A 144,179-nucleotide genomic window follows, 5' to 3' on the forward strand; every position below is an offset into this window, starting at 1 on the left:
ATGGGGGGAGAATGGCAACCTCGACACCCCATTCGCCATCTACAGAATGAAAGTACACCTATTTGGTGCAGCTTCTTCCCCAGGTTGCGCAAACTACGTCCTTAAACACCTGGCATCTGAAGGTGAAGGACTCTTCAGTGAAGAAACAGTCAAGTTCATTAAAACTAACTTCTATGTCGACGACGGATTAGCAAGTGTTGATACTGAAAGTCAAGCAATACAGCTCGTCAAGGAGGCACGTGAACTTTGCAGCATAGGCAACCTACAACTGCACAAGTTAATCTCAAACAGCTCCAAGGTCCTAGCCTCACTTCCAAAAGAAGAATGCGCTGTATCTGCTGAAGATTTGGACCTGACGTTGTGTGAAGTCCACATGGAGAGAGCACTTGGTGTGCAATGGTGTGTGGAATCGGACCAGTTCCAGTTCAGAGTGATTGTCAAGGAAAAGCCACTCACTCAAAGAGGAGTTTTGTCCATCGTTGCCTCTGTGTTCGATCCACTTGGATTTGTGTCACCCTTTATCTTGCTTGGAAAGCAGATCCTGCAACAAATGTGTCGAGATAAACTCAGTTGGGACGACACTTTACCGGACAGTCTACGACCTCAGTGGGTAGCTTGGCTGCTTGACCTGAGGAACCTAGCAAAGGTCAAGATTCAAAGATGTTTCACTCCAACAAACTTCAAAACACAGCGTTATGAACTTCATCACTTCTCCGATGCAAGCACGTCTGGATATGGCATGTGTACCTACCTCAGAGCAGTAAGTACATCTAGTGAAGTCTACTGTTCTCTGGTGATGGGAAGATCAAGAGTTCCACCATCAAAAGTCACAACCATTCCGCGACTTGAGTTGTCAGCTGCTGTCGTTGCTGTTCGCACCGGTGATATGCTGAAGAAGGAACTGGAAGTTGAAATCTCACAGGAAACCTACTGGACGGATTCAAAGGTTGTGCTAGGATACATTGGAAATGAAGCCAGAAGGTTCCATGTATTTGTTGCAAACAGAGTTGAGCGCATCAAACAAAGTACTGAGTCTACACAGTGGAGATACGTGACGTCTGAAGAAAACCCAGCGGACCATGCCTCCAGAGGTCTGACCGCTGAACAACTTGTTGCCTCAAACTGATTTAGAGGTCCTGACTTTCTCTGGCAGAAAGTTGTGTCTAATGAAGAGATCAAGGTGGGAGAACTCTCAAACAGTGACCCAGAAGTTAAGAAAGTTCAAGTGCTCAAGACTCATGTCAGAGAAGAAAGGTCACTTCTGGATCGCTTACACAAGGTCTCTGATTGGTCAAGAATGATCAAAGCCGTTGCAAGACTCAAGCGCTTTGCAAAAGAAAGGAAAGAGTGCAAGACAAGACTTTCTGAGATGAGTAACTTAGAAGAGAGAAGAGAAGCAGAGTTAACAGTTTTCAAGTTAGTTCAAGAAGCCTCATTCTCAACAGAAATCAAGTCCCTTCAAGATCACATGGTGATTCAGACCAAAGACAAAGTCAACAAGCTGCACAAACTATGTCCGTTCATGGATGATGAAGGCATACTTCGAGTTGGAGGAAGGCTCAGTATGCTACACTACATTCCGATGTCAAGCATCCAGTGATCCTGCCAAGAGACAGTCATGTATTAACATTACTTGTCAAACACGTTCATGAGCGAACATACCATCAAGGACGAGGAATCACTATGAATGAGCTCCGTGCAAATGGATATTGGATACTCGGATGCAGCAAAGTTGTATCATCTCACATCTACAAGTGTTTGAAGTGTAGAAAGTTCAGAAGGTGTACGGAGCAGCAGAAGATGGCAGACCTCCCGGAAGATCGGATGGAGACTACACCACCATTTACCTACTGCGGGATGGACTGTTTCGGTCCCTTTTTCATCAAGGAAGGCAGGAAGGAGTTAAAGCGCTACGGATTGTTAATCACCTGCATGTGCTCCAGAGCAATACACATCGAAATGCTTGATGATTTAACGACTGACGCTTTCATCAACGCATTGCGTGCTTTTATCGCCATAAGAGGTTTAGTTCGCCAGATAAGATGTGATCAAGGCACAAACTTTGTTGGTGCCAGAAATGAGTTTGCTGAAGCGCTCAAAGAAATTAATCAATCTAAACTGGAAAAAATGGACTGCGAGTTTCTCATGAACAGCCCAGCCTCAAGTCACATGGGCGGTGTCTGGGAACGACAAATATGCACCATAAGAAGTGTTCTGACTTCAATCCTAGAACAATCATCCAAACAACTCGATGGTTCTTCTCTACGAACATTCCTGTATTAAGTCATGGCAGTCATAAACAGTAGACCTCTGACTACAGGCCACTTATGTGATCCGACAAGTCCAGAACCCTTAACACCGAATCACATTCTGACCATGAAGTCCACTATCATCTTACCACCTCCAGGAAACTTTGTTAAGGAAGATCTCTATCTAAGAAAGAGGTGGCGTCATGTTCAATTCCTTGCGAATACCTTCTGGACAAGGTGGCAAAGGGAGTATTTGCTGACTCTTCAAAGCAGACAGAAATGGACTAAACAACGCAGAAATGCCAAGGTCGATGATATTGTCCTTTTTAAGATGAACTGTTCCCACGGAACCAGTGGAAGTTGGCCAAATTCGTGGAAGTTTACCCAAGTAAGGATGAAAGAGTGAGGAAGGTGAAACTACTCATGTGTGATCCAACTCTGGATGCAAGTGGAGAACGTATCTCTAAAACTGTTTACCTGGAGAGACCTATTCATAAAACTGTTGTTCTCTTGGAAGCAGAATGAAGATTAATCAATACACAAAAGATAATTCATAATATAAGAAGTTCATAGTTCTAAAAACTTAAAGGTTCACAAGTTAAGAAATGCATAAACCTGTAAATCACAAGTGATTGGTGGGAGTGTAACGGTCCAAAACTATAGTTTAATTTAGCCCTTGTTATTTATATGTTACATATATAGACCCATTTTGTGTGACGTATGCATACTAAATTAGGGGCATGCGCACGCAGGCTCGGTGCAAAACAACTGCAGGACTGCTGAGGCGATGGTGCACGGGAGCGGTTGGAGCGTTATCTCAGTCTGGATCCAGTAAAAAGTGACCATAAAAAGCTGTAAATGGACTGATATGCAGATGTGAAGGAGTCATAATGAGTCATAATGGAGGAGACTTCATGTAGAGATGGAAACTCATCCGTTGAAACTGATCAGAATACGCGGATATACACGGAAACCTTCATTAACAGGAGTACAGCAGCCCGCCTCCCTGCCCATTCGTAACAGTTAGAAGCATCTAGAGACTTAATGCTTTCTCTAGATTTCTTAATGCTAATGCTTTATTAAGGTTTTCTTTCGTTTATAAACTGAGTTTTTCTATCAGATACTGTATGTATCAATGTCTGGCCATTGAACATCAGGCCAGGAGCGCACATCGGATGACCACTCGTTTTCAGGAATGCTGCATGGATCCCTCAGTCGTTCACCTGAACTTAAAGTGAGTTTTCTAAAATAAGCAGCCGCGTCCTCAGGTGACAAGCTTTCTACATGAATTTGTGTTAGTGACCATCCTAATGTTTTTGTTGTTCTCTTATTTTGTTATACTTGATGGACTTCAAAATGACATAGCTCATAAGCCCCACTGTTGTAGGCATATGTATGTTGTAAAATTATGTTATCAATAGCTTTATTATTTGGGTTTAAAGGGCCCGGTCATTTGCGCCGCCCCTGGCCCGGCTCTCATTTGTTCCGCTACTGTCCATACGGCAACTGATCAAATAGACACTTTCCTAAAATAATGATAAATTAGTAAATTAACGGCATCGTAAATTGTTGCCAGACATTATAAGGTAGATATAACAGCCTTATATTACCTTACTGCAGTGGAAAAGTAGACTAAAAGCTTATAGCTGTGAGGAAGTGATGCAACCCTAATACAAGACACAACAACATATAAAGAAATGTGTGATTCACAGCAGACACTCACTCAGTGCAGCTGTGCACCGGTTATTATGGTTGCATCAAAAGTGGAAGAATAAAGTGGTGAAGCATTAACATTGTTATAAGCTGACCTGTCTGGTCCAGTCTAACAGAAAAAAGCAGTGAACGCTGAAAAGGTTAGTGTTGTGTGGTTGACAGGTGGTCGTCATGGCGTCCAGTTTAAAACAAAACAGCAAACTAAAGTAACATTAGACAAACTGTAAAGAGAATATTTTCTAAAACATTTGAAAAAAAACTAATCAATCATCATAGGACCAGTTGGTAGGACTAACTGGCCATCTGTGAGTGAAGTGGTGCAGAATGTTTGGTCTCTAGTACGTACTGTGTGTGAGCCAAAGTGTCCTTGAGCTGTAATTTAAAAACAACATGTTTCAAAGAGAGGAAGAGCGAGTGTGTTTCCATACAAAAAGGCAAAACAGTGTTCCTCTCAGCCATTTGATGCACACAACTTTTTTATTTATTTTCTTTTTAAGAAACAAAACAAATAATGCATAATCCAGACTTTTTATTTGAATAAATCAACCTAAATTAAAGAAAGTGTACACTGGGAATGTGGAGCAAAAACAACAGTGAAGAGGACAGACGATGCTACGCTAACGTTGGGCTCTGGTTCTCACACAGATGGATGTTTGTACAGACATAAGATTAGAACACTGAGCCAGGATCTGCAGAAATAACCAGTCCAGCAGAGACATGACTAATCAACCACAGAAGAACAGAGATGGAAGCAACAAAACTGTGATTGTCTGATCCAAAGGGCCACATTATCAACATTCATGTCAGCGGTTATAATTATGACCAATCCGTACATTAATACAGGAAATAAGTGGGTTTTTTTCTGTCATTTTGTGTGTTTTCATTGTTGTTTCGCACATTTCTGTTATTTTCCGGGGGGTTTTGGTAGTCGTTTTGAATATTTTTCTGCAATTTTGGAGTCATTTTGTAAATTTTCGTTGTCTTTTTGTATATTATTCTGCAATCGTTCTATATTTTTACGTAATTTTTCTGTTATTTATGTGTATATTCTGTTGTTTGGTGTGTTATAGGAGTCATTTAGTGTATGTTTCTGTAATGATTTATGTTTTTTTGAGTCATTTTGTGTGATTCTTTGTCATTTCGGGTTTTTTGTGTAATATTTTTTTGGTCATTCTTTTTTTGTATTTTTATCATATGTTTATGTTCTATTAGTCATGTTTATTTTTGGGGGGGATTCATGTTTTTCTATTTTTGTTGATGTTTTGAGTCTTTTTGTCATTTTATTTATTTATTTATTTTATTTATTCAGTTTATTTCCGACATGGTTACATTCATTTTTTTTTTTTCACATTTTTTTTTTCTTTTTGTACATGCTTATACATGTTTATGTTTATGTTGGGGGCCGCACAAAATTAGACCCCAAACTGGCAGTGGCACGTCAGACATTCATTAATTTCTGTGTATTTCTGTCAGACATTGTGCAAATAATATCTATAATTTTAAATGATAAAATAAGAATAGGCTACAAAATCAAATGTATCATATGTAATAGAAAGCAAAGTGACTTACAGAGATATGCGATGGTGCTGCTGATTTTTGAAACAACAGTGTAAAGTTACACACTTTCACATCTGATAGAAAAATGTTGCACAATTACCCAAGTTCTCTACAAACTAATGAAGCAGCCAAATCGTACACAGACTAATTAAGCAATCTGCGAAAGTAGAAAGATACATAAACAGATTAAAAACTCTCCTGCACATGGATCATCTGCCAGTACATCGACTATTTATGAGCTTAAATAAATAGTGACAATCCGTAGGGATAAATGCACTTTATATGCATAAAGTGAGCATGGATGCATGCACAGGAAGAATGTATTAAATGTTTTGAATAATGTATAATTCATTTCTAAGCGTGTGAAAGAAAATCCACAAATGTTCTCCTGATGTCTTGATTAGCAGTGCTGCGTTTGACGTAATTAGGCCAATTTTCTCTGCGTGTGAATCTACATAAAATTACCACTACATATTTTAAAATGCTAAAAAAAACGACTTTCTTGAACTTTTAAAACTCTCCTTTTGTTCTTGAGTGCCAGTTGTGATTTTTTGTCAACTTAAAATCTCCAAAGTTGGTTTCAGCGCATTTGGAGTGATTTCAAAGAGGAAAATGAGTTTTTCTTCCGATAAGTTTGGGACCTTGTCATTGCAAAAATCAAGCAGAATGTTAATGAAAAGAAGCTCATTCTACATAGTTTGGGCCTGTTGTGTATGTCCCATGTTTGCTGTTGAACACTGTATGTTGGGAAGGGGGTTGGGGTGGTAAAGAATTCCATCCTTGCTACATCTGCTCCAGGTGAGCGCGTTTCTGCAACTGCGGGAAACGTAGGCAATGTCCAAAGGACGGTAATATTGTTGAAAAAGAACAAATAAACTGTTCTAGTTTTAAAAACCTTGTTATGCAAAGTTCATACACAGATAGAAATATTATTTTGGAGGATGTCAAGTTTTGGTTTGAATAACAAAACACAAGAACAATTTCTTGTGTTTTTGTGTTCTAGTGGCACTTATCTGCACTTCAAATAGAACATATTAGTCTTGTTACTTTTGAAAACGAAAATGGTTTTTGAGAGAATGTTGGTCAGTTTGTGTTTGTTTGTCAGTTTGTGTACACAATAACTTGAAACGTTAAGAAAAGATTTTGATGAAATTTTCAGGAAATGTTGATAATGGGTCAAGGAACAGCTGATTAAATTTTGGTGATGTTCTGGCCACCATTTTCCCATCCACACTGATGATGTCATCAACAGTGACGTCATCAGTGTCCGATCGTGTACACAAACACACACACAAGCAGACTGACCAACATATTCATTCCGAAAACCATTTTCGTTTTGGAACAGTGTCTTCGTAGAAACGTACGGATCTGATCGGCCGTTTTCGAAAGTCTGCGCTTTACGAGCGTGGGTTTATTTATGTTATTGTATATTCACACTGATTTTTATTGAGGTTTTTTTTGTCTGTTAGCAGGATTATGTCCAAAGAACTTAACAGATCTTGACAAAATTCTAACCAAGGGGAATCCAGATGGAGGAGATCCAGATCAATGTACTGCTTTTGGATCAGTTTGAGAAATAATAATTGGCCGATCTTTATTAAATTTGACTCGGTAATGTCAGGCTGGTTTTTCAATCACTCCACCAAGTTTCATCCAGATAGGACACAGATTACACATTTCATCAGTTGTGTGTTTTTTTTAAATTTGTATTTATTAGGATGTCTAATCTGTTTCGTTATTGAAGAGGATTGAATTTTCTCCCAAGTGTGAATGATCATGGTGCTACGATCAAGGTTATTGATCCAGATAAATGCAAATATCTGACAAAGAGGAGATTTGATGTTTGGCGAGTTGCGCTCATGCTTTATTTTATAATCCTTTTGAGTTGTAAAGGTCATTTAATATAAGCATGTTCATCCAACTGCATTTTTTTCTATCAAATCGTGAGCCACTACTGTATTGTATAGTGAACTCTATCGTCCCACTCCCAATATATATATAAATATTCATTACCCTAACCCCACTCGACCCCTCCACCTAACCCAAAAGAAGGCCAACATAGCTCCAAAAGTGTCATAACTTAGCAAACAGCCTAATGTCAGCCTTATGTATAAAACTTCAAGTAAAATAATAGCGTATATTGTAAATTTGTGGAATATTTATTTTTGAGGTCAAAGTGTTGATGGTGTGAATGATGTGCCTAAACAATTATTGAACCACCATGTATTTAACAGTCTTTCAAGTTAAAGCTTTTTGATGGTTTCTTCCTTTTACTTTGAAGGTCCATCACTGAGACTAGACCCATCTGTGAGGCTAACTTCCGTTCACTTGATTGGCTGACGATGATGAGGGAGCGACGTCACTACTGTTGCTGATCGGACCGAGTCATTGTTGTGTTGTGTACTAACTAACCCCAGGTTGCCCATGAGGACCGAGCCATGACACGGTGGACCACAAATACCGGCTGATCATAGAAGTCATGCCGGGTCACGGTGGTTGTTGACACCGCAGAGGGGGGCATGTTTGACCGGGAGGGGGGAACACGTACCTCCAGCCCCGCGTCGCCTCTAATGTGCTCCGTGTTATTGACATCCTATCCTGGTCTGGAAGAGTTAAATATACCTCACCTACATTACGTAACAGCTGTTTATTTTATCTGAACACGGAGAGCAGATGAAGTGTCTGTCCTGACATAACCTGTCTGACTCTGCTTAGTCACCTCAGTCTGTAACAGACCTGTGAGAGTCCGTGACCAAGCAGAAAGAGTGTAGAACAGTGGTGGACACCGCCATCTACCGGACAACACATGACACTGCAGAAACACAAGCAAACTAAACACATATTAAACATCTGGTTTTGTCATGAGAATTAACCCCAAATCAGATTAAACAAACTGTTTAGGTATCATTAATTCTACAAAGTTAGCATTAAGTGATGGAAATAAAAATGGAAATATTTTTGAATATTTTATACAGGACTACAAAACACTTAAGAAAATTACACCAACTAGAGTAAAAACTTTTAAGACTTTACTTGAAGTTTTATACATAAAAGCTGACATTACGCTGTCATTATTATGATATGACACCTGTTATTATTATTATTAATAATAATAATAATAATAATAATAATAAGGTGCAATGAAGGCTGTCATTAAGTGTCGTTCATTACCCTAACCCTACTTAACCCTAGATCCCTCCACCTAACTCAAAAAATGCCAACATAGCTCCAAAGGTGTTATTATTAATATAAGTAATGTCAGCCTTATATATAAAACTTCAGGTAGTTACCGGATTTACACCGCATGATATTTGATAAAGAAATAATGGAAATATTTTTGAAGTTTTAAACAGGACTACAAAAATACTTAAGCAATCACACCAACGAAAGTAAAAAAATAAATAACTGTAAATAGATTTAGAGCCATTTTAGAGAAGTGTTTGAAACAGCAGTCGCCCGACATGATATTTTGACACTTAGAAATAACAGAATGAATTACGAGAGTTGGTTATTGTTTTGTTTGGTAACACTTGACTTGAAGTTTTATACATAAAGGCTCATTATTATGACATGACACCTGTTATTAGCATGAATATGGTGTAATGAAGGCTGTCATTAAGTGTCGTACGTTACCCTAACCCTTCATTACCCTAGCCCCATTAAATCCCTCCACCTAACCCAAGAAATGCCAACATAGCTCCAAAGGTGTCAGAAAATAGAAGGTATACAAGAGAATTTTTGCTGAAATGACATTTGGCTCTAATTGGTGTTTTCTGTTGGTTCTTTGGATATATTTGGGCAATAATAACTAGAACTGCAAGCAGTTATAAAAGGGGGCCAAGCCTTCCTGCGCGACTCGGCCCCCAGGTTTTGCGGAGCCCATGGATGTACATCACGAAGGATGACGGGCTTGGGGCGAGTGTCAGGACACAGGCCAACGTTCCATTTGCAGTGAACGTGTGGAGATGAAGTTTATGAAAATGTGATTTAAAATGTGAAAGGTACAGGCCAAAATGTGTTTGCACCCGTTACAGCACCACCTAGCGGCGCACTTTTTGGTATGGGTGGTCTGTGCGCTCTTCTATATATACCCTGAAAATTTCACAGCATAATACTTCAGCTGAAATAAAGGTTTGTTGTTTATGTCGCGATTAACTTTGAGACACGCCCACAGGAGCGACCCAAGGTCAAACTCACCAAATTTGGTAAAAATCGGTCATGCCATTTAAGAGAGATACATTTCCCATATTTGCAGCGCCCCCTAGTGGCTTAAATTATTCAAATTTGGCTCATACCCCTACAGTCACATGCCAACCAAAGATCTCAGATTTGGTGTTGTTAGCATTTATTTTGACCGAGATATGCAACAGTTCGCGTTTTTTATAGCTAGCTAGAAAACTTTACTTGTTAATAATTTGCACATATTTTGACTGAACAAAATTCTTTACTGAACTTTAGATCAGGTCCAACTGAAGACTCTACGTGCCAAGTTTCACGCTGATTGGACAAAACCCCAAGGAGGAGTTCATTTAAGTAGGTTTTCCAGTTTTTTTCCATGGTGATTTAGCTCCGTAAGACGTTAGCGAGCTTCGTAGTCCAGCACACACTGAATAAATCCTGTAAGCTCGCGCGATAAGAGGTAATCTAGATTTGTAACATACCCCCTGAAAGTTGGACCTTAGAGTTTGTGTGTTTTGCATTTCCCATGTGAATGGGATAATCAAATACAATCTCCTTATTGGCTGTTGGATTGTGCATGTCTGTTTCTGAGATTGAAAGCCTCAGGATTACAAGATTACAGTTTTAGAAATAATGTTTGCCCAATTGTAGGGAAAAAATGTGTAGTTTTAAATGAATATAATTTACTTGGGCGACCGTGGCTCAGGTGGTAGTGGGTCGTCTTCTGATCGAGAGGTTGGGGGTTCGATCCCAGTACCTGACTATGTGTCGAAGTGTCCTTGGGCAAGACCCTGAACCCTAAGTTGCTCCCAGTGGTCGACTAGCGCCTTGCATGGCAGTCCTGTCCCACTGGTGTGTGAATGTGAGAGTGATTGGGTGAATGAACTGATATGTAAAGCGCTTTGAGACTGCTTCAGTGTGGGGATAAAGCGCTATATAAATCAAGTCCATTTACCATTTACCATTACTTGTAATGTCCTCACTCACAGTTTGAGTTTTTCTTAAATTTTGGACGTGTAAACATACAGCAGGCCAGGACACAACAACAATTGAAAATCATTGTTTTCATTTAATTTTTGTAAATAGGTTAGACTCAGACTGTACACAAGAGGTTCTCTGAGTTTGACCCAAAAAAAAAAAAAAAATCTAAAAGTGTGTAGATAAGGTAGCAGGGCGGTCTAGGTCTAGATGGGGGGAACCTCGTTTTTAGAATTCATTTGTCTCAAACCTTAGATTGGATCAGTTATCCAAAGGTCTATGTTCTGCCTCAGATGGACCGCCCTACTTCCTGTCCACGGCCGCTCAAGGTGAGTGACTTCTGTACAAAAAGACACACTTTAAAAAAAAAAGATCACACTACAGAACACTCATGTAACACCCGGGGGAGGAGAATAAAAAAAAAAAAACACACATTGTGTAATAATAATGCCGAACAATCCTCAGAGGTCACACTCAGAAGGTCAATGAGAACTGTTTGCTCCATACAAACGTGGGCGTTTTTATTTTTATTCTGCCCTGTAGTTACACATTATAGGACGTAGTGACGAGAGTCATGCCAAGGCTCCAACAACCACTCCTTCACTATAGCTGGAAATATATAGTGCTGCTGAGACGGACACTTGTATACACTACACGTGTTATAATGACCACATTAGTCCACTGATACTTTTTCTTCTAATGACACATTAAAGAAAAAAAATCATAAGCTCAAAAATCTCTCACGACAAAAGCAATGCGGATTATCATTAAAAACTGATGACGGGACGATCTATTGACACACAGGCACAGTGCACAAGCTTTGCAGGCAGGAATAGAAAAGAAGTAGTCGTGGTTCTTTAAATAGGACAAATACGTTTAGTTTTTTTTTTATATATATATATATAAATCATTGGATTTACTTTATTATTTCTTTTTTCATCAAGAATACAATGGAACAGGGTTGGGGGCAATTACATTTTTAATTTACAATTATGTCTTCAATTAACCAATGTTCGATTACAACTAAATTCCCCAATTACAATTAAAATTACAATTATGTTCTCAATTACTAAAGTTCAAATTCAATTTATCATAATTATTGAGACTTTAATAAATAACCCCATAAAACATGACCTTCCTCTTTTGTCTGCTATCTGTTAGCAACTCTTATGATTATAACGAGTCAGCTAAATCTGATGTAAAATACACTTAAAAAAAAAAAAAACATTATCTTTCATCTAAATGGATTTTCATCTCTTGGTTACATTGTTATGCTTCCTAATTTATGAAAATATTGTTATAAAGCCTTGGGTGTGGGCATCTGAGCCTTTTTTTTTTTTTTTTTCTTTAAATTTCCATCAGCATACCTCACAATTTCAATTTAATAAGAAAAAAGATAATAAAAATACACTTAAGAGAACTGAAATGTAGCAGGAATACTTATTTTAATAATTGTTAATTACATACAGTATGTGTAAGCCATAGAACTGTAACATGGTTCCCCGGTTTTGCATTTTAATTAAATTGTAGTTTTTATAGAATTTCCATGTCAATTACAAAGTCAATTATCTGAAAACAATAACAATTAAATTATGATTATGAAAAACTTCACCTTGTTCTTGTTTTAGTTCAAATATTTTTTCAACTATTTGGTAGCTTTTATAGTTTTATCTTTCATAGGCTCTTACTCGGTGGCTGTACTTTTTATTGTCTATTTGTTGTTTTATTTGTCTTGTGTGCTATTTGTTTGTTTTAAGAACATTTTGGTATTATTTTGACACTGTAAACTTGTTTTATGTACTGCTGCCAGCACACAATTGTAAAAGATTATTAATCTCAATGTGGTTGTAATGAAATGAATTACAACAGCAACAGATGTTTTCAATTACAGTTACAATTTTGATTATGCTATAATTGTAATTAATCATCAATCACATGATTACAATTATAATTGACCTCAACCCTGCAATGTAACCTCTTGATGTGTGAGAATGGTGGTGGTGGTGGGGGGGGGTTATAGCTATTGTTTGTATTGAGATCATGAGTGCAGGGATCAGAATAATCGGCTTTGCTGGCATTTTGTTTTTTTTACCTTTAATAAATGTCTTTTTTCAACCATTAAATCCTAAGTGTTTTCCACAGGTGTAAAAGACTCCAAACATGATTGATGACAGCGTGGCTTTCCCCCCCAGTGGTGGTTCAAACCTGGTTTAAAGTCCAGACACTGACCTGTGACACATGTTTGATCAACGCCAGCTCATGTTCCAGATCAAACATTTCCATTAGAGCGAGAGCAAACCCCCTAGCTCGTAAACAAACAACAGAAAAAAAAACACAACATTGTTCAACCACTTTGCAGGTCAGACATGCAGAACAAACTACGGAACAAGACGGACTCGCCAAACTGAGAAAAAGCTGTTTCACGTTGGACAGAAAACATGAAAAATACGAAAAATAATTTGTATATATAGTTGTTTTTTTTTCTCATTTACATTTCTCATTATAGTTCAAAATCATGAGCACTAAAGAGACTTGATTTAATTTTCCTTTTTACATTTATCAAGCGATTGATAAAATTAGACTGATTTGAAATAACCTATCCTGTTAAATAAAATTAGAATAAAAAAATAAAATAAATCTGGTGTAACCTACGGATCGTATCCTTGTGTGCGGTAAACATGTTACGAATGAACCGGGGAAAGCCCTCTCGCTGAGCGTCATTCTGTTTGTGAACTTAAGGACACTGGAAATCAAAAACTGCTGCAGTTTTTCTCGCTAGCTGCAGTAAAAGTGTTTTGGACTGGGCTGGAGTTGGCTTGGGGTTTTTCTCCCGTCCCATCATGCTTTGCTCTCGCTGGTGTTTGTCTGTATTACACTGTTGTGTTCTGAAGTCATGAGGGCGTTTGATGAGTCTCCCTCCTCCGGTTTGCACCTTTCGTCGGAAAAAAACTTCCTGCGAATGAGGGAAAAGGGATTTAAATATGATGAACTTATCCATTAGTATGACATTAAATAATGACTCATATAATATCAGTTATTCTCAATGACAGCTTCACCCAATATGTAAGAAGACACCGTGTCATTAGAGATCTTCTTACATATTTCTTCACCACCTTTGACGACAGACGTCAGAGAAATCAACAAACATATAATGACTCTTCACCTGCCCCTAGCTCACAACACATGAAACATTTGGAGAATTAATCCCTCAGATTAATTATTTAGACTTCAAAGAGACTGAGAAAGAGGAAATAAATGAGGCCCCTGGCTGCTGTAGTGTGTGATCTCCAGCTCAGAGCACCCAAACACTACAGTCCAGCCTCAGGTGTGTGTGTGTGTGTGTGTGTGTGTGTGTGTGTGTGTGTGTGGATCACACCAGGGTTTGAGCTCAAAAAACAACAACTGAAATCAACAAAGGCCAGTTTCAGATGCTGCTGCTGTTGAACTTTACAAAAGGTGTTTGTGGCGCCGTTGGACGGACATGACGGGACTCCTAAAGAGTCTCTGTGTTTGTTTCTCACACATTGGTGCATTAAAGGAGGAGCTGCAGCTCGTTTGATGTTTTCTCTTTTCCCGGCAGCAGATCGATTCCTGAAATTTAGACTCAGGCCAAAATATGTGAAGTAATCCTTTGGAGAAATGAGTTCTCCTCTTACAGAGGGTTGAAAAGCTCTAATAAATGTGCAACAGTTCATTTATTTGACATGTTTTTGTGAACTTTAGCGACTTTACTTTGAGATCAATGCTAATATTTGTAGAAAATGTTCCAAAGTCTGATTTTTTAAAATATATTCATACTTTAAAAAGTGTCTAATGTCACGATCTTATCTTATTAACTACTTAATGATTATTTTAATATGCAAATAACCAGTGAATCTAATAAAGTGGCCTCATCACTGAATATAATTTGTAAGGCTTTTAGGCTATATCTGATTTTCATTTGGAGGGAAACTCTTTAGATGATATCTTTGAAACTAAATCTTTCTATTGATTAGTCATGAGACGTGATGGGAAAGTTTTTGCACAAACTAGATCAAAACATCAATATTGGATCTTTCAGCTTCATCCAGGCTCGTGTGTGTGTGTGTGTGTGTGTGTTGAAGATAAAGTTACTTTAATGTACTCTCAATGAGGTTTTAACACTTTAGAGCAGTGGTTCTCAACCTTTTTAGCCCGCGACCCCCAAAATAATGGTTCCAGGGACCCCACTGTACCAAAAATTGGTTGAACACAGACATGAACATTGAAGAACAGTCATGTGGAGACAGGGTCACCTATCAGGGGGAATAAAGGGGAGAGATTTTTGGGACCCATCCATTAAGTCAGAAAAATGATGGTCCATTGTCCTATGAATCTGTGATAACCACATTTATTCATTTATCTGAATAATATCCACTGTTATCTAGGAAGTTTAGTATTATTTGCACCATAGTACATAGTCATCTTAAATATGGAAATCCTTGTTTTAATCAGAAATAAAATGGGTTAAAAGTGACCTAAAATGGTGGAAAAGTTGGTGAAATGAGATATGAAAAACCACTAAAGTTGGTTAAAAGTTGCAAACTAGAGAGGCCAAAACCGGACAGAAAAAGTGGTAAAAAGAGTTCAAAGTGTCAATATTGGCTTAAAAGTGGGAACAATTTGTTTAAAATGGCAAATAATGTGCATGACACATTGTGAATGTGGTTAAATTGGCCAAAATAAGCATGATATAAAGTGAAAAGAGGTTTAAAATTACAATAATGGGGCAACATATGACATTAGGTGGTAAAAGTGGTAGAAAGGGTTTAAAAGTGACAAAAATATCTTGAAAGTGGAAAAAATTATTAGAAAAGGCATTGAAATGCATTAAAAGTAGCAAAAATATGGCAAGAAAAAGTTACAAAAAAAGGTCAAAATATGGCAAGTTTGGTCAAAAATATTTGCCGTTCCCCTGTCTCATGACCCCAAGGTTGAGAACCTCTGCTTTATAGTACTGGAGAGTCTTTGCGGGATTTATGTGAAAAACATTCTCGCAACGTGACTAAAGAAAAGATGCTTGTGATGAATATTTCACAAGTTGAGACCCACAGAGGAGAAGAGCCACACAAACACTAAGAACCAAAAAACTATCTATTCACTAACATTTCATAGATATTTTTATGGGTTCCAATAGCGCAGTTTACCTTTACATTAGTTCCTATTGTGTGGTCAATGGCAAGATGCGGTGGTGAATGAATGGGCGTTACACATTCACACGCACACACACACAAAAACACGCACACAGAAAAACCTCTAGAGGAAGCCGTACTCATCGTTGACAGGAGGAGCAGCCTTGGCCAGAGTCTCTGATGCTTCCAGGGCGGGGCATGAGGGGGGGACGTCTGCTCCGTCTCCATTGGGCAGAGAGGGGACAGTAGGCGGGCTATCTAAGCTAATCAGGTCTTCGGGGCGCTCACAGGGTAGTTCTGTCCCGTTTGTCAGCTCTAAATCAAAATCTGCATTTACGGGCCCCACGTCAGATGTCAGAAAGTCGTACGTGCCTGGCACTGATGTAAACAGGTCCGGAGCAGGACCATGAGTGAAAGGAATAGGAGTGATGGGTAGTGGAGAGGGAGGGGCTACCACTAGAGGAGCATCTAGGTCTTTGACTGAGTTAGAGCTGGACCCTAGAGGATCAGCAGGGGGCGTGTTCTGGTTGTCAAAGGGAAAGCTGGTCACACTGGGATCTGGGGCGCTAGAGTCTGAGTTTAGGTCTGCATTATGTGTGTGTGGTAGTGAGTCAGAAGCTACGGTGGGGGGCTGCGTGCACAGCTGGCTCACTGGAGGTCTCGGAGCTTGTTTCCTGGTTTCTAAAGTCGGAGACGGAGAGTTCACAGCGAGGGAGGAAACGGGCGGACTATTCTTAGCATTCAATGCCGCGAGTTTAGGAGAGTGTCGACGCTTGGGTGGGATGGGGGTCCCGGCCTTCTGAGGTTTAACTTGTACTGGGGTTTGAGGCGGAGTGCTGAGTGAGTCCTGTTCGTCGGGGGTGCTACATCTTCTTTGTTCTATCACTGGGGCGATTTTAGCCTGGACAGCAGACGAGGAGATGACGGGGGGTGTTGGTGGGGGGGCGGCTGTATCAGATTCTGGACTGGGGGCTGGAGCTGAGACGGGCGCGGGTGAGGGTTCATTGGCCGGGGTGGAGATGCTACATGTGAGGGTGGTGGTCTCGCTAGAGGGGCTGTCCTGGTTGGGGTCAATGGTTGCGGTGGCTGTGTCAGAGGAGAGCGTGTCCTGTGCCAGAGCAGCAGTGTAAGCCGCCAGCCTGAGAGAGCAGGGAGAGAACAGAGACACACAGACTAGACACCAGGGTGACTGTGACAGAGGAAGGGTGGCTCGGACCAGAGCATGCAGCGGGGGTTAGTCTGGCTGCAGAAAGTAGAACATGTACATAAAGAAAGCAACTCAAAAAATGCACAGCAGCTATTCAGCCTAGTAAGAGCAAAAAATAAGAATAAATAAAGAATAAAAGACAGGCGTCATGCTGTGAGTGGACAATAGGGATACGTCCCATACACACACCAACATGGAGTACACTGACACTATTATACGTATATGTAACGCTACGTACTACTGTATATAATGAGCTATTTGAGAAATGCATTGGCCTTCCTCACTGAAAGCTACATCACGACAGTGAACCACCTACAAGGGTTAAACAGTACCAGTAGCAAAACTTTCATTATTCCCAAACGGATGTGAGCGATGGATAGCTAAGGTTGACCTTTTGACTTTTCAGCGCTTTTTTTTTTTTTGGACTGGTATTGCTTCAACCTTCGTACAATGAGACAGAAATTCTCCAGTGTCTGGAGAGCAAACATAGTACAGTACAGTACTACCTCTGGAAAAAGGGCAATTTAAAAAACGGAAAAGCAACACAGTCCAGTGGACTCCACTCAAGAATTGACTGAACTTTGGAAAAACTTCAGGGTCAAATATGATTAGGTTAAACAAACCGAAGGATTCTTTACAGTGGAGTGCAGTGCACAGCAGCTAAAAAAACACTTGGAGCAGAACCAGAGCCCTGAGCTTCTACTCACTCTGGCTCTGTGAGGGGCGTGGTCTCGTTTGGCTCCGTTGGGCCTGCAGCGTTGTGATTGGCTGTGCACTCCACCTCTGTTCGGACCTCCACTATCGGCTCCTTCGATTCGTCTTTCCTGGAGGACGGAGACAGAGATGTTGGTGAAAAGGCAGCAGATTATCTGAGGTCAAATGTGTGTTATATTGAAATTTCCTTTTTTTATAATTTCATAAATATTTCTGTTGAGATTTGTTTATTCATTTTCATCTATTTTTTTGAATTTGTTCATTCGAAATAAATAAATACATTTCATAAATAAATTAAATAATCATCTTTCATACTGACTTTGAGGCTAAAAATGATTAGGATATCCTAAATCAGGGGTGTCAAACTCATTCGAGTGCAAGGGTCAAAAACGGACCTGTTTGATCATAAGAGGGCTACAAATTTTAGGGGGAAAATGAACAATTTCAACATCGATTTACCAAATTTGCACTTCCACCTACCAATGATGTGTAAAGTATATAAATCATCGACAATTTACTGACAAGAAGTAACAGATTCTCCTTTAATTTCCATAATTTTGTGACCAATATTGATTTAATTTGGGGAAACATTGTGGTAAAACAGTAATTTCAAGAAATTTGAAGGATTCAATCACTGCAATCACCAGCATTTAAAGGATAATGTCACTATTCTAAACTGAAAACTGTAAACCCCTGTGTACACTAAAAGCTGATGCCATGCTTGTGCCAGATTTGGCCCCCGTGCCTTGAGTTTGAAATATGTCCTAAAGACTGTGTTTTGCTGCAAATCAATACACAATGCATGATTTTTTTCTCAGGCTGCCACAAGGGCATATAGTCAGTATTTTACTTTAACCAAATATCGTGAGTATGAAGGAGAAAAGCATAAAAACATAATCTCCTTTATTGGATTATTGAATGATGGATGAATTCTCCCTGTAGTTTTGACTCCTAATAACAGAACCGTATTGCACTGCAGTCACGAGACTTGTTCAGATTTGCTCGCGTGGCACTTCAGGGCTTTATGTATTGGAAAAGGTTTGCCTCAGATATCTGTAGATTTATCAGCCGTAAACATAAAAACTTCAGAGGAAAGTCCTTCGTCATCCTTAATGGGAATTCTCTAAAGGTCTTCGGGGACACGTAGGAGGTCGTATGGTAGTTAATAAAAAAAATCAAGTCAACAAAATGACAAAGAAAAAAGAAAAAGGAGAATCACAAGTCATATTTTTTTTGTTAAAAAATTTAAAAAAAAATAGCTAAGAAGTAAAAAAAAAAATTATAATAAATTATAAAAATTGAGAAAACCCAACATAAAAGAACTGACAAAAATTCTACACATTTGAAACCACAAAAAAAAAAAGATACATTTAAAACAAAAAAGGTTAACTACAGTATACAAGTATAGATCAGTGGTTTCCAACCTTTTTTTTGATCGTGACCCCATTTTTATATCAAGAATTTTTGGTGACCCTAAAGACATTTTTTCTTTCTAGAATTAGTTTTTGATCATGTCTGTTATACTGTATTACAAATACAGTATTAAGTTGCCAGTATTAGTAACAAGTTGTGCCAGCTCAAATATTTTTACTAATTTCATTATCATTAACTACATTTGTATTTGACAAAGTGAATGTAAAGAATACAGTTGTTTAAGAGTGTGTGTTGTTTTCATTTGTAAAAGATAAAAACAAATTTAAAAAAATTCAAATTGTTTGTCAATTACTAAACATTTCAGGTGGCCCTATTTAAACTCCGGCGACCCCACGTGGGATCCCAACCCCAAGGTTGAATTTTTTTTTTACATTGCTTTACATTTACATGTTTCTCAGTATAGGAAAGACTGTGATACACTTTAATATAGAAATACCCATAGGGTATAAAAAAACATGCTTTAAGTCTAAATGGGTAAATTCAATTCAACTTTATTTATATAGTGCATTTTACAAATGGGAATTTTTTTTAGTCATCATTAAAATACTATTTTTTTTTTATGTTCATTTTGAGAATAATTATCTAGCCAGAGGCCTGATAAAATGAATGTTTAGTTTACCAAATGAAAAGTGTGTTACAGGTTTTCTTGTTTTACTCATTCATCCACATCACCCACATCTGCACAATTACACATTATCACTATCAATTACTGGGCAACAATTGCTCCAACATCATTTGCATAATTAGTGGGAAAATCTAAACGAACCACCTAATAATATTAGCATCACATGTATCAAAGAAAGTCACACTATACAATAATAACCACATACAGTATGTATACAACTGTAGCATAATACTCACACAAAGGCAGCCTTCCCTTCCTCCAGGTTGTGTCCTTTACTTCCTGGGCTGGATTTACCGCAGAGACACATAATGAGGCCGCATTTGTTGACAAAGTAACAGGTGACGTCCACGGCCAGCAGCAGAAGCAAAAAGGCCACAAAAAGGATCCCCGCCCAGAGGAAGATGCCCATCGACAGCGCAGATTCTTCATCCAAATCTGCCAGATGAAACACATACAGGACATGTCAATTACTGGGGCAAAAGTGGACAACCGGACAAAAACAGGTGAAAATGAGTAAATGATGCTGCTACTCTAATGTGACTAGAAACAACACTGTTGTTAATTAGAAACCACTCACCTACTGGGAGGATCGGGAGATGGCAGTTTGTTGTGTTTGTTTGTAACACTGTGCTTTCTGCTTTGCTCTCAGTCATCAAACTTTATTCTTTTGGAAAGTAATTTGTAGGCAGTGGCTATCCGTACGGTTGTCGTATCAATATACCAACATTCTATTTGTATGCAGTGCCCCTATTTGACCAGTTTAGGTCATGTGACTGAGACTAAACATTACCCTAACCCTAAAAATTGTTGCGATATTGGGTTATAACCTAACCCTAACCCTACACGGTGGTGGCCGACGGTCCCTAGCCCGCCTACTGCTGGACCCCATATGAACTGCACTCGACACACACACTACTGATCCAATAAGCATACTTTTCTAATGAATGTGCATGGTTTGGTGGGGTGTGAGACGACATATGCCGGATCGTGTCTTGCCTTTGATTCCCTATTCCAAACTGAATGGTTCGAGGACTGTTTGGGGGGGGGGTTTCATCGAGTCCCATAAACAATATACATAACCCTAACCCTAAGACGCTACGTACTTGTACTTCGGTAACTGTACCAATAGCACCGGGGGTTGTCCGTACAGCAACCATACAAATAGACACTTTCTAACTAGTATGCGAGTGACCAAACAACATTAAATATTGAACTTGTTTATTTGGTATTAGAAAAACAGAGTACATTAAAGTATGTGCTGTTACGCTAGACCTCCAGGCATGCAGGTTGAGTTGTGCACAGTAAAAGAAACAAAAAAACAACAACAACAACATTGAAGTTTTTCCAGGTAGCACGGAAATTCTGATTCTTCATAGCCTGTGTTAAGTTCATTTGTTGCTGTATTACATACATCAGACTAAAAAGATATCAGTAATTTCCAGATCAACAAGATATGCTAACACGTAGCTTAGCGAAGCACTCTCCCTCTGGTTGTTAGAAACACACATAGTACCATATTATCTATTTGATAAACGTTACAAGCATTAAAGCTATTTTTGTTTAGTTTTTTATTCGCAACACAGAAAAAATTGACAATTAAAAATAGAAGTTTGTGAATATAAATAAACACAATACAAACTTTTACCATTAGATATTTATCTTCTTAATAATACCTATTACAAACCTTTAAGTACATATGCTTTACTGTTTAAAGAGAACCAGGGCCATGAAATATATATATATATATATACAAATACCTGTATATTTCTACATGAAATATTTAAAAAATAAACAAACAAAACAACATTTTGAAAAAAAAATGTCAAAAGACTGAATAAAACACTAAAAACTTGCTCAAAGCCCTTGCTATAAAAATAATTATTTTTAAATCTTACAGTGTGACCGTCTCTAAGGAAGCTGCCAGATGTGTGTTCATCTGTGTTCTAAGCATATAATGCTCTGTGCTTTTTGATATGTACACAATGGAAACTGGAGGAGTTTCAGTGCTTAGTTAAAGCACAAAGATTTAAATAGGATTAGACAACGTGACCATTTTTAAAGTTCAACATTTCTTTTACCTGTTTTAAAGGTTTAGTATATTTGTGTTTAACTTCATTTGTGTTTTAAACGTAAACTTAATTTATGTTTAATTTCTCAGGTCCCTTTTAAAAACTAGTAGCAGTTTTTCACCTGGCTGAATGAAATACCTACACAGAGCCCTGTTAAAGCCAACAACCCGTAATGTAACAAGACCCAAATTGTTCTCAAAATAAATGTAATAAAACCAAAAATGTAATAACTGGTCAATAATGTCACAAAAGTGTTGAGCCTGAAATGTAATGAAAAAAGGTAATAAAACCCAAAATGTTACAACTGATCAATAATGTAACAAGATGCTGAGCGTAAAACATAATAACTTGTTGCCTAAAATGCTAAAATGTTTAGTTTATTACATTATGGGACAGGCAAAAACATTTTAAACATTTTATTACATCATAGTGAGTCAATGATTTATGGATTAAAGGGCTTATTGCTTCAATGTAGAGAGGAGGATCATACACAAACGCATATGCATAAATCTAGAACTTATTTTCTTACTTTCATATATATATATATATATATATATATATATAAAACGTAATGTTTTGGACTCAGCCTCTTGTTACATTATTGACCGGTTGTAAAATTTTAAGTTTTATCACTTTTTAAAATTTTTTTATTACATTTCGGGCTCAGCCCTTTATTATATTATTGACCAGTTATTACATTTCAGGTTTTATTACATTTATTTTTATAACATTTCGGGTCGTTGTTACATATCAGACTCTAACAAGCCCTTTGGTACTGCTTAGCTTTAAGAAACAAACTAAATACCAGAACTTTTGACACATTAATTGTTTTTTTTTTTGCAAATCCTTTTCAATTTCTGCTTATTCTAAAAATATGAACTTTTTTTCTTAAAATAAAAAATAAAAGAGCTCTTTATTTGTTATGCCAACACTAATCCTCTGTCGAGTAATCAGCCCTTGCTGGATGCTAATTGTAATACCCCAGCATTATTGTTCCTTGCTGTAAAGTGGCGATGGCAGCTGGTGTTTGAGGCCGATGGCTGACGATGAGAGGAGAGACTCCATTAGAAACAGAGGATTTTACTGCCTTTGGTTCAATATAATCTGCACTGGTAGATATGTTCTGACGCTGCATTGCGTCCTTTTTAACGTCCTCACAAAAAAACCACACATCTGTCACCGTTAAAAAAAAAAAAAAAAAAAAAAAAAAAACCTCTTTCCAAGAGTGAAAGTGTCCAGAGAGAAAAAGTCAAGCTCTCCTCTACAAAAAACTACATCAGCAGGAGACATGTGATGAGGGACAAGATGAGTGATGCCAAAGTGCATGTCACAGATGAGCAGCCTTGAGTGGCTGTGGGTGAGCACAGCAAAACGCACACAAGGCGGGACGGAAATGTTCACGTGGTCCACACCAACACCAATGTCCAGGAGCAGAAGAGAGTGAAAGAGAGAGAATAAACGGGTGAAACGGGGCAGGGAGAGGAAATGATGGATAACAGAGGGGAAAAAAAGAGAAAGGGCGGGGAAAACAGGAAGAGAGAGAAAGTGAAAATGTGTTTGGTCTGAAAACCAAAAGTTAAAAAAATAAAATAAAATAAAATAAAGGTTTTGTATTGAGGGAGGGGAAAAAATACAGAAACACATCAAAGCAAAAAGCACAAAGAGGGGGAAATCCAGTTTGTTGGCCCCAAGGTGACTCAGTGAGTGAGTTTGAAAAATGAATTGGGAGAGAAGTGAGAGGGCTGTGTAATGGCCTGCTGTTATGTTTGAGCCAAGCACTAAACAGAGTCTGTCACATACAAGCAATGTGTCAGGAAGTGAAGGGAAAAGCCCTGTGATTAAAACCTCTATATATGTTCATCTGTGGTTATCAAAGGTCAATTTAGATTGACCAATTGAGTAACTGCTGCTTTATCATTAAACACATTCAGCTAATGGTTATAACAGTTTGAATAAAACCTTCCAATCCTATATGTTGTAATTTATTTGCTCATTGAGCAAAGAGTGAAAAAAACATCCAAGGAGAAAAAAAAACATATGACGAAAACGTATTAATCTACATCTAATATATCTCTGTCTGATTTTTAGGACACAATAGTGGGACATAATTTTAAGTTTTACTAAATGAATTAAATAAAGACCAGTCATTCTTTTAAACAAATTTAAAGCTGCTGGAGATGATAATTTTTCCACTGCATAAAATTGTAGTGTAGACCTCAAAAATGAATAAATCAAAGATCATTTGCTAATAAAGATGTAAAAGGTTGAAATTGCTGCTCGAAAAGTTTGTTTTGGTTTCCACCGTAAAGAGTCCCATATTGACGTTTTTGGAAAAATTTTATGCATTGCATTATGGGATGTGGAGTATTGTTATTATTTGAATAGACGTGTTTTCCACATTCTTCCAGTGACTTCTTGTGTTTCTTTTCCAGACAAGGAGGACAGTGTCAGTGTTAATCAAAGTGTGCACTACACTGCATGAAAAGTGGGATTTCCGGCAGTTTTCATCACTGTAAATTGCTGTTAACTCTGAGTCAACTGGAAGTTCCAGTCAGCTCCAGATAACTGCCAGGAATTGACGTGAACTCACAGCACAAGGTGAGAAAGTCTCCCCCCCCCCAGCTTCTAGGACTGGGTAAGGTTTTTGCATGTAAATGACCATTACTGTGATCTACACAAATGCAAATCAGGACCGTCTCCACTGAAAAGACACACAAGTCTCTGGGAGCCAACATGTTGACATGGGAGCTTTAATTCCTCTTTAAAGCAGAATAAAAGTGAATTCCTCATTAAACTGACCTTGTAAACACTTAATTCCAAATGAAACTTTAATTCTGAATTAAAATTAAATCCACATTAGTTAACCCTCATTATGCATTTTTCCGTGAGTCACAGCTATGGTATCAAATTAGGGTCAAAGATTTTGTGTGCTCAAAAACAAATCTGTGTGAAAAAACATTTGTATTTGTTAAACACATATTGTGTCTGCAAAATTGCTTTTGTGTGCGTGTGAGAACTTTTCTTTTACAAGTACAGAACCAAATACACAGATGAATTGTGACCCTGGTAAAAAAAAATAATAGATTTAAAGTGAATGTCTATTCCTGCTGCTTCACCAAAGTGAACTTTTATTTGTTTTTTTATAGGGAATGGTGCAGCTTTTACACATCTCAGAGGGAAACAAAAAGCGTTATGACCCTATACAAGGGTAAGATTTTAAGAAAAAAGAAAGTATAAGTATAAGTAAATGTATCTGACCTGACGCTATTTGTTGTGACAGACTGAGTTCGCTCCACAATTCTGCTGTGACTTTGTATTCGGGGGAAACTCTCATTGCAAGTCCAGACATGTGTGGGTGGAGACTGGAGTTTTTATATGTAAGTAACTTTAATCTGGTGTTGTTATTTTACATATTTATGCCTGTTGCTTCTCTTTTTCCCAGTGGCATGTAAGACATACTATGAGACCATCTGGAAGAACTTCAGATTTAGTCATCCAGACTTTTGGGCACAAGCAGAAGCACTGAAAGGTGCAGCAAACACAGGAGGAAGAGGGTCAGAATTTTAAGGATAACAGAACAGGCGTTGCACAGAGCATGTGCAGACAGCAAAGTAGAGCTTAATCGATTCTTATCATTTTTGTACATTATGTGATTTATTATGTGACATTTTGGAGGGAAAAACAAAATAAAATAGCTGACACACACACATAATATATTGTTGTCTTAACAACATAGAACGTAGTGGGTTACGGTACCCTTAGGGGTACGCAAATTGTCATTTGGAAACTCGAATATAAATGGACCAGCAGTCAGGAGCCTCCATGCATTGCCAAAAATTACACATTAAGACAACCCATGGTTGCAAATAATTATTTAATATTATTCCTCAACAGGATAGGTACAATTCATTTACACATTTTACTGTAGGGCTACATTGTAAGTGACTTTACATCAGTGGTTCTCAACTTTTTTGGGTCGTGATCCCATTTTAATATCACACATTTTTGGCATCTCTAGAGACTTCCAGAATGAGCTTTTGATCATGTTTGTTGCTGCCAGGATTAATTTAGTGACAGAGAAGATGCAGATATTTTCATGCTGCATTTTATTTTAACTAGATTTATATTTGAGAAAGTGAAAGTATAGAATGCAGTTGTTTAAGATTGTTTTGTGTGTGTGGTGTAATAATTTGAAAAATATTAAAACATTTAAAGAATAAAATTTTTTATCAGTGTTTATTAATCTAAATTATTAAACATTTCAGGGGACTCAATTTGAATTCCAGGCAACCCCACATTGGGTCAGGCCCCCAAGGTTGAAAAACTCTATTACATTATTCTGTTTTTGAAGTGTGCAGGAGTAGGGGGTACATGGCTTCAAGTTAAATATCTGAAGGGGTACGGGAATGAAAATTCTACTGCTTGTGTTTCCAGCTGCTGGGAGCGAGGACAGCTGTTTTAGCCAAGGAGGAGATGGCACGGCACAGGGTCAGTAATCTAGTGCTATCTACTATCTGCTATCTCCTATCTGATATCTCCAGCATTGGTCGCAGAAATCAAACAACAGCTGCCAACTGTTAGTGTTGACATGATTAGAACATTTTTTATGATGAATGTCTATAAACTACGCTGATGTTTCTGCTAAATGAGCGTGGGCGAAGGGATACCTGGGATGATCTCTGGCTCTGAGGACGTCCTGAAAGACATGGTGGCTGGCTGGGATTTGCCCTTATTATTTTCTGCCACCACAAACACGTTGTATTCCGTGTCCCACTCCAATCCTCGCAGAATAACATGCTCACTGCCACTGGGTAGACGGATTTCTGTTTTCCAATGTGACGCCTGAACCTAATGAGAAACACACACAAATCAAATCACAGCATAAAGCGGTTTCACATATTCCCTTATTGTAATTTGAAACTTTCAGTGAGCTTCTAAAGTGACAGAATGTCATTAAAAATAATTTTCACTTATTGTACACATTTTACATGAATATTGTGGTTGTTCTTTAACCATCACTATACTCACTGGCTTGTAGCGGACTATATAATGTATGATGGGGGAGCCGCCATCGTCCTGCTTTATCCAACTGACTTTGAGGGAGTTTCCTTTGGGTTGAAGCGTCTCGTCCAGTTTAGGAGGATTGGGATTCCCTAAGATTTCAAAAAGAGTAAAACAGAGCTGTAACTGGTCCAGAATGCTGCTGCTATAGTCCTTAGTAACACAAAGATGATGGCCCACATTATCCTGTTCCTCACATCATTAAAGTGGCTTCATGTCAGTCAAAGACTGGACTTCAAAATCCTTCTCCTACAGTTTAAAAAATCTTCAATGACCTCGGACCAAAATCCATTTTTGACATGTTAGTTCAGACGAAGCATCCAGGACCATAAGGTCTTCAGTTTACTGTGTGTTCCCAGACTAAGGAGCAACACAGTTAAACACTGTCGAAAGGAGCGTTTTCCTATTTGATCCATGTTGATTAATCTTTTCTTCGGTTTTTGAAATGTCAGCTTGTGATAAAGCTTGATTCAATGATTTGACTGAACACTTCTTCTCGTGCTACATTGCAGCACCTGCAGCCAAGCAAAGTTGAAAGCACTTTGTTGCCCTTACTAAGGGTTTTTTCCTCCAGTTTAAAGTTAATCTAGCTGTGTTTAATTTTATATAATCTCTGTCTCATTGTTTTACTTAGAATCATATGAAACACATTGAGTTACCCTGTGTACTGTATATGAAATTGGCCTTGCCTTTAGAACTGGTTACAGTGGATCTCTTCTTCTGCAGTGTGTGTTCAGTTGTTGTGATAACTGTTGAACAATATCAAAATAAAACAAAGAGGTAGGACTAGATAAGTTTATACTTCTTCCTACTCCTTTTCGTTCATGTAAACTGAGATGTGTAAGAATTTGAAGATCCAAGATACTGTTTTGTTGTTATTTTTTGATGTTTATTTATTGTTAAACTGTTTTTAAGTTGTCATTTACATGATCGAATTAAATAAAGAAATCAAATCAAAGAAATATCTTCTCAGACTCAAAAGTAAATAGTTTTGTCTCTCATTGGCTTGATAACTTTTGGTGACCAACTTGTGTGCTTTCTTTCAAATACTTTATCATGAAAGTATCACAGCCTCGTATTATTTCAAAGTTGCTGTTACGTTGTTTGTCTATCTGCTGAAATAACACAAGGAATTGCATCACACATACAGCTGCTGTGCACAGCGGTGCAAGTTCAAAGTCAGGCTTGCAGCAGCAGTTATCTTAAAACACGTGATAAATTCCGCTAATGTTAGTTAATAAGACAGAAATATGCAAGCACCATAACTTTTAGAGCGGCCCACAGGAAGCAGCTTTGGGTGAGTGGCAGGACTGTGGTTTCTTCAGGGATTAGAGAGAACTACGTAGCAGATGTAAGCCAGTCACTTCCTGAGGTGACAGCATGAAGATGACTCTGTTTCTCTGTTACTTACCTCCAGTGGCAATATGACGGGTTAAGAATAGATATTACATGAATGAAGCAAAGAAAGTGGTGTTTAAAGATACATCGGAGTCTTTTTTTTTTTTGTCAAGAACCTGCAATGGTGAGTTACCTTCTGCTGAGTGGGAGGAACCATCAGACACATGCAATGAGAAGTATAAGTGGCCAAAACACAGGAACAGAAACCATATATTAAACAAGAGTGGAAAATACACAACAAACCAGAGTTGGGGTGAATTGTAATTGTAATCGCGTAACTGGTAATTAATTACAATTAACAATGTAATTATAAGTGGAATCGTAATTGGAAAAAACATCTTGCTGTTGTAATCGTAATTGAGTTCAGATAACTGACTTTGTAATTGTAAAATTGAAATTATTAATTATTATAAAAACTGTCTTTTACAAAAATGTGTTTTACCTGTCAGTTCTCTTCAGGATGATTTTAACATAAAAAAAAAAAAAAAAAAAAAATCAAGGGGTATACTGACACAAAAAAGGCTCAGATGTCCGCACCAAAAATATTAAAACCAAAATTTTCATGGATAAGGAAGCATAACAAGGTAACCAAGAGCTGAAAAACTAATTAGATGACAGATAATATTTTTTAGCTTATTTCACAGATGATTTAAGACATGGATCAAACCGACCCTTTATCAAAAGAGATGCTAACAGAAAGCTAACACAAGAGGAAGGTTACGTTTTCTGGACATATTCATTAAATGCTCAGTAATTGTAACTAATTGTAATTTAACTTTAGTAATTCAGTACGTAATTGTAATTGACTATCATGGGGGAAAATTAATAATTGTAATTTCAATTAGGAAAAAAATGCCGGTCAATGTAATTGTAAATGAGTTGTAATTGAACATGGATAATTAAAGACATAATTGTAATATTAAAATGTAATTGACCCCAACCCTGCAACAAACAGACATGACCACAGACTTCTGTATCAATGTTACATAAAGAACGATTGGTAGGGATTTAAGGAAACTCCTCTATTTATGGAAAGTGTGTAGACTTTTACACGTGTTAAGAATCCTTAAGTAAGCACTTAAGAATAACAGCAAGAAAAGATAATATGCAGTGCATGAGATGTCATCATTTCTGTCTAACTTTAAGCCAATTATTGTATTTCCTCACTTGTTAATCAGAGTAATAAATATACTTATACTTAGCGAAGTCTTATCAGTCCTGTGACAGAGCAGGTTGGATAACATGATCAGGCTATAGACGATCACAGGCTCTAGGAAGGCTTTAGGAAACACTCAGAGTAAGACTCTTAAAGGTGTTATTATTACTGCTGCTAGTCAGGAGAGGAAACCCTGCAGGGAGAAACACAGCTATAGCAACCAAGACGCTAACATCCTAATTATCCTACGTTACAAACCTGTGTCTTCGGTGGAAAAATGAAAAACGTCTGAGGACATACAGTACAAAGGGAAAAAAAGGCAATCAGAAACTGTTGTTAGTACCACTGAGCACCTCTGCATGTCTGCAATAATGCTCATGTGGAAAAGTTGGATCTTTTCATCATAACTCTACATTTTGTGATGACCTTGTTGCACTTGGCGATATATATATATATATATATATATATATATATATATATTTAATAGAAAGCTGAATTGAATTGAAATAATAACACTTTTCTAACTGTTTAAATGGTATTATGACATTTACCACAAAAGGAGCTTCTTTGAATATCTCCCCTTTAAACAAGAATTTAAATTTTAAAAAACAAGTCATAGCGCACACGTACCATTTTATTAATTGACTTATGAAATGAGTGAGAATATTTTCTATTATCTTGGAAATAAATTCTTAATTTTTCCAAGTACCTCCTGGTTGGGAAACACTGATCTAAAGGACAGTGTTGTCATTTGTTACCATTAGTTGATAGAAACTATAAAAATGTGTTACTTATTTGCTCATCTTTAGCTCACCTTAAAGGAGATATATTGGTATTTTGGTACAGAATAAAAATAGATTGACTTGTGAAAACGCTTCCAAAACTAAACTAAGGAGTGAGAAGATAAATGACTTACTTTTGTAAGTGTGGCCTGATGGATTCAAAATACAGACAAAGAAATGAATACAAAATGTGATTATAATGATGAAGTGAAAATGGGTCAAGCCACATCTCAAATAAACTTTACAAAAACACATATCCACAACCAACAGGGGGCAGCAACAACTAAATAATGGTTTCTATTGCACAAACAGACCCTTCTGCAATGATTCTGATCTAGTTCAATGTGTTCAGAAACACAGCTCATCAAAATAATGTCCTCTTTATAAATTAAGTCTTTTATACCTTTAGAAAAATACCGAACCCAACAAAGCAGACATTAGTGACAAATAAGAAGTGGAGGGACAGATCCAGAGACTGAGCTATAGAAGCTTTATTGACAACATCCAGATCACTTTGCAGCTGCTGCTCCAACTCAATGACTTTTCACAAATCCCCTTCTGTTGATGTGTTTGTTATAGGGCTGTGGTCAAAGAGGACTGATTGAAGCTTTACTGTCAGCCTCTCACTGTGTAACGTGTGTCACTTACGGATAGGCTCGGTCTTGAAAAGCTCTGCAGGGCTGCTTTCACCCTCGTCTTTGCCGTTGATGGCTGACAGCTTCACCTGGTAGCCAGTGTCTGGCCACAGGCCTGTGATCGTCAGCTCTCCCACAGAGCCTGTTACAACATCAGACACAGACACTGTCATCCTTAGGGAGAAGTGAGAACAAACATCTAAGACTAAACTAAAAACATCTATTTCTGCTTTTCCCCCCATTCTCACTGAATCCCAACAATGCTTTGAGTAAAAAAATTAATTTATGTAAAACTGAGAGGAAAACAATGGATACATAATTTTTTGCAATTACACAAAACATGAAAAACATTGCATATAAAGTAGTTAATGTATATTGGCCTTTAATCCTTTAGATGTTTTTGCATGCATAAAGTACTTAATGAAGATTTTATTAATCAGTGGACATACTGTATTAATATAATCATTAATAATAAATAATAAATAAATATATTCATATGCACGATAATACAAATAATATTAAATAATGATAATGATAATATTAAAGTTGATACTACTACTACTACTAATAATAATAATCATAATAATCATATTCATATGCACAATAATACAAATAATATTAAAACTATCAATAATAACAATGATAATAATAATATTATTATTATTAATAATAATATAATAAATAAAAAATATATATTCATATGCACAATAATACAAATATTAAAACTATCAATAAAAATAATAATAATATTAAAGTTGATACTACTACTACTACTAATAACAATAATAATCATATTCATATGCACAATAATACAAATATTAAAACAATCAATAATAATAATAATTAATATTAAAGTTGATAATATTAAAATTGATACTACTACTGCTATTACCACCACCACTACTACTACTAATAATAATAATAATATTCATATGCACAATAATATATATATATATATATATTACAACTATCAAAAATAATTATGATAATAAAGTTAATAATAATAACAACAACAATATTCATATGCACAATAACACAAATAATATAAAAACTATCAATAATAATAATGATAATATTAAAGTTAATAATAATAATTAAGGGGTGGTTTGCATTGAGTAATTACCATCATGGGCATCAAAGATCCTGTGCATCCAACGTTCTTTGCCTTGTGCCCTCCACTCAGCTTTATACTTGAGGATGGGGACGCCTCCTGACGAGTCGGGCTCCGTGAACACGATCTGAGCGGAGGTGGAGAAGGGCCGCACCTCATCCACATAAGGGGCCGATGGAACCTCTGGTAAAGAACAAACGAAAAGCAAAGTTTCTAGATAGTGGAGGAGCAGCAGCAGCAGCACTACTTTAACAGTGTCATTGGTTTTGAACGAGAACAAATTATAACCTCATAATTGAACTGAAATGCAGCAAATCATCTGTCAGAGATAATCAATACTTTAGACAGTGAAGCTTTTTTTTGTTGTGACGAGGCCTGCACACTAATGACTTATTGAGTAAAAGACAAAAAACAGAGTTTGCACCCTGATGACAACTTTATAAAAGGTATTATTGTTTTGTCAACAAAAAATAGACAAAATACATCTAAATAGTGGAATCAACATTTTTGACAAATAAACTCTGAAAGACAAAGAAAGTATAACTGTTAGACCAGCATTATTGGTGCAGTAATAAAACAACTCATACATAGAGAATGTTTGATTTTAGCTTGTTGTAAGATACTAAGAGTAGCTAACGCTACTAGAATATAATTCAACGTTCAACACTTTATTTCTCACTACATTTCTATTAGATGGACATCGGTCACAAATGTGACCTTGTTCTATGCTACAAAGTTAATTCTACTTTTACGACACATATTTTCCCACGGTCTGTAACCTTTTGTGCTAATTATAGATACATCAAAACATTATCACATTAGTATGGGTTTCAATGAAGAAACACAATATCATGCGTTTGGATTACAAAAAAAATAAACATATTCTACATGCTAAGTGTAAGTACAAGAATAATTAATGAATTTTTAGATATAAAGAAATTTTTCAAATTTCGATCAGACGTTATCAAAGCCTTGAAATCAAAGGAAAATTAAATTCTCTCTAGACTGAAATGACTATTTTAAGTCAGTATTAACAACCGAATAACCACAATTACTTTGTAAATTCCTTTTTAAAAACTAATCTTCACCGCCTAACTTGTATTACTGAGCTTTGGGTCTTTTCATCTTTTTTTATTTTTTTAGAGAAAATCACATTATCTACACCTATTATCCAGCTGAGATTGTCTATAGCAGACTGCTGGTGGCTGAATCTACAGGCTGCACTTCTGTGCACCATCACTTTGATCTTAGACATAAAACGGCACGCTGTAATTACTGCGGTGAGCCGAGTTCTGCTGCGAGTGAAGCATGTGGCATTATCAATTCATTTACTGGTGCTGGTGGCTGTAGAGTGGCATTATCTCCACACGCCCTGTTCCATTTACCTAATGGCAGAGGATATTCCTGATTGTGGAACCGCTTGTGATCTGATGGTATATTAACAAGCTAGATAAAGAGTCTAACTCCATCTTACACGGGGAACTAAAGTCAAAGTAATATGGTGAAGTATAGCTCGAATTCAATTCAATTACTAAATAAAGTGTGATTCCAGAGCAGAGATGGGCAACTTCTATCACAGCGGGGACCACAAAAATGTGATGGTCTTATCACAGGGCCACATAATCAACATTCATGTCAGCATTTAGAAGAAAGAGCAATAACAAAGAAAATATTAATATAGGAAAGAACAAAGATTTTTTTTCATTTTTATGTATAAATTCCTTTGTGTGTTTTTTTTTAAATTCTTTTCCATATTTTCTTATAAATGTGGCACATTTTTGTTGTCCTTCTGTGTGTTTTTTGAGTCATTACGTTTGTTTTTGTGATATTTTTTCTGTTATTGTCATTTTAGGTATTACTAATTCTCTCTCATTTTGTGTATTTTCGTTGGCATTTTGTGCGTCTTTGAAGTCCTTTTGTATATGTTGTTTTTGTAGTCATTTTGTGTGTTTAAGTATCTTTGTTGTCATTTTGTGTTTCATGAATCATTTTTCATATTTTGTAATAATCTTTTTGCTGTTATGTGTAATGTCTTTGATATTTTGTGCCTTTTGCTGTCGTTTTGTGTATTAAGCTGGGCTTCATACAGTATAACTTCTAACTTCATGAATTACAATTTTGTTTTATGGGCCGCAGAAAATTAGACAGAGGGCCACATTTTTAGACATTTTGTGTTATCTTTCTGTGTTTTTTTCAGGTCATTATGTGACTTTTTGCTATATTTTTTCTGTCATTTTGTGTATTTCTATTTTCCTGTCATTTTGTGTGTCTTTGAAGTCCTTTTGTATACGTTGTTGTTTTTGTAGTCATTTTGTGTGTTTTATGAATCGTTTTTCACATTTTTTAATAATCTTTTTGTGTTTTTGTTGTTATTTTGTGTCCCATTTGCCTATGTCTGCTCTAGGGCTTCAGTATAACATGCTTTACAGTAGTACATTTATATCTAATAATTGTGCCTCTCTCTATCATCAGGTGGTCATAAAACAACCATTCTGTTGTGCTTATTGGTCTTTTTCTTTGAAACACACGCATGTATTAATAAAACACCTTCATCCTCATCATCACTGACCAGCCTGAATAAGCAGGAACTCCTTTGACTCGGTGCCCATCTCATTTGAAGCAGTGCAGTTGTAGCTTCCAAAATCATTTTCAGACTCTGGGTTTATCTGTGGAGGGAATAGGAAGGAGAAACGGAGCTGTAAATTTACGAAGGACGTTCGAACCAAATAAGACAAACTTTGTGTGTCCAACAGTGTGAAGGTGAACCTTTTGCCCATTAAAGTAGCCTATTTTTATTTGTTGCTGTGAGCCTTCGGACTGAATTATTCATTAGATTCACCCCCCACACAATGAAGCTGAACGGAAACCCTTCACTTCAACTCTAGCCTCATGAAATGTTGATGACTCTGGGAGGGTTGTAATTGTGTATGTGTGTATGTGTGTGTGCATGCAGTGCTTCCTTTTTCAAAACGTGTACACTGTGGTTTGACACGGTGGTGCGTACCTGCAGGAAACTGGCCGAGGGACTTCTAAAGATCTTAATGTTGCTGGTGTTTGAGTTGGGGAGCTCTAGGCTGTCTCTCAGCCACATGATAGACACATCACTGGGATAGGCCCGAACTTCACATGTGATGTTGACGGGATTTCCCTCCCAGGTGTACACTGCCACTGTACCATGGATCTTGGGAGCATCTGGGAAAAGGAAATTATGTATTTTTTTAAACACACATCTTTTTGTTTAACAGAGCACTTACGTATGGACATCGTCCGAGAGTAACAAACTATAACATGAATCACATCAGAGTTTTTTTTTTGCTTCACTTTTTCTCCATTTTTACCTCCTTAAAGGGGTCCTCCACTGTTTTTACAGATCTGGCCTGAGATCTTTAAAATGTCACCCTGCTGCCTGTAAATATCCCATTGTATCCCATCCCATTGAAACATTCAGCCTGCTTGATTTTGGTTGCTCTAAAAAAACAGCAAAAGTTAAAGATGCCCGTGTAACCCTCTTTTGTTTTTACCGAAAGAGGATAGAAACAGTTGTGACCCAAAAAAACTGTGACCACAGGGAGCGATAGCTCCAACTCTGCAGTTTTGTAGGAAACAATGAAGCAGAGAAGAAGAGCTCTCCTAAAGGACTTTTACTCTCCCTTAAACTGTGCGACTGATGCTCTGATGGCTCTGAAGTTAGTGAGGATAGCCCCCTGTGGTCACAACTGCTTTTATCTTATTTTGGTAAACAAAAAACAGTTATATCAGCATCTTTAATTTTTCCAGGTTTTTTACAGCAACCAAAATCAACATAAACTGGCATTTTGACCAGAAAAGTGAATGAAATGACCTAAAAAGCCGAATTAATGCTTCACTCCAATAGAAAACAATAGGATGTTTACAGGCAATGGGGATGTGTTATGTCAACAATCACGTGATTTTGAGATGGCGGAACAAGGCGCTAAAACTATAAAGTAGTCTAATTTTTAAAAGGCAATTAAATTAATACGATGCATATAAATACATTTTGTTAGGCATATATCTTCATTTCAAAGTTTTTAGGCCAAACTTGTACAAACAGTAAAAGATACCTTTAATGAAGTAACTAAGCAGTTACAAAAATCAATGTCAACATGAATGACAGAAGAACAAAAAAAGAAAAGCCATCTTTAATTACCAAAAACTACACAAAACGCATTAAAAAATTTGAAAAACTGAATGATTTTCAATGGACGACACTCAACAACAGTGCTATACGCTATATAAGAATTAGGTCATTCCTGACTAAGACTAAACATTTTTTTGAATATTTTCATAAAACAATCAATAGCAAATTACATTGTCATTTATTTATATATATATATATATATATATATATATATATATATATATATATATATGTCTTTAGTTGTACAACTGCAAACATTACACAGTGACCTAGTTTAACAGTATCTGAAATGTCTGATAGATGACATGATGTATGACAGATCTAAGATCTAATATCTGAGATGTAAAATTCAGACTCTGTGAAACATAGTTTGTGTGTCAGTCATCCCAACAAAGTGAAAAGAATCACAGTAACCTTATGCTAAGAACACATTATAAAATGGCCAAGCTCAGATGGGATTTCGAGGGTCATTCAAACTAGCAATGCAATCACTTTAATGGATCTATGTCTGAGAATAAAAGGCAGTGGTTCACACCCTTTGTTCCTTGGGGTTCCTTCCATAAGTTAAACTCCAGCCCACAGACAGGATCAGCCTTCATAATTCTAACTGCAAGACCAAAGATGCTTAACATCCCGATACATAAAGTGTTGAAGCAGCTAGGCTGACATTTTCTGAAATCCATCAAAAGGATATAGATTCAAGAGGGGGCGAGACCCTCCATTATGTGAATATGTCAATGTGAATAAGTACTTAACATTTCTGCCAGTGCTCCATCATAGGACTCATGGTTTTCTTCAGAAAATCAGTGCCTTTGTGGAATACATTCAGTGCATCATTGCAAACATTTTGGATTTCTATTAAAGTATGTATAAATAATTGGTTGGTATTTATAAGATTATCAACAGTATAAGATTATTTGATGGCTTGGCCTTACACTTGTAATAAATCAAAAGAAGAAACTTACAGCAGACCTCCAGATAAGCTGACTGCTCGTCCTCCCCGATGGCGCTGCGTGCTGTGCACAGGTATTGACCAGCGTCTGTGTACTTGACATACTTGAGTGTAAGGGAGGACACTCGAGCATCACTCCTCACTACTACATTTCCATCCAGGCTCTGAACGGCAGCAGAAAATGACTTGGGTTAGGGTTAAGTAAACCGCTGGAATGAGGTATTTTCAAGCAGCTAAATGCTCAGCAGAAAGACCCAAAGGTCCGAACACATGCTGCTCTTAAAAAGGAGAAAAAGATGTTAAAGGAAGGAGAGCTCTGTTAAACAAAGGAAACAGAAGGATGCAGATGAGAGGCTGCAGAGGGCATTGATCAATAATTGATGTCAAAAGGCCCCAGAAAAGCATCCCAAGCTTTTCACACTCAGGAGTTTCCGAATTATGGAAAAAAATGCTGATGCGTGATGATAATGATGGACAGTGGAACATTCACGTTATGTGTCTTGCTTGCAATTTTTATGCTGAAGACACATGATGTAGTCTGTGTGTGTCACTGGATCAGAATAATTTTTTATTTAGTACATTACCATTTAAGGGCACTAGTTAAGGTTCTGTGTTGCAGTGCTTTCTGAAACTGAATATCTAGCTTTACATGGAAGTTACTTAGATTTCACAGAAAGTGAATTAGAGGTAAATGACCTTCTTACTTGCTGCAACATTCCACCTACTTTCCTACTTTACAAACTCATTTTAGTTCGGGGGCCAAATGAAGACCAGTTTGATATCAAGCGGGCCACAGATTTTAGGTGAGGGGAAGAAAAGCCAATTTTAAAATTATTGTGCTCTAGTTTTTAATAGCAGTCCCTGCAGGTTCTTCACTTTAAAAATTCTTGATTTTGAAACCAATTTTTGCAGAATTTAATGGAATCTTTTTTGAGAAATTGCAAGATTTTTTTGAAAAATTTTGAATTCTTTTAATAATTTGCATTAAAAAATGATTGCATTCATGTGATATAAGCATGGGAAAACTATGAGCCCCTAAAAATAATGTGGAGTTTCATTAAGTTTGTGAATGTGACATATCTAAAACTGAATTATTTGGAAATTTACACAATAATTCATTCTTTATTATTTTTACTGTCTTCTGTGGGCCAAATATAATGCTCTAAAGGGCTGGATTTGGCCCCCGGACCTTGAGCTTGACACATGTGGTGTAAAGATTACAATGTAAAAAGTGTAAAACTTCAGGGATGCTAAGTTTTCTATAAAGAGAATATTTTCTTCAACAGGATTTTGAAATCACAATCTTACATTATAAGATCTCCAAAGCAACATTTTAATTTAATCCACCATTGACACGTTTCCTTAAATACATGCGACAAATCCAAAATAATTTATGCATTTGGGATGTGGACCACATTCCAGGATCTGCAGCGGATCGTTCTGCACGCCAAGCTTTAGTGCTTCTGTGATTTAATCCTCTAGCAAGGTGGGGTCAAACTAAATGTCTAAGCTTCTTTTCAGGTTGCTCTTGTGGCGGCGATCCAAGTGGCAGTGCACAACAATGCCTGAATCCTTTTACACATATTGAATTATGGTCTAGCCTGGGCAGCGAAGTAACAGAAACCCTTGTTAGTTCTGTATTCAGATTCAATAGGCAAAGCTTGTGTGGGGCATTCATTATGCATGGTGGATAGCAGGACTTGGGAGGTACTTACATAACTAAATGCTTTATTTTTTATTTGCTGTTGACCCGTGAAGTACCATTTGCAAACCCAGCATCTGTGCAACGTCAAACTAGGTGTGACGGTGGAGTTACTGTTACTGAGGAATGCTGAATTTTAATGCTTGTACTTTCAGATAATAGACAAATATTCATTTTATCAAGTTAGAGCAGACAGAACATGTAAATAAACTGTAGTGACATTACAGGTGGGATGTTGTCAAGCAGTGGTTGGGTCATGACCCCATTTTTATATCACACATTTCTGATCAAACCAGATGAAATCTTTTCCTCTAGAATTAGTTTTTGATAATTTGTTATGCAGTGTTACAAATACAAAGAGGCCAGGAAGATGCTATTTTTTTTAAAATCTATTTTTATATGTTTATTTACATTTTATTTGAACTAGATTTATATCTGAGAAAGCAAAAGTACAGAATACAATTATTTGGGATTGTATTCTATATGAAAAAGGAAAATAATTTAAAGAAAATTTAAAAATATAATTTCAATCAGTATTTTTTAATCAATTACTAGACATTTCAGGAGATCCCATTTCAATCACAAGCAAACCCACATGGGGTCACGAGCCCAAGTTTGAAAAACCCTGTTGTAAAGGGTATTCTGATCAATGAATTGCCAGAGACTCAGAAAACCTAAGTTTCCTATTTTAAGAGAATATTTTCCTTAAAACAGTAATTAGAAATAACTTTATACAGATTTAAAGATTTCTCATCCAGAGAGAGAAGTTGATTGAACTCCAAAAGAGCATTTTGAATTACCCTGGACAATTACATCTCATCAATAAGACATTTGTCATATGCTAGTGAACTTGAGTGCTGCTGTCATACAGGAAGCATGTTTTTACCTCACAATAACCTGTTGAAACAATCCTTAATAATTAACAATAATTAGTATCTTCTAATGTTTTTGTGCCTTGCAAAACAAAAAAAAGAATGGAGCCCTAAGCGTACATCTAAATACGGAAGCGTTTAAATACAGTAATTGTACGTTTCTCCGACAAAAATAAACCAACAGCAGAAATCTACCAAAAGCATCATTAGCTATTAGAGGAGATGAGAGAAAGAGACACAGGGGAACATTGTTTTTGAAAACAATGCACACTAAAAGCTACGTTGCACACTTTGTCTCACCTTGTAAGTGTCCCTGCATACAAATACACCTTTCAATCTCGCCTTTGTCAAATTAGCACTGCCTACGCATCTGCAACAAACATTCTCTGCCTGCTCATTTGGCTCCGTCCCTGTACACCCCTCTGCGTGTCATTTATGAGTGCCATGCTTTTCAGAGCGATGCAAACAAATCACTTCAGAGCCCTGGTGAACTACTAAACCAGATCATGTAGGAAAAGAAAGATTTAATGACTGTACCATAAATGGAAACAGTTGCACTTACAACCTACAAATGTGTTGCAGGCGTGCAGCTGGGATGTCATTTGTGAGTCACACACATTAATTGTTATTTTAGAGGAAAGTCATTTGTTGCCTTAACCCTCCTATTATCTTCAAATATTACGAACACATTTTACCCTTGGGGTCAATCTGACCACAGGGATATTTGATCCAGAAAATGATTTTCAGAAAATTGGTAAAGTGCCTGACACAAAAATGTGGTCATTTGTTGAATACAAAAATAACGCCCTGATAATGAAATGTTGACCTCTCTAGCGCCACCAACAGGCCACACTTTTAGATTAGAATTCATTTATCTTCAATAGTTTTCATCCAAATCTTCTCAACTTTACTGACAACATTAATGACCACAAGAATATAGGGACATCCCGCATGACTATTTGCAACAGCCATTTTGACATTTTACAGGTAGTCACTATCATGCCGGAGCGATGTTATGCTGTTGGATGCTATCAGATTCATGATCCTACTAAAGGAATGTCTTTATATCGTATCTCAAAAGAAACAAAATGGAGAAGCAAGTGGCTGGCAGCAATAAACAGAAAATGTTTGGCTTCCAACTGAACACAAGCGGCTTTGTTGTCTTCATTTTGGAACAGGTAAGTGGTCCCCTCGAAGACCAATAATGGATTTCTCTGTGAGTTTGGGATTTAATGTTATAAATTCACTGTTACCATAGAAATCTGCAATGTTTGTGTGCAGTATCAAACATTCAACATGACGTTAGCTGGACACGTCAGGCTCCCAATTTTCGGGGTTTTTTTAATTTTATTTTGTGATTTAAACATGAAATCAATTGTTAATCAAACGTTTAGCTCTCGCCCTTTTTGATAAAAAGATTGTGCCTTTTGCCACAGTTCTAACGGTGTATGGTTGACTACTTTTAAAAAATATATATATTTTGCAGCAGTGAAAAAAACCTACCAACATTAGCTAGAAACAGAATAAAGAGTAGAGAAGAGAGCCATGGAACAGCTCAGTTAGCTACAGAGTCACTACTGGTAAGTCAGTGTATGTTTTGGTCATTGAATTTTCCGTTCAGAAAAAAAAATTGAAAAACAAAATACGAGTGGTTATTTCATTTCCGTTTTTTCAAATTCACGGCATATTTCTTCATCAGGGTCAAAAAGAGACAAACAATTAAAAATCGTTTGATTTTCAATTTTTGATTCTAAAAACAAAAGTCCTTTATCTTCCTCTTGTAATTACAGATGATAAACAGTGTGACGACATGACGTTCCGCTCAGTTGTTGATTGTAAAAATGGCTAACACTCGGCTAGGGGTCACGTGACTGGGAGGTCCTTATATGAACCCTGCATGTGTGGGGATGTAAGGTCATACTTGGGTCACACACAGATGAAACAGCCTGGGGCCAACTTGACCCCAGATTAACACCAATGTGTGCAATACGCGCAATGAATAATATCACCATAATAATTTTATGCATAATCAATTGTACACATCAAATTAGGAAATGTCATGAAATATGAAGCAACATTTTTTTTTTTATGACAAACTTTGAATGGGGTCAAATTGACTCCAATGATAATAGAAGGGTTAACTGCTCCATGAGCCGCACTAATCATAAAATCTGAGTGAAAAAAATCACAATAACTTTGAGTCCAATGCAAAAGAAACCTTGTAAAACACAAAATAAACGGGATTTACACAAAAAAGGTGATTACTATCAGTATGTGGTTGATGAGATGGTTTCCTTCTTAGTTCCTACTGTGAGGAGCTCCTGATTAAGCTCCTTTAATTTTCTACTTTTGGCAGCCATTTACAACAGATGAATGACATTGCACTATGTCAGCTGGCAAAATGAAATATGGGTCAAAACCACAGTCTTTACACCGAGAGCGAAAAGAAGGAGCCAATTAATTAAATGTGTGGTGCCTGAAAAAGTACAGCCTGGAATACAAAGGGAGCAAAAACAAAAGCCTTGGTTAAAAATGGTCAAACTGAATCGACGCGACACACCCACGAGCAATTCGTCTTAAGAGCCCTGCCCTTGGGATGGGCTGCAGCTTAATGTGCCCAAAAAAAAAATCAATAATTACAATAAAGTTAACTTTAAATCTTCACTTGGTACAGAAATGACACAAGTTGTTTTGGTTATATTTCCCTCAACCGGAAAGAACTAAAGTTATTCCTCATCCTTTTTTCACACGTACAGTATGTGAAACTCTTTTCTGACACAGGATTAAGGAGGAAAAAGGCTTACGTGGGCTGCTTTCTCTTTTTTTGTGCCAATTTTCATGTCTATAAAGAGCAGCCTCTTGTTCTTATTTTCCTAGTTGCTGCACACATGCATCGATCATTTCTTTTTAATAGTGGCCTGAATAATGACCTGTCCAACATACAAATGTCATACATTAACCTGGAATGACTCTGTTCTAAAAGTAACGACAAAAACGCAAAAATGTGTTTTGAAAAGTGTAATGTCTCAAGAAGGTATTAAACAGTTAAAGAGAGTTAAAAATCTATTCAGAGAAAAATGAAAGACAGACGGAAGGAAACTATAGTGTCTAGTGTGAAAAAACTCTTTTGCTTCTGTAATTAGTCTTGTTTTCTTCATTGAAATCTACATCCATTCAAAACTGAATGAGACTCCCCTGACATGAAAAGGTGATTGGGTGTAGAAAAAATAAGTCATGCATTTAGAATACCTTGTGCTGCTCAAGCCGAGTCCATGATGCCTGTAGAAGACAGAGAGACAACAAACAAAAAGGCAGAGCAATTCTTAGAAAGCAATCCTCATCCAAAAGAGGCTGGGATGCTTCACAACGAATACTAAGTGTCTGCTTTATTCTCTCAGTACATGACGACTGGATATCCAAAAAGTCTTGGGGTACACTATGCACAATGCAAAAGGAATTGGATTTCAGAGGATGTATGTAGTGTATAACAGAGAAAGCATTTTAGAAAAATCACAAATAATCAGGGACTGGTTATCAGAGAGGCTCTTTTTCCTTTAAACAGCAATGAGCAGTCATAGCCGTTCTTCATTTTTTTGAGTCAAAACTAATTTTTAGAGCAGTAATCTTTAATGAATAGATTGAGGTTAATTCAACTAAATTTCCTCAGGGATATTTTTTCAATACTCACGAATTAAGAAATAATTTATTGTTGCTTTAAAGCAGCCATTCCTTTAAAACGTGTCCTTTAAAAAAATAAAATCCAAAGCAGCTGAGCATTTATGGCCATTTTAGTCCCACTTTTTGATACTGGAGCCTTGACACCTCAAGGATAAAACCTGTCAACAGTGGCTTCATCCTAAAGGACTCTGAACTACAGTATGAAATTCATTTGATGCGTTACATATTTTAAGCAGAAATAAAAATCCAACAAGGTTGAGAATGTATTAAAAACTATAAGCTGTTTAAAAACAAAGAAAAGCACAAAAGTATAACAAAGGTGTCTCCCCTGGCAACAACAACAACAAATTTGCTATAATTGCTACACACAAATTGAAAACCTTTAGCAGTGCTCCTGCTCAAATAATTTTAATTGCTAGGGTCATACTTTTACAGTAACTTTATTTAATCACTTGGTTTATATAATTGTGTTAAGTTTAGAATGTGTCTGCCTCCTGGCAAGTAGGATGTGGTTTGAAAGGAAGCCTGAGGAAGTTTGGGGGACTCATTTATGCATTCATAACTTAGCTCTCTCTGAAATTACCAACCCAATCTTAATTGAACATTATCATATTATATTGTGAAAGTTTTAAAATATGTATGACAATGTTACCAAAAAAAAAGGCTGTAGATACCTGCATGCTGACATGGAATTTCCTGTGTTAGGTTATTGCTAACGTTAGGCTCATATTAATGCTAAGCTAATGTTAACGTTAGGCTAATGCTAGGTTAATACAATTGCTAGGTTATTGCAAATGTTAGGCTAATGCTAACGCTAGGCTAATGCTAACATTAAGCTAAAGCTAATGCTAGGTTAATGCTAATGCTATGCTAATGCTACACCAATGCTAACATTAGGTCAATGCTAATGCTAGGCTACTGCTATGCAATGCTAATGCTAGGATAATGCTAGTGTTAAATTAATGCTAGGCTAATGCTAACGCTACACCAATGTTAACGTTAGGCTAATGCTAACGCAATGCTAACGCTACTGTTAATGCTAACGCAACTGTTAATGCTAACGCAATGTCAATACTGTTAATGTTACGATAATGCTATGCTAATGCTACAATAATGCTGTGCTAATGCTGTGCTAATGCTGTGTTAATGCTAGGCTAATGCTATCACTATGCTAATGCTAACATTAGGCTAATGCTAAAGGTTAGGGGTTTCAACTTTTTCAACCCATTTAAATTTTTTTCAACTTTTTTCAACCCATTTCTACTCATGCGGTGCGACTCGGGCAACCACCTGCATCCTCACTTGCATTTTCTTCAGGAAATGCAAATATTCTAGTTATCACTGTGCTTTAGTTTGCACTTCCACATATAAATAAATCATAAAACATGATAATATGATAATCTCAAAGACACAGGGTTCTTTTTACAATTTGGAATTAAAAATGACTGCCATCATATGATAAAAACGTGGGGAAAATGTTAGCCCTGCTAATATTGTGGAGTTTCATTGAATTTGTGCTTTATTTTGGAGATATCTAGCTGAAATATTTAAAGCGGAATTAGTTGGTAATTTCATGGTTTCTCTGACATTTTTACTTTCTGCAGTGGGCCAAATTAGATGCTCTAAAGGGCCAGATTTGGCCTCCGGGCCTTGAGTTTGACACGTGTTATAGAGGCACATTGAGCTCAAACTGCTTTAAAGTTGTTTAAAAAAAACAAAAACTAAATGATGATTGAGGACAATTTTACAAGCGACAACAAACTAAAGTAGTTTAAGTTTACACCAAGTTTAAGAACTAATGTTGAATTGTTATGGCATATTAAACTTCTTAGAAACATTTCTTTAAAAAAATAAATATAACAAACTTAGTGTTTCTTTTATTTTCTGTAACTCATAATAAAAAGGCAGCAACTTTTCCTGTAATGTTCCTAAAAAGCCTGCAAGTTCAAGCATTATTAGGGAAAGAACAATCAAAACCAACCCCAGTAACTTCTATGCTATATGCAGCATATTTAGTTTGTTTGATTGGCACAGAAAAAAATATTAGATGACTATAACTTTTTGATTTATTATGATTAAGTAATCAAGGCTAAATCACAGGAATCTTCTTCATCATTGTGAAGAAAAAAAAAACATTGGGAAGATGTCCAACTAAATGTATAATTATTTTTACAGCACAGTAGACACAGATCACCAAAGAAGGCGGTTAAACTGGATAAAAAGCAAATGAAACTACACGACAGAAAAGCCCAACAGCACGAGACAGAAAAGCTCTCTGAGAAGCATGCTCTATGGATTTCATGATGCACAGGAGAAAATGCTGAGCATGGTGATGGACTGTGAGGGCTTTACGCAGAGAAAAACAAAAATACTTCAGAAGAAGAAAAAAAAAAGAACCGTGACAAACATCTATATCATGATGTACAACTTCAAGGAAATGTTGGGTAAATAGAAGCAACCTGATGAAATATTTGTTGAGGGGAAAAGTCATACCCAGCGTAGGAAAAGTTAACTTTTTACACAAACTATTTCAACGTTCATAATTCAACCATATAAATTAAGTTCTCAGTTCCAAAAATGAACTAGTACATGGGTTTTTTCCCCAATATGTCACTGTGAGCTATTCCCCTCAGAATCCTGAAATTTCCCCATTTTTGCCACCTATTCAGTATATAGTAGCCACTGCAGCTTTCACACTTGCAGTAAATTCTCCAAAACAGCATCAAAAACAGGACAATAATCCTTAATAAGGTGTCATTTTGTTTCATTTCAATAACTTTCCAAACCTAGAAACTATTCACATCAAATTATTATTATTCCAACATGTTATTGGCTGAGTAAAAGAGAATCAGCCCAATAAATACTATCAGTCTGACAATCTGGAACATCCCTACACCATTAGCGATCACTTCTGCAGTGTTTCCACTTTGTTAACTATCAACTATTGCCAATTATATTCTTGTCAGATGTTCAAAACAAAATGACAATAAACAACTGGTGGAAAATTGTCACAAAACAGAAAATGTGATAACCCAATTGCTTCTCAAACTGAGAACAATATGACAGTATGGTCCTTTGTTACAACGCAGTTGTTATTTCCTGGGGGACAGTTCTCAGTTTTTGTTCTGACATGAATTGTAATGTCAGTGCGAAAAGGGCAATACAAAACGTAATAAACACACAATTAAAACAATGCTTCAAACAGAGTCACAGCTAATCTTGACTCTGTTTGCTGGGTATGCATGTAATGTCAAATATCATCACTGCCAGGCCGATGACCTGCTTCCTACCGCCTTGTGTTTGGACTCCTCCTCATTACCATGTTACAAATCCAGTTTAATTCAAGATATAAATCACAACAACACAAATCAACCCACAGGTTGAATCTTTTCAGTCCTCCATATCTGCTTCTTCCAAAGTGAGATTCAGTGTTTAAGTGCACATGGTTTTTTTTACCATCCAAATTAGGGTGAACCTGTCTTTTTGACAATTTGGAAATGTAAAAAAACAAAAAAAGAAAATCAATAAAAGCAAAGGGAAAACATGCACACTTCACACACAAAAAATAAAGCAATATTTTCAATGTTTGTTTAGTATTTTTACTATTTCCGAACCGTTTCATTATTATTTGGTGCTGAATATTTTGAAATAATTGAAGCCTGAAAACTTGTGAATTGAGCAGAATGTTCAATATGCATTAATTCCGGCAAAACATTCATTATGGAGATTATTTACAAAGCATAAATAAAAGTTCATTAACATTTTCAGTTATGAAACAGACACTCTGGTGGAGTAATAACAGAACTTTATTGAACAAATTGTGAAGTTGATTAAAGTTTTCAAATGAATACACTAATTGAATGTGTACAAATGTGTTAGAATAACCGCATAAGCGGGGTCATTCTATGTCATTTCACAAATGGCCCACGCTTTCCGGTCTCAAAAAATTCAGAATTTTTTACAAATTGTTCCGTGATTATTCAATAGGCACACTGCATATTATTATTTTGATCGAATGACTCCTTTTTGAGATATGGCCAATTTAGTGAGGGCGGTATGTGTCAATTTTTGCTTGTCCATATTTTTCTTGCATTTTCAGCTTCTAATAACTCAGGAACTACATCACATAGGAAACTGGAATTTGGTATAGTAATAAAGCTCTCTGAGTATACAAAATGATCTGCTATACATCCTATCTGGTGGACATGCCAGCCCCTCAAAATTGGAAAAAAGTTTGTCAGGGTTTGGGGCTCGAACATGTTCGGGCCTTCAGTAAACAACTTTGCCTATGTCTCAGCTCCCTGTAATTTGATCAGCTTTGAGCTATGTACATAGACTGTTTAAATCACTAATGATTAGTCACATCTTGGGTGACAGTCTCTTGAAATCCCCCAAAAAACTTAAACCATTTTCATAGGCCCATAACTACATGTGGGAATGTAAGAAAAATCAGATTTTTTTTGTTTAAATTTATAGTATAAAGATGACAACAATTTTTATTTATTCGACTTCGTTGTTTTTATTTTTGAACATCAACTTTGGGGCTATTTCACCACTTGTGAATAATGAAAATCTTTTACATGAGGCCATTGTAGCTTGCCTCTGCGTCTTACAATTATTTGTTGTTAATTTGTTTTTCACCGACCAAAGTGCGTGGGACGTCCTCAAAATTTGTTGAAATGATATGGAATGACCAGGAGAAAAATACTAATTGTGCAAATGTAAAAGGTATCAATAATCATATGTCGACAGATTCTTATTTTATCTAATGCACGCGCCAGTGTCCTACTGTAAAGTAATCTGCAATAGAGCACGACGCTCCAATGTGCAAAGGCATTGAATGCTTTTGTTATCTTTATAGACTCAGAGTCTCAGAGACTCAAACGCTGACCACAGTGGAATAGCAGAGAACTCAAACAGTCAGATTAGGATTTGTGTTAAGCATCTTTGATACTAAAATGCCTAAAAACTGAATCTAACTCTATTTGCTTTGCTCAAACATCCAAACAGCAGATAAACAAGCCGAGCTAGAATTTCCCATGTTTGTCTCTGCTACAGTAAATTGAAGTCGTCACATGAAAGGTCGGACACAATTAGAAGTGCCTTCGAAGATGTTGTCAAAATAGGCTAAGAGACAGAACGTTCACAGTGAAATGCACCATGTACACAAAGCACTTATAATGTTCTGTGACAGGTCCTTAAGAAATGGATTCCTGCACCTTTTAAGAGTCAGTGTGTTGCACATTAGCGTAGAAGCTAGCACGGTGCCCAAAACAGCTGGAAGCCAGCTGGGAGCCAGCAGGGACCCAAGAGTAGCCTACTAGGCATGCTCTAAAAATACTACAACTTCCCCCCCACCCCAACGGTCCATCAAAAAACTATGTGAGCGTTTTTACACATGCATGTTATTAACGAAATATTTCCATCTTTAATAGAATCATTAAACACAGGATGTGATGCTAAATTGTTCCATTTTGTGCCAAAACATGGTAGTAACATGAGGTTTACCATTTGAGAGTGGAGTTGGAGCTGTATCTCAGATATGGGAAGGATGTAAATTTTGGGACACATCATCACGTTCCTTTGAATCAGGGGGTGTTTTGGCCTTTTTAGCACTAGACACTCTCATCAAAGGTGGCCAGCTACAGGGTGATCAAGCCTGAGCTTGTGCCTCATAACTGCCATAACCATTCTCCAGCTTTGGGCCACTTCACACTGGGTTTGTGCCCTGTGTCCTTATTTCTCCCTAGGAAGTGTCGGCTCTTTGCCCTCCCTCTTTGAAGTTCTGCTCTTTGATCTCTTCTTCTGTGGCTGGCTAAAGTCATTCACCGGCATTTCCCAGCCACAGGTGTACACCTGTCCCATTCCCAAGATAATGTTTTAGAAGAAAATAATTTAGATTCCGACTTTGTGTAGGTTCAAAGTTCAATTTTGCATATAAGGGAATCACATTTGAAGACGCTTTCGACTAAAAAAAAAAAAAATCACTTAACTTGTCTACTTTTATCATCTACCTGCTTGCTTCAGTGGTTTTACTGTAAACCTCAGTGCATGCTGATAAACCTCTAATCAAGCTCAGGAGAAACAAGCATTTACGTCACTGATTGCCAACATTTGTCTTCAAAGGGTCTCGAGCGTAAATGTATTTACCTTTAGATAGACAGTGATGTCTACTATTGTGCAATGTAAAAAGGCACAAAAAACAAAGCTTCAGCATAAAGACATCTTTGTTTTTCCACCCCCCACTCATCAAACACCAACTCAATCCATACTCAACGTCTTTATTTAAAACAGGAGGTTCCAGTGACAGGCGGTAATCTCTTTAGAAAAGTGGAAGTAGGAAGTATTCTTGTTTTTATTCCTGGGATCTGCTTGTGTACCCGTCTCTCATTTGTCTTAAATTGTGTATGAAGTAGCAGAGCAAGCTGTGAACATTCTGCAGCAGCAGCCCATAATCAATTATATTGTACTGTCTGCCAACTCACTTTTCTGTCACGGCTTCTATGCATAACACAGTCACACCAAATGTCACTCCTGACTGACAGAACTCTATGCATTTTATTCTGCTGCCAAAAGGCAGAAAACCAAACACAAGAAAACTTCCCATCAATCCTATTTGATCAAAAGAAGATCTCTGAGCAGATCTCAGTTTTAGTAGTGGGAAAACATGAGATTCACACAAAAATGAAAGACAGGCCATTGGGAGTCCAGTCCAACAGAATCAAATGGAAATGCAGCAAACATTTCACCCTGTGATATTTACTCTTCTGACACCAGTGGAAAAAAACACACAGTGTGGTGACATCACTGAAGATGATTTGACACTTGCATACATGCAGTGGTATGCATAGCAACTTCAAAGAAAGTTTTTTTTTTTTTTTTTAAGGTATGATTAATTTAATGCAGTGGCTATCTGTACTGTTGCCATATTAATATAGCAACATTCTATCCATACGCAGGGCCTCTGTTTGGCCGGTTTAGGTCACGTGATAGGCAGTGAGGTGCCGTCAGGGTAGGCAAGGTAGGCAGTGCCTACCCAAGGGTGAATTGATATTTTATTATTTGTTTTAATTATAATATAATTATAAATTATTTATTTTTCCATTTCCAATAGACTACAGTACCTATAAGTTTGAAAGTGTCCACATTTTGTGCGTTTCATAGCCCAAATTACAAAACAGCGCTTATTCCTGGAACAGCTGCACAGTCTTTTTTTTTTTTTTTCACTCCGCTGTAAGGCAGAGGGAGGCCACACCCCCTCCCAAAGGCACATTGCTCCTCTGCCTCCGTTCCCATTGCGTGTTTTTACGTGTTTGCGCATGCGCAGTCAGGTCCCCAAGATGACAACCATATACGTCCAAAGGCAGCATAGAGAGCTGAGGCTGTTCTGAGTTGTTGTCATTTTCTCTGTGTTTCCAACACAAACAACGGATGTGCTGCCGTGTCATGAGATATATCTTGTTGGGAGAGTATGGAGGCTATATTAAATAATTGTTCATGTTTCTTTAATGGTGTTTATGTTGATTTTGTTAGATGGCTAAATGCTTGTTCATGTGGATCTTGTTGGGTTTTCTCTTTCTTATTATGAATTTTATATTTTGATAAGCGCATTGACATGACTTTGTTGGAAATTGCTTTATACAAATAAAATTGATTTGAATTGAATTAACACTTGACAGCAGAAACATATGAAATTGTCATTGGTGGTCTCGATTTGCAACGTGCCTACCCAACCCTAGTGGTCACGGCACGTCACTGATGATTGGTCAGACATTGGTCAGTTTAGGTCACGTGACTAAGACTAAACCTTACCCTAAACCGAACCCTAAAAAATGTTGCGATATTGGGTTATAACCTAACCCTGATTTTAACCCTAAAACGCTACATACGTGTACTTTGGTAACCGGACCAATAGCACCAGGGGTTGTCCGTACGACAACCGTACAAACAGACACTTTCTTAATTTAATGGCTAACTTTACACCGTGAACCAAAAGGCACAAATTGTTCCAACCAGAAAAACTAGACAAAAGTCTCTCTGAACAATCTGCCTCTTTAACAAAGGGTCATTTCATGTAATTTCAAGACATTTTTCTGGCCAGTCTCAAAAAATTCAGAAATGTTTACCAATTCTTCCTTAATAATTCATTTGGCACATATTTTTGTTATGTTACTGGTGAAAAACTAATAAACAGCTACAATTATCTCATGTAAAGGATTTTTAATATGGGCGAGTGAAAATAGCCCCAAAGTTGGGATCCGAAGTAAAAATGAAGAATTTTCAAAATTAAAAATTGTTTTATATCCCAAGAAAGAGTCATCTTTATACTATAAATTAAAACAGAGATCACATTTTTTCTTACTTTCCTACATGCAGTTATGGGTCAATGAAAACAGTGAAAAAAAAAAAAAAAGTCTTTTTTCGAATTTCAAGACTGTCATGCAAGAACCAATGCATATATGTGACTAATCATTAATAATGTGAACAGTCTATGTACATAGCTTAAGGCTGATCAAATTACAGGGAGCTGAGGCATATATAAAGTTGTTTACTGAAGGCCCAAACATATTTCTGCCTGAAATCCAGACAAATGTTTTTCCAATTTTGAGGGGCAGGCATGTCCACCAGATAGGATGTAGAGCAGATACAGTTAAAGGGATCCTCCACTGTTTTTACAAATTTGGCCTAAAACCTTTGCAATGTCCTTATTAGAAGATATAGAAGATATATTTTGCACCATATTCGTTTTATTAACTTTTTAAAGTGGGACTACTTTACCGTTTGAGTCTGTGCTCCGCCATGTTGAAATGACATCATTGATGACATAAATCACCCTTTACAGTCTATTGAATTCTACAGGAGATGAAGCATTCAGGATCATTTAGCAGCTTTTTCAAACTGACAACTTGCTCTGCTTTGGGTTGCTCTAAAAATCAGTAATAGTTAAAAAAGTCGATGTAAACCTCTTTTGTTTACCGAAATTTGATAAACAAAATCCATGACCCGAAAAAAATCTGTGACAGCAGGGGGCGACAGTTCCAACTCTGCTGTTTTGTAGGTGGCATGAAGAAGAGAAGAGCAGCTCCGGTTGCATGAAAATACAGGCAACCAGGATCAGACTACTTCACGCAAGAACCAATGCATATACCTGACAAATCAATAATGATGTGAACAGTCTATGTACATAGCTCAAAGCTGATAAAATTACAGGGAGCTGAGACATATGCAAAGTTGTTTACTGAAGGCTCAAACATGTTAGAGCCCCAAACCCTGAAACTGTTTTCCAATTTTGAGGGGCTGGCATGTCCACCAGATAGGATGTATAGCAGATCATTTAGCATATTCTAAGAGAGTAGGTGGAGCTTTATTACTATAACAAATTTGAGTTTTCTATCTGATGTAGTTCCTGAGATATTACAAGCTAAAAATGGAAGAAAAATATAGACAAACAAAAATCGACACACTCCTCACTAAATTGGCCGTATCTCAAAAAGGAGTCATTCGAGCAAACTAAAAATTGTACCTACTGAATAATCATGGAAGACTTGGTAACCATTTCAGAATTTTCTTAGACTTAAGTGTGTGGGCCATTTGTGAAATGACATAGAATGACCCTAAAATGCTTAGTCACTGTGCCTATATATTGCCTTTGAAAGGAATACAAATTCATATAAACTACAATAAAAAAAATATATTCAGGTTTCCATAAAATCCTCTAATGGCAACCAAATTAAAGTATAGCGTTGAAGCAGATATTATGTGTAAGAATACACATGAAGTTCCACCAAAAAGATAAAACGAATGAAAAACACTGATTATTAGCACTGTCAACACATCAAAAACAATGCAAAATGAAAGCTTGCATTCAACACCACAACAACTCTGAAGACACACAATGTAAAATAATTACAACAAAAAAAAAAAAAAAAAAAAAAAATTCTTTGAGTTTCCCAATTCACAACATTTACTACAAATTATTGTTATTTTCATCACATAGATCCCAAATTAAAATAGTGCTGATGATCAATGCACATAAAGGACAAACATCAAATACACAAACAGAGCAATGTTTAGCAGCCTGTTTCTTGTGTATTCACTGAGGGATAGGCAGAGAAATTATCTCCCAACAATAATTCCACACATGAAGTCTCTGTGATAAAGTGAGGCTGCTAATCATTTTGTTTTGGAAAACTGTGAAGAAATGCAACAGATTCGAGCGTACTGAAAACTACTGTACAAAACCCACTGCCACCATTATGGACATTATGTGACGCGACAAATATCAACTGTACTGTGAGAACAATTACTGTGAACTACTAAAGAAAGCTTATGTTGGCTAAGAAATCTTCTACTTGCCTCAACACAAAGATTCCAAAAATGTAGGATGAAACTAAATCATCAGTTTAATTTAAAATAAATACAAGATAATTTACCACTCAAGAGTTTGTTTTGATCTCCACTGTAAACAGTCTTATTTACATTGTCAGAATAATTTATACATTGCATTGTGGGATGTGGAGTCCACTATACTGATGCTTTGAAGAGTTTTTGCCTCTTTCTTAAAATGATTTTCTTGTGTTTTCATCATGGTCGGAAACTTGCGCCAAAACAATGGTAGATGTTTATTTTGGGGCTTATGGAAATTAATTACAAGTTTACACTTCTTCCTACTCCTTTTCACACATGTACATTGAGAGGTTTAAGTGTTTGTGAATCAAATCAATGGTCTATTTTGCTTATTTAAACTAATGTTCTACATGTTCGAAATAAAGACATCAATCATTCAATCAAAAGATTCAAATCCAGCCGAAATTGAATGTCTCAAGGAGTGAGGTGATATCACAGGGAATACCAGGAACAAACAAGAACAAAAATGGTGTCAAGCAAATCACTGTCCACCTTGTCTGGCAAAGAAATGCAAGAAATCAGTGTAAGAATGAAGTAAAAACACTTGCTATGCATCCGTCTACAGAACTCAACATCCCACAATGCAATGTACAATACTTTTCCGAACATGTCAATAAGAGAGTGTTGACAGTGGAGATCAAAACAAACTTTTGAGCTGCAATTTCAACCTTTTACATCTTTTTTTGGGGCAAATTGTCCTTGACGTATTGATACGAGGCAGACACTTTTCTAATTACCCCCAATAAATAAAGTTTTTTCTGATTCTGATATTTTTTATTTTTTTTTTTAATCATCTCCAGCAGCTTTAAATCATTGCTTTTTTGGTGTGTGGTATTTTTGAGAATTTATGCAAAGGAATTTATTTTGTAGAACACTTTGTGCATTGAAAATGGAATTTGAATGGCTTCTTATGTGAACTAATCTCATAGGATTAGTTACAGACTGGTTTTGGCACAACCATTTTGGAGTGTATTGCTTTCAAAAACCAATGTTCCGCCAAAATGAGCATCACAGATTCAGTAATTGTTGGTAAGCAGCAGGTAGCCTTAGTGTGTGCATTCTCGTCTACACACTACACAGTCTTCAAACCTAAACTCATGCTGCTGTCTTGTTTTTCATATGTTAGTCTAAGTCTGGGCTGTGGAGCTCCGAGTGTTTTTCATGCTGATAAGGAGACGCTGCTCATCCATTAGAGCAACGTCAAGGACACGAGACAAGCCACTCAGGGAGCAGCAGAAAGGAAAGTTTGAGTCACAGCTGCTGAGAGATGAGGTCTCGTGTGGGAGCTCCACACGAGACGATAATGCTGTGGAGCAAACTGTTACACTACGCTGTGCAGGAGTGTGCCTCATCGCTGTGGGTGTGGGTGGAAATACACAAAGGAAAACACAGCTTTGGTTTATGTGCATCATATTGGTGGTAGTGGGTTTTGCACTTTGCGAGTGCAGCTCAAGCTGAAATGTATTTTTAGGTATCAAACGTTTTCTGCAAGGCTTCGACAGGTGGCTGAAGAAAGCTCCGATTTAATGAAAAGCAGGAGATGCTGTTTCTTTGAATTCCAAAAACACTTTCCACAGAATTCATGCAGTGATCATTTCTCATACTTGAGAATGGTCCATTAAACCCTATTCTTGGGATGCATAATCACTTCTCCTTGGGCCACCTTTATTATCAGTGCATGATTACAAAAGTCTTTTCTCTTTTTTTTTCCATCTGCAGGGCTAAGTGTTTCATACTGAAAAGATAAATCTCAGGTGCTGCACTTTTTACCCTCAGTTTCCAAGAAATAAGATGACATAAATGTTAGACATCTAGAGCATTATGGGGATGGTAGACAGACTGAGATGTGCTTGAAACCAGGCAGCCTTATGCTAGGATGGAAAAAATTTGAAATGATCGGGTAACAGCGACACAGAAATGATATTTTCTTTATTCTATTGGCTACATTTTCATCTGATCTCACAAAAATGAAAGCTCAGCGCTCTCTTTCACAAGATCAGTGAAGTTTTAAAGGTGAAGTTTGGGAACACATGCAACAGTCAAATCAATCTTTGGAGTTCTGATGAGATCATTCAGTTTCAGGTTTGTTTTAGGTGTGGGGGAGGAGCTTATTTTAAGGCATTCTGTGTAACACTACTTCGGTACATTTCTGTGCCACACACATTTCATACCTGGTAGATCCTGTTTAGATGTGCCTGTAGGAAGAAAATGTAGCACATGTAATAGACTGACTCCTTAATGAACTCTAGCTACAATCCTTTCAGCATTTTCCATTGAATGCTCTGAGGTATAACATGTTTTCAATGGTTTGCACTTTGAAAGATGAGTGAGATATCTTATTAGAGGACTGAAAAGAGTTTCTTGTCACGCTAAAGTGGATAAACATGTTTCAAAGATGACAGCAGAATATCCTCAGATAGAAATGATGAACAGTTTCCTATAAAAGAAGTTTCAATCACTGACATATGCAGCATGATGGCGTCATGTGATTGAAAATGCTGAGCAAACACTTGGTCATTGAAGTGCTTATTTCAGCAAATACAATGAAAAGCAGGCAAACTGATTACTGCAAGTATGTGCATGCTTTTTGAGAAAAGCAATGATAAGAAACAATCAGGACTTTATCTTGAAATGTGGGAAAACTCATATCAGATCAGACTAGAATGGTTTGTTACTGACTGATTTGAAGGTAATCACACATTTATTTGCAAAGGATCTACTACATCCTGAGTTTAAAACCTTCATTGAGGTAAATCTGAAATAAAAGTGCATCTATATTAACAATATTCCATACCTTTAGGAAACACCAACATTAATCCATTATTGTAATTGGAATTGGAATTTATGGCATTAATCCAATTTTCTTTTATCATGTATTAAGGGTGCAGGAAAAAAATCGATTGAGTGATATATCACGATATTTCACAACCCAATTATCGTATTGATCCAAAAACTGTCTAAATCATTTTTTTTTAAATTGTGTATCTTAAAGGAAAAAACCCATTTATTAGCGCTAACGTATGCATAGCACGTAAACGCCTCGTCACTAAGAGTCAGTGAACCACATCAGATCTTGTTAAACTACCTCACTCCTCAATGCATTTTAGCTCGGAAGTTTTTTTAATGAATTTAAGAACGAGACAGAATCCGAATCTGTTGCAGAAGCAAACGTTAAACTTTTTTTGAAAAACGTAGTGTAATTAGACAGTTTGATAAACATACCACTTGTTTTTGATATTGGTACTGGAATTACAGTTAGTTACCATTTACTTGTTCTCGCAAATTAAATTAATTGAATTTCAAACCACTTTGTATTTTGAAATTTTTAATTATTGATATTGCGATAAATCGGCATTAATCGTATTGTGACATGCAAATCGTGAATCGTATCGTATTGTCAGATTCATGGCAATGCACACTCCTATTGTGTATAAAGATTTGCAAAAAGGAAGAGAAATGTCTTTCTTTACAGGGCAAAAAAATTCTGTGAAGTATCTGTAGAATGGTGATAAAAAATGCAACTGGGTCAGAGGATTTTTTTATCTGTGTGCTTTCCACCAGGTGTGGATTACGGACTCCAAAAATAAAATTGTATACAGGACATCGGCCCTCGGGTGGTATCAACTTCATCATTTGTAACTGTTATAGGTCTGTGCTGCCTTTAGGGCTTTACCTGCTCTCCTTCTGTAAAGACGCTCTCTCCATAGCTCCAGCTGATGGTGGGAGTCGGATCTCCTGATGCCTCACATGTCAGCGTTACCTGGTCTTCCATCTCTGATGTGCTCTGGTTCACAATGTATGTGATCTTAGGTTTGACTGTAAAACACAAACATTCAGTCAACACAGCAGGTCTAGTGCTACATAACAGTCAGGAGAAGAAGAGCAACTCCGGTGATCTGGGTCAGTGTGAGTTCAAATTGAGGCTAAAGATCCATAGATGACAGGTTACAGGGTTTATTTCAAGCAGAATATTGTTTTGTCATCTAAATGGAACAGGCCTTCATTTTTGTTTTGTTTTTCTTACTTACCTGATAGAATATGACACACAAAGCATAGCAGGGGTCACAACAGTGACATCAGCAGTATCTGAAGCATTAGAGGCTATTGTGCGCATTCATGCATAAAACAAAAAAACAATAACAGTGTATTCAGTGCTGTTATTTTTGCAACAAAAATATCACCCTGTGTTCCTTTTTCAATTTACCACCATTAATGTAGAAATGACAATTGGAAATAACGCTCTGTGAGCCCTGATCTACTACGGCCCTTTCTATCATGTACAAAATGAACTGTAATTAGCGATGAGACCTTAACAAACAATAAATGGAAAATGCGGCTTTATTACTTACTATAACAAGAACACTGGGCATTTAAAGGAATACAGAACCTATATAATGCATTATATACAAACAGAAATGGAAAAAAGAGAACATCCTTAGATAGAGTTGCAACAACATAATCCAAGCCCTAATCATTATAGATAAGACCAGTGTTTTAAAAAGCGACACCAAAAGCTCATTAAGAAATGTAATCTTTCATTGTTGCCTTGCTTTTGCCTGTTTTGTAACATTTCAATCAAACATTTCATTGTGCAGCAGTAATATCCTGTGAAATAAATCAAAGCACATGAATGAAAAGACACAGACATTATTGACAAGTTTAGGACCCGCAGAAACAGATTGTGATTATTTATAATTACGCATATATTATGCAGAAGGTAGTGTTTGGCAGTAATTGCACATTTTTTTCCCATTGATGTGAAGCAACCACTTCTTTGTGAATGTCAGGATAATGATGCAAAGGTTGTGTTTTGAAAACAGTCTCGAGTAGCTTTACAATAATTATTTTTTTCCCTTTTGGAGCAACAGAAGCTTCAACAGCAAAAAAAAATAAACTGCACCTGTTCACACAATGTAGAAATAATTACCTGGTGCTTGTGCTATAATTGGGTCCAAAATTACTTTCATTGGCATGTAGCAAAGAATAAAGAAGATAACAACACCTAAGAGATCGTTAAAAATGTCATTGTTCATGAGATCACCTAGAATCCTCCAACTAAACCAGGTTTTAAAATCCTCCATTTAAACCCTACATGAAACTTTCACACTTTACAGATAAATAACACTGTTTTATATGCCATAGGAAGCACACTAATGTTCATCCTCCTCCTACGTGCTTATTTAGCTTGCTCCTACACACTTGGAACACTTCAAATGGCTAAATAAAGTTGATGGATGTGTAAAGGATGTTGTTGCCTTACCAAACACCCTCAGACTCAGCTCCTTCTCACTTTCGCCGGCCTTGTTTTTTGCAATGCAAGTGTATTCCCCTTCATCCAGCTTGCTTACGTCCATCATGATCATTTCTGAGCCATCTTCATTAAATGTGTATTTCTCCCCGGCCTCGAGTTCCACATTGTTCCTGCAAAGCAATATGTCATATTAATTGTAATTGCAAGAAATTAGCAGCATGAGTTGGCTGACATGATCATGTGTTATCAAATTCAAGTTAGTTTTTGAAGCCTTTCAAAAACATTAACTCGTAAAATGATTCAATATTACTTCAACTGTATAGAATTTTATACACTGTATTGTCTTCATTCAGAAGGTATTTTTTCACGGCTCTGAAAGGACTTTATTCCAGGCGAGATTAGGCAAAATGGCTCCTTTGAGAGTAAAGGTTGCAGACCCCTGCCCTATCTTAAACAGTTTCTGAGAAAAGTTGTCCCCTTTAACTCGGATGGACGCACAAATAGAAGCACTGATAGATGGAGCTCAAACCTTTACCCCCCTTGCATTTTGTGGTGGGGGATAATAAATAAATAACATGTTATTAACTACAAATTAAAAAGTTTGTAGGTTCTAAAGGAGCGATTGTCAATAAATAAATACTTAACGTCTCTTGTTGGACTTGTCTTATTTTGAAGGAAACATTTATTTGAATGCTGTGAAATGCATGTTACACAGGAAAATATATAGATTTATGTTTCAAAAAAAGATTATATATGTGTGTTTTCAATGGCCATTTTTGAAAAACTAAATTTGGTTGGTTGAATTAAAAATAAAAAAAGTGGGTCGCCAATCTAAAGAATGCAAATTTGCCAGTTTTTTCTCATGGCTTCATTCACTGATGCCTGAAAGCTACAAGTGCCTTCATCTCTACCTGTTTGTACTGTACATCTGAAGACTGTAAGCAGGATTTCAATCTTGCCAAAAATATATATTCACAGAAAAAAATTTATATTCCCCAGAAGCTCTAGGTCTCTTTGCAGTCTGTGTATGCCTTGGTGTTCACTGTTGTTGTGGAAACTAACTCTTTAACAAAGCTGGGGCCTATCAATGACTGTATTCAGACACACTGAATAAAGCAACTATTGTTTACCATGCTACAGGTTTAGTTCAGGTTTCACTGTTAATGTGCACCTTTCATGCCCTCTCCTCCAATATCCTCCTGCTGTGAAAAAGTTAGTTAGCCTTACATCTCTGATCAACGAAAGTGCTGTGCACACTGATTTCAACTCAGTTGGACTGAGCAGTATTTGTGCATACAGCCAACAAAATAGATGGATATTTACAAAGATAAAATTAAGTAGGAAAACTCCCACAAGCCAATTTATTTTGAAAATCTTGGGATTGGCATAACTACAGTATGTTTTACTGCTAATTCCAGCAAGACTCTTTTTGTCTTCTTTTGAATAATTTGTCACGGTTTCATTTATTCAGACAACTGTTCCTTAGGAAATCGACTTTGATCACCTGACATGCTGATCACTTTGATGTTTCCTTGACTTCCACGTAGTAATTCCAGCAAGATTATTTTTGTGTTCTTTTTGAATAATATGTTATGGTTTCATCTATTCAGACAACTGATCATTAGGAAATCAACTTTGATCTCCTGACATGCTTGGACTGATATCAAAGCAATCAGCAGATGCCTCTGACGAGGATTGGCAGTTGTCAGTCGGAACATGTCAGGAGATCAAAGTAGATTTCCGAAGGAACAGTTGTCTGAATAGATCCAAAATGTGATTTCCATATTGATTGTTTTTTATTTTTTATTTTTATGTGTCACCCACAATTGATGCACAAGAGAATTGCACAGAACTATTCATGTTCCAAAACTAATGTTAATTTTGCACTACCTCAAAAACAACAGATGAGTTTATATTATTTAGTTAAGAGCCACAATGTTTCAAGTATAAACATTTAGTTGAAATGATTAAGAGCTCAAACCTAAGTAGTTGAAACAAAGACTTTATTTTCTGTACTTGGTCAAGTTTCAGTTTTATGACCTAATAAATACAAAGCCAATCATTTTCTTGCTTTTATTTTGTTTGACATGTTATGAAATTGTTTTATTAAACCTTTGTTTAATATACTGATCATATTAGAAAGAAAAAGAGTTAAGACTTAAGTAGTGATTCCACAGTCTCCATTTTGATTATTTTCAGGAAGTACTGATTTTTAAATGAAAAAAATGTATCATTGTCAGTATTGAAACCTGTCCAGCTGCAGGTAACGTGATCTTGAACACAATGGCCTGGCATTTGAAAAGTGCTGGAGGAAATGCTTGAAGCCAACTGTCTCCCCATTTGTAGCAGCAGAATTTCACCTTGTCCATGTCACCATGGGTTCAGGATAGCCATCAACCGCACAAGTCAAAATGGCAGGCTGTCCGACATCTGCTGTGGCATTTACCTCCGTCTGCCAGATCCTGATAGAGGGGAGCACTGAAACACAAAGAAGAAAAAGAATATAAATAATAAAACAGGAAATAGAATTACATACATCCATATGGGCAGTTAGTCATGCATATAAATGACAGATAGCAGGATGGAAAAACTGAAAAAAAATCCGTGACAAATTCAGAGGATTTCTTAAGGCACACTCAAAGCTTCTGCTTCAAAGTTGCAGGTGAAAAGACTTCATTAGCATTGAATATCTTTGATATACGGTTGCTGCGGGCAACAGTTTCCACATTGATGATGTGCCCAGACTCCACCGAGAGCAACGGCTTATTGAAGCATCATGGGTGGGACACCTGCAACATAAAAAATCTGCACACTCGGAAGAAATAAATGAGAAAAGGAGAAGGACAGGTTGCCCACCATTGACCACGACCTTGATGAGACGCAGATCGATCTCGCCGTGAGCCATCAGGCGACCCTCGCATGTGTACAATCCTTCATCTGTCTTTTTGATTCCACGGATCTGAAGGTGATTGTTGCTCAGCACCTTAAAACGGACTAAAGGAAAGCAGAAGACAAAACGTGTCATTAGCATAATGACTCAGTATTTAACGATAACAGCTGCAGCTAAACTAACAGGCAGATCAAACAGCGCAATAGTGTAAATCCTGTCAAAATTAATCGAAAACTGAAAAATTCACTTTGATTTGAAACATTTAATTGCCGACTATGGTTGGGGTCCATTACAATTTTTAATTACAATTACATTTTCAACTATCCATGCTCAATTACGGTTGCGGAGACCAGCTTTTTTTTAATTACAACTAAAATTACATTTATTATTTTTCTCCTGAAAGTCAATTACTATTGTGTTCTCAATTACTGAAGTTAAAATACAATTATCACAATTACTGATAACCCTTTCTCTTGCGTTAGCTTGTATTAGCATCTCTTATGATAACAGGTCAGTTTTGACCAGTGTATTAAATCAGCTGTAAAATACAATGTCGGTATACCCCTCGATTTTGAGGGTAGTGGGAAAAACTTAATATGAAAAATATTGCAATAATTGTTAACTTTGTATGTGTAAGCCATAGAACTGCAACATCATTGTTACACAGGTTTGCGTTTAATTTGTAAATGTTTTTATAGAATTTCAATGCCAATTACAATTATCTGAACTCAATTACAATAGCAACAGATTTTTCCAATTCCAATTCAGTCATAATTATACAATTATAATTGATCCCAACGCAGGCCCTGCCTCCTTATTATACAACTGTCTGCAATGCTGCTTTGAGAAACTAATGAAAACATATATTGAGATTGTTATCGCTAGTGTTGTGAGATACAGGCAATACTTTAGTTTGTCTGACAGATAATTCTAGAAGTGGAAGAAACAAGCTATTTCTAGGACTTATATTGAATTGTTTTTACTCAAATTCATATTGTTGTTTTCCACACCTTCGCAAACGAGAATTACAGCCGGAGTTTATATGATATCTTTTGGTTTAAAATGAAATCCTGAACCAAGCAAAATTCATTATGTAATGCTCCAAAATAATATGACAATTCAGGTCAGGGTGTAGTATCATTGTCTAGCAAGCAATATCAGCCCAGGCAGTATATTACAACACCGTCCTCCAATGACTGGGGAAAACAAAAAGCTGCAAATGCATCTCTCAAATTCCACACCAAATGAATATTTTCAAAACACATGATAAGCCCTTGAGAAGGAAAACAACAAACATGAGAAATGAGCAATATCAAGTCTCTCTGACACTGATGAATCTACCTATCGCCTGTTGGCTAGACTCGAGTTTGTCTTTGTAGAACTGCTGCTGCTTTTACATGAAGTCATTTCATTTCACTGGAGTCATTAACACTATCATTTTTGTCTTATTGTAACATTTACCTCTCGAGTGATACAGCAATCTTAGTGCTAAATACATCTTTGTGTTCAGTTTTGTACAACCAAGTTGTCAAAAAACCAGTTCCAACATTTACTGTGCCCTTACAATTAGATGCAGAGTCAGGATATAATGACAAAAAAATACAGTGAATATACTGTAGATATAAAACATCAGAAATGTATTTAAACCTTACTGTATTTGTGTCAAACAGCAATAATTGTTGAAAGGAAAACATAACAGACTAACCACCGTAGATGGAGCAAACTGGGCACGACAAGCCACACCCACACACGAGGAAGCAGGTTACAAATGTGTTAAGAGCAAAAAAATGTACAACATCTCATAGTTTAACAATAACACCTTTTTTTGTTGTTTGTGTTGTGATACCCTTTAAAGTTGTCTTACCATCTTTTTCCATCTGGATCCTTGCTCCTTTATATTTCCAGATGACGGTGGGTGGAGGAGAACTGACAACATCACAAATGATGTTGGCATTGTCTCCCTCGTTGAACTCTTGGGGTGAGGGTGCATTCGTGAAGGTGATTTTTTCTGTAGAGCAAAACAAAGGAAAAAGACACATTTTGCTTAACTGTATAAAAATACTTTAACTGTTTGATAAGAGTGTTTTTGTTGTTGTAGTTTAAGTTTATATGAAAGAAAATGCCCCCAAAAAATGCAGTCATCATTTTGTCATCCAAACATCATCTTAAATTTGGAGCAACACTATTGATGACTGCACTTGTTATTCTACCACTTCTTCTTTATTTACCTATATGGATTGGTAAAGACCTTGGAAACTGAACGATCTAAAGCCACTTCTATAACACACTAGCTAATAAAATTACAGTTTTAAACGACAGAAAGGTAATACTGTAATCTTAAAGACCTAAATCATAACCCTAATTTCAGAAAGGCATCTCATGTCTCGTCTCATACTATTCAAGCTGAACATTTTATTTGAGGCTGCTGAAACCTAAAGTCAAGCTCATTTATCAAAATAAAAGGAGTTACATGGGTGGCTTAAGACTACATTAATTGAATGGAATTTTAGGCTTTTATTGACAAAACATGTATTATTTCTAGTGAAAATAGAATGAATAAGGTTTATTTCAAGATGTAGAACAGATAACTATAGACACATTTTATTATATTATCTCCTGTGGATGTCCAATCTAAATGGAGCACTTGTCTGAAAGCACAAGAGTTTTGGTTTTGGAGGAGAATTTTATCTCAGATGGACATTTGCTGATGTTTGGCATTCAGGGAAAATAAAGCCCATTACTCACAAGAACTGCACAACAGACAGGATCATTAAGCAGCCCTGTAATGGTCTTCCGACCGTTTATTGAACTGATGAAAAATCCATCCTTACTTGAAAAGAAAAGGAGTGGCCCTCCAGCTACCAAAAGAAAATTATTGTGCTTTCCCCCCCTTTTAACCCTATATTGCTTTTAAATACAGTAAACGCTTGGTACAACATGAGAGGGAAACTTACGGAAGATTTTCACATTGACAGTTGATTCTGCTTGCTGGTCTCCTGTCGTAGCGACGCACTTATATGTCCCCGCACTCTCAGTCCCAGCATTATACAACGTTAGGGTGGAGGATGACTCATCGTTTCGAGTGACGGTTAGATCTGGCCCGTTTGGCTCTATCTTTTCCCCACTTGGTCCAAACCAGTCAATGTGCTTGGCTGATCCTACAACTAGGTGCAAAGAAAAGGTACACGTTTCCCATGAGTGCCCACTGACAGAACACTGTGGGCGGTTTGCACTCCTACATGCTCTCATTCCAGTAGTTTGTGCATTTTCACTGTCACAGTAAAAAAAATAGGTGAGAATTTCAAATGTGTGAACAAACTTCTTAAAATGCATTCAAGCCATTCTGTTATCATACATGTATTCATCAAAAACAACTAACAATTCCTAAAGGAAGCCCAATAGTTACACAAACCAAAATCAAATAAAAAAACATAAGTTCTATTTTCCCCACCCCTTTCATTGTCCTACCCCAGTGGGCGTGCACTGTAGCTGTCTGAAACATAACGTTTAGGGGCGCTGCCATCTTGCAAATTTGGCGTCATTTGGAACCAGAGTCTGCGCAGTAGGGTCCGGCGGGAGGCGCCCTGGTAAAACGCCCCGCCCATTAAGCGTACTGCCTTGATGAGTTACGCAGCCCAGCTACGCCCATTGGAAATTCTAGCAACATCTTGTTCAGATGATCAGATCAAAGAGGATAGTACTAGTACGAGTAGCTCAAAAAAGAAGAAAAAACAGAACGAAAAAGTTTAATGGCGTCATGGGTTTCCTTCACGACGTAACTGCTTAAGCTAATCACAAAGAGAGCTACGCAAGATCCACGGCTGTCAATCATCGTCATATGACGTCAAATCCTGTTTTTCAACCTCAAATAACTTATTTAAAACAAACTTCACAGAAAAAACACAATGTAGGGTGATAACTAATGATCACAGAAGAGTTTAGGTTTGGAAAACACATCCCATCTGCGATCATTGAGGAGGTGGGGTTTATGACCTATACAGCAGCCAGTCAGCAGGGGGAGCTCTAAAAATAAAAGCTTCACTTCCCTGTGAGCGCGCGTCGTCCATTCTTTTTATAGTCTATGTCCTACCCTGACTTCCTCTTCCCTTCCTCCTCACCAAGGTGTAACACTGCCCTCTCTTTTTATATTCTCCCTTAAATTATGTTTTTCTTACCTTCCTTGGGGGGGGGGGGGGGGGGGGGGGGGGGGGGTGGTGATGGTCACAATTATGCAATAACAAATTAATTTAACTATAAAATATAACAATAAAACATGTGTTGCTGTCACACTAAAATTGCACTACATGCAGTATTGAAAAAAAATAAATAAAATTTTCCCACAAAGAAATCTTGTATTGGGAAATAATTAACTTACAATTAAAATTTTGCATTGTATACCAATAGTACTGATATACATGCTTTTATACTTACAGACACTAGACAGCTATCATTAGCATATGAGCAAACTTCTAATACGAAAACAGCATTCCCATGACAAATGCATTTTGTGGCCATTTTTCTCCAGGTCATTTTCAGGAATCTTTGAAATAACTGTTTTAATGACTTTTAATTATGGACAACTGCAGAGGAATCCTATCTGTTCTAGATTTAGAGTAGATTAAGTTGTAATTCTAGATCTTAGAATCTTGGCTGTCAGGGACCTCACACATACAATGTCCACGTTGCAACATATCTGACTCCTTAGAGTCCCTACTAGCTCCCTGTCTAGTTCCACACACATCATAAGATCCTTGAGGTAACCTTTCTATAGGCCTCTGCATACTATCAACTATGATAAATCACTGTTGCCAATCCCAAATCGGCATTATCGAGAAACCATGTTAATCTCTCAGATCCGGTTTGCGAGTTCTAGTGGCTTGATGTAATTGTATTGTCTGACCTTCCCTGCACTTCCCATTTTTCTTAAAAAGTTTTGAAATCTGCATCCTCTGGGTTAATCATCCATAGGGTTGGTTTACCACTTGAGCCTGGTTTGTGTTGTGCACATGAGGTGTGCACATTTTAGAGGCAGGGGGTTTGTAAGTGGATGTGCTGCTCATGTGATGCCGACGTGTATAGTACATAAGCATGTTTGTGAATACAAGTCTTTCTACATGTCTGTTTGCTTGCAAGCATGTCTGTCGGATGCTAATGTCTGAGCTTGGTGCAGGGGCGGCTCATGCAAGCCTTAGTGTAGAGGTTAATGTGTTCGCTATTGGCATTGCAATCAATTTGTCCCTCATGCCTTTGTAGAGTTGGAGTATACCATTGTAATTTGATTATTATTTGACAAGAGCAAAATTTTCCACCCACTAATCTGCCAGTTATGAGTGACTGTTAGCCGCCTCTGCTAATATCCATGGGTTTGCTGGTGTTCACGTCAAGCACTGCTTTTCCAATTTTCCCAATGTTCTTTTTAATCCACTGAAAAACTGCACTCAGTTAACTCAACGGCCCTCATTTATTAACCGTTGGTATGTTCCGATCTGTGCGTACGACGTGTGTTTGACAATATTCATGCAAGCTTCGGTATCAATCAATTTTCACGTGAGATTAGATCTCAAGTCAGGTCTGACCTTGTGTACGCAAAGTGTGTGGATTTGTGGAACAGCACAGAAAAATCTGTCAGTCTATAAAACATAAAAAAAACAGCTGTCATTTAAGCATAAGCAGACACACATTCAGAACAGATGTAAATAAATTATTAAAACAACCTAAACAAAATACATTTCCTTTCTTTTATCCAGTCATTTTTATGCCTTAAAGGGTTACAATCATTCATTTCTTTTAATGTGATATGTATTGCCTCATGTGTGCGTACAACTGATGTATATATAAAAGTCATATTTCTGTGTGTCTCCCCAGGAGCTCTGCTGTGAAGTCATTCACAGCGCACACAGGGGGGCAGACGTCACCTGCTCGGTAGCTGAACCTTATTCACAGAGCGTTTAAATGCGCTCCTTAAATTCCACTTTTCACACTGTCAAAATTGTCAAATCATTTTCTATCCTAAGAAAGTCAATTACAATTCTTACTGAGTTACAATTAATCACAATTATTGAGTCTGAAATAAATAACCCAATTAAAAGTTAACCTTCTTCTTGTGATAGCGTTCTGTTAGCATCTCTAATGATAACGGGTCCTAAATCAGTTGTAAAATACACTAAAGACAAATATTTATGATCAAATTTCTTTTCTATCTATTGGTTACCTTGTTAGGCTTCCTAATCAATAAAAATATAGGTTTTAATTTTTTAGTGTGGACATCTGAGCTTTTTTTCTGTCAGTAAACCCCTAGATTTATATTTTTTTAAATGGTCAAATGTGGGAAAACTTGATATGAAACATATTTCAATCATTTTTAACTACAAGTGTGTAGAACTGTACATAAAACTGTAACATAATTTTTATAGAATTTTCATGGCAATTACAATTACAGTCAAAGTCAATTATCTAAACTCAATTTCAATTTAATTACAATTACGACAGCAACGTATTTTTTAAATTACATTTACAATTATGCCATCATTATAATTAATTATCACTTACGCAAATACAATTATAATTAACCCAGACCCTGGTGGGCGGGGCCCCTGAAACCATGTTAATGATGATCAAATTCAGCCGCCGGATTTATCAACACCCGATCATTTGTACGCTGGTATTGGTCAGATATGAATGTTTCATAAATCACACGGTGGTCCTGTCGTACGACCAAATGTGCACTCAAATTTGCACCCATTTTCACGCTTGATAAATGAGGACCAACGTGTGTGCGTTTTGTGCAAGACACACATGTACCACAAATGTATCATTGTGTCCAAAAACCACCTTTGTTTTTAGGCTTTCCAACTTAGGAACAACAACAAGAAGCTCTCGTGATGTATGAGGCTTTCACTTTCTGTACGTCGTTGCCCCTCGGCACCTTGGTCCCCCAATCCATAAACCCCTTCATTCTCATTTATGTTACCGAGACATCAGCCACTAAACAACTGCACCCAATAGGATGAGACAGGACCGTGTGCCGTGCAGGTCTACAATTTTACACTTCACTCCCATTTGCTGATCATAATCCTTCTCTAACCAGACAATGTGAAGGAACTCCTCAACACCTGCTGTTTCATTACAAAACCAAAATCAAGTATTTTTAAATGACTTGCTTATAGTTCCAAAATATCCTTATATCCAGCATGTTTTAGAAGCCTTCTTTTTTCACAATGCCGACATGTAAGAGGTACCGTAACTCATTATCAGGCTTTCTGCAAAGCTGCATGAAGACACAATAACTAGATTCATAGCAGCTGACTTAATTGTAAAGGCAATACATGATTAAAAAGGCAAACATTAATTTCAATAATCTGATTGCACTTACCTTCACACATAAAGAATTTTGACTCTCCAAGACTAATCTCACCATGAGTTGGTGTAATCTGCACCTCAAGTGAAACTGCAAGAGAAGAAAACAAACAAATACAAACTGAAAAGAAGACCTATGCAGTGTGAAATGAGATCAGATCACACATGCACTAACAAGTCATTTACTATTAGCATACATACAAGTTAGAAATAACATGTTTTTATTACTTAGAAAATAATCCCTCAGCTATAATTAGGATATTAAAGACATGGGCCAATCTACAACAACGTTTCTCCCCTGTAGGATTAGACAGTTTAGTAAAAAAGCAAATAATATTACCCAAAATCATTAAAGAGTCTTTATGTCCTACTGAAAGTCAGTAAAACAAACACCAAACAGTTGTTAAAAAACACAGGAGACACGAGGACAATTAAGGGCAACTAAGCGCAATAATTCTAACTGTAAAGCCAACTCTAGAATATAGAGATATATAGATATTCAGAACACAACAGAAATGCACAAAAATATACAAAAAAGCTCCAAAAACACACAAAATGACTCCAAAAAACAGAAAAATACACCAAATGACAACAGAAATGCACAAAACTACACTAAAAAAAAGATACAAAAATACACAAAATGACTCCAGAATCACACTACAATGGCAACAAAAAACAATAATTACACAAAAAATGCACAAAAAGAAAACAGAAAGATACAAAAATACACATAATGAGCATGTCCCATAGAATTAAACCAGGGAATTCGCACACGCTATTTTGCCTCTTTGTACATCTAACCTTCAAAAACATACTCATTTAGCCATAAATGACAACTCTACTTAAGCCCCACTATATGAATACATCACTGAAAAATGATGATTAAACATTAAAGATACGTGTAAATTGCCTTGTTAGATTTCTGTCCAACATTTCTAATTAATTAGGATGACAAAGACATTGAGTTTTTGTGTTTGAATTCAAATTAGGGCTGGGCGATATATCGAATATACTCGATATATCGCAGCTTGTAGTCTGTGCGGTGTTGAAAATGACCATACAATTAAACTCGCAGACTTTTTTTTTTTTTTGATTATTTTTTTTTTTTTTTTTTTTTTTTTTTTTTTTTTTTGAAATGTCATCTTAATGACAACATGCACAAAAGGGCACTATTTGTTTTAAAATATTGTAGTGGCATTATGTACAAAAAGTGCACTTTAATTTTGTGTTTTGAAATGCCATGTGAGTTGCATCCTGCACTAATGTCTTGTTTTGAAATGTCTCTGTGACAATTTTGCACAGAACGTGCACTTTCTGTTGACAATTTTATGTTTGAGCCACTCACTGTTTAATAAATACAGTTATGTCAACTTTGACTTAGTTGTGATATCCCCTTTTTTGCATGAAAGTTTAAAATTGGCATATATTAATGCAGTATGATCAAGAATGTTTTAATGTAGACATATAGAATCATCATACTGGTGTGATTTTGTGCATCAAAGTGTTAATTCAAGGGTAATGCAAAATATCGAGATATATATCGTGTATCGTGACATGGCCTAAAAATATCGCGGTATTTATAAAAGGCCATATCGCCCAGCCCTAATTCAAATGTTAATTTCTTTAGATGTAGATTTCCCTGATAATGTTAATTTCTTTAGATGTAGATTTCCCTGATAAACAGTAAATTTTCCTTTTTTAAAATAATCATCATAGCTACACAAAATACCAAGATATATGATTTGCATTATAATCAACCTAAACCCTTTAACTGATTTAGTCAAACATTATAAACACACAAAAAATAATAATTATAAAATCCATTGTTAATGACTTGCACAAAGAATGTCATTTGTAAGGACACAAAAAGCATCTCCTTTTTAAAAATTCTTTACCTAAAATTGAAGTTTAATAAAACCTACACTTTCAGTTTATAGGGTTTAAAATCAGTAAACGGAAAAAAATATTATGTTGCAAATAGGAAGAGAAATGCAGTCAAAAAAGAAGTCAATGGTTTACAATTACAACACAGAACCCCTCCTTGTGTTATGAAACTGGCTGAAAAAGGTAGCTATTATGACAGGGAGGCTAAAGCCCCAACACTCACTCTCTCTGACAGTCTCAGTTAAGTGTGATACCAACTGAGGTTTTTCTGTTCAGTGTCAGGAGCAGCACACTGACTCATCTATTACCCACAGAATGGTTAGCACAGCTTTGTTTTTTGTAGAAAAATCTATAATAATAAATAATAAATACATTTTAATATTCGATTAGATGCAAGTAGAAAATAGAAAACAATTACATGACAGAAAAACTAACTCACAGCAAAAAGCTGCACATGCAATATTATTAAAACTCTCAAAAGAGCAAAAAGCATGAGAATGAATGTGACATACTGTTAATAGTATACACTATAAATTAGGGCTGAACGATTAATTGCATTTGTGATATTATCGCGCTATCATAAAATGCGATTTTCGAATCACAAAGCCTGTAATTTTTTTCCCTGTTCTGTCTTGTACTGTCCTGTTAAGTTCAGAGTGTTTAAAAAGTGAAGTCCACATGTTTACATGTTTCATGAAACGTGGAGTTAGATATGTTGAAGAGGTAAAGCCACAGATTTGTTTGCTTTACTGTTGTAATCTGTGCTTTAAAATGTGTATTTTAAATATATTTAAAATTTAAATCAATCTGAAATTGTTTATTATGAAACAGATTGATTTATTGCTTGTGTTCATTGAAAAATACATGACAAGAGGCCCTTGAAAAAATAATCGCGTATTAAATCACAATTAGATTATTTTCCAAAATCGTTCAGCCCTACTATAAATGTATTATTCCAAAAACAGAGCACAGCTTTTTTTAGCAAACAATGCAATGCTGCTTAAAATTATTAATAAATAATATACTTATATATATCATAATACAATCAATCAATCAGAGAAAACACACAGAGGGATTACAATAGACCAGGTATTTAACATCACAGGATTCCATAACCAACTTCCCCATCCAATGCTTATCAATGGCTTTTCTAAGTAGAGTCCAGAGTACACCATGAAAATCAATGTACTTGCAAGTGGAGAGAAAATGATTCTGGCTTCGCACTGATTGGGTGTTCTGTAGTTAAAGCAGAGCTTCTTTTTTTTAATTTAATAAAGGCAATTCTAAAGGAATTTTTTTCTGTTTTTTAAGAATATGTAATTTTTTCCATATTTTTCTATATGTTGTACAGATCAGCACAAACTCTGTACCTACATGGAATTATAAAATATCAATTAAATTTTTTTGTAAAAATCTAAATTGCACAATCCTAAATGTGTATCCCTTTACTCTTTCCATAATAACATACAGTATACAGCAAGAAGACTTTTAGGTAAAAGACAAAAGCAGAATGTACCATCATATGAATAACGTATGTAGAAACATTTGCTGTAACGACTAACTGTGAAAGGGCTGTAAAAGGATTTTTGACACATTAAAATGTGAGCTGTCACACGTCCGTTTTCTTGCTCGTTTTCTTTTTGTTCTTAAGTCTTGCAAATCTGTCCAAATAACAGCAATTTACCAAGTTACAAATGAGACTGTCTGAGAAAAAGCTAAAAAAAAAAAAAGGAAAAAATGAGGGGGTGCCAATGATACGAGACATGATATTCTGTTTTTAGTAAGTGCCATCGGAAAAAAAAAGCACTATACAAGATTTAAAACTGGAACAAGAGCTTTAAAATTAGGCTAGAACTACGATGCCCTGAAGAGTAAAAGTTATTTTGTGCCACTAATTGGCAAACATGACTTTAAGCTTCTGAGTATACAGCAACACACCCAAAGCACAGTCAGACCTGTGTCATTACTGCAGCAATTTAAGTCCTCGACAAAAGACTAGTTTTAAGGACTATCAAGTAAAAAAAAAAAACCTATTCAACTGGATAGAAATGACCCAATTCTTCAAAAATATCTAATCTCCTGGCAGTTGAAGACTTCAATGCTTTTAAAAAGACAAAGATGATAAAAGTCCCAATGGATGTTCAGACTCTTAATCTCTACAAATCGCCAACTAGCAAAAAAAAATACACTAACCCATAATTCCAATTTTATCGTACCTCAATAAAATAAAGCCTAAATGAAGGTGAGGTAAATTGACATAAAATGTAATAATTATATAAAATGAACTCAAAACAAAACAAAAAATGATAGAAAAAAACAACTATAATACAATTCTACCAAAAAGATGCAATAAATCCATTTGGTTTTTCTGCATTCACAACAAAAAGCCCAAGGCAAATTCAAAAGCACCACACAATTGTTCTGTGATGCAACATTTACATGGCCATGGGCAATGTCATGTCCTAATGAAACCATGAACCAGACCATAATAGAATAGGAGACATGTCACAATTTCATGTTTGCACAGTAGGGAGCAACTTTCATAACTTTATTGTTTACAATACAAATCTACAAATAATAAGATGGTTACTATTGTTGATGCACATTTGTGGAATGTAATTTCTTAATACTCAATACCCACGGCCTCATTCAATGTTATTCTTGGATGTGATAGTGTTTTGGTTTTTTTTTAACTCTCATATTTATTTATTTATTTTTTTACTTCAGTACTAATACTTTGGTGCTTTTATTTATCTATTTATTCTTGCACCTTCCCATAAGACACTTTTGAGTTACCTCTGTCATTACGACTGCAGAATGAATGTGTCTATGTCAATGCATCTATGGACTACAGACACATAATTGTCCTTTGGGAATAAATAAAGCTGTCTGATTCTGAATTATAAATTACAGTAATAGCAACAATAAAAGTGTTCAATGTCTTGTTTCTCTTTTATTCAAAATACTAAGGGTGTCCCCATTCAATATTGCTATCGGAAATCGGCCCAATATAAGCAAAAAATCAACAACATACAACATAACAGCAGTCAATTCCATACTTCACTCCAGCCTCTTTTTTTGTTTTTATTGGATTTGTGCTGCGTTTGATTGCACTCAGATCCCCGATAATCCAACCGAACAGATCAGAAAAAGTGCCATAAAACAGCCATTGAGCTCCTGAGCTCCTTGAAAAATATCAAAACAAACATCAGCTTACTGTGGCCAGTTTTCCAAGCGTACTGAATGAAACGCATTTACCTAGGAGGTCAAAATTGACGACCCAGACTTTTCCGTGTTCCGAGTGCAATCGAACGCAGCATTATTGAGGTTATATGTAGAATATTCTCATGTGTAAGGTTAAAATGTAACCCACTGGTAAATAATAAAAAATATTCTTATCAAATGTTGCTGACTATTGTTATCCAAGTAATATCACCTGATCCAGAACTTTCTAACATCCCACACTACCAAATAAGTAGTAACAGCATGTATGATTGGCGCCAAAACTCAAGGCTACAATATCGGTATCATATCGAAAGTGAAAAGGTTGCATCAAACACCCCTACTTAATACTATATACAGATACATGCAAAATACAATTAAATATCAAATACATTTTTCATGTTTTTCTATACTGCTCCCATTTGGCACTATTACCAGTGGTTTATTTCTAATTAAGTCTTATGTTTATCACTTCCTTTGGAGTGCTGCAGGGCAATGAACTACTTCATACCAGTGCACATGATCTTACACTCGTATGGGTAACTATATGCACTGTAACCGAGTATGGTAAAGAAGGTTATCTTGTGATTAAAACACATGTATATTGACGTCTTTGGGCTTTTGCAATCAGTAGTAGTAGAAGTCGGACATAAGGTCTCAAGTAGCCCGAACAAGTTTTTATTAGCATAGGCTGCATCTTAAAGGTGAAAATCTCCCCACAGGAATACACTGTTATTTGGAATGTAAGTGATAGGAAGGGCAAGGATACCATACAGATGAGGATTGATGCAGAGTCTGGCCTTTTCTGATTTAGCCTTTTTGGTTATCTGAGAACACCTCGGGTGCTGCAGCCTGCACTGTTGTAGTAAGCCGCCACTTGACTCACTTGCCATTTGGGATTAAGCTCATTATCGATTCAGCCTGCGTAGACACACACACACACACACGCAAACACACATTCCAAACCTCTTAAAGTTTAAGCCTGCCAAATTGCTGGTCACAGTTTTACTCCACGGTTTACAACCTGTCATCTAAGATAAACAAAGGAGCCGGTTCTGTTTTTCTTTTTTTTTTTAAACAATCCTTCAACCAGCTGATGCAACTGAAACTATTATTCAACAATTTTAAAAAAATGTAGATACTAGATAGTTTAGTCAAAAACTAAAAGGTTTAATGATCTAATACTCTATCACAAGTTGCTTCCTAAACTTGAAGTTGCAAGAATGACTCACGACATTAATCTGGTGTTGTGTCTGAGAACCACTATTTTTTAATTGGTTAGAATTGTGTTGTGATGCACCTTTGTCTGAACAGCAAAACCCTTACATGTTTTAATCATTCATGAAAAACGGTACTGAGAAAATCTATGGGAGATTAATTAGCATGTAATTCAGAACAAACCGTGCATTGAGATCCCCACGTCTTAAAGTGACAGTGCCGGAAACAAAGTGCTTGTATCCAGGTCTTTCCACATTAAAAAAGAAGAAAGTATTTGCTTGCTGCTCATGCCTCTGAACCACAGTTATCGTCATTTCTCTCAGTTGCTATGGTAACGTATTTCCTAGTTCCCCTCTCCTCTGATTTTGACATCACCACACACTCTCCCTCCTCTTTGTTTCTCTCCCTCGCCCTCCCTTCCCTGTATCTCACGCTTTCACCATCTTTATCTGTCTCTCTCCCACCCCCTCTCACATGGCTATATGACTGGGTGCAGCAACGCAGTCCAAGAAAAGTCACTTTTTATTACATTGAAGACATCAAAACAATACGTGTGATATGAACTGATCACCGTGACTGCCTTCAAAGGTTGGGCAATTAAATTCACAATGATTCCCATGTATAACGTCAATAAACCATGTACTGTAAAAGAAGATATGCCTTAAGCCCTCTGTCAGATATTATTCAGAAAATGTTTTAGGAAATGTTCAACTGTTTGTTTGGAGCCCAGATGTTAGTTCCCTGTAGGATTGCTTTGAGAACGACAATCCATATACGCCACGTTGTACTTGAGGTAGTTTGTGCTTTTTTCTTCATTTCAATTGAAACATTTCCAGGACAGCAGAATAATCGAAAAAAATCTCTCACCGTCAAAACAGAACGCAAAACTGTGCATAACAGATGTCTGGGAGCTTAAATATTTAAGTCAGGCATAGAGACATAAATGGGTATTTACTTTTAAAACTGGGTCTTTTATGCGTAATAGGTGCTGCTGTAATACACATCACAATAAGAGGTTGAGGCAGGAAAGACTGTGCAGCCACAATAAACATGTTTTACAAAAGCATGTGACCTCAATTTTAAAATACTGGAAAAAGGTCATGCTCAATGATGTAATAACTATTATACATTCTTATTTACCACAACAGGGCTCGACGTCAACGCTTGCCCGCTTGCCACTGGTAGGTAAAAATTGTTGTCTGGCAATTTTTATCATTAGAGCCTCGGGATGTAACGATTAATCGTAAGGCAGTTAAAAATTGATTCATAGGTATCACGGTTCATATCGATTTTCTGAAAATTGAATCGCAGTACTTTTTTTAAACAGCAGAGGGCGCTATATATATATATAGCCTTCTCTTGTCCAAATGCTGAGGCGGCGGGCGGAATCTGCTACTACTTTCTTTCTGGCCGCCTTCTACTCTTAAACATATTCATAAATGATTCCTTACCCCTTTAGCACCGAAAGAATATTTGTAATATTACGTGAATATCTGTAAAAGTCACGCTTTTCTATTAGCTCTGTCTGCTAGCATAGCATCTCTTCTTCACTGCACAGAATAGCTGCATCCCAACCGAACACTGGGTTACCATCGCCCTCTGCTGGTCCAAACAAATATCTGATGTAAATACAGTTCAGACTGTTTTTTTTTTTTTTTTTAAGTCCCAATTGTTAAGGCACAAAATACATTTTAGGTTGCACTCTTAAAAAGAAAAAGAACTATTATGCAGTTTTGCATTGTTTGCCCAACATGGCAAGTCAAATGAAAATGAACTGATGTGTTAAAAAGCGCTTTCAGTGGCATACAAGAGGCTCACAAGTTTCAGTTGTAACACACTACGGCTACACTCTTCCACTGCTTTGGTACAATATTAAGGTATAGATCAGTGTGTGCCTCAACAGATTAGAATGTTATTTTTGCCAAGACAAGGTCACAAATGCTGGAGATCTAATTCAGTCATTTGGTGCAGCTGTTCAAACTGCGTTAGGGTTTTTTAGCTCCAGGTTTTTAAATGCACGTTAATGTCGGTTCTGGCATCAGACCCTAAACACCAGACGGCGTTCTCCTTACAGACAGAAGTGAAAGTGATGGACTTTTAGATTATGAACTCACTGTTTAACTATGGATTTTCTGCTAAATCTACTGTTAATCAAACTGAATCCAAGAAAGAAGAAGAAAAACAAAAAAGGAGGGGTTCAAATGAAAAATACGAAGCAAAGAGATGAATGGATATCAGTAAACCCTGATATGTTACTAAACAGTGAGACCATGTCAATACAGTGTTCATATTATGGCTGGGCTATATGCCTGAAACATCATGATTTAAGTGTTTCAAATCAGTTAATATCAACAATTATTGATTTTTTTTAAACCTATTTAAAATGAGTACCAGATGAAAAAAGGCCAAATTGAAATACTTTTATTTTAAACATAATCTTTAACATTAAAAAGAGGTCAACAAAACTATGTAAATAAACTAAAAAACCTCAATTAAAAAAATAAAAAGTTCAATGTACAAATATAGACAAATATAAATAAATGCATCTCTGACATGAAACGAACAGCAGGATACTGTATGTAATAATAAAATATTATGGGGGCAATTTGGCATTTATTTCCTCATTTATAATGAAATTCGTTTCTCAAAAAAAGAAAGACAAAAAAGCACATGAAAAGGAAAAATAACTCCAATGGTGTTTTTACTGTTTAATAGAAAACCCCTGCTGCTAAATCTTGTTTATTTTATATCTGATAATGAGTTACATAAAGTTATGGTTGGTAAACATCTCACTGATTTCCTATAATTAAACCAGTTCTGACTTGCTCAAGATGGCGAACAAGATGGCGCCAGCATGTACCGGCTGCCGTCTGCCCGCTCTGCTTGAACTTTTGTTTGTAGCCGCACTGATCGGTTTCTCTGTGCAAAAACATCACTGCGCAGATAGTTTACGACCGTCAGGAACTTATTCTTCTAAATCGTTCACATGATGTATGTCTGGGCTTCAACTCTAAGGATCAAACATCCAGACTTCCTCCTCACTTGGCGTCAGTACCTGACTTCCTGCTGCGCTCACCTGTCCTCCGGAGGAAGCGTGCCAAAAAATGGGGTAAACGTGGTGGAGTCCTGTTGAGGATAAAGGCGTTCTGGAGGTCAAACCCTGGGACTGATCCTGGATGCCAGTTAACATATGGATTACGGTTGATTCAGCCCGTGGCTCCAGTGCGTCTGGTCTCCGGCTTGCGTCACCTGCCGCTCGAAGCGCCGCTCCGCAGATGCCGTCACCGGCATCGGGGTGTGGATCACGGGTGGCTTCGTCCGCTGTGCCGCAGCTCTACACAGGCCGACGAGGAAGTGACTCTACGCCTCGGCTTGCAGAATGCTAGATCGCTAGCCAACAAATCTCACCTCCTGAAGGACCTTTTTATGTCTCGCGGATTGGATCTGATGTTCATTACGGAGACATGGCAACGGGAAGATGACTACGTTCATCTTAATGAGCTGTGCCCTCCGGACTGCTCCGTGTTTGGAACTCCACATCTTACACGACGTGGAGGAGGATTAGCGCTCCTATACAGAGACGCTTTCAGCTGCAGACTGTTGGGCATAAACACGTTCAACTCCTTCGAGCTCCAGATGTGTAAGGTTGGAAATGAACACTCTTTTTACTGCGTTTTAATTTACCGACCTCCTGGTCCTGCTCATTTATTCCTAGATGAATTCTCTGAGTTTATGTCATCTATTGTTAAACTGGAGAGTGTATTAATCCTTGGTGATTTTAATCTACATGTTGATAATTCGTCCTGTCCTATGGCAGCTGAGCTGTAGTCTCTAATGGACTCTTTTCACTTTGTGCAACATGTGTCAGGTCCAACACACACTAAAGGTCATACAGATTTGGTCTTTTCTTTTGGTTTAATGATTGACCATCTAGGTATTGAAGACTTACAAATAAGCGACCATTGCTGTATCATATTTAATTTGTCAATCACACTGGTACAGACTACTTCTAATGTGAAAAAGCGGAGACGCATTCTTAATGAAGCAGCAATCAGTGGATTTTCTGCCTCCTTCAATCCAACTACATTTGCTAGTTGTGATGATGTTGACACTTTTATGACAAACTTCAATAGCCATTGTCTGTCTGTTTTGGACACAGTAGCACCAGCTAAAAATACTCCAGGCTCTAATAAGAAACCTTGTCCGTAGATGAATGAAGCTATTTTTAGCTTTAGGAGAAGCTGCCGAAAAGTGGAACGGTTGTGGAAAACCACTAAACTAGAGGTGCACAGACTCTATTTAAAAGAAAAGATAATGGAGCTAAATGAATTAATAAAGCATGCCCGCTCTGCTTATTTTACTAATCTTGTTTTGCAAAATAAGAGAAACCCCAAGGTTTTGTTCAATACTTTTGAATATCTTGTTGCACCCTCACCGTCCCATGTGCCTGTACACACACAGGAGGACTGTAACAATTTTTTAAATTTCTTTGTAAATAAAGTACAAGATATCAGGGCTAGCATCACTCCTCCCTTGGTTAGCTTGTGCAGTGCATCAGCCCCTGTGAGCTCATGGTCCTCCTTCACTCCTGTCAGCCTACAGGATGTTCAGGTTTTAGTAGAAAAGATGAAACCCTCATCGAACTCTGTAGACATTGTTCCTGCTTCTCTGCTTTTAAACGTTTTTGATGTTGTTGGTCCTTGGGTGGTAAAATTGATAAACCTCTCACTTTTATCTGGCTCGGTCCCCAGCTTTTTTAAACATGCGATAAACCCCATTCTTAAAAAACCCAATCTTGATCCGGGGGAGCCTATAAACTACCGGCCCATATCTAAGCTTCCCTTCATGTCTAAAATCATGGAGAAAATGGTTGCTAAGCAGCTAACCTCATACATGGAACAGCATGATATTTATGATAAATATCAGTCTGGTTTTAGATCAATCCACTCAACTGAAACTGCTCTTCTGAAAGTTTCTAGTCACGTGATGATGGCCGCTGACTCTGGTCGTTACACAGTTTTAGTTTTACTTGATCTGACAGCTGCCTTTGATACTGTAGATCATAGTATACTGGTTGATCGACTCAAATCTGAGATGGGGTTTTCTGGTACTGTTCTCCAATGGTTTACCTCTTACATTAATGGAAGAACCTTTATTGTTGCTATTAACGATGTTATGTCCAATATGTCCAACCTGTCATGTGGAGTAGCCCAGGGCTCTGTTCTGGGGCCTGTTTTGTTTTTATTGTATCTGATGCCTCTTGGTCGGTTGATCCGTGGTTTTAAAAATGTGTCTTATCATTTTTATGCTGACGATATCCAGTTGTACTGCTCCTTTAATGACTCAGAGTTTAACTTTTTATCCGAGATCTTAGACTGTATATCCTGTATCAAAAACTGGCTGTCATCAAATTATCTCCAGATAAATTCAAACAAAACAGAAACTCTGATCATTGCTCCTGATAAAAACATCCCTCTAATTAAAAACTCTTTTGGTGATCTGGGCTCATCTGTTAAAACCAGCCTCAGAAACCTTGGGGTTGTTTTTGATCAGTCCATGTCTTTGGAGGGACATTGTCGTCAATTGACTAAAAACTGTTTTTACCACCTGAGAAATATCTCTAAAGTGAGGCATCTTTTATCAAAATCAGATCTGGAACTGGTCATACACGCGTTTATATCATCTCGTATTGACAACTGTAATTCTGTTTTTACTTGTTTTAATAAGTCGACCCTAAACAGACTCCAGATCGTTCAGAACGCTGCTGCCAGACTTTTAACTGGTGCTTCTAGAACATCCCACATCACCCCCATTCTTGCTACTCTGCACTGGCTTCCAGTTAAGTTTCGCATAGAATATAAAATATTAGTTCTCACGTTCCGAGCATTACATGGTCAGGCCCCTAAATATATCTCGGACTTGTTGCGCCCCTACTCATCAGGGCGATGCCTTCGGTCTTCAGGTCAGGGTCTCCTAAAGACCCCAAAAACTAAATTTAAAACCAGAGGAGACCTGGCATTCCAGGCTGTAGCTCCCAGACTCTGGAATAACCTGCACCAGTCTCTCAGGGAGCTCAACTGTGTGGATACTCTTATAAAACTGCTGAAGACTACACTTTACAGTAAAGCTTTTAGTTAACTGGATTTTAATTTTTATTTATCCTTTAATGTTGCTGTTCCTATGATATTTATGCACTTGTTTTATTATTCTATTGTGTTGCACTTGTACTTTTACCACAACTCTGTACAGCACTTTGCGATTTAATCTGCAAAGAGCGCTTTATAAATAAACTGCGGTTGACAGGTAGGAAGATCAATTCATGACAGCGACAGAAAAATAAAGTTACAATTATGTCAAATCTTTACATTGGTAACTATGTTGATGACTCTCATATTAGAAATTCTGACCTCTGTGTATTATCTGATCAATAATTCAAGAGATTTGTGATTGTTGGTATTTTTTGTTTGTTGAGAACTGAAGTACAAAAATAAAATACAAAAACTATTACCGTACATAATCTCATCCATTACATCAAATAATCTTGGTGTTTGCTAAGACAGTTGTGCTAAAAATATAGATATAAAACAGTGCATATTACATAATAATGAAGCATGACTAATCGTTTCATGAGTTGCATACTTACAAAGTGATACATAGTTTGGTTTACCAAACAAATTCTTGGGCAAATTGGCAATACTACTTGCCAACATGACGATTGACCTTTGGATGTTAATGCAGAGCCCTGCTGCATCATAATTATTTGAACTGAAACAAATGTTAGTTGTCAGTTATCCAAACATGGCTTTTTAAATTACACAATAAATCATATTAATGGCTACTGGGAGGATGTTCCTACATAGGATTTAACAACCAAAGACGCCGAATAGAACAATTGAGAACGGTTCAATTTACCAATTTTAATTTTACGTTCCTTTTTATATTGGTACTCATCATCCTAATAAATCATTTAAATACAAACATATACTCAGGGTTCTCACCACTGCTGTTGAGCGTAGGGGCCCCCCGAAGTAATTTGGCTCCCCTAAGGAGCAATGGCACCCCCTACATTTACAGGTTTTTGTGGTTTTATCTTTTTTTAATCGGTACCGTCATAATAAACAAAAGGGACTCCCAGGTGTGCACGGGTTATTCTCTTTTTAATAATAACACATACATCAGCCGCACCTATTTAATACAGGCGATTGGTCGGATGCTCCTCCACCTAAGGACCCCTGTAGCCCTTTAGCTGCCCCCGATGCTGCCTGTGTGCAAAGCATCCTCTGCTTACGTAACCGTAATAACCATCCACGTATTTAAGCTGAGAGGAGTGCGGACAGTCCGGACTCCAGTGTATGCGGAGGCTCAAGGCGAAGGCACCGCCCCGCTCCTAACTCGCCGCTTACCATGTTCGTGGACATAGTTACCTCGCTGAGCCCTCTCTGCTCTCGGGTGATGATGGAGCCCCCTCGCCCACAGCACGGACAGTCCTCAGGGGCCGGACCACGACAGTTGGTGCCAGGGGTCGGTGGCGATGTCGGCTACCCACCCAACCCGTCTAAAAACACGGACCACTGTGTAACTGCACAGCGGAGCACAATGAATGAAGCATGTTGACCACCAGCTTATTTTCTTACAGCTGCACATTTGTCTCAGCTGATATTGTAGGTTTTATATGTTTTTAAAGCTGCTTTGATTGTGCACAGCAAGATGTTTAGTTTTTTGAGGATTTATGCTGCTCATTTAAGTTTTGTTTGGAAGTGTTTATTTGACTAAATAAGCTTTTGTGTTAGATCAGTTTGAATTCGCTGAACAAGCTAATATTTTTGTTATTTATATATATATATATTGTAATATGATTACTGTTAGATTTGGTGATTTGATATAAATAAAGATAATAGTGATACATTTGTTTAGTTACTTTAATGAATGGATACAAACAAATGTACCTTGTTTAAAAGTAGGAAATAACCACAAAGTGTGGAAAAGAAAATAAGATGCATAAAAATTGTGATAATCGTTAATAACGTAATAATCGTTGATTAATCGAATCGTAGCACCCTGAATCGAAATCGAATCATGAGGTAACAATTTTTTGTTACTGCCTTACCAGGCAAAAAAAACAGGAAAAATTCCTGGTGAGAACCCTGATACTATACTTCTCAGGCAGTTGCTAATTTGCTTGATACCTATTAATCCTCTTCAGGAGAAAATTTCTACCTGACTAGATATATTTCAGTCCATCCAGCTAAACATGCTGACAGACATGACAGTCTCAGATCTACAGACTACTGAATAAAAGTAATAAAGCACACATTGAGCATGCAGTATAAACTGGACTGTGGTAAACATTGGCCTGGTTCTTTGAGATCTGTACAAATAACATATTGATTTAAACCGAGGGGGAAAAAGTGCTAAAAGGACCCCAACAGCCATATAAGCTGTGATCCTATTCCTCAGCCAATTCCTGACGGTCACTTTAAAGACCAACTAAATTTGCCCCCAATCAGACAGTTTAGTGGTGAGAGCCCTTCAGCATCTACCAGAGCTTTGTGCCACACAACAATAGTCTATGTTTGAAAAGAGATGAGTGCCTGTAAAGGATCACGTTGTGCTGCCTACTCCTGTAATGAGTCAGGAGCTGCAGTTAGTACATGCCCACTCGGGAATAGATTACTGAATCTATGTATTTCATTTGTTATGTTGTTGTCAAGAACTCGACCACACTGCAAAAATGTTCATTTTGATTTTCCTTACAGTTGTTCAAAGGAGCTACAGTATGCAAAAGGATGTTGTCTGATAATGTTATCAAGTGGAAGCATGTATAATGTAAAGAGTATTGGTCCTAAAACTGAACCTTGCGGAACTCCATGATTAACTCTGGCGTGCGCTGAGGAGAGTTTATTAACATAGACAAAGTGGGTTCTGTTTGACAAGTAGGATTTAAATCAACCTATCAAATGCTGCCCTGGGATCTAAAAGCACCAGAACTGAGGCCAACCCTCTGTCTGAGGCTAAGAGGAGATCATTGGTTACTTTTACTAAGGCAGTCTCTGTGCTGTGATGGGCTCTAAAGCCAGACTGAAAGCTGTTCCTATGCAAGTGATCACATAGTTGACCTGTAATGATTTTTTCAAGAATTTTGGAAACAAAAGGGAGATTGGATCCATTATTTGGACAATTCACTTGGATCAAGGATAGGCTTTTTAAGGAGAGGTTTGATTACAGCAGTTTTAAAGGCCTGTGGCACATAACCTGTTAATAGAGATGTGTTAATCACCATATTAGTGCTAATTAGTGGAAAAAACATCTTTAAATAGTGGAGTTGGGAATGGTTCCAAAAGACAGGTTGTTGGTTTAGAAGCACTAACTATTGAGGTCAGTTGGACTGAAACTTTGTAAATAAAAGGTATATGTTGGGGTTATTTCAGGAGCTGCTTTGTTTAAAAAATATTGAGAACGCCTGCTGGGGGGACATTAGCTTTGTTTAACTGTTAGGATTTTATCAGTAAAGAAGTTGATGAAGTCGTCACTGCTCAGGTTGACAGGAATAGAGGGTTCAACTTCTTTTGGTGAGACTAGCTACAGTGTTGAAAAGAAACGGAGGATTATTCTTGTTTTCCTCTATGAAAGTTGAGTAATAAGTTCTACCTTTGCTAAGAGCTTTTATATAAGCTAACAAACTCTTTCGCCAGGCAATATGAACTTCTACCATGTTTGAAGAAAGCGATTTCCTTCCCAATTTTTGCAATGCCTGTTTTAAAAGACCCAATTCAGAATTATGCCAGGGAGCAACCTTTTTATGACGTATCGTCTTCTTTTTAAGCGGAGCAACAGCATCCAGAGCTGTGTGCAGTGACAACATTGCACTGTTGACAAGATCATCTATTTTCTCTGTTGTAAGACATTAATAGCTACTCTCTGCTGAGATATCATATGGATCAGAGATAAGAAGTGATGGAACTAGAAATAGAAAAATCCTCAAAGGCTTAATTGTGGGGACTGGATACTTCTTTAATATCAAGACCAAAACCTAAGGTAAGGAAAGGCATACATTTAAAGGGATTCAATGTTGAATGATTAACAACTGAAATCGCTGATCTCTGCACACATCATCATCATCAGCAGCAACATAGCTTACCAGTGGTATCCCTGCTCGTGGGAGTCACGACACACTCCCACAGAAAAAATTGAAGGAAAGCAACATTCTTTCTTGTGATTATGTAAAAATATGGGATGTTGTTCTCCTCGACTGCTAAAAACAAGTTGTTTATTTGTTTGTCTTTAAGTGACGTAATTATCGAACAGCAGCATGTGTTTTATAGAAATGTATTTGAATTTATGAATTTAAGTAAGTGTGATAAATATAAAGCAACATATTAAAAATACACCCACAACAAGAAGATTTTTGAATGATCAATGTTCGGGTGACAAATGCACAAACTGCAGTGCATTTAAACCTTTTGTGCTGTTGCACACTCATATGCATGTGCCTGCATGGAGCTGCTGTGCAGTGAGACAATGACGGCTCAAAAGAAAACTTGGAAATACTAAAAAGTGACCCGGTTTTATCCAAACTGCACAACACACAATATTGTTCTGTCCTCATTAAACAGCAGCTGGGCATCAGCACACACAGGCTAATGACAGTTAGCAAAGATGGAGCAGCTTGGCAAGCTAATGTTAGCTTATCATCTATATTTATTTAGTCACTGGCAAAGTGCATTAGAGAGATGTATCATTTTACTGTCAGCGAGTTGTTGTGTTATTCTTATTTCTAAAGGCAATTTATGTTTTTTTACTAAAACTATGCAATGTAGGCTTCATGCATGTTCATATCATTTTGGGCTATTTTAGAATAAATACAATACTAATTATAAGAATTTGAATAGTGATTTTTCTCAATCTCAAGTAATTGTTTATCACATTTGTATACATACACACAACTTAAAAAGTAAATACTGTATAATGTATAACTTCTATAAGCTTGCTGTGTTAAAAGCTTGGATAGTTAAAAAAGAAAAAAAAAACTAAATTAAAGCACAAATACATTTAGGTGCATGGTAAATGGACTTGATTTTATATAGCGCTTTATCCCCACACTGAAGCAGTCTCAAAGCGCTTTACACATCAGCTCATTCACCCAATCATTCTCACATTCAAACACCAATGGGACAGGACTGCCATGCAAGGCACTCTTCAACCACTGGGAGCAACTTAGGGTTCAGTGTCTTGCCCAAGGACACTTCGACACATAGTCAGGTACTGGGATCGAACCCCCAACCTCTCGATCAGAAGACGACCCTCTACCACCTGAGTCACGGTCGCCCTGGTTTCTATATCATTTAATTATTTATTTTTTACTTAATGATTAGCCTATGAATAATAAAGGGCATCCATGGCTTTAGAGTATATGTCTTGAAAAGGTATGAAATGTTGATCTGTGTGTGTGTGTTTTATTTGCATCAGACTGTAGTTCATCATATTTCATTCTCCAGAGACACCTCGTAGGGAGAGGAGGTTGATGTGTCCTTTTTTAACTTTGAGCCCCAGCCCCCTCTAAAGTTCTCTGCATGGCCCTGTATGGCCACAAATAATTTTTGTATGGACAGGATACCTCAGAAAACTACAGAGATGACATTCTGAGGTATACCGCTGTGTGTCCGCCAACACTTGTGTATGCAGAGAAAGGTACAAGGTACCTCGAAGTACATTAAAATCATTAAATGAAATACATTAAATGCAATCATATCTGCTAATGATTACATGACTGCTCTGTTTTTATAAAGTCAAGTCAAAGCTTTACTTTGTATTCAGTAATAAGTGGATATCTCTTCTCATTCTCCACCTGGCTGTTGATGATACATATGCTTAGGTTGAATTGAAAAACCTTGTGTAATAGATTAGTCAATAAGTGAAGAGTAGTGTAGGAAAATGATCATTAGCAACAACTATAGAAAAAAAACCCTTTCATTTAAGGTCAAATTAAACAGAATGTATACAATGTGCTGCTGGACCAACCAAGTAGAATTGTGCACATCCTCAATGCTTACTGTAACAACAAAGAAGGCTTGGAAGGATGGGTGGGCATGACTAGAGGGCAGGCGCCAAAATGACCACTCAGCAACAAGATGCCTGTGACTACACAGAGTCCCCAAGCCTGGCACATGCACACAGCTCCCTCTATGTGACCATTCATAAAGCAGACAGGCTGGGGTGAGCCGGATAAGCATGCCTGTGGCTCCACCAGGAAGAGGATCAATAGGAGGGTGCACACCCTTTCAGATACAGCCAGATAGAGGCAGGGGCAGTGGCGGAGAGGCAGAGCAGCACTTGAGTGCTCATTATGCTGTGTAGGATGACACAGCGTGTGCAGCCACTTCTGGGAATATCTATGAGTGGAGGACGAAATGCAAAGCCTCCAAAGATTAGGGTAGACCACACAGATTGAATACGGAAAAATGTTGATGAATTTAAGATTAAGCTGAGTAGACAATTTTGTGAGCAAACTTGTGGTCAGATGAACCAGTGGAAACCAAAACTTCTTCCTGTCACTAGATAAATATAGGCCTATGTTAACTAAGGGTGTAAGATAACATTGATTCGGCGATATATAGTGATATTTCACCGTGCGATTATCAGTTTGGACCCAAAAAATGTCCAAATTAAATGTTTAGCGAAAAAAAAAACATTTAATTGCGCAAACATATGCATAGCCGGTAAACGCCCGGTCACTAGGAGTCAGTAAAGCACATCAGACCTTGTTAAACTACCTCACTCCTATATATCTAGATTAGATAGATAGATTTTTTTTTTTTCCCAATTCATTTGTTATTTATTTTATTCAATTGGTATCATATCGGAAATGAAAAAGTTGTATCGGAACATCCCTAAATGTTTGTTACCATTTACTTGTTCTCACTAGTGTAGAAAAATTAAATAAAATGCATTTATTACCTTTTTGTACATGTAAAGGTGAAATGTGTAATTATTGATATCGTGATATACATCGTATAGTTTAGTATCGGATATGTCGATATAATGAATCATGACTTGCAAATTGAGAATGGTATCGTCAGATTCATGGCCATGCACACACCTAATGTTAACTATACCCATTTCTTTCTTTTCCCTTGCTGACTGGCAAGAAAACAGTTGGCTACAGCTGAGCATTTGGACATCGCGCACCAGTGCCCAATAACACACAGATATCCTGTTTCCCAAACTAACACAGTCTCCTCCACCTGCCAACTCTTAAATGCCAGAAACACGTCTTTGTCAGTAAATAAACCAGGGTCTGCCCAAAACTGTAGCCAGGACACTGAGAGTAAAGCTCCTGCTGAACAAATATAGACCTCGGTCCCTCTCACAGCCAACCAAACCAAACCAAACCAAAGCACAGATATTGTATGTTTGAGTCATTCTCTTTTACGCTGGCTCATCAAAAGCCTCTAAGCTGTTACTTCCCTGCTGACCAAATTATTTCCAAATAAGCATTATCTGTTCACCACATACAAACATATAAACAATGATTTTCGGATAAACACAAAACCAAACAAGACAATTTTACAAAGTCTGGAAATGTATTCAACTGCATAAGTTTGAATCTTGTTTCTCTACGCCAGGCATGGGCAACTGGCGGCCTGAATGATTTTGAGTTGCCTCCAAAAGCACAAAGTGACTCCGAAATCACACAAAATGACTCCATAAATACATACAGATTTACAAGAAAATACACAAAATAAAAAACACACAAAAGAGAACTAAAATTATCACAATTACTCAAAAAAACACAAGATCACTGTAGAAATACACAAAAATAACAGATTTAGATATGGATAAGAAAAATACACAAAAGGAGAACAGATATACAAAACAATAAATTGTGCAAAAGAGATACAAATACATACAAATCTAAAAAAAAAAAAATATATATATATATATATATATATATATATATAGTTATGCAGATCCCATCACGAAATGCCTGCAATGCAAACATAACATGAACACACACATTTTTTAACAGATTTTTCTGTAGGAGTTAGTGAGTCACTTATTTTGTGCTGTGACAGCATGGCTACAAAAAAAAAAAAAAAAATATTTTTCCATACTGCTAAACACAAATGCTGTCATTTTTCTGTGCATGAAATAAAGTAAAAGAAACAAAAAACAAAAAAAAAACAATCTGCCTAATCTGATGATAAAATACACTTTTTAAATACGTTATTGCAATGAAAGTGACAACATCCATCCTGCAGTAAAAATCATGTGTCTTTGCTCCACATTATACAATTCCAGCTATTTTTGACTCTGGTTACTTGGTTAATGTATTTTGTCTTTTTTCTAACAGATTCTGTTTCACCCTGCTCTGGAGGACCAAATTGTATTAAAATGTCCTATTCATTCCTATCAGGGGCACTCAATTAATTCACCGAACAAGCCTGGCAATAGACAGATACATGGGTGCTGTATATTGCTGTAGAATTCATATGATTTACTTTTAGTGTCCTTGGTTGCTTAGAGACATAAGTGTTTGTACTGTAACAAAATGTCTATTGAGCAAGTTGGAATAAAGGCTGTGCACCCATTTTTAAAAAATACATTTAAGGATACAAGTACAGTGCCATAATATGTATTCATGTGGGAGCTTAAGTAGAGTTGTCAATTATGGCTAGAGATTATGCCATTGGCTTTGAGGGAATATATGCAGTATATCTCGATATCTCACTAAACAGACAATTCCCACTGAAACACCTCCAGTTCGGTCATCTTTACACTGCTAGGATTTGGTTTGGTTTCTTGTAAATAATATCAGGCTCTAACTCTTGATATTAAAGGTTGACCTGCAAAGAAACAGGCTTGATTCATCTAGTTTCAAATAACTTTCCAAGAGTCTTTTAGGGAACTTGTCCTTGATTATGAGCGTTTGAACAAACTCACATGATCTGTGATCACATTTCGGCTCATGGCCATTTCTTCTACATACTGTACTTCACAATAAAAAGTATAAAAAGTGTGAATATCTACAATAGAGTGGAACATCTCAGGGGAAACATGACTTTTGCTCATCATATATTTAAATTATCTAATTACTAACAGCATGTGTTTAACATGCTAATGATATGGGTTTTAATAACACTAGAATATTCATGGTACTAAGTGTATGATTGTTTGTAATATTCAAGTTCATCCCTAATGTCCTTTATTAATCCATGTCACATCTAATTGTGCTAAGCTATTATAGCTGGCTCTAAAATGCCACAACTTTCCAAAACACTTCCATTTTGCTGATTAATTAGACTAAGTAGGACAGATGAGATGGATGCGGATCAGTGCCACCAGGGCTAATTTATTCTATCCTTCCATCCGTCTTCTGTACATGCTTTTATTCCGACTGGCATCAGAAGAGGCTAAAGTGAACTCAGCCAGCAGCAGCACCCAAACAAAGAAAGGCAATCAGTGATGTAGAGAAACACACAGTGTTAAGGGAGACCTGCACGTCTTAGAACTGTCAGATATCAGATTAAGATTTGTTGATTACACCGACTAAACCGATTAACAAAATGAGTCAATGCAAATGATCTGTCGATGCATTGCTTCGCCCAGTGTCATGGTCTGAGTTTACCTCGTACTGAGATTGATTATGAGCATGCGCACAACCGGGAAATGAATTTTTGCTACTTTCGCCATGCTGAGATTTCAAAGCTAATGTTGAATGGCTCCTTTTCTCTGGGAATATACTTTTTAATAATGTATTCTTCCTTTCACTAATTTCCCATTTCTCAATACGAATAGGAGTAGTTTATTCTCCAAAAAAACATGATTATAATATACAATGCAATAAATAACAGTAAACCTAATGTAACTTTACAATAATAAGCTGTTGTATTCATATAAATCTGATCATGGCAATCATATCTTTTTATCATTGGTCTATTTTTTAATTGATTGTCGTCTGATGTAATGTTTTAAGCATTTTTTTAAAATCGGTACAGCAATCTCTGCGCATGGCTAATCCAGCACGGGTACATCTCGGTACTTAGCGGTCACGTACTGAGATTGTAAAAGAATCTCAGTACGGAGGTAAACTCAGACCGTGACACCGGACTGATTTTCTTGAAGCACCACTGCCCTTATTTCCTCTATTGAACTGTTGCTTTGTTACTACTACTACTGGTTAGAATCAATGGGAAGTTCACTGGAAAGAAAAAGACAGGGTGTCTAAAGTGTAGAACCACTATTCAGTCTGACATTGATGCCATTAATTCATACTAGCCCAGGGTCAAATAATAAGTATTCAACCATCCAAATTAAACCATTATTTTCTACTGAAGTGCACACATTTTAGTGTGTAGTAATGACCTATAGGGAATTTTGCTAGCCTATTCATCAACATTGTAATTATACATTTTTATGAAACTATACGAAAACATTCTGGGTTTTTTTTTGTTTTGTGCAATCAGCATATTTTCTAAGGGTTGTCTAAGGTTGTCCCAAACCGATATTGATATCAGCAATAAAAACACCCAAAAAACTCTGCTCCAGCACCTCTATCCATACATTTTAGTTTTTATTGTATTCATTCGTCAGGGTCTTATAATTCATGTTTTATTTATTTTATTCAACTGTAGAATAGCTTATGTTTAAGGTTAAAATGTATGTAACTCTATTGCTCATGTTTTGAGTAAAACCACTTGATCACTTTCTAACATTCCACACTAAAAAATAATTAACGAAAAAATACATGATTTGTATTTATTGAATTGGATTGTTCTCAGTTCCGGGCAATATTGAAGATTGCAATATTGGTATCATATCGGAAGTGGAAAAGTTCTATCGGAACACCCCTAATACTTTCATCCTAAGTAAAGCCACAACACCATCTGAAAGGTTGAAAAATATTTCTTGCATATGTCTGTCATACAGGGTTAAACCCACACACACGATTAGAATGATTGTTATTCTCAAAGATTACAAAGTGAAAAATATATTTTGACATGGTGAGAAAGTAACCGCTGACAAAATAAGCTTTCTCTTTGTTTGAAAGGTTAAGATCTACATGAACCTGATGACTACATATCGCTTCTGTCTTTTCAGTCAGACATGTCAGCAACCCGAATGCTGTGATTCATTTATTTGGCCCGTCATAATCTACAGACAAACTTGACAAGCAATGATTCATGAGAAACCTGTTACTACACCTGCTGAAAAATCTGTTCTTGTTTACTGGAAGCACAAACCATCCATTGGTCTGCTAGCATTAAAGCCTATGCACAAACACATGCTCCAGACCTCACATACTGTATACAATATCATCCAACACAGTTATCTCATTGAAATAAACTCAAGATAAGCTTTGGTTTAGCCAGAGTTTTGATTTTGATTTATTGTAAATAGATATTATTCTAATATTTCCATATTACTACAAAAGCAGAGAGGAAAGCCCAAGTTTGGGTTACGCAGTCTTAGAAAAAGAATGCTCGGCATCTTCATAACAGCTCTGCTGAGGACGACAGATGGCACAAACGTACCTTATGACATTCGCCCATACACAAACACACACGCCTTATTGGCCAATCAGGCTGAAATGTAAAAATAGATGCTGAGCTACAGCGAGCCTCCAGAGGCTGCACAAACGTTTCTTGGGACTAGAATTTCCAAAGAAATTGCTTGAGGAGTGACCGCCTTTGGCAATAATTTAGCATATATTTAGAATATGTTTATTGTATTTTTTGCTCAATGGTTTTTACTGAAGTGCAAACATTTTTTTCATGTTTTTCTTACATTAAGTGTAAATTACCTACATTACCACTATTCAGTATTCACCAACATTGTAATATTTGCAACCAATAAAGGAACAGACTCTATTAAAAATTTGTTGAAAGAAAACTCCCCTTTCTAGTAGGAGTTACAAGACAGACTGCGTTCATATATCTGGAATTCCAAACTTTCCTTAAACACTCATGAACTTTCATGGTACCATCTAATACCACTTCCAAAAAAGGGAAAGGCAGGATGTTCCTTAAAGACGTGCAAAATTAACTGTTTTGGGCCTTCAAACTCAGGTCCAAAGCTGGGGACCTCTGACCTTCCAAGGAGAGAACTGCCAAACATACAATAACCAACTGCAGGACTGTGGAAAACACAGAGCTCCTATTTCACCTTTTTATTTCAAACTGAGAACAAAAGAAAACCTGTTATTATATGCTTAAAAGTCACAAAAGAACCATATGATATCTATGTGAAAGCTCTAAAATGCATATATGTTATAACTGTCTGAAAAGCCTTTCCCTGGTAAAAATCCTAATATTCATAGAATATAATAACTGGTAACTGTAAAAGGGTTTAAAATGTCCAAAACAACACAAATGTTGTATCAAAAGATAACCCACTGTTTAATCTCATCTAATAGGAAGAAGAACATGATTTTTGAACAACAATATTTCACCGTTGTTAATACCATTACTCACTGCTAATTTCTTGAAGTGATACTGTGTTTTTCTAAACAAAATGTGGTATTAAAATTATCTACGAATGACGATATATCCCTTTCTGAAATCGAAGAGAAGATATGAATTATGCTGAATTGATTAGTATGGTTTTATACGTTTAGAATCTTCCCTTTGTTGTCTGTCCCACTGACACACAAGACCACAACTCCACACGCTGGAGCTCACTGACCGGTCACAATCATAATTTTTGAATATCTAACAGAAACCCATCCTTTAGGAGGCATTCTCCAAAGTTACTTTTAAAGAATTCTTCTAAGAGAAACTTCAGTTCCTGGGGTGCTGGTCATCGTCAGACTCACCTTGTTTCACGACTTGCTCCGCTAAAGCTTCTTCAAAGAGAGCAGAACTTGCAACGTTCCCTCTCAAAACAAACTTTGTTCCTGCAGTTGAGAGCTTAGAACTCTGCAGCCTTCACGCCTTTCAGGTATGAAAACCGAGGTCCACGGACCTGACACATACAACACATACAAACTCCCATAACACAGCGTGCACCACACTTATAATATGCTTTACCCACTGATAAATGTCATATCTGTTGTGCGTTTAACCTGTGCGTTGTCCCTTTTCGTTTTAGGAGCTCATTACCTTTAATTTCTTTATTCTAATATGTATTTTATTTTCTATTAAAATATTTAGCCCAGTTATTTCCCTAGAATAGCAATTTCACTTATCTACATATAATCATACTTTTATCTGCTTAGAAATGTATCTCATTATGATTGAATTAACACATTTGTTTGTTTGATTGAATGATGTAATAAAAGGTTCATTTGCATTCTCTATTCCTCTAATTTATAACGGCTGTGATTATGGTGTAGATTGCTGTTCGAATTCACTTTTCCCTGGTTTCAAATTAATGGGTTTAGTCTAAAAACTTAGACATAGTTCTCCTGTGAAAAAGGAGTGGCACCTGGCATTTTTTAAAGTAATATTAATAATCATCATTCATATTCTCTTCCTCCTACAGAAATATATTCATTATACATTTTGCCAAGTAGGCTTACATTTTAATAAAATTTCTTAGAAAAATATGATTTTTTAAAAGATGTTTTTAAGGGTGATAATAAACAGGATAATAGTATACACAATAAAGTCAACAAAACTAATAACAATAAATACTTAACGCAACTTGTTATGAAAGTGGAGAGAATGTTTGACAGAATGTTTAACAGTTTGGAATTTTAATTAAAAAAATATGAATGGCGTAATCTGTTATGAAATCTATGTTGGTGCAAAATGTTAAAGTGTCACATGTGTATGCAGTAGTATCATTAACTTACATCAACTACAACAACACCCTGACCTTGTTCAGTCAAAATGTGTCTGATTTTGTTCAGCTGTAGCAGTTCATACAAAGAAAGCAGCCATATACTGTCATAAGGAAGAAAATGGTCCTTTGCAGGCACCCCACCCCTTTGTCTGCCAATGGTTTTGGTTGTGGACTAATCTCCAGTGGGAGTATACTTGCACAAGTCACCCGCATCCTACTGGGAATAGACAGCATTCATGCAGTACAGGAACAATTTTTTGTCAGCATTAATTTAAAATGGAAATGTAATAGAAAAGGAAATCCTAATGTATTAATTTAGCCTGGCTGTGCCTCCAAAGCTCTTGACATGGTTGAAAATGTAAAAGTATTAATAATGCAGTTGTAATTAGGTTACAAAATTACTTTGTAATAATAAATGTGTGCAATATTTGCATTATAGGACTGGTTGAAAATTGCAACATGATCAAGTTCATAAAAAAACCAGGGAAGCTGGCAAAAATCAGCACACACACATACAAAGTCCCTAGTTAGCACAGTCTGCTTCATGGATGTTTGCCTCCTTTTTCAATTTTTTCAGCATGACTGAATGAAAAAGTCTCATTTTGCAACGTCTAATTCTTTGCTTCTCAATACTTTCGGAAACATCACATTGTTTACTTGTCCACAATTTTTTTTGCCAATATTATAAACAGACTAAGTACAAGCAAAAGGCAGAAATGCATGTACTAACGACACAAAATTTCAGACAATCTGAACAAAAACAGGTAGCCTATTATACTGCAGAGCAAACAGAGTCTGCCTTGTGTGAACAATAAGAATCGACCATAACAACTATCTGGAAATTCAAATTGCATAAAGATTTCTTCCAGAGGAAAAAACTTATTTTTTTGGAAATCTATATTTCTACGTTTATCTTTATTTAATCTTTATTATTGATAGATAACCACTGGTGTATTCCTTGTACCCACTAACATTATGCTTGTTTTCTGCTTTGGCTTTAGCTAGCAAAGAAAGTTGGAAGGCGAGCACTCAGCGGTTAATGTCAATAAGTCATACTATGAAGAGATCCTTTTGGAAACAGTGAGAAAACAGCACACAATGACAGAAAAGTTCCCCAAAACAACCGAGCTGGTCATTAAACCTCGAAAGTAACTTTAAATATTAGCCACACGGGGAAGCTACATGTATATTTAAAGCCTTTTTTCTCTAGGATATTTAAAAGTTGTTGACATTTCGATTACAATGGTTTAAAAAATAGTCTTGAGAAATATGTTTAATGCATTTAAAGGGTGTACTTGCATTATTATAATATTATATGACCATTACTATAATAGTTTGGTCTCAAAAAATGTTGACAATAATATAATTTATCTGGAATACTTTGTGGGATAATATATCATCCTGCAAAATGAGAAACTCAAAATTCAAGCTGAAATACCTCTTAGCTCATAGACTTGTCTAATTGCCTTTATCTTTTCCCCCTCAGACTGCTGTGCTGACTTATGAATGGACGTTCCTGTAATTCAATGAATCTAACTGCAAGTGAAGCTTTAAGCATGTTGCCATGGTTGCTGTGCTGGAAACAATGTGCTACTTTTCATAATTCTTAGATTAATTGTTTTGTTCTTATCTGGTCCTGGTGTGTAACAACTGGTAATTTATTAGCAATTTAGATTGGAAAAGGAAAAACATGAATGCGTTTTCTAATATCATTGTAACGAGAACTTATGATTATGTTAATTAAAGGAAAATGAAAACTTTCGTCATGTAATGAATGTTCCCCAACTTTATTCATCAATGGTGATGGGGAAGTGGAATGTATCCCTAATCGGGATAATCATTTCAGGGTGGATGGGATACAACGCAAAGACTATTAAAGCATATTGACTGAGACACGACGTGATCTTTCTGGTGGTGAGATTAAAAGATAGACAAGTATATGTTTACAACATGAAATTATATTTTTATAAAGAGTCCAGGTTCAGTTAAATGTTAAAAATGGCAGTGGTTTGACTGAGTCCTACAGTGTTCTCTGAATCTGAAATAAACTCTTGAATCATTTCAGCTACACCCCATGTCAAAAGGGCGTGTGCAATCTAACACTGGCAGTTATTGTGGGAAATTCAGTCCTCTAAATAAAACACCTTCAGCATCTCTGAAAATGTATTTTGCATTCTGGTTCTAGCTCCGATAAGTGTAAATATGAGACTAATAATGAAGCTATGATTATAGAGTGACTCAATGTAAAAGGTCACAACACCTCCAACTAACTTATTTTAGAAATGATAAAATACCAATGTCGCATGAGTCTGAGTCATGAGTTTTATGCTGTATTCTTCAGTATTAGTTCCTACATGATTGCCTTGGCTTTCTAGGTTGGTAACCTCTTAAGGTCTGAAACTTAATTTGGGCTGTCTCTCTATTGTTGGTCCTCATTTATGTGTTTGAATGTGGTGTATTTATTGTTGTTGTGTTCAGTTTCAGGACATACAAGAAAGTTTCTCTCATATTATCATAAATGTCAGTAAGATTGCTGCATGGAATGCATTGACTTTAAAAAGAAAAAAACATGTACATTAATGAACATGCAGTACATGTTAATGTAAATTGCTTACTTTAATTTACCATAAGAATGTGTTTTCCATCACAATAATGTGGATAAAATCTTCCAATATCAACAGGCATCAATAAATCCTCAGCACAGATGGATAAATGGACGATCTGACAGACTGACAGATGGATGGATGGAGTATAATACCTTTCTTACCTCCGAAGAAGCAACAAGGATTCTTTTTCTGTAAAAATCTAAAGCAGTTCCTCCACGTTCTAGCTTTGCAAATGCCTTTTAAAATATCTGTTACATAAATTTCTCTATTATACGGCTTTAATTCTAATGAAATAAAGTCTAATTCCATGCCTCAGTGATATCACTTTCTAAATTTTTCCTCTCCTTGCGCTCCTAAAGTCCTAATGCCGAGACGTGTCCTCATAAAATCTAATTAAATTTAAAACGATGTGACACTTAACTCATACTTGGTGCTTTGGGGTAATAAATCCACAGAAATGTTGGCTACCTCGACATGACTACAAATATTTTCTGAATAAGAACTTAAGAACTTATTTTAAGAGTAACTAAGCCCCTGCTTTCTGCTGAGCTGCCACTAGGGGGGGGGGGGTTATTAAAAAAAAATTATAATCATTTATGAGTAATACTCCTGACACAGTAAGACACGCCCACTCAGGCAGCACATTTATAATAGGCACTATAAATATTGATCAGGTGGAAATGTCCTAAATGGATTGTGGGCGCATTGTGACGCGCTGAAGACGCTCAGTCCTGATTCCCTGGGATTTGTACCCCTTATTAGTGCGTCGATTGATGTTTGCACACGTTTAATTACCCCTAAACCTTTAGTGAATCTGCCCCAAAGTGTCTGTACATACACATATAGCTTGATGAACCCTCTGATTAGACCAGAATCTGCTCTTAATAGAAACACAGAGTCAAAAACATCACAGCTGCAGCAGGCTGTACACAAACGCTGTACACAAAGAGCAGCCAAACTAATTTTGCGCCAATGTCATTTTACATCTGCCTTAAGGAGAACAGCTTCTCAAATCAAAACAAGTATTTTTGTGATTTCCTCCCGTAGCTATCTTGACAGTGAGACATGTACAGCAAGCGGAGCTGCAAGTTGACGAGCGAGTCTCACTTTGACAGAGTAAGTTTGCTCTGTGAAAATGAAAGTAAATAACTATTCCCTCAAACATTGTCCGTTCAGAATATGATCAAAAGCAGAGAAGTCAACATTAAAATTTGACATGCTGCATATTGGCTGAAACCAATATAAGAAAATTTGATCAAATTCAGACTCAAAGTTCAATATTTTAATTAAAAACTCATATACTGTTATTTTAAACATGGAGTTGATTCTTCATAACTACAACTGACATATTTAGAAAAAACCCCCCAACATTTTCACAGGATATAAAGTTTCTACACGGCCAACTTGCTCCTGGTTTGTGCCATGGCGTGTCACAGATATCATGAAAATGCCTGATATTTTCTAAAAACATGTAGGTGAGGGTATGTTCTGTTTCAGGAAGTGAATTGGCTGGTGTAAAAGTTGGTGAGAGTCAAGCATGCTGATTCCATTCGACTTCTAAAGTACGAACTAGATGTAAATCAATCAATCCCATTAAGAAATTAGGGCACAATTTTGGGAAATTTATGCCAGTAATGACAACAAATTATAGAGAGGCAATGGTGATGACTTGTTCCTGTTTTTCAGGGTCGCGTGGGTCTGCCAGTGCCTATTTCCGGCTCACACTGGGCGCTTGGCGGGGATACACCATAGACAGGGCGCCAGTCCGATATGTTTGTTTTAACGCTTATTTTGAGCTGAAATACTAGTTTTAGGAGTTACTTTTGCTTTTTTCCCCATCTTAAACTAACATTGTACAACTACAAAATTTAAAAACAAGGAAAAACAATATCTTCCTGACTTCCATTCCTGGTATCACTCGCTATGGCTGTTTTCTTGTGTTGAATCAGCCAACAGAGTGTATTGTGCCTTCACATGCTGACTACAGTGACTGCATCTCAAGTAAGCCTAGGGGAAGGCACGGAGGACCAAATTTTCAGTGCTCCACACATATTACGTATCCTCCTGTTATAATAATGAATGAACCATGGTATGCATGCATGTATGTATGCATGCATGAGAAAGCACACATATTGCTTCACTTCCTGCAGCACAAAAGCAGAGCAGAGCAACATACTAGCCAGCAGCATGTTGCTTTATTATGATGAAAACTGAATCTAATTTCCTAAATCAGACACTGTAAGAACAAGAAGACCCAGAATGTAAGAGCTGGGAAAACACACACGGGCGTGCCCATCATGAAATTTGGGACACAGTTCCTTGGAGCATGAATAGTGACATGATTATAAGCTCATGTCTTCTTCCAGAGCCCACCCACCAAGGCACAGACAGAGCTGTGATGACTTAGTTTAGGCCACAGGAGTGCTGTCCTTTCACTGCTTCCGAAACCGCAAAATAAAACAGAAAGGCTACAGTGAGCCAAGATGTTTTTTAAGTGCATAACAACCTGGGTAAAATAGGAAACCAGTCCTTATTTACAAGTGCATCACCTGGAGAAAAATGTGCAATGATTTGTCAGTGTGCTATGGGGTTTATACTGCTGAAAGGGACTCCTTTGGCTATAGATGGACTTTGAGGCTCAAAAACCATTATAAAGTGATTTTTTTTTCATGATACCTCCCCTTTAAAGCACTTTAGTTTTTTTCTTTTGGAATGCATGTTTTGTTTTATTTGAAGGGCTAATATAAGTGAAAAACTTTGTTGTGCTTTTTTTGAAAAGCAAAGGCTACTGGAATACTTGAAAAAATGTCAAAATATTCAATAAACATTTACTTCTGTAAAAAAAAAAAAAAACGTCTAAAAATTTATTCTAGGCTATTTATGCACTATTAAAAAAATAAAAAAAAAAAAAAAGTGAAAAACAACCGAATTCGATATTTGGTACTCGGCCAAGTGTTTATATTTTATTCGGCTTCACCCACAAATTTTAATTTCGGTGCATCCCTAATTCTTGCTATTCTAGCATCGGAATGATATCGGCTAACACCCAAGGCAGCAATGTCGGTATCATATTGGAAGTGAAAAAGTTCTATTGGGACACTCCTAATACTGCCAATTCAAAAGTAGCAGGTTAATAATACCGGAAACACAGCACAGAGCAACACAATCTCCCTGTTACATATTTGGTCAGGTTATTGACATTTTTACCAATTAATTGGTAAATGCTATAATCAGCTCTTGATCTAACTTTGCAAGTGTATCTCATTGGAATCATTTTTCTTCTTTGTGCACTTATTTCTGCACAGGATCGAAGAGGTTTGCCCGTGACTATCCCAGCCCCCAGTGTCTGCATCCTGGAAAGGATTCCAAAGAGAGAGATGAGATGAGAGTCAGCTCTCATTCACTCCTAGGGGTAATCTATCTGGATTCTTTCCCTGCCAGAAATCAACTAATTTTGTTAGAGCTAAAATAGCAAAATGAGTGACACTGTTGCCTTTTATCCGAGACATTTATAAGCATACGTCATCTTTCTAAATATGACGAGCCTGTTTGAGTCACAGGTCATGACACTGTCGTTCAGTGATTCTTTGTGTTTTGGAAATATCACTTCAAAGGTTCCACATGAAGAAGCAAAATGAAGACAAACCTCTTTAATTAAAACTGAATAAACATTAATTTTTATTCCTCACAGAAAAGACACAGATGTTGGAACAGTAGAAGCTGATGAGTGTAAAGACAATTGCTAAGCATCACTTTGGTAAGCACACCCTGAGGAAAGCATGTTTATGTTATTCCTGCAGAACCTCTGGAGGTCACAGCCCACATGTCGTGTCATCTTTTTAGCGTCCTGAGGCGACAAATCTCCTCTCAACTCTCTCAGACCTGGATCTGTCTCATTCACTTCCATCAAGAGGCTAGCAGCCCAGACAAAGACCAAACCAGAGCCTATTAAGGATTTCCTTTTAATCTAAATTAAATGATTTCAATTTTTCAAAATGATCATGCAGCAAACTTTAGAGCTATTGAGTCTACCGATTGCAGCAATAACAAAAACGCTAACCTAACATCTGCACTGTTATTCTCGGTGTATTAAATAATTCCAATACTTCTGAAATAAATAGGTGTCTGTCAGTTATTTTTAGGAATTGTCTTTCCAGCATCAACATCTGTTTGCCTCCATTAAATATTAAATTGTAAAACAGACTGATTAATGAAAAATCAATTCAAGCTGAGAAGTAGCTTGTCAGTCTGATTCACACTGATTTCAAACAGATTAGGTTTTGGATATAGAACTGACATTTTTATAATGTCTGTCTGATTGAATAATTTTCCAAATACAGATTGTTAAGACTTTAAAGATCCCATGTCATGTTATTTTTCACCCATCTCCCGTTATTCTCCCGTTTTAGCCTCTGAAAAGTCACTTTCTGAGCAATTCTACACAATCAAGCTGATTTGCGGCCTACTTATGCATATTCATGCATGAGTGGGTGTATCTATAGACGGGACACTGACTTCCTCCTCCCCGCACGGTGACGTATAGCCAGAGGACGGCCCGCCTTCCTCCCACCCACTCCGTAGCCGAGCTCATGCTTCTTTATAAACACGAGACAGAGCTTGGGGCGGGGCGTTCACCGGTACATACATAGACTGTAGAAAATACATACATAGCACTGCGCGAAGGATGCTGACATGCTCACCTTCGTGGGCGTGTCTGTTTACATGTCAATCATGGCAGAGAGCTTCCTGGAGGCGCGGCTTCTCCAGCTCAGTGCCGCTTCAAATTTGTCATAAAAGTGAGAACGCGGCAACAAATTGAAGCGAGGTGTTTGGGCTCACCCTGCAGTAAGAAAGGAGCAAATCACCCTCTAACTAATGATTGAGGGAATCAATGAAAAAAAACACTTTAGGCATGTGTATGAAACACAAATAGCACTTTTATCATGTTTAAAGCATGGAAAAGTCGATTAAGCTTAACATGGGCCCTTTAAGTACAAATACAATTTTGTAGTGTAAAACTTGACGCTGGATGTCAATAGGTCGTTCAGGTGTATAAATGTTTTGGCAAAAATGTAAACAAAGACAGTATTCAAAAATGCATTCATATTAATGAAAGTGGTTTTTCGGATGATGGTCATTTATTTGTTAGGGCATTACAAACAAATGTACATGTCAAAATGTTGAGCATTTGGAATGAATTAACCCTCAAAATTAGGGATGCACCAAAATAAAACCAAAAACCAAACCAAAACCAAAAACTGAAAATGAGAAAACCAAGGCCAAAATTCTGGAATACCGAAATTATTTCTCGTCTTTACAACATCCTGTTTCAGTCTGCTTGTTTCGGTGAAAAATGGCCCAAAAGGGCATTTTTGGTTTTCGACCGAAAATTTTTGGTGGCTTGAATTTCGGTACATCACTACTCAAAATATACATTTCTAATTTCTACTAGCTGGGATGGACTGGCGCCCTGTCTAGGGTGTATGAATGAATGAAATCTTTTTCAGTACGGTACAAGGCTGCAGTCTTTTGTCCGATGAACTCTGAAAAAAGTGACCAAGGATAAATACTGTGCTGGATGACATCATGCGCAGACAAAGCTGCTACTGCTGCTACTGTGAGACTAAATGTGAAGCATTATGATGTAATGTCTGACTAACAAAACAAAAAAGAAAAACCAAACAAAAATGTCTGACTGAGAAGTCAGTCTGACATTTTATTTAAGATTAAAATAAGTTGCAATAAAGGTAGGAACTTTCTTTTACCCTTTTGTGGCCAAACCATTAATTTTCAACAGGCAATTAAAGTCCCATTCTGTTGGGTTCTAACCACTCACTTTGGTTACGTAACTATGCATAAGTGTTTGTTTTATTGGTGTAGGAGACTGAAGGTCTATCAGCGGTGTTTGAAAATAAACCATTAGTTTTGCACAAAAGGTTTTGGTCAACCTTTCTGAATAGATTCCAGATTCAAGGAATAAAGCAGCAGCAGCCTACATCATTCAAAATCAATTGCCCCTCAAGGTCAAATAAAGGTTTTGAATCTTGAATCAAACCAATTGTCTATTTCTTAAAATATTAGTGTTTCTAAACTCTGACAGTAAGATTTGCAATAATAAGTTTGAAAAAGCTGGTATACAGTATATTTGTCTTGTTTTACCAATGAACAGAAAGTAAAGGCAACCATGTCCTGCATTTGCTATAAAATCCCAAATGTATTTATATAATTTTGACTCATCATTTGCTTTTCAGACAATCTATGCAATCGACCTGGCTGAGTCTGGCTCAGAGAAAAAATAGCTTGACATACAGTAGGTTTCTTTTTCAAGGATGTGCTCAGAGTTTCCTCCAGGCACATTACTGTATACTGTTTAGGAGACATACCGAAAACCCTATAGTGATCTAGCATTGAAGTATGGTCAGGTCTTGTACATTTATACTAGTTTTGCCTCTTCACAACCAATTAAGCTATAGACTTGCCAAGACAAATCGAGGCTCCAATTTTCCATAAAAAAATTTCTTCAATTCCTTTGCAGAGTTTACGTTATTTCCACAGCAGTTTACCCTTCCCATTTTCCTAATAACTCATTACTGGCTTTTAAACTTCACGGAATTGTGCCGCCCCCAATCATTCTTTACATTATGTTTAAGTGAGTTAACTATTGTTATTAATTTCACATTTTTCCACTGTACTTGCGCAAAAAACACTCGCACTAAAAATCACACAAGATGTGCAGACAAAGAAAAAGAAAAAAGAAAAAGAAAAAAAATTGTTTAACAACTATTGGTCTGCTAAAGTTTCTACACATCAGGCCACCTGTTTCAAAGTGGTAAATTATCTTAAATAATGTCCATAAGGCAAGGCAAGGCAAGGCAAATTTATTTGTATAGCGCATTTCATACTCAAGGCAACTCAATGTGCTTTACATGATAAAACATTCAATTGTTCAAAATCAATAAGAACATTTAAAATCAACAGTAAAATCAATTAAAATCATCAGTAAAATCAATTAAAATCATCAGTAAAATCAATTAAAATCATCAGTAAAATCATCATGACATCAACAACATGACTAAAAATCTCGCTCTCAATCATATGCAGTAGAGAAAAAAAGTGCCTTTAACTTTGATTTAAAAATGTTCACATTGGATGCTGACTTCAGCTCTGCTGGCAGTTTATTCCACTTCTTTGCAGCATAACAACTAAAAGCAGCATCACCATGTTTACTGTGAGCTCTGGGCTCCACTATCTGACCTGTGTCCATAGATCTGAGAGACCTGCTGGGTTCATACCTGACTAACATGTCACTGATGTATTCTGGACCAAACCCATTCACAGATTTATACACCAGCAGCAGAACTTTAAAGTCTATTCTGAGGCTGACTGGGAGCCAGTGTAAAGACTTTAAAACTGGAGTAATGTGTTCTGACCTCTTTGTTCTGGTTAAGACCCGAGCTGCAGCGTTCTGAACCAGCTGTAGCTGTTTGATGCTCTTTTGGGGGATTCCTGTCAGAAGATCATTACAATAGTCCAGTCTGCTGGATATAAAAGCATGGACCAGTTTCTCCTGATCTTTCTGAGCCATTAAACCTTTCACTCTGGAGATGTTCTTTAGGTGGTAGAAGGCTGTTTTTGTGATAGATTTGATCTGACTGCTGAATGTAAGATCTGAGTCAATCAGAACACCAAGGTTTTTGACTTGGTCTTTAGCTGTTAAAGATCAAGACTCAAGATAATTGCTGACAGCTGTCCTCTTTTCCTTGTTACCAAAGACAATCACCTCCATCTTGTCATTGTTTAGTTGAAGGAAGTTTTCACTCATCCAGCAGTTTACTTTTTCTAAACAGTCACACAACACCTCAATGGGACCATAGTCATCTGGGTTCAGTGATAGATATAGTTGTGTGTCATCTGCGTAGCTCTGATAATCAACCTTACAGTTCTGTAAAATTTGTCCTAAAGGAAGCATATAAAGGCTAAACAGAAGAGGTCCAAGAACAGATCCCTGAGGAACCCCACAGGACATTGGTAATCCGTCAGATTCAAAGTTTCCAATGTAAGGGTAGTATTTTTTTGCTAACAGAGACTGAGATTCCATTTTATTTAAATTGTTTGTTTTGTTTAAAATATTTAAAAGTTCTTGATATTCTAATTACAATAGTAAAAATTACTAATGAGAAATACAAGTTGATAGCATTGGAAAGGGTGTAGTTGCAATATTAAATAAATAATAATTTCAAAACGTTAATTCAGTTATTGCCGTTCGGTTTCTGCAGTCACGGAAAATTTTAGAAAAGATGAGCGCAAAGCTATTCTGAGCTACAGTAAAAAAGAACAACTGCTGATAGGAATGACAGAATATGAAGGGGACATGTCGCAGTAGGAGTGGAAAAGCTTTACTTGTCATTACGAGGTCTTTTTGTGCAAATGTTGCTTCTTTTTCATCAGGCTGCTTCAGTTTTCCAGGTACATACCTCCCAGAGTCATCAGATTGTGTATAAACAGTAAATTATTAAATAGGAGTGTTTGTAAGCGCCTGTGGCATGGAATAAGCTTGAGGAAAATATGCTTGAAATCATTACTTAGCAAACAAAGGATGTTAGAATAGACATTTTAACCTTAAACCTAGAAATATTACTGATTACAGATTTTTAGCCATAAGAAAATGATTTTATAATGTAAAACATACTATAATTCCTTGCAATAATACATCAAACTGTAATATTTTGTTGTTTAATGATGATCTGCTGTTTGGTCATAACATGTGCAATAGATAGAAAGGTAATAAGGTATAGTTGACATTCCATGAAACAGAATGGAAAACTTTAAGCTACAGACTCCTTAATGTATGCTAGTACACAATGCAAAATATTCAAGTGCAATTTCCTGTTAATTAAAAGGATTACATGCGTGTGCTTCAGGGTGTCAGTGATGACCTCCCACTGCAGTATCTCCAAACCTAATGATGTCACAGGGGGGGAAGAACCTGTTTCATTGGATAATCTCCTCCAGTTTAATATGAAATGTTCCAATGAGCAGCACAGAGAGGATTGTTACACTCCTGTGACACTACGATAGGACTCCTTTGCCTCCTCCTCACCCCTCCTCTCACTCTTGCCTGAGGAACACCCCTCTGCACATATGGGATCTCATCTCACAGGAAGGATTCTAAGCATATTATAAGCTCAAGCATAGTGCAAACACAACCATCCCCAAGTTAATGTTAGCCATTGAAATAATCGTGATCGAAATGCAATTGAACACAAACAGTCCTTCAATTAGACTTATGTAACGACACATTTTTCCAACTTGGAGGATCTCATTTCAAAGCCTTCACCGTGGCATCAGATTACATAACAGATGATTCAGAGTAGAAGTTGTGCCTGCACACAGAGAGAGAGAGAGAGAGAGCTAGGGGGATAGAGAGAATAAACCTCCTGTTTCCCTGATACGAGCATCCTTTGTCAACATCCCCTCATCTTCTGTGACATCCTCCCAGCTGCACGCATGGGTGACTGAAAGGCAACAGACTGTATTATAATGTTACACTACTACATTCATTCTACCTTCCATCTGAGAGACTGTGAGTAAAACCAGGAGGTTTGTGAGACCAACATCCCTCCCCATCACCAACACTCACGTCCCATCCTTGGTACCAGTCCTACAAGCCTTTCTACACACAAATAGGTTGTGCACAATACGATTTTACACCTGAATGATTTTTTCTATTTTATTAAATACTCAATAATTTCCTCCCTCAGCACATAGGTTCGAACCTGAAAGGGGGGGGGGGGGGGGGAGGGGGGTGCTCTGCTGTGTTTGTGTTGCCGTAGAAAATAATTCCCTAGCCTCAATCAGCCTTTTTAAGAGCACTGCTACTAAGCTAATTAGCCGCCGTGTCACACCTGCTCCGCGGATGGGAGTAGCAGGACGCCTGCGGTCCTATCCTGCATCAAAACACTGAACAGAATAGACAGAATGTCCATAGCAGGAGCATAAACCCGAGTGTGTCACATTGACGAGTTGAGCACAAAGTTTGTGTTTTTTTCTTACCTGCGCTGCTAAAAAGAAGCAAAGCTAAAAAGGTATCCCTTGACTGGACCATCGCAACTCCCCGAGTGTAAAGGTGCACGTCCAGACCGCAGCTCGCCGTCAAATCTTTCCCACGGATGTGTCTGTCCTTGGGGGGGGGGTTCTTTTTTCTCTCTCTCACTCTCACTCAGCAACGGTGCATCCTAATCAAAATGTAAGAGCTGGGTGGTAATGAAGTGTCAGCAGAAGCAGGAGGAATGTCGGTGATGACAGGCGGCGGTCAGGCGGAGATTAGCGGTGATGATGAGCGCCAGTGCTCGGTTCAAAGTCTGACTGACAAGCGGAGCCTCCTCACACGATGAGGATTACTCCGCACGGGCGGAAACAAGAGCCCTCCCTTCAAGTAGTGCCGGTGTCGTGTACTGAGTTCACATCGTGTACTGAGATTGTATATGCGCATATATGCGCATGCACGCACATGCGCACTACCGAAAAATGAATTTTTGCTTTAAAAAAAAATATTTTTTTTTTTTTTCAAAATGAACGGAAACGTGTTGTATTTGTTTATCGGATGATGTTAGGGTTAGGGTTATCATCTCAGTACGGAGGTAAGCTCAGTACGTGACACCGGGGTCAAGGGAACAGGAAAAGACCCTACTTCCACATAGGGATCAGTAGGATGTTAGAGAACAAATAAATATATTTATCCTCGATAAATACAGAGGAAAAAAGGTTTTCAATTTACATCATCATCATCATCATACACCATCAGCCATGCTTCTTTAGAATTAGCCAATAAGCCACAAATGACTGTTGATAATGTACATTAACAAAATGCCGTTCATTACAGACAATGGATGTCTTTGCACATATTACATTGACAAATGACACAAAATAAAAAAACAAATATTGCTATATATAATACATACAATTTTTGCTAAAGTGTGTATGCAACGTGTATGCATTTTATATATTATTCTGTGTTCCTATCTTTGAGAAATAATTCATATCAAAGTGCAATCCACTATCTGTGTAATATTTATGAATCTCACCAACAGGCTGTTTTACATTTTTCTACTTTGTGTTATGAATGTAAATAGTGTGCGGAGCAGTATTATATCTTTTTGAAGAGCACCCTAATTTCATTGTACATGTTGTACAATGACTATAAAAAGCTTCTATTCTATTCTAATCTATTCTATTATTATGTACTGTACTTTGCCGCAGAATGGTTTGCTTTTTACTGACACTGCTAGCTGATAAAACAAGACCGGGAGCTTCAATTTAATAAATCTTTGTCAATTTTAAATTGGGTGTGAAAGTTTTTCAGTTCAAGCTGAATTTCTGCCAAAATCCATCTTTTAGAGCATTTGCACATTCCAAAGATTGAACTACAAAAGCACTTTTTTTAACTTCCACCTTCTGTACTGGGTTATTCTCTGGGTTTTGGTCTCTATTTGGAATAAGATGAGAGCAATGGCAGAGTTTTACCTGCGTTTGTGACTAAGCGTTAGCTTGGAAAGACACGACTCGGCTGATGACTCATACTAAGCAGCACCCCCTTTTTACAGTAGTGTTTTATTCAGTATGCATTGAAGTTTGAAAAAAGCTTATGTAGCCTGTCTTATTTTTAGGTCTTGTTAGCATAGCAGTGCTGTAATATCGGTGTTTCTTAAGAGCTTCTCAGCGGGATGGAAAAACAGATTGTAAATGGACTTGACATATATAGCACTTTTATCATCACTTGAGTAGTTCCGAAGCACTTTACGTTATCAGGCACATTCACACATTCACACAGTAATGGGAACAGAGCTCCCATGCATCACTAATCTATCAATGGGAGCAACATAAGGTTCAATGTCAAGGACACTTCAACACCTTGACATGGATACTCTTTGGAATAGATCGGTCAGCATCTTGCTTAGAAGTCGGAGCCACAGTCAGTCCAAATAATAGACATTAAATTGATTAAAAGTGCATGACTGGAGACAGTTTCCATTGTCAGGAAGTTGGTAAAATCATATTAATTGAATAGTCTTTCCTGCATTTGTTTCCTTCACTGCTTTCACCTATACAGTCTAGTTCTTATAAATGTGACAAAGTCACAGTACTTGACCTTTTTGTGCCTAATTCATTGTCAAAAGTTTAATTATTCACCTTTTATCGCAGGCTATGTGTACATTTTCTTCTTTATAACTAATAATGATTTTATTTTACAATAAACATGGCCCAAACATAAAATAATTACCCAGCATACAATACTCGAGAACAGAACTGGGCAACTATTATGACAGTGATGTGATAATCTGATCTGAAATAAAGGAAATAACATTTTTTTTGTGTTATTTTGTGGTCGTTTTAGATTTTCTTCACTCAATTTGTGCATTTTAGTTACTGTCCTGAGTATATTTGTTGGTATTTCGTGTTTTTGAAATAAATTGTGTATATTTGCGGTTGTTGAGTGTTTTTGTAAATTTCTCTGTCATTTTGTATATTTTTCTCTTGTTTTGTTTATTTTCTCCCATTTTGTAGTTTTGTCTATTTTTGTCCCATTTTGTGCGTTTGTTGTACAATGTAATTATGTTGTTATGTAATGTTTTTAGAGTAATTTTTGTGTATGTTTGAGGTCGTTATGTGTGGTTTTTGTTGTCGTTTTGTCAATTCTTTTATCGTTTTTTATATTTTTGTCTCATTTTGTAGATGTTTTGTGTATTATCCTTTCATTTTGTGTCTTTAAGATGTAATGTATAAATATGTTGTCATTTTGTGTTTTTGTAGAAATTTTTGTTGTTTTGTTGTCGTTTTTGTTGTTGTGTAAATTTCCTTGTCACTTTGTATAATATAGTGTTTTTTTTTTTGGGGGGGGGGGTGCTGGTTGTTGTTGTGGTTTGGTGTGGTCACTTTGGGGGCCACACTGAATTCGAGCGAGTGCCGCATCTGGCTCCCGAACCACCAGCCTTAATGTCTGCTCAAGAAATTAATGTTCGATTAGATCCATGCATTTATTACTTACTTCAAAATGTGTGATTATTATAAAAACAAGTAAATAAAAAAAAAAAAAAAAAAAACAAACCAAAAATTTACCACTGGAGATTCAAGAGGAAAAGTTTTAGAGTGCACAAATTTGATGCTTACAACAAAAATGTGATTTCCATTAAGTGTTTCTGAACAATTGGTTTTCAGGCCCTTGTGAACTATACTGCAGGTGTAATACTGCTGCTGCAGCCTGAGGAGGTCCTCAGTCACACATATCAGACAATAGTTTCACACTTGGAAGAAGCAGGATTGTACTAGGGGGAATCCGAAGGCTGTAATTGAATGAGTAATAAGAAGGGACCGACAATTTCTTCAGAATGACACCTTGACATTCCGTGTTATTTAATAGACAAATCTAATGGTTTCTGCCCTTTTTCTCCCATTAGTATTTCTCACAGTAAGAAAGCCATGGGATTTCTGAGTTCAGTCCTCGAATGTGGAAGACCTTTGACCTATAATTCTGTGGAGTTCACAGGTTCTCTTTGTGTCTATGTAGGTGTTCTCCAAGTACTTCAGTTTCCCTTGACAGACCTAAAACCTGTACCTGGCTGTAGGAGCCATTGGGTGAATGAAATGTTATCTGCTACTGTATGTGTATTATATTGGGTCCTGTCTTGGCCTGTAAAACTCACTGTAATTGGTTTAGTTGGTTTTACTTTATAGTCTAACTGAGGCACTGTGGGTTTGTAATTGAAGCATCATAATAAACATTAAACTTGTAAAGAAACTGTAATGAGAATAAATGGCATTATCCCCCTCTCCCTCTGTAACCACAGTTTGCCCTAATCAGAATAGGTTACCCAATCAGTGGCTTATTAAGCAGTCTGCAGGTCTGGTTAATGCCAAATCAAATCCAGCTTTGTTGAATGGACACAGAACATCAGAACTGTGCCTGTGTACTTTTCCCCAGCTTACCTAAAGGCAAGGCACATCTATTTGTATAGCACATTTAATACACATTCAATGTGCATGACTTGATTAAAAAAGAGTTTGAAATCAAAAAATCAAAACATTAAATCAATAATAAAATGAGTTAAAAAATAAAAAAAAAAACCTCCCCCTCAGTCATATATAGAGACCATTACAACAGTCTAGTCTGCTTGAGAGTCTTTCTGAGTCATGATACCTTTCACTGTGGAGATGTTCTTTAGGTGGTAGAAGCTGTTACTTTAATCTGACTGCTGAATTTCAGATCTGAGTTAAACAGAACAAGAAGGTTTTGGACTTGGTCTTTGGTTTTTAAAGATGGAGATTCAAGGTACTTGCTGACAGCACTCCTTTGATACCTATTACCAAAGACCATCACCTCTAACCTGTCATTATTTAGTTGAACGAAGTTTTCACTGATCCAGTTTACCTTTTCTAAGCAATCACACCTCTATTGGTGCAAAAGGGGTATTTGGGACCATAGTCATCTGGGTTCAGTGATAGATATAGATGTTATCTGCCTGAACACAACATCTATTGGTAGTAGTGTTGTACCGATACCCTTTTTTTTTTTATACCTATACCCAGTGCATTGTACCGGTCGATACCGATGCATGTTTTTCAACAAAAATCAGGTCCTCAAAATCGTCAACATTTTCTCTCATGTGTCGGGACATTAGTTTGTTTTCAGCAACATGAAAACGCGGCCCCGCGATTGGTTCAGAGCAACAGCTCCAGGCCAATAGCAATAGCTTTCCTTGGCATGCACTGAACACGTAATCACATGTTTTTGTGATCAGGAGTCAGGGCAGCAGTGAGAGTCGGAAGAGAGAAGACTTTGATGCTATAATTGGAATCAATGTGTTAATAGTTAGTACTTGCTGATGCCAGCCTTTTAGTGTCGTATCTGTACACTTTCTGATACTAGTGTTGGCATCGGCACAGCATTACTTGCAAGTCACCACAGTATTTTTTATTTTTTTTTAAATTGCCATTCATGAATTTTAATCAAGTTTGGACCTACCTCTGTTATTAGAGTAAATGTTTACAGTCTCCTGAGCTGAACATGTAAGTTCCACACAGTTTAAGTATTAGTTCTTACCTTGGGACAATAGTCATGTTAAACAACAAATGATGTGAGCGTAGATTGTGTTGTGTGACATTCCCCCAACTCTTGATATTTATGCCTTCTTTTCCCACATTTTATCCCCCCTTTCCCATTCAAAGCTGAAAATGCATGGATGTCAAAGGGTTAGGACCGTGTCTATATTTTCATTCATCCTTCCATCCATTCAGCCATTAATCCACTTGTCTCCTTTACTTTTTCTTTTTTCTAGGGCATCATCCATGTAGACATTCTCCACTGTTTTAAAATAGCTTCCCCCCCCCCCCACGACGTAAGCAACAGCAGCAGCATATTCACACTGCACTAATCTGAACTCTGGTTTCTGGGTCAGGATGTAGAAACAGAGGTCAGGAACACTGTGAAAGGAATGCATGCAATATGTTCAGTAGATAAAAGTGCGACTAACAGTAGCCACAAGTCAGTCATGATGACTGGAGAGGGCAATGCATTCAAATGATGCTCAGCTATGTAGTGAGTGAGTCTCGAGGCAGTTATACAAGAATGCACGACACATGAAGAATAAATACACCGTGGCTAACTTGTTATAGTAGCAGATTTTAATCAGTGGAAAAAAATTACATCTACACTAATAAATCTCTAGGACAACCTGCAAATTAAGCTTCACTGATAGAACCTGAAAGCTGGTTAGTTGACGCACATGATTCCAGACATATGCAGTGCAGTGCAATTTGACTCAGCGAGAAGCTTCGTTTGATCTGGTAAAGCTTGGTCATCTGAATCATCTTCAGTGTGAAAAGACTGCGCTCCCTATACCATCTCAGGGCTAAAGTGGTGCATATCAGTTAGCCTGAGTGAAAGATGGTGTTGTCACACAATGAACTCATTGTCCTGATTTCCTGTCCCAGAAGACACACAGGGCTTCTTTGTGAGCAGCAGATATTAATCTGGCTGGGGCAGAGATGTGGAGGAGAGTGTGCGTAAATTCACATAACACCACAGATGAGCACCCAGACACAGGCTGACATGCATATTTATTATGTAAGGAAAAAACAGAGAACGCAAATGTCATGCTGCTGTCATTGTGCTTGTGTTGGGCAAGTTACTCTAAAATTGCAATACAATTTATATTACTAGTTCGAGGCAGAAAAACTTAACATATTTGTATTACAATATTACAATCTCCAAAATGTAACTGAGTTACACTAGTTTAAGTTAATTGTAGCTAATCTCACATTTGTGTTATGAGATGTGATATGAGATTTCCTTTTTTGTCCCACAAGGGAAGAAAAGGAAAGGATTGCAGCCATCAGCTGGGGGGCATGAGCGTGCAGCCTCTTGTGGGCACCACACTCGCCCCTCCTGTAGCTTGCAGAGAGGGAGGGTGGACGGAGGACCAACGAAGGCATTTAAATATAATCCCTCCCCTTCATTCTGATTCAGTCAGATGATGGTAGTGGTGGTGGTGGTGGTGGTGGGGAGAGGAGGAGGAGGGGACAGAGCGTCAGTCAATACAACATCTTGGTGAAATAGATAACCTAGCCTTGAAAGGCTGGCTGTAGGGAGCCAATGATGATAAGCGATTTGTTTTTGATTCAGGCTAGCACAATTTCGCTAACCTTGAGTCCTGTTCTCCAGCAGTAATCCAATAAGGTGGCCTTAACTTGCAGCCAAGCATTTAACTTCTCCAAGTTGGATTAAATTCCGCATTAACGTTCCAAAGCAGCCTCTGCTTACTTTTGAGTTTGTTCATCACATGAGTTTGAGTGTTAAGAGCCCTGCCCCCATCCATCAGAAATGACTGGCAGCCTTCCCAAAACAGCTGCCAACAAAATACGGACTTTGTGATAGATCAGAAAGCTGCCAGCTCCAATCAGCAGCTTGCCTATTACCATAATTCCAATCATGTAGATGGTTTTTGGATAGAGATGTAGAGAGAGGCTCTTATTAGATTCACAAGACAAGACAAAACAAGCAGCTGCAAGGGCAGATAAGGGTGGGAAAGGGTGCAGAGAAAAATGTGATCACCTTTGTTGAGTGCAGGAAGAGTAGTGAAGCCATTTTAAAATACTAATCTTATTGCATTAATATCATTACAGATTAATGGTAACAAATATGACTAGGGATGGGAATCAAACCGGTTCCCAGTAATCCAATTCCGAGGAATCGTTTATCGGTTCCTCTTACGTCGCAAATTCGTTATGACGATGTTTTCACGGAGCACTGCTTCGAGAAACGGGCGGAGATTCATTTATGCCGATTTTGTCCATTTCCACGTTCACGTGAATTCCGTTTTCATTGGTTGATTTCGCGATTCCGTCTGCGATTCCGTTAACATGGATTTCATAGGGCCCTACATAGTCCAAAGAGGTAAAAGTTATCTCTGTAGCACTGAGCTAGGATAGCATTAGCCGCTAATCACACCGGCTTTTTTCCACTGGTGGTTTACAGTATGTTTATGACAGGAGAAAAAGGAGCGCAGCTCCTCGCTTCAGCAGACAGTGAAACTCACTGTGTTGGATGTGTCACTGGTGGGTGAATGCGGCATTAGCCAATCAGGACGCAGAACACAATGCGCATTCATACGCTGTAAAAAAAAAAAAAAAAAGCATCCAAAATTGCACAGTAAACAAATCTGGGAAACACCGAGGCAAGAAGGTGAACCGCAATATAGCGAGGGACTACTCTATTCCATTCCCTCACCCAATGAGAATCGATAAGAGAATTGGTAAGGAATCGAAACGATAAGCAGTATAGATATTGGAATCAGAATCGCTAAATTCTTATCAATTCCCATGCATAAAGGTGACACCACTAAACACCTGCCTTTTCCTTATAATATGTTATTGATCTTTGAATCAGTCATCTGGCACCTTAATATTCTCTTATTTTACAATGTAAACATATAATCAATGCTTTAAAATGTTTGTAAAACAATGCATAAACATAGGCTCGCAAAAACATCCTCTAAGAATACAACCTTTATCCAGTCATCATAAAACAAATGACTGGAAATGTAAAATGTAACTGTAAATACATGTAATTTAATTGAAATAAGATATGAAATATGCCTTAGAGCCAAAACGGTTATACACCAAATTAAAGATAGTATAACTTAAACACAAACCTCATGTCTAAATAATAGAATAACTTAGGACCCGAGCATAGCCAAATGGATATTATATCACAATGCAGAGTTTCTTCTTCTACGTCACAGAAAGGAGTAGAATTTATGGTGGCGTGTTCAACACTTTGACTCTTTTTAGTTTTCATTAGAATATCAGTGGAATTCATTAAAGTCTATGTAATTTGGGTTACTGTAACGAGTAATATATTGCTGATTTATGGACGCCATAATCTCTTTTTCATTTACAACATTATTACAAATGACAGAGTTGATCCCATCAGAGTTTATTCAAATGTTTTATATAAATAGAGGTAATTTTGAATCACCTAAGCTTTTAATTTTATTGGCTTATAGACAAACCAGGTTAATTTTACATTTGCAGGACACAGCAGGTGGTGCATCAGCCAAAAGGTCAGCACATTGAATCTTGTAGCAACCTGGTTAAAAATATCTTGATTATTATATATATATATATATATATATATATATATATATATATATATATATATATATAGATAGATAGATAGATAGATAGATAGATAGATACAAAAGATGAATGTATAAAAAACACAATTTGCTCTATTACAAATTACAATTAAAGTCAAATAAAATGGGCAGAAAAACTTGGGTCTGCTACCATCTAGTGGTTGAAAATTAAACTGAAACCATAATAATAATTAAAAAAAACAACCTTTTTTGTCCCATATACCTCCTTTGCACTTTTGTCAAATCATGTGTACCGTCTCCATTTTTTCATATGGTTTGTTGTATGTGTAACAGCGGGCTCTCATAAACCCCTAAATGTGTCTCAAACATTGGTTTCCTAAGGCTTCATCTACAAATTCAAAACAACGTGTGGAAAGTGTAAATTATTTAAAAGAATATATCATGCAACTTATGTGATTTCTTCAATAGTAAATAAATAGGGTCTCCTTTGTAAAATGTAGCTAATTATTGTCTCCTATTGCCAGAAGTGTGATGAAATGACCCCTACAGCATAAAATAATGCTATTTAATGACAAGAAAATATAGTAATGTATAGAGCAATATTACTGGTAGTTTGTGGTAAATTTGGTCAAAAAAAGCCTAAAAAGGAACAATAGGAACATTTCCCGACAGTTTTTAATCATTTGTTAAATCTGTCCGAGTATATCCTGCAATGTGCTCATATACCCCTAGTGGGTACCCAAGTTTGGGAACCACTGCACCATGTCAAATAAAATCCTGTTTAATATATAATAATAATAAATAAAAAAAAACATACAAAACTAAACTGACTTAGAATAATCAACGTTTTAATGCCTGAAAAATGCAATCTAAATGAAATCTAATTATATAAGAATGTTTAGATATGATATAACCTAACATTTTTAATTTAGTTTTAAATACCAAAACATACAATATGTGACATTGTAATGTGTGTACTACTACTAATAATCATATAAACAAAAAAACATTCAGTCACAAGTGAAACAGCTAATAGTCCTCTAATACATTTAAGTTGTGCAGAGTCACCACAGGCACTGATCTGAATTTCATTTATAAGCACAGCCTTTGCAACTGAATTCAACCGTCAACTCTTTCTAAAGATGTGATTTGGTCTTCTAAGCATATGGGGGCAGCATCTGCTTACTTATCGTCCCACCCTATCAGAGGGTTACCACTGAGAAATATACACAAAGATAATTAGGAATGATACATATCTAAAGCTTGGCTCTTTGTTGGGTAAAGAGAAGTCATATTGTGGATAAATGGTTAATAGGTTGGCTCACTCTACCCCTTTATTCCTGCATATGGTTTCACTCTGATCTATAAAATCTCTTAGGTGATAGGTTTAACTCATAGTTCCATCACTGCTCTGAATAAATGTTTTATGTTTAAATAAACTACCTTACTTATGTGTATTCTTACAAACAGAGCTCAGTGAATTGCATTTATTATTGATTTTGGTGTTGCAGCTCCAAAGTTGCATTTAATTAAGTATAAATTGACAGCAGTGCAAAAGAAGCTTGCATTTACCAGTAAAGCATGACTATTTTATAGAAAATTGTCATTCAGTAAATGTGATACACCATGCAACACTTAACTATGGCTATAACTATGAGACTGTTACAAAAAAATAGATTTCAGTTAAATTAAGACACAGTTTGGTATAGTGGCAAAATTGGGCTTTTTGGCAGTTTTTCATATCTGATTATATTAGTTAAAGGGAAACCCAAGGCCTTTGCATGCCCCCCCCCCCAAAAAAAAAAAACATACCTACTAGGGATGTAACGATTCACTCAACTCCCGATACGATTTGATTCACGATACTGGGTTCACGATACGATTCTCTCACGATATATTTTACAAAATGGGACTGTAGACAAATTTTTTTTTGGGAAAAAAACTAGAAAATACTGTAATATTTTCCTTTTATGTTTAATTGTCAAAAGAATCCCTTGATAAACTATTCAAAACAATGCAATTTAACTAAAAATAAATCTTGAATGAAATAAATAAAGGAATAATAGAAATGAAAATGAAGCCTATGATTTTAATTCTGGTTCTATAATAAACAATGCAAAACTGCATAATAGTTCTTTTTCTTTTTAAAAGTGCAACTGAAAATGTATTTTGTGCCTTAACAATTGGACTTTAAAAAAAAAAACCGTGATTACACTGATTTACGTCATATTTGTTTGGACCAGCAGAGGGCGCTGGTAACACAGTGGTCGGTTGGCATGCAGAAATTCTTGCAGTGAAGAAGAGAAGCTATGCTAGCAGACAGAGCTAATAGAAAAACGTGACTTTTACAGATATTCAAGTAATATTACAGATATTCTTTCGGTGCTAAAGGGGCAATGAATCATTTATTAATATATTTAGGAGTAGAATACGGCCAGAAAGAAAGTATTAGCAGACTTCGCCCGCCGCCTACACTTGCTGGTTAAAAAAAGTACTGCGATTCAATTTTCAGAAAATCGATATCAACCGTGATACCTATGAATCGATTTTTAACTGCCTTACGATTAATCGTTACATCTCTAATACCTACAGATAAAAACACCATACCAATGTCCTTTCCAAGGTAAACCATTTAAATCGAAAATGTGTTAATCATGTCCAAACAGTACAAGTCTGTGTAAAAAGGCCTGTAAAGACACTTTTTTGGCAGTAGGAGAACTTTTTCATTTCTATAATTGGTGGAGACAATTAGCCAAACTAGTCTGTAAAATTTTCTCAACGTTTCTCTTTCACATTTCCAAAATAATTTGAAATATCTGAATATAATTCGAGAAGGTTCAGCACAGATGTTCTCACTGAGAAGGAGGCAAAGTGTTGAATTGCATTACAAACCATCAAAAGACAAACAGCCTCCCCTCCAAGTGCTCTTGTCATTACTTATAAAAGGGAATAATGATTAGAGCAACAGACTGGTTTCAAGATGTTCGCTGGGTGACAACTCAAACTTCCTGTAATTCCCAACTTAGCATGCAGCCGCCTTTGTGATGTGCAGTGACAGTTCCCATCAAAAATCGGAGTTTCTCAAGAAGCCTGTCATTTTGGATTTCACTCAGGGAAACATGACAAGCCTCCTCGCCACTTATAGTCAACCCCCATTTGAAACTGTGGGCTATGCAGAGGACTGATCTCAGCTATCTAATAGCCTTCAACATCGTCTCTGCAGAGTGGAGGCACCAAAGAACAAGTCAGTGGAAAACTGCAGTGACTTATATACTGTATATAGGTGTCGGCTTGCATTATGTTTTCAATAGATTTCATCTTAATTTATTGTTATTGGGTTTTTTCTTTTGATTAAAGAATGTTTTGGCCTTGACCGACACCTCACCAGAGTCTAATAAAGCTGCTAATTTGATGGTTAAATCTGACACAGTGTATTGGCTTTGACAGACTTTACCTTTTTGACTGAAAAAGAAAATAAAGTGTGTGTTAAACACAAATGAATTAAACAGAGCTCAACAACATGTGTCAAACTTAAGGCCCGGGGGCCAAATCTGGCCCTTTAGACCAGTAGTTCTCAAACTTTTTTGGCTCATGTAGCCCCTATGTCTTACGTCTGAATCCAAGTACCCTCTTTGTCCGACTACAACATTTTGCTTAGAAAACTATTTAAAAACAACTATAGATCATAATGATGGAGTGAATGAGTGATGACACACATTTTAAAGCATCTCATTTTGTAAATAAGTGGAAAGAAACAGCATTTATAGCAGTGGTTCCCAAACTTTTTTGGATCGTGACCCCATTTTCATATCAAGAATTTCTGGTGACCCCAAAGAATCTAGAATTAATTTTTGGTTGTGCTTGAGCTCAGATATATACATTTTTACTGCATTTTAGTTGAACTACATTTATATTTCACAAATTGAAAGTATAAATACATTTGTGATTGAGTGTTTTAATTATTTAAAAAAAAGAATACAAAAATTCAAAATTCAAAAATCTATTTAAGTTTTTTCAAAATTTCAGGCGACACCTCATGGGGTCTGATTTAATGACCCTTGAATAGATAGTTTTTTTAAAATAATTTCCAGTCATCTCACAGGGTGGGACCAACACTGACAATTTATTTGTTTATTTTCCACTCTCTCTTTCAAGTACCCCCTGTAGTGTCATCGCGTACCCTTAGGGGTACACATACCCTGATTTGAGAAACACTGCTTTAAACCATCCAAAAAAAAATATTGTCTAAATTACCAAGGCTCACAATTTTCCCATGCTTTCATCACATGATTGTAGTCATTTTAAATCTAATTTTTTCAAAGAACTCAATTTTCCTGAAATTATTTCACATAATTTCCCAAAATTAACTAAAAATTGGTCACAAAATCAATGAAATCCTGCAGGATTTTCACTTCCTGTATTTCCTGGACATTGTCAGCGCCTTACATACTTTATGTATCATTCATTTATGCATCGTGAAAAGTGCAAACTTGGGGACATTAATGTTGAAACTCCTAAAATCTGGGGCCCACATAAGATCAAACTACTTCGTATTTGGCCCCTGAACTTAAAGGAGTTTGACACCCCTGATTTAAAGCTTTTCCATCATAGCCAGCATTTTGGGTTTGGCCCCAAAAATAGCAACTTGATACAGTTTAATGGATGCCACATTTATCTCACAAGATGAATCACTTTTTGGAAACTTTTGGATATCACAAATGTTAACCCTCTATGAGACGCGGCTTTTCGAGGGTGATGTGAGAAGTATGTAGGAGTGCGTTAGAAAAACGATCCCACTTTAGATACTGTCACTCTGAGAAAGTGTTTTTACTCCCTCATCCCAGTTTTAGTTTTGGTTACATACAGTATGTCAACCATATAATGCCATTAAATCATTGACAACAAAAACCCACCAAAATTAGCAAGCAAATATAATTCCAGAAATTTCATTTTGTCTTTTTTCTTTTTTTTCTTTAGATATGTAAAGTTTCATTCAATGAATTTTAATTTTAAGGAAATTAGATCTGACATGTTTTGACTGCAGCTGTCAAGTCTACCATTGATGTTTTCAATATGAAAAAACTCTTAGGGTGTACATCAAAGCAATCACTAGATGCCTCTGAGGAAGACTGACAGTTGGCAGTCGAAATATGTCAGATCTAATTTAATAAATGATTAATAAATGAAACCTTGCATATTAAATATAAATATGTTTAGATTAAAAATAATGGAAAACACAAAATATACGCCAACCACAAAATTAATAATTGACTGACTGACATTAATACATTTTCAACTCAAAATAAGATATTTCTAATAATTCTGGCAGAATAGAAAGGACATGTCGTGTTTTAGTGCTTGTATGCTTATTGCTCATATGAGGACAAACAACTACTAGTTAGTTATGTCATAAACTTTATGGGTGCACATTAATGTTGGTTTCCTCAATGATTGCTCTGTAGACCATAAAATGTGACCACAAATAAGCTGATGACACTACTCAAGCAGCAGAATGTTTTGGTCGCTAAGGGGATGACACACTTTTCAATATACATTCTTTATTTTTTTGTACGGCAAAACAATTAAAACCCTTTTGTTCCCCTGTGGTCACTAAATAACGAGCAGAAACTCATTTAGTTTTAACTGGATGAGATTTAGCTGAAGTCTAAACTAAACTAGGAGATGATCAAAAGGCTCGAGTGTTGCTGAAAAAGCGAGATTGAAATATAGACATGTATTTGAAAGTATTTCTAGTTGGTAAAATATGCAAACAGATGGTGACGTTCCATCAACGGTCTAAAAATAGCCTGTGCGTTTTTTTATATATAGAAAGTTTGTTGAATTTAATGATGAAGCATGTTCTTCCTCTCATAGTCACATATCACTCCAAAATCTAAGCAAACAAGGTCTGTTTATTAGCTTTGTAGCTTTTCCAGATGCAAAAGTTCCAGAAAAGTTGGCTCTGCCGTTTGTTCTTTGGACTTTTTGATTAATATACTAGACGACTTCATTGAAAACACCATGTTCAATAATAACACACATACCTTTTCCTTCAAAGCATCAATGTAATCACGAACATAGTGTTTATTTGAGTGTAAACTGTCATCATAGCATAATAATGTAGCTCGCTATGTATTTTTTAACAAGTGAAAATATCCAAGTATTTTTTCAAATCTCGGAACACAGTTTCATTTCCTTTTTATTTGAAAAGAAAATCTCTGCACATGCACTGTTATTGCACTGCATTACTTGAGTCTTAGAGAAGTCGAAGCCTGACTGCCACCTCTGGTATTCCTCGCACTTTACAGTATAAAGATTTCAAACTGAATAGGATGAACTCTAAGGACAAGGTGTTGTATTCTTCCACCCCTTTCACTTATATTGATTTGGTGTATAGAAAAATAATACTTGCTGCTGTAGCCTCCTTTGACCTTGCAAACTATTTACAGCCTTTTTCCACTTTTCATATGAAACTAACTGTAACAACTTCAGCTCTTGCCTTCAGTCTGAGATCAAATGTGTCAATCTGTAACTTCACCCCGAGACAAATTTCTAGCATTCATTTCTTATTTCCATGTTTTTCACATCCTTTGGTGTTACAGTAAGATTCAGCTGTCAGAGATGTAGGGGGTCGGGTGAGTTTATTAATAGTTTTAATTAATTATGATGTTAAAATGCTGGGGTGCCATCTTTCCCTTTTGAAAGAAAAACAATTCCTTAAAGAAATGGCCATTATAAACTCCTAATGAACCAGGGTGTGGAATTATTTTTCACCGTCTACTCCTCAATAATTTTTAGACAATATCCATAACATCAATCACAGACAAAAAAAATCAAGTTCAATCAAAGGTTTGTTGTGTGTTTTTCCCGATAGACGCAATACGTCACATTCTCCCCCTGTCCAATCAGAGCCTTCCCAACCCCCAGACCTAAAGCGGAAATTAATAAACCTGTTCTCCATGAACATCAATTTGGAATGACCATTTCCATGTAAACACGAAACAGAACACTTTAGTTCCGAATGATTTAACTTGGAATAACTAATTCCGAATTAAAAAACATCATGTAACCGTGGCCAGTGGAAGTCTCTTTGATATAACTAGTGCAGTGTCCATAGGAAGTATGACCTGCTATAGGAAAGTGGGAGGTTAAGTAGCTTTTTCATGGATGGTTTACATGGGAGCTGTAATTCCTCTTCAATTCAGAATAAAAGTGAAATTATCTTTAAACTGACCTTGTAAACACTTAATTCAATTGGCCTCAAATCAGAGCGAAAATGTAAGTATTTAGTATTAATTTTGTACCTGCTCTGATATAAACTTGACTTCGTATGCATTATTGCTGTCTGCAACTTCACTTGGTATTAAATTCACCTGAAATGTAGTCTTCATTTAAATTAGTTTAAAGCTAATATCCAGAGTTTCTGAGTGGACGGCTCTATGTCCCGCCCTCAACAGCTCCACTTCCTCCCCTGCCTCGGCAATCTACCAGAAGCCACGCCTCTAGTTTTCTCCACGCTCATCGCGGAACATAACAAGTTCGCAGTGACGCGTGGCCTTGTTTCCGTGCACAGTTCCACATTTATTTTGATTGTCTCAAAAACAGGAAGTCAAAGCCTATTGGCTGGGCGCACTCGGCAATTGTTTCCATTTGTATAGGGGTCTATAAAACAAAGGAGGGACTTATATACATTAACGTATATGAATGACCACCGGCAGTAGACCATAGTAAAAGACTAGTCAGGTATTTTTTCACATTTCAAAAGAATCATACATACAGTAAACAGATTTATCAGAAACTCCAGATATCAGCTTTAATGGCAATTCATATATTTTCAAAAATCCTTCACAAATACATCTTTCTCCACAGTTCAGACAAAGAAAGGGATGAGAACCTCCTCAGACACTGTGAACAGCAAATTAATCCCTCCCAAACATCTTGATCTTAGTTAAGAGATGGCTTTGAGGATTCTTGAACTATATTGTTTCTATGTGCTGCAGGAATGGAAAAGGACTGAACGTGAGTCAAGCTCCACATCTCTTTGCCATTTTTTTTTTAATATAAATCATTCACTCTTTGCTTTTTGAGAATTACACTTTTGCTTTCAAGGTTTTTTTTTTCCTTTTTTTTTGTTTCCTAGAAGCTTTATAATATTATTTTCCAACCTGTTTTTGTTACCAGGTTGTCATAGGTTTTACCCAAACAAAAATATGGGCAGTAACAATAAGTGATGCACTTATTTTGTATTGTTAAAGGAGTATACATGCGCTTTTAGTCTTTTAGTATATTTTCAAGTCGTAAGTAGTCCATAGTGTCCAATGATGTTGATGTACCATGACGCATTTTTGTGTGTATTTAATTTAGTAGAATGTCCCAGTGTGCAGGTTTTGTCTTATTTTGTACGGAGGAGAATAGGTGATATTGATGCTGTGTGTGCTAACTAATTACCTGGTCTGATTACATGGCTGTTCTCATGTATCCACCTGGCCCATTAATTTTCAATTCTTACAGAATGGGTTTCTAGGACCACTTTTACGGCTTAAACGTTCTGGACCAAGACCTCTTAATTCAATCTGCAGTTAATTCTTAAAGTTGATTGTTCTCATTAGGCTTTTAATTCTCATTAGCCTCTCAAATTAGAAAAAAAAAAAAAAAAGAACCCAACAGAAATTATTGGAATTTACAAAAGCTAGTCAATACCGAGCTCTTTCACTAAGCTGCTTCCATTATGCTGTGTGGAGAAATTACAGAGACGTTCCAGCCTTTCCTGACGTTTTTCTCTGAGCGCTGTCAGCACTCACACGCATTTCGCTTTCTACCCAATTCAAGTCGTCAGAGGAGGACAAGACAAAAGTATCGCATTTGGCGCTTTCAATCAGGCATTTGGAATTTGAGTCATGGTTGATACGCCGCACAACAAAAGACTTACACGAAGTATGCCAGATCAAAAATAGACACGTGTAAATTTAGCTTTTCTGCAGTTTTCGGTTGCCATCACTCACACAAGCCTTGACAAAAGGAGTTAGCACAATTGCACCAATAATTGTATTCTATTATTTGATTAAATTCATGGTCGAGTTCTTTTGTACTTGGACTGAACAACCTTCAAGTATCGACAAAGATACAACAAAAACATGGACTTTTAAAAACTTGGCTTGTACCTCAGCGGTTCACAAGTTTAAGAACTGTCTCAGTGTGACAAAATACCGAGTTTGGTTATTGAGTGCCGCTTAAGAAATGCATTCTCTCACAGTCTTCTTATTCTTGGCAAGCACACACATTTCACAATGAAGCACATATTTGACACATTCATCAATCTCCACTACCCACGGGGTCACTACAGGCTGGAGACTCATCGAAGCCAACGCTGAATTAAAAATGGTAACACAAAGACAAAATAAAACTTTTAACACCCACTTTAACTTTACTCTGTGTTTTTCAACAATAAAGAAGAAAAACATGGAATGATTCATACAAATTCTAGGCTTGCCTCTACTGAGACATCATTTACATCTCTTCCAAACTTCTTCATCAGAGTAAAAAGTTGCATAAGACAGAAAACTACAAAATCCCAATTGCAACTCATTACATTCAGGTACTTTAAATCAATGCTCATTTCCGAAGTTTTTTGCTTCTTCTTTTTTTATGCTCAAAGCTATGTAAAGCCCTCAGGGTTAAAAGGTTTTATTGAAAAGTACAATAAAGAGATTTGAATATCAACTTGGTATGTAAGTGGGACCGATGATAACTCTTCTTTTCAGGATGTCGTATTCTACCATCAAACATTCAAATACAATAACCCAAGGGTTGGAGAGTCCTGATGCAAAGTTTACTTATTCACTTTGTAAAACACGAGTGGTTTTCTGTCACGGTTAAGGAACAAAGTTAGACCATAAATTTGGTTTTAAAAAAATAAGAAATATGTGACTCGTCTAGAAATTAGACTCTGTAAAGGCAATTGCAAATGTTTAACACCACTAATTTATTTGAATACATGATGCGATATAATATTGTATAAAATCAGCTAAGTTGTCCTTTGCATTGTTGTTCATGATTTTCCATTTGCGTAACTACTGTATTGATATAATGTATTAAATTATTGTATTTTGAAGATGTTAAAATGTTCCCCCGCGACCCTGATAAACGGGAATAAGTGGGTGTGAAAATGGATGGATGTAAAATGTTATGTGAAAAAAAATGTACAGTTTACAACTACATTATATCCATGTGTGGTCAAAGTTTTAATCACAGGTGAATACAATATAGAATATTATATTTAAATTTTTTGATGAGACGTGTCAAACTCAAAGCCCGTGGGCCAAGTTTGGCCGTCAGAGCATCTTGCCCATCCCGCACTAAGACTTTGTTCAAAGTAAAAATTACAGTAAAATCTGTACTTTTTGGAAATGTTCATATACGTTTTAGATAAAATATGACGGAGGTTGCAGTGCTACATTATTAACAATGATATTAAATTGCAATTATTTTTAAAAACCTGGAAAATTATCGCAAATTATCTCAGAATTCTGGCAAATGACATTACAAGTTTTGAGATTTTTTTTTTCTCAGTCAATAAATTTGCACCAATTGCTTAACATTCAGGATTTTGTTTGGATTTGTTGCTTTTTTCCTTCACAAAAAACGATTTTTTTGGTCCGGCCCACTTGAGGTCAAACTGGGTTGAAGTAAAATGACTGACACCCCTGATCTATGACATGACAACCTAACTACCAAAATGTGCAAAAACACCAAGTCATAGAGGTTAAATTGGTCCTATTAAAAGCTGTAGTGACTAACTTTGTATTTGCTTGACTTCTAAGTGATTAAACTGGGATCGCTGTTAATGCTCTCAGTTGTCTTTTGTATTGTTGTTTATGGTTTTCCATTGGCGTCACTACTACAACTGCAACTCCAACTGCTCATGTGGATAGAAATATTGAGTTGTGGGTTAAAAAATCCCCACAATGTTCGCATCGATCAAAAATATAGTGCTGATATTCAGCTGTTCTTTTTGTCACAAAATTGTTTCCTAGAGTCATATCTGCTTGAGTATGAAGAAAATCCACTGAGATTTGTTGCACATATTTGAAGGCAACCCTGAGACTGTCTCACTAATAACCAGTGATTCAGTGACTGTTTGTACCAGCAACTGTTTGGAAAATGTATTCAGGAAAGCATGTGAGCATTACCACGAGTGCTGACAGTGTGGCCGCTTCCCTTCCTCGTATTATTTTAATCAATGAATCTGTCTCGTCTCCACGCATGCACACCAAGACTCTCATTCAAGTGACAAATTCCAACATATCGAGGAAACCCTTTTTAAAAAGACAAAACTCTGCAGCTGCATTTTTCCCTCTGTAATATTTGAATTACTTTGATTCGAGCCACTTTAAACTTGGAGGAGAATATAATAATCAATGCTTAAACACAACAGCAAGCAGCATTTTTCTTTCATACAAACGTGCATCTAGCAGCCTCGGGGTGTCAAATGCTTAAAATTATTTTTTTGTATTTATTGTTTGGAATAAAAGACCCAGAACAAGCAGAGCATAAATACACACTTCAACTCTCTAATTGTCTGTGCTCTGCTTATGCATGCGTAGTTGTCAGTGCCCGCTGCCAAAAAATATGACCAGCAGCGCTTGTGAGAGCTAAGACTTCTTCTTCATATATTTTATGATTAATACAGACTTTTGTTGTAATCTGGAGAAACATCCTGGCATAAAAAGGAGTATTATATATTTTTTCATCTGGGAAACTAATTGAAAAGACCCACAACGGTGTTCTTATCGCCGCTTGTTGCCGGCTGAGCTATGGGAAGGATGAGATATGACTGACAGTGAAAAGGGAGACTTAATGAACAGCATGTGACTGTTGAATAGGCAGGTGCTAGATCGTAGCCATGGACGTGTTTTAATAAAGATTTCTTATATTAGCTGGTATTCAGCTATTCAGACGGAGCTCTAATACCTCTAGCTGTTGTGAGCGCTTTTGAAATGGATGTTTAAAAGAGGCAAAGTCACTCTTTTGATAGGAGATGTTAAATAAAGTTCCAACTCGTTTCCATCAAAGACCAAAAGCGTCAGTGAATAATCTTGCAGTTTAAAACGTAATTACTTTCTACATTTCTTCTCCCATACCCTCATGATATGACGCCTAAGTGCTAATTACATATCATAATCACGTTACATTTGTAGATGGGTGTGATTCATCACTGCTCATTGTGTTTACTCGATCGAACAAGTCTCCACTGTCATTAGCAGAACTCGGATTTCTCTGCAGCAGAGTGAAGGCTATAATGGCTGTTGTGCATCAGAGTCTCATATGTTTCAGAATTCCATCAAACCCCAATGCTCGTGTAGTGGTATAGCTGGAAAACATCTGCAGCGCATCACACAGCAAACACTCAAGGTGGCGTGGGTTCTTTTGTCATTCTGGAGTCACAAATTGCACCAATGACTCTCAAGCAGTGACGTGCAGTCAGGGCAGGCAAGGTAGGCAGTGCCTACCCAAGGGTGAATTGATATTTTGATTATTTGTTTTAATTATAATGATAAATTATTTTTCCATTTCTAATAGCCTACAGTACCTATAAGTTTGAAAGTGTCAGCATTTTGTGCTTTTAAGAGCCCAGATGACTAAACATTGCTATTTCCTAGTACGGCAGAGACGCTGCACAGTCTCACTCTGCTGTAAGGCAGGAAGAGGCCACGCCCTCTCCCAAAAGCACACGGCTGCTCTGCCTCTGTTCCCATAGCGTGTTTTATTGTGTTTGCGCATGTGCAGTCAGTTCTCTAAGATGAAAACCAATTACATAAAAAGGCAGCTCTCTACACTGCCTTTGGGCGTAACCATGCTATGGTTTATGCTATACATAAGTTCACGGTGCATTAGTGAATTGATACAGCGTGGCTGCTACGTTCTCTAGCTAGACGTGGGATAACACTACAAACAGGATGACAGAGACGATAAAGAAACTTTCTTTTGAGGAAAAACGACAGCTTTTAAAAGATGGGTGACCAACACCTGAGTTTCCAGACCTTCAGCAAAGGTAAGGTCAGAAACCTGCTGGTATTTTTCACAGTTATATGGCTAAATACTTGTTCATGTGGATCTTCTTGGCTTTTTTCTTTCTCATTATGAATTTTATATTTTGACAAGCACATTGAGATGACTTTGTTGTAAATTACGCTATACAAATAAAGTTGAATTGCCAGCAGAAACATATGGAATTGTCATTGGTGTTGACATTGGTGGTCTCGATTTGCAACGCCCTGCCTACCCTACCCTAGTGCTCACGACACGTCACTGCTCTCAAGGTTATTAAATACTCTGCTTTTGAGGAAGAACACATTGTTTTGGCCTAAACGGACAAAAGTACAGTAAAGATAGTCATAAAATTATTATTAATATTTCCCAATTGAGCTTTACCTGTTCTATCAATGCAATATCATTTAACTCTATAAGTAAAACAGCTGCCAATAGAAATATAGGGATTTTAAAAGGTGTATCTTTGGTAAAAAATGAGAATCATGAACATGAACTGAAAATACAAGTCTCAGTCTAATTTCTGGTCCTTTCCCAAAGACTGGAAATCATTAAAATTGTAGAAATAAATTCTGCAGGAAAAACATCAAGATTTTTCATCACACCCACCATTCAGAAGAGACATCACAGTAACAGGGGTGCTTCTGTGGGCCTGACAGAGCCAACCATTTCCATATATTTTGGGACTGCCAGCAGGTAATGACACCTTTTTGGACTGAGATCCACAAACATATTACCAATGTGTTTATTGTGAACATTCCATTTGAATGTGTCAACATGTATCTGGGATATTTGTTTGATACATGGAGTATGAGGGATAAAAAGCTGCTGGTGGTACCGTTGGCAGCCAGCAAGAAAGCTCTCACCAGGAAATGGTTAAAAGCAGATCCTCCCACCATCGAGGAATAGATAGAAATCATCCATGGAATTTATGTGATGGAGAAGATATCTTCTTCCCTCAGAGTTGAAAAAGACACATTTTACCAGGTCTGGAGCAAATGGACTGAGTACGTGAAACCGATCAGATCTGATTTTATTTGTGTTTTTTGTAAACCATCCCTGTTTTTGTGTGAGAGAATATGTTGGTAAGAGTGGGTGCGCTCCCCAGTTATTGTGTTCAACTGTAATATTGTACAATATGTAAAAAAAAAACACAAAAGGGTAGTATGGACAGAATCGCCTGAATTTAACTATAACCATCTTCTTTTATATTTTGGAGTGAATGTTGTTGTGAATAATGTTTGTGATGGAAATTTGCCTTTCTAAATAAAAATACAATTAAAAAAAAAAACTAAAAAAAAGTGCCTCATGAATAGATTTATTTCTACAAAGTTAGATTCTTTAAAATGTGTGTTATTACTCATTCACTCCATCATTATGCTCTATAGATGTTTTTTCATAGAATTCTGAGCAAAATGTAATCGGACAAAGCGGGGTACTTTTAATGAAAACATTAAGTTTTGTGTAAATTATGAATAAGTCAGTCTCAGTACCTCCAAATACACACATTTAATGAAATTCCACATTTGCAGAAGCTTGCTAATTTTTCCTGTGCTGTATCACATAAATGCAGTCATTTTTTTCCCTGAAATCCTGCAATTTGTCAGAAACAATCCCACTATTTTCCTCTAAATGACCTTAAATTGGTCACAAAATCAAGGATCTTATTCAAAATAGACAAAATAATGTAAAAATGAATTTTTCCTGCCCACCTAAAATCTGTGGCTCACTTGATACAAAACTGCTTTGTATTTGGCCCCTGAACTCAACTGAGTTTGCACTGATGTGTTCTGTGACGTAAGTGCAATGTGCAAAGAAAGAGAACATGTCTATGACGCCAAATTGTTTAGCGTAGCACAACTCATCACAAACTGTGTAAATAATATTAACAATAATAATGCATCAATTGTATATGGTGTTTTTTTGGACACTCAGTCGCTTTACAGAATTAAGGGATTATTCTTTCACGCCAAACTTAGTGGTGGTAAACTACTATTGTAGCCACATCTGCCCTGGGGAAAACTGACAGAAGCGAGGCTGCCATAGTGCGCCATCAGCCCCTCCAACCACCATCAACACTCACTCACACTAGGCAATGTGGGTGAAGTGCCTTGCCCAAGGACACGATGATCGATACCACTGGGGTGACTGTCCCCCACTGTGGCACCTGGAATTCTCAGTGGTCTCCCATCCAACTACTAACCAGGCCCAGACCTGCTTAGCCTCCGAGATCTAACGGGATCGGGCAATGACAGGCTGGTATATGGCCACAAAAATAGCTAACAGTGAGAGTAAATGACAATCATACATCTTTATAAAGGACAAGAAAAAAAGTTTCTAAAAAGGACTTTTACAGTTTGGATTGGCATTTGTTTAAAATGTCTAATCGAGCAGGGGTTTCAAAATAGAATTACATTATTACATAAATAATCCTTTGATTCTGTATTATTGTACAAAAAATCTTGTGAACCACCGGTAGATGTGAGGTCACAATCTGTGCCTTCCAGATCCCCTACGCACTCATCTACTCATATAATGATCACCTGATGTTTATTCTGTTGAACCACTGGCCATCATGTCTTAAAACCATGATTACAGGTGGAGAACCAGTTTGGTCCAGCCTGGGTACCTCAGGGTCATTATTATTATTTCACACGGCATCATCATAAAATGTCAAGTAAGACTTTGAAACAGTTGACGAAGAAAAGATGAACTCTCGTTTAGACACGCCAACATCTCTTACCACTAATACTACCCAGTGGACACTATAATAGAGGGCATCAAACCAGAGGTCCGAGTCGAGCAGTAACTAAAGTCCATTTGGTGGATGAGTGTGTTTGAGAAAAATGTCAACAGGCCAGTGCGTGGTCACTTTTCAAATGAAAATGCATGAAGTCTCCTTGTTTGCACAGGACTTTTTCTGTTTATTCTAAAAATACATGATCAAAAAGGTAACGTCTAAAACAGGCAGGATGAATGGACCCTAAAGTTCTCCATCGCTTTTAATAACCAATCCTTTTTATTGGGACTTTCATTATGGTACAGTTGTTGTTATTGTTTTTCCATAATTTGTATTTAAATTTATAACCACAAAAATACAGTTTTTATCTTAAATCTTAAAAAACAAATCACATTGTGCAACGTAAATTCTTAATCTACGTTGAATTGCTTTTGAAACGATATATCACACAACCATGTTCCGATAAATTTAGAAATTAGCCAAAATGGGGGGTGGGCCCCAGGGCCCCATTTCCAAAGAAAGGGCTCCGAGCATCTCATCATATTCATTCATAGAGTATTCATATTAAACTACATTCCGATCTAATGAGAACTAACCAAGGAGTAGTCGTTTGAAAAATGGGGCCCTTGGGGTCCCCCCTTGGTATGTGCCAATGATTCGGTACCACCAACCGTTGTAATATTTGACTCGCAAATAAATGAGAAATCGATTTTCGTTTGATTTTCTTTAGGGGCCCCAATCAAGGAGAAGGAAGAAGAAAGAAGAAAGGAGAAAGAAGAAGACAAATCCTGTAGTCCTGGTTAGATGGAATGGTGTCTCAATAGTTGTCTTAATTTTACAAGAATAAATACTTCCAAACATGTTTTTTCCTGTAGTAAATTGCTGGTGGTATAGAGATTTAGAAATACTTTCGCACTAATCTTAATCCTTGATCAATTGGTGATAAATATAAAAAACAAGTAAATCAATAATAAGTCATTAATGAGACCAACCACAATCTAGACGTCTACCTATTGTGTAGACCTACTTTGCAGTCAAACCAGCCTTGATATGTTAGGACAACTATACATAGCCTCTGGCACAAAGACCCTGGCAGCTGATCCTCTAAGACCTGAGAGTAGCCAGGTGGAGCCTTTCTGGATCTCACTTGTTTGTTTGCTCATCACATCTCACAGATGCTCCATTGGATTTAGCTCAGGAGAATTTGGCTGGTAGAAATAAGGCTAGCATTTCTCAATGGAAGAAGATCATGGAACTAAACCCTTATGGTTTCCAGGTACCATTCATGTCCAAATGCTCCATGTCTGGGCATGTCCTGCATATCTTCAGGTGACCCAGTCTGGTCTCACAGTGCATAAAAAACTAAGCCTGTTAGTTTATCTGAGTGTCAACATGTATTGGAGAAGTGGTAGATGTGGACATGAGTGAATCCTAACCTGCCACCATCAACAAGATGTTTACATAAACTGAATGATGAATGCTAGTTTATCCACACAGGATACATTCACCTATTCATGAGAATTTCAAAATAAAGTTGCCCCTACTGAACACAATAAGCTTATTCTTACAAAACATATCAAGTAAAATGAGTGAAATTAGAGATTTATAGAAGCCCATTCTTAAAGTATTAAAAATTCAGCACGGCAAGTCATAATTATGAGATAGAAAGTCATAATTATGAGTTAGTAATGTCAATTATGAGAAAGAAAGTCATAATAGTCATAATGAGAAAAAAGTCATTTATGAGAAAGAAAGTTCTATTAATTGATGCAAAGTCAATTATGAGATATAAAGTCATAAATATGAGAAATAAAGTAATAATTATGAGATAGAAAGCCATAATTATTAGATAGAAAGTCACAATTATGAGTTAGTAATTCATAACTAACTCATTCATTATTACTCATAAGTAATCATTATGATAGAAAGTCATAATTATGAGATAGAAAGCCATAATTATTAGATAGAAAGTCATAAATATGAGATAGAAAGTCATAAATATGAGATAGAAAGTCATAAATATGAGATAGAAAGTCAAAACGAACTCAATTATTACTCGTAAGTAATAATTATGATAGAAAGTCATAATTATGAGTTAATGAAGTCATAAATATAAGATAGAAAGTCATAATTAAGAGTCAATAAAGTCATAATTATGAGATAGAAAGTCATAATTATGAGATAGAAAGCCATAATTATTAGATAGTAAAGTCATAAATATGAGATAGAAAGCCATAATTCTGATAAAGTCATTATGATTTAGTAAAATCATAATTATATATATTTTTAGTGGCTTCTATAGAGATCTCAAAATACTGTGTGGAAAAAAATGTAAGTAATTAGTATGTTGTCAGTCAAACATGAGCAATTAACTAGAAATATTGTGATGAACCTGACAAGTGTCGACTCAACGAACACATTCAGGCCAACATTTTGGACGGCACATTTTAAAGTATTTGGATAATTAGGGTCACTGTGTAAACACAAGCCATCGTTCTCGGCTGCTTGAGATTAGAATAAATCACAGAGTAAATTAGTTGATGCTGCATTGACTCATGGTAATGTATTTCAATTCAGACATGGCCCCTTTTAATTTGCAATTATTTGCTGTCTGATTCGTTTTACTGTGAGCAATTACAAGAAGGTAGAAGTGAAGTTTATATTCCAGGAAAATGATTGTGTGCTGTAAGGATCAGGTGGGGGGTTCACAGTGGATGGACAGAGCAATAGTGCACACTGATTGTTTGCTTTTGCAAAATAAAATGAACCCATTAACCTGAGAAAGCAAAGCACGGTTCAGACTTCAGCAGCACAGCCTTTAGAATGAGTCCAACATGATTATACAATATAACAATAGGATTCAACAAGTCGGTTTGGTGTTGCTGTTTTTACTTTAATGCTGACACTCACAGGACTTTTCTTATCTCGACACAATCCATAAATGACCTATACGTGTATTTGCTATGATAGTTCAGTTGTCTATGATGTAATTTTACAGACATTTTGCCTCTTAAGTTCGCCCACCATCGACACATCCAACTAAGTGAGGTTCACTGCCTGCTGAAGCGAGGAGCTGCACTCCTTTTTCTCCTCTCATAAACATAAACCACCAGCGAAAAAAGCCAGTGTGATTAGCAGCTAATGCTATCCTAGCTCAGTGCTACAGAGAGAACTTTTACCTGCTACTACCACCTCCTCGCCAAATCCTTTCCAGTCCCGGTTATAAAGGTCCAGGTGGTCACACACAGCTTCTACTCTATGGTTGAATGGGTGAACAGACCAGTGTCCGTGTTGACGGCCTGACGTCATCGTCAACAAAGGCTCTGAATGGCTTTCGTCATGCGAAACAGCCGCAGGAGTTCAATTATTTCAACTCTTGCGAATGTGCAGATGTACGGATATGCGTAAAATTGGGAGCGCGCTCGCACAGCCAATGCACTTGACGTGCAGATTTCTGGGACGTATCTATCCATTGACTTTGTATGTAATCTGGACGTACAGACATTTCGTGACGCATCTGGTGTGAACGCAGCATAAGGGGCCACAAAAATGTGATTGTCTGATCCGAGGGCCACATTATCAACATTCATGTCAGCATTTAGAATAAAGACCAATCCCAGCATTAATACAGGAAACAACAAAAGCAGAGGTGGGTAGTAACGAGTTACATTTACTCTGTTACATGTACTTGAGTAACTTTTTGAAAAAAAAATAGTAACATCAATTTTATATTGCACTTTTTTGGACACTCAGACGCTTTACAGAATCAATCAATTATTCCACACTTAGTGGTGGTAAGCTACTATTGTAGCCACAGCTGCCCTGGGGCAGACTGACAGAAACGAGGCTACCACCACCACACTACATTCATACTAGGCAATGTGGGTGAAGTGCCTTGCCCAAGGACACAATGACAGATACCACTGGAGCGACTGTCCCCCACTGTGGCACCTGGAATTCTCAATGGTCGCCCATCCAATGACTAATCAGGCACAGACCTGCTTAGCTTCAGAGATGTAACAAGATCAGGCAATGACAGGCTGGTATGGCCACAAATGTACTCAAGGAACTATTTAAGTTGATTTCTACTACAATGATCTTAACTATTTAAGTAGAATCGTTTACAGAATAGATAAATCACATTCCGGTTAGAACTACAATGGGCAGTAAAATGTCTTTCATTGATGTAAGGATTTGGAAAATGTTCTCCCCTGTAAGGGGTCCCTGGAACCAAGAAGTTTGAGAACTCCTGCTTTAAATGATTGGTTAGTGTCAAATGTATTAGAGCAGTGGTTCTCAAACTTTTTTGGCCCAATTCTCTTATTTCTGAATGCATGTACCCCCTTTGTCTGTTGACAACATTTTGCCCAGAATGCTATGAAAAAAAATAAATGAGTGATGACACACATTTTAAAGAATCTCATTGTAAATAAGTGAAATTAAACATTATTTAGTAGGTTTTATCAGTTCGGGTCATCTCTCGCCTGGTGTGGGACAAAGACTGATCTTTGTTTTTTCAGTTCATGTTCTAATCAAGATTATTTCGATCATCATTATCATGTTTATCATTTTTAACAATAAACAATATAAAACCACATTATTTTACTGCTTTCATTGGTTCATTATCCACTTTCTCTAAAGTACCCCCTATAGTGCCATTGCGTACCACTAGGGGTACACGTACCCCCATTTGAGAAACACTGTATTAGTGGACATCATTTTATGGCTTGATAATTGATCTTTCCTAAATAAAGAGGGAAAAAAAATATGAGTAAAATTATGAGAATTGAACCAGGATTTTTAAAAAGTAAAATCATTTGTGCCCTAGTTTATAAAAGTCCCATAGTGTAAATCATAAAGTTACAGACCTCACAAATTTAACTCCAATAATTTTCACTCAGTGCTAAAACCTCAGAGCTTGACTTTGACATGTCTGGTCTGAGTAAACTAACACTATATAAGAGCACTTTGACACATACGGGGAAAAGTCTTCACTAAACACCAAATGAATGAGGTTTTTCATCATTTAGTTCAGGTTATATAAGCCAAATCAAAGTTGAGTGGCTGTCCAAGGAGAGGATTTCACCTCTCAACCTTGATTTTTCACATGGTCACCTCGAATAAATGGTGAAAATGCATTTTCTGAAAACATTTAAAAAATGTTTTCTGCTTTTGCAAAACAACTCTTCAAATGCATTTAATTTAGAACATATGAACTGAAAATCATCACCGATTGGAACGATACAAATATACTGTAATTTAAAAAAATAAGCTTAACGATGAACAGTACGATCTAAACGTGCCTGAACCTAGCAGCTGAAATTAGATAATGTATTTATTGTTCAGACACTTTTAGCTTGTTTCATAAATTATTTTATGAGTATACCTGTTATCATATAATGTAGAATGGATCAAACCACAACATAATGTATAGTTAGCTTGGACTTTAGAAGTCTTGCAAAAAATAAAATAAAATATAGAATTCCTTGACGCAATAAAGTAAGGGAAATTATTTGCCATTAAACAGGGAGTGGGAGGTAAATAAAAAGATGCATTAAGAGGCAAAAACACTGCTTTTCACACCTGATAAATCACTGTCTATGCATGAGGTTGTTTGGGTTTATTTATTAAATAAGATTAGCACAGGAGAATGTTAATCTGTAATGCTAACTGCTAGCATTATGTATTCCTTTCAACCATAGCACACACAAATTTACTCTTAGAACTTCATATTTACAATATTTTTTTCATTTGATAAGGAAAACGCAATTAAATAGCTCATTAAAGAATAAAAAAGTGGGTTTTTTTTATTTTGCTATTAGAGTCATTGTTGGTAAATATTTTTCTGTGTGCCTGTTGGACTGTAACATGAGTGTTGGAACAACCCTAATTAGATTAGAAGCTAGTGGTGTGTAAACATTGCACATATGTTGCTTATAATAGGATAAAATAAAAATAAACCTTTCCTAAACTGCTTTCAAGTTTCCTCATCGAAATATTGCACAACTTGTACCCTTTCCAGTTTTCAATGAATGTGAAAATGATATTTTAAAGCTGTGATTGATACTAGGTATTTAAAGAAAAGCCAACCCAAACAAACTAAATCTCTTTTCATCGCACAAAAATAGTTCTAATAAACTTTCTGAAGTGTTTGGAACTTTTAACAACAGGAGCAAGTGTTGTAAAAATTTGGGGTCGTGAGACACTGGCATGATGCCTTCAAGAATTTACCTTTTCAAGAACCAAAGAATATATTTTGAACAATTTGAGCCCATTTTACCCTTTTTCTGCAACGACACCAAACATCCCAGATATTTGACGCATTCGTCTCACCGATGTCGGCCTCAGATCCTGCGTCGGCATTCTGCTCCTAAATAACGCGTCATTTTGTGTGTTTTTTCCCCCCAAATCGGTGACACCACTTATAAAATTATAGAACTTTAAAATGTCACTTCCATGAAGCTGTTTTTGTGCTGGGTAGTATATTGTTGTTGTTGTGATATTGCCATATTCCTATCAGATTTAAGTAAATACTCAACTATGGATATGGAGATATTTATACTAATTGAATGATCCGAGCTAAATAAAGGTTAATATAAGCTGTAGAAAGGCCGTGCTGAGCATCTTTAATCTATCATCCAAACATTAGCCAAACACCGATGTCTCCGCGACGTCTGGCCAATGAGCAAACGCTCTCCATAATACGAGATGTATGTGTGCTATCAGGGTTCATCACCTTCACTTGCCATATTTTTTTATACTTTTTTGCTACATTACTTCATTTTCTGCCACTTCATCAAATTTCAATGCCTTTTCCGTACATTCTTTCCACATTTTTTGGCACTTATAAACACTTTCCACCACCTGTCCCACCTAATGTCTCATATGTAACTTTTGAACTCTTTTCACCATATTTTATGCTTATTTTTGCCAATTTAACTACATTCACGATATGTCATGCCCATCATTTACCAGTTTAAACTAATAGATCCTACTTTGTAAATTACATGAAAAGGTTGAGAACCACTGGCTTAAAGGAAGTCGACTCATCTCTGATGTCCCTACTTTACGCGGGTCAAGAAACTGGGTTTCTGAAATACGGTTTTATTTATTTATGGCAGTAGCAATGCGTACGGTTGCCGTATCAATATACCGACAGTCTATCCGTACGCAGCGCCCCTCATTGGCCAGTTTAGGTCACGTGACTAACACTAAACCTAACCCTAAAAATTGTAGCGATATAGGGTAATAACCTAAACCTAACCCCTAACCCAAAGACGTTACGTACGTGTACTGCGATAAAAGTACCAATAGCACCAACGGTTGTCTGTACGGCAACCGTACAAAGACACTCTTTATTAGGTTTTTTTTTTCCTCATTCATATTTTTAATTGATGTGTGTACAAGAATATCAAAGGCACTTAAATATACCAGGGCACATTAGTGTTAGCGTTAAATGTTTCTATACAAAATTAAATTTTCATATTTTTAAGAACAAATAGCAATTACAAACAAAAAACAAAACCAGATAGATAATTCAATGAAAAAAGTACTAGACGATCTGTACATATACATAAATAATTAATCTGGGAACTTATACATAGGAGTAAATCAAACAAATAACTAATAATGTTAAAATAAATAAAAAAGGAAGTAAATAAAAAAAAGCAAAAGAAAAAAGGAAATTGGGGATGGTTATGTTGGCACAAAAATTGATTGATTGATTTTTTTCAAGTTTCCCCTTCCTGAGTGTTTAATCTTCTCTACCTTTAAATAGGACAAAACCTTCTTAATCCATTGAGTGTTGGAAGGGGCTGGTGTTGATTTCCAATTAAGGAGGAGGTGGCGTCTAGCAATGATTATTATTATTATTATTATTCTAGGTTCTCTTCACCTCCCATAGAATAGGACACGTGATGTTTGTGAAAGCTGCTCAGCAGTTGTTCTATGGACCCTGCTTGAGGACTACATACTGCTCCTTTTGAAGGTCTCACAAGTTCTTGATTCTGTTTTGCTTATCAATCTTCTCAAGGTTGTTTTAATCCCAGTTGCTGTGGGACTGGTCTCACCATACTCTGTCCTCCCAGTCCACTCTCATTAATATGTACATAGCACTGTGGACCTCCTGTGATCTCTGGTTTAGCCTTCAGAGGACGTCATTGGGTGTTTAATGTTTGCTGGCAAGTCAGCAACGTTTGAATTTGGTGATTTTAAGATTGAAATAAAATGTTTTTACAGCACAGAGAGGCTAAAAACTAAAACTAAAAAAAAAAAAAAAAACAATTTGAATCACATTAGACTTGCTCTCCCAAAGAAATGTGATCATATTTGCATGACAGAATTATTTTGTGTAAACGTTTTGACAGGTTTTTTTTTTTTTTTTTCCTTCGGTTGTTTGTTTGGTTTTTTAGGCTTTTCATTACCTAAATCACTTTTTTTTTTATTAGTGAAAAAAGATCAAGTCTGCATAGAATGTTAAAGTTAGAATAAATGGTGATTATTGTCAAAGCATGTTTGAGATTTATTTTGCAGCTGGCATATGGATAAAGTCTGTATTCTTCTTTTTATGTTAATGTGCATGACACACACACTTTAATACAAAATAAACCATGTTCAAGTACATTACTTAGCTAGCCTTTATTATCATCTGTTCTGATTTGTAAATCATCTATGTAAATTATGTAAGTATCTTGTTTTTTTTACAACTTTCATAATTTTCACAGAAAATGGATGAATAGATTTATTTCAGGCATAAAATACAACCATTAAAATAGTTGTTAAAAAAAAAAAAAAGACAGTTGCTGTGGAAAATCGAAATCTTTGGAAAATAACTCTCTGATTTATTCATCTATAATGTCACATACAAAAGCTCAGCAATAAATATAAGCTCTATAGTCAATAGTAGAGACATGCTCATACCAACTATGCAACATTTACCATTTTTTTCCTCCAAACTGATGATATTTAATGCTCCTCTGTTGGATCACAATACTAATATAATTAGTACGATTAATAATCACAGTATAGCTATGTTTATATGGTCTTTTTTATCATTATAAAATATATTTTTACATTTAAGAAAATAACTCACATCATTAAACTCACATCTCTTCAACTAAAGTTACAATTTAAGTAAAGTTTAATGTCTGCTTAGTATAACACAAAAAACAATATTGTACAATAATATCATCATTGCAAATAACTAATGAATAAATCATCATTATAATGGACCTGTAACATTTTACTGGCCACTCAGACTACGATTAAACCATTAAAAACCTACAAGAACTCATTTACTTCCTGCTTTTTACTATCAGTATATTTTTAAGTATTCACTTAAAGCTAAGCTGTGCTCTGAGGTCAAACGGTCGCTGCTTCAACACTAATGAAATATCTACTGACAAACTGTGTGATGTTGAGATAAAAGCTTGGCCGGGGTTTATAATTGTTAACTACAGTTGAAAGCCCATTGTTTCATGTACAGAAAATTAAATATCAAGATAAGCTCCGCCAGATGGAAAAGTAGGAGCTTCAGCAGTAATTCCTAATTAAAAGCAAGGTTACGAAGCATTTCTGCCTCTATGAAAACAAAGAGGTTGAATAAACGTATCAACCTTTGACTCGTTTCAAAACATCTGCAGTTAAAAACTATTCTAACGTATTTAAATATATGGCATTATGTATTTAAACAAATTAAAACATGTATATGAATTGAAAGCAAATGCCTTGGAGACTAATTTGTGTGTTAAATAGGATTACAGATGGTTGCTACATGCTCTGTCAAGGTTAAGAGTGTTTTATTGGATTTTCCAGAAGTCTCATTTGGTGTGTTTTTTACAGCTTGATCTTGGGGTATGAGTACATATATAATGTTTGAAAGGACTGTACATCTAATGTTGGCAAGCTTCACTGACAACCATAAATATTCTTTAAATTCGTAACGAGCTGTGAACTTGTATTCTGAAGCTATCTGTTGACATTTTAACATCCATAATATCAAACATGTTAATAAATAACCCACATTTTTTCTTTTAGAACTCAACCAACCAAGTTCAGTTTTTCAAAAATAGCTGTTGAAAAAACACACATATATAATCTTTTTAAAAACAAATCTATACATTTTCCTGTGCAACATGCATTTCACAGCATGCCTGTCAAAAGAAAAGTTTCTTTCAAAATAACATACAAGTCCAAGAAGAGAGACATTACCTATTTATTTTTGACCAACTGTCCGCGACCCACCCAATACAGGTCTGCGACCCACTTTTGAGTCCCGACCCACCACTTGAGAATCGCTGATTTACATAATTAAACATAATCAACATGTTTTAATCTACAAATTGAATGTTGTTTAATTGCTTCATCATTTTTATGCACTAATTTTGTGAAAAATAAATAAATAAATGAATAAATAAATAAATAAATAATGATGCTCATTAAGGCACTGCTGACACTACAACATCGTTACACATCCCATTTCTGCATTAGCTGTCTTTAGTCAGCTAAACATTGCTCTATATAACGGTTGCCTCCATACATCTATTCCATTATTTGGTGAATAACTGGTATTATCTCACTGGTTTGACTTTATTGTGGTAGATTATAGACATGGTGTTTCTCATGAACAGCAGGAGGCCAACAGTCATTTGCCTCGTAGCAACAAAAACCTCCAGAGACTGTTTGATGCCAAAGATCTGCGTTACGCTGTTGCAGCCTAGCTGCTATATGTGGGCATTTCCAGCTGTGCTAATAATTCTATGAACTTGGAGCTAGCAATACATCATCGGTTGCCATGACAACTAAAGCAAGAGAGCACTGCCATGTGTCTTGTTTTCACGTGTCTATGATACTGTATGCACTTTCAAAGCTTAGATCTATACCTGTGGCGATCACTGGAAAAGATCATGTGCTGCACTTAACCATGACTAAACGCTCTTTTTTCACAACATAGAGCAGACATGGGTAACTGTATAATTTTGTGCGGCCGCCAAAATTTGTATTTCAAGAAGAAATATAAAGCTCTGTATAATACACAAAATAACTCCCAAAACACACAAATCGACAGCAAAATGCACAACAATACACAAAATGACTACAAGACACAAAAAACACCACATTACAGAAAAGCTCCAAAGACAAACAGTCAAGAAAATTGCACAAAATGAAAATAAAAATACAAAAAGTCACATCATAAAACCACAAATCAAAAACAAAAATGCAGACATTAACAGAAAAATACCCAAAATTACAACAAGAACACAAAAAAACAACACACAATGACTAAAAACTGATAAAGACAAAAACCTTTTTGTCTTACAGTGGGAAACCCTGTATTATTGCTCACATCGGTCATTATTCTAAATGCTGACATGAATCTTGTTAATGTGGCCCTCAGGTCAGATACAATCAATGATGTGCTAACTTATAGCACTACATAAGACGTTTTATTTCACTTGTATTTTCTATTATTTGGAGATTGACAAAAGGCCTAGTCTCAAATACAGTGGAATGTAAATGGCAACGCCTGCATCTGTTCAAAAGAATAAATGACTTTATAAAGCCACTTTGTTATTTATCAATGTTTTGATCTGCCACAATAACGTAATTTAAATGAAAATACCTCAAGTTGATGGTGTTTCTTAGCATCTTAGGTGCTATTAAAAAAGAGATTAATAAGATAAATTACAGAGCATAATTAATACAGCAGAATTATTTTTATCTCTTGACAGCACTAGTATTAAC

The 144,179-nt window shown here is 36.7% G+C and overlaps 1 protein-coding gene and 1 pseudogene across 7 annotated transcripts; both read right to left on the reverse strand.

Annotated features, from left to right (window-relative positions):
* Positions 1 to 11,988: 11,988 nt before the first annotated feature.
* ncam1b (neural cell adhesion molecule 1b) lies at positions 11,989 to 108,469 on the reverse strand. Of its 7 annotated transcripts, none has more exons than XM_028464178.1 (21): positions 108,051 to 108,469; positions 69,302 to 69,376; positions 64,884 to 65,093; positions 63,794 to 63,937; positions 61,896 to 62,033; positions 61,400 to 61,517; positions 59,049 to 59,209; positions 57,462 to 57,604; positions 55,960 to 55,983; positions 42,953 to 42,982; positions 37,143 to 37,293; positions 35,023 to 35,210; positions 34,588 to 34,684; positions 32,031 to 32,201; positions 30,921 to 31,049; positions 26,904 to 27,028; positions 26,543 to 26,723; positions 20,043 to 20,241; positions 17,741 to 17,857; positions 15,967 to 16,965; positions 11,989 to 13,629 (listed from the first exon to the last, which is right to left on the reverse strand). In XM_028464178.1, exons 1-21 carry the CDS (start codon positions 108,100 to 108,102, stop codon positions 13,515 to 13,517), a joined length of 3,567 nt encoding a protein of 1,188 aa, XP_028319979.1. In that variant the 5' UTR covers positions 108,103 to 108,469; the 3' UTR covers positions 11,989 to 13,514. The 7 variants fall into 7 exon arrangements, with proteins under 7 accessions (XP_028319979.1, XP_028319984.1, XP_028319980.1 ...); XM_028464183.1 differs by having other exon boundaries at positions 15,949 to 16,965; XM_028464182.1 differs by having other exon boundaries at positions 13,505 to 13,629; positions 15,939 to 16,965.
* Positions 108,470 to 131,852: 23,383 nt separating this feature from the next.
* LOC114475090 (uncharacterized) lies at positions 131,853 to 131,972 on the reverse strand (annotated as a pseudogene).
* Between the last annotated feature and the right edge of the window lie 12,207 nt (positions 131,973 to 144,179).

Source organism: Gouania willdenowi, chromosome 13 (genome assembly GCF_900634775.1).
Source record: "Gouania willdenowi chromosome 13, fGouWil2.1, whole genome shotgun sequence".
Taxonomy (NCBI): domain Eukaryota; kingdom Metazoa; phylum Chordata; class Actinopteri; order Blenniiformes; family Gobiesocidae; genus Gouania; species Gouania willdenowi.

Coding starts and splice junctions, on each gene's coding strand:
- ncam1b (XM_028464178.1), bottom strand. CDS start 108,102: ATGGTCCAGTCAAGGGATACCTTTTTAGCTTTGCTTCTTTTTAGCAGC. Junction 69,377..108,050: donor GCTTCTTTTTAGCAGCGCAG/GTAAGAAAAAAA, acceptor CTTCTCTTGCAG/TTTCACTTGAGGTGCAGATT. Junction 59,210..61,399: donor CCCATGGTGACATGGACAAG/GTGAAATTCTGC, acceptor ATTGCTTTGCAG/GAACAATGTGGAACTCGAGG.